The sequence below is a fragment of the Eschrichtius robustus genome, chromosome 19, assembly GCF_028021215.1.
Source record: "Eschrichtius robustus isolate mEscRob2 chromosome 19, mEscRob2.pri, whole genome shotgun sequence".
Lineage (NCBI taxonomy): Eukaryota > Metazoa > Chordata > Mammalia > Artiodactyla > Eschrichtiidae > Eschrichtius > Eschrichtius robustus.
The window spans coordinates 60,197,708-60,308,742 of NC_090842.1; the positions used below are offsets into that span (position 1 = coordinate 60,197,708).

General features: G+C 50.4%; 5 protein-coding genes, 1 long non-coding RNA gene and 1 pseudogene across 11 annotated transcripts; 4 read left to right on the top strand and 3 right to left on the bottom strand.

Annotated features, from left to right (window-relative positions):
* Positions 1-2,039: 2,039 nt before the first annotated feature.
* Positions 2,040-10,248, bottom strand: RTN2 (reticulon 2). Its single transcript, XM_068528880.1, has 10 exons — positions 10,063-10,248; positions 8,353-8,397; positions 7,759-8,229; positions 7,393-7,653; positions 4,957-5,164; positions 4,441-4,579; positions 4,225-4,294; positions 4,070-4,116; positions 2,816-2,874; positions 2,040-2,543 (listed from the first exon to the last, which is right to left on the bottom strand). The coding sequence occupies exons 1-10, from the start codon at positions 10,094-10,096 to the stop codon at positions 2,462-2,464; spliced, it is 1,416 nt and encodes a 471-aa protein (XP_068384981.1). The 5' UTR covers positions 10,097-10,248; the 3' UTR covers positions 2,040-2,461.
* Positions 10,249-11,472: 1,224 nt separating this feature from the next.
* On the top strand, positions 11,473-14,670 carry PPM1N (protein phosphatase, Mg2+/Mn2+ dependent 1N (putative)). 2 transcript variants are annotated; one of them, XM_068528882.1, is made up of 5 exons: positions 11,477-12,449; positions 13,053-13,170; positions 13,249-13,354; positions 13,439-13,499; positions 14,195-14,670. In XM_068528882.1, exons 1-5 carry the CDS (start codon positions 11,535-11,537, stop codon positions 14,261-14,263), a joined length of 1,269 nt encoding a protein of 422 aa, XP_068384983.1. In that variant the 5' UTR covers positions 11,477-11,534; the 3' UTR covers positions 14,264-14,670. The 2 variants fall into 2 exon arrangements, with proteins under 2 accessions (XP_068384982.1, XP_068384983.1); XM_068528881.1 differs by having other exon boundaries at positions 11,473-12,449; positions 13,053-13,354.
* A 2,683-nt stretch (positions 14,671-17,353) lies between these two features.
* On the top strand, positions 17,354-30,456 carry VASP (vasodilator stimulated phosphoprotein). 3 transcript variants are annotated; one of them, XM_068529382.1, is made up of 13 exons: positions 17,354-17,698; positions 24,518-24,689; positions 24,763-24,928; positions 25,957-26,056; positions 26,567-26,616; positions 26,736-26,974; positions 27,130-27,227; positions 27,756-27,807; positions 28,351-28,387; positions 28,605-28,650; positions 28,804-28,894; positions 29,428-29,485; positions 29,610-30,456. In XM_068529382.1, exons 1-13 carry the CDS (start codon positions 17,694-17,696, stop codon positions 29,645-29,647), a joined length of 1,152 nt encoding a protein of 383 aa, XP_068385483.1. In that variant the 5' UTR covers positions 17,354-17,693; the 3' UTR covers positions 29,648-30,456. The 3 variants fall into 3 exon arrangements, with proteins under 3 accessions (XP_068385483.1, XP_068385482.1, XP_068385484.1); XM_068529381.1 differs by having other exon boundaries at positions 17,355-17,698; positions 27,127-27,227; XM_068529383.1 differs by having other exon boundaries at positions 17,355-17,698; positions 27,127-27,227; positions 28,354-28,387.
* Positions 30,457-30,975: 519 nt separating this feature from the next.
* On the bottom strand, positions 30,976-94,032 carry OPA3 (outer mitochondrial membrane lipid metabolism regulator OPA3). 2 transcript variants are annotated; one of them, XM_068529385.1, is made up of 2 exons: positions 93,875-94,016; positions 30,976-32,310 (listed from the first exon to the last, which is right to left on the bottom strand). In XM_068529385.1, exons 1-2 carry the CDS (start codon positions 94,014-94,016, stop codon positions 31,910-31,912), a joined length of 543 nt encoding a protein of 180 aa, XP_068385486.1. In that variant the 3' UTR covers positions 30,976-31,909. The 2 variants fall into 2 exon arrangements, with proteins under 2 accessions (XP_068385486.1, XP_068385485.1); XM_068529384.1 differs by lacking the exon at positions 30,976-32,310 and adding an exon at positions 52,248-55,756 and having other exon boundaries at positions 93,875-94,032.
* LOC137752953 (uncharacterized) lies at positions 44,118-48,720 on the top strand. 2 transcript variants are annotated; one of them, XR_011071330.1, is made up of 5 exons: positions 44,118-44,395; positions 45,044-45,494; positions 45,957-46,172; positions 47,155-47,301; positions 47,560-48,720. It is a non-coding gene; the product is annotated as an uncharacterized lncRNA (long non-coding RNA). The 2 variants fall into 2 exon arrangements; XR_011071329.1 differs by having other exon boundaries at positions 45,044-46,172.
* Positions 78,977-79,247, top strand: LOC137753804 (barrier-to-autointegration factor pseudogene; annotated as a pseudogene).
* Positions 94,033-98,366: 4,334 nt separating the features above from the next.
* GPR4 (G protein-coupled receptor 4) lies at positions 98,367-107,949 on the bottom strand. The gene is made up of 2 exons (XM_068528147.1): positions 107,866-107,949; positions 98,367-100,352 (listed from the first exon to the last, which is right to left on the bottom strand). The coding sequence occupies exon 2, from the start codon at positions 99,577-99,579 to the stop codon at positions 98,434-98,436; it is 1,146 nt and encodes a 381-aa protein (XP_068384248.1). The 5' UTR covers positions 99,580-100,352; positions 107,866-107,949; the 3' UTR covers positions 98,367-98,433.
* Between the last annotated feature and the right edge of the window lie 3,086 nt (positions 107,950-111,035).

Here is a 111,035-nt window from a genome sequence, read left to right on the forward strand (position 1 = left end):
TGCACACATCAGGCACGCTCCCTTCTCAGGGCCCTTGAGTTTGTTGATCCCCCTGCCTGAATCTCCTTTCCTCCGCATGTTCCCATGACTCACTGCCTCTTTTCACTCTGGCCTCTGCTTAAATATCACCACTTAATGAAGCCTTCCCTGAGCACCCAGTCTAAAATAGCAAGCCCTGTCACTCTATCCCCTTCCCCTGCTGGACTTTTCTCCATCACCCTGATCACCACCTGCCATATTCTACTTCTATTTGCTTATTGTCTGGCTGCTCCCGCTAGAATATCAGCTCCATGAAACCGTGGACTTTGTTTTGGTGGATTTTGTTTGTTTGTTTGTTTATTTGGCCGCGCCGCGAAGCTGATGTGATCCTAGTTCCCTGGCCAGGAACTGAACCCAGGCCCTAGGCAGTGAGAGCACGGAGTCCTAACCACTTTGGTTCATTTCTATGTCCCTGGTACCCAAAGAGTGCTTGAGCACTTGCCAGATGCTCACTAAATGTTTGTAGGATGAATGCAAGAATATTATCACTATCCTTCTCTGAGCCTCAGTTTCCTCATCTGGAAAACAAGACTAGTGCAACTAGGGGGAATCATAACGAGCAGCTGGATATAGAAGCCTGACACGGCACCAGGCAACTGGGAGTCACTCAATAAAGGCTGTTTCCATCTCCAACCTGTTTCCTGCCTCCAGTGGGGGTACCAAGGATGGGCTTGGGGGCTTTAGCCATTCCTGAACCCATAATCGCAACCGGTCCATCTTCCTCCTTTCTTTGAGATGGACAAATGGACACTTTGTCTTATGGAGAGTATGAATAAAAGTATCTTTAGGAAATGTTGCTCTTTTATTTGGAAGTTTAAAACACTGCCCCTGCTTGGCAAATTCAGATTCAAGAGAAGCCCCCCTAAGTCCTCTTTCTTTCAGTTAGCTAGCTGCTGCTAGGCAACCCCTGTATACAAAACCTGAGGCTGTAACTACTACTCCTGTAACATCATTATCTATCTCCTAAAATGGGACATGCATCACAAGAGGCAAGATTTTAGGTGATGCACAAACAAACATTTTGAATGGTAAGAGTTTCATGTTTAACTGTTATCTTCTATTTCTGGCAAGCGATACTGAATTCCTTGGTGGTGGAGTAACATTTCCTTTTAAAAGACATTTGTTTTATATTTTTAATAAACCAATTTAAAGAAAAAATTAGGCAAATAGCAGAACAGGTGATATAAAGATCATCAAGGTCCTGAGGGCTGACTGAGGTTTGGGAAACGATGTCATAGCTAACAATGCAGCTTCTGTTTACTGGACATTTATTCTATGCCAGGCCCTGTAACAAGGGCTTTACATGTAGGTAGCTTATGGCGACAGTTTTCTATCTGAGGAAATGAACCTTCAAGAGGTGAGGTCACTTGCTCAGGTTTACGCAGCCAAAAAGTGAAGATGATTCAAATCCAGGTCTGTGGGTCTTTAGACTCCAGTCTCCTGCCTCCTCCTCCCCCAGTTTAGTTTTGGAAACTGAGGCCCAAAGAGGTCACGAGGCCCTGTGCTCATTCCCAAGGCAGTTGGAATGGAGACAAGCGGGTGGAGAGGTTGGAGAGAGAGAAAAGACATGGCTTGCTGACTGACTAGATGTGGGGGGTGAGGGAATAGGAGTCCAGGGCCATACCTGGGTCTCTGGCTGGGCGACAATGTGGGCAGGAGGGGATGTCCCTGAGTGGGAAATCAGGTAGGACAAGGAAGAGGTTTACATATGTTTGACGGGGGAGTCTTCCATTAGGCAGTTGGATACATGGGTCTGGGACTCAGGTGAAATGGTGGCACAGCAGGGAGAGTGTGGGGATCGACTCGTGATGTCTGCCTTGAGCACAGGCATGGAAAGTGGCTGTCAATGCTTGGCTAGCTCTGGGATCAGCCAACTCGCAGACGGCAGAGGGGAAGGTTCTTCCTCCGCAGAGATGGGGAAGGTTCCTCCTTGAGTATCACTTACCTGCTTTTCAGTACAGGAAGGTGAAAACTGGAGTGGGCTGGAAGCACAGGAGGCCTTGGGTTTTCCACATAAGTCTTTATTACAGTGTAAATCCAAGCTCAGGCCTCCCCTGGGCCCCATGCAAAGCCCCAGCGTTGGGGCCAGTGGCATCCAGGAGACACCACCCCCTCGCGGCGCCTCCAGCGGTGGGGTCCCGGAAGTGCAGGGCGTGTGCCCTATCTAGGCAACTACAAGTCCCAGCAGGCCCCGCGGCCAAGGTGCCTCGCCTTTCCAAGACCCCTAGAGCAGAGCCTCTTGGGAAATGTAGTCCTGGCCACTCAGGCAATTTGCGCAAACTCCCTGGTGTGAGCGATCCTGACACCCACTGGGAAATGGCTTGGGATGAGGCAGGGAGAGGGTGGGGATGGAAGGGAAATGGAAGAGGGCAGAGGGCTACAGGGGGTGGGGGCAGGCGTCCCGCAGGCAGAGACACCCCTTTCACTCGGCTTTGGCTTTGGATCCGGAGACTGCGGCTGCTGCCGAGGCAAGGGCTCCGGTCCCTGGGATCTTAGCTCGGATCCTGAGGGAGAAACAGGTGGAGTCAAGGGGTGGGGCAAGCGACAGGATAAGTAGTATCTGAGAACTAAAAACTGGATGGAGGAAGCGAGTGCCCAAGCCAGCCCCTACCCTCCACCTACTGGCCTGCGATGGAACTGTCTCTCACCTTTTAAGAAAAGCAGGCACCCAGCCCCAGGAGATTTATGGACAGGGAATATTGGGGGTGGGGGGGAGGAGAAGCATTCCCAACTTTTCTCATTCCCCATCCCATCCGTCTCTACCACATGCCCTTACTTAGCTTTGATGTGGCTCAACTGATTGGTCACCAATCCCACATACTGGTCAATCTGGGCCTGGGGAGACAAGAAGGGGTGAAAGGAGAGATTGGAGGGGGTTCTTCTCCCTAATTCATTAAAAAAGCTGCTTCCTCCCCCACCCCCAGATCAGGAGTTGGGAGGAGTGGCCCACCACTCCACCATCAACTCTAAACCTAATAAAATACCCTTGGAAGTCAGAAGTCCAAGGTGAAGTGTCAAGTCAATTGGACCACACTCTGTGTGGGAAGTGATGTCAGGTAGACACACAAGAATTTGCCAGTGGCTTTGCGTCCTGGGAACTACTGTTAATCTTTGAGTGAGTTTTGTGTGTGTGTGTGTGTTTAGGGGCAGCGTAAGAATAGAGGGCGTTAGTGTTGGTTGTCGAGTCCCTGAGTGGATTGATTTAAATACTAGTTTAATTCAGTGTGAATTGACTTTGTGAGCCTTGGTGATTCCGGCATGTGAGGGAGTTAGGACTATCTCCCTGGCAGGAACATGTATTGTTTGGCTCTCAGCTGTGCCGGAAAATGTCAAAAATGGAATGTTGGTCCATCTGCCTGTCTCTGGATAGGATATATGTCAGTTGGCCCTGGTTCTGTCAGTGTTCTGGGCTGGGATGGGTGTCAGTCAGACCCAGACTATGTGTAGGGATAGATGGCGTCAGTCTGTCTGTCTGTCTGTCTGTCTGCAAATGGAATATGTGTTTGTCAGTCTCTGGTGGTATCAGGGGAGACGGGTTATCGGGGTATCAGGAGAAGGCATTCATCTGTCTGCCTGTTTCTGGCTAGAAAGAGTGTTGTTCAGCCTCATGCTATGTCAGGGAGAGAAGACACCAGTCAGGCTGCCTCTCTGGAGGTAGGACGTGTCAAGGCAGACCTTGGATCACTGTTGGGGAGGAGCCTCAGTTAGTCTACCTGCCTTGGGTTGGAATGTGTCAGTCAGATCCTGGCTCTGTCACGGGCCACCTATCGAAATGCCTGTCTCTGGCTGTTGAAACATATTAGGTAGACTCTAGCTGCATGGAGGAGGGGCAGCAGGCAGACCACCTGTGCCTAACATGTGTCAGAGAGAGCCTGATTCTGTCAGGGGTGGGAACACCGGCTTGTCCTCCTGTCTCTGGCTGGGACATCTGTCATGGACCCTGGCTGTGTGTGTGTGTGTGTGTGTGTGTGTGTGTGTGTGTGTGGTTGTTTGGCCGGGGTACTGCCAACTGAGGGCCTGTCGCACTTACCTGGTGCTGCCGGTACAGCAGAGGGACTGTGAATAAACCGATCACTCCTGCGGGCACAGAGATGGGGGTCAGGGCTCTCCAGGGAGATTACCAGCTCCATTCAGAGCCCAGGAACCCACCTCCCCGCCCCGCCCCTCACAGCGTTCCCAGCTCACCCAGAATGAGAAGAGTCAAACCATTGAAGATGGCACCCACGAAGGTCAAGATGTAGAAGAGAAGGACCAGCTGAGGGTGAGGGTCGGGGTCAGCAGAGTCTACGGGGTGCACCCTGGGCTGGGAACTTCCCCAGCAATGGCCCTCCTCCCCTCCTCCCCCCAGGGGCAGGGAGTTGAATGTTGGGACCCAGGAGGGATTGGGGGGCTTCAGGGCACCTTGAGGGAATCCACGAAGTCTTCTACCAGAAAGAAATGCCGCAGCTGCGTGGCCGCAGAGACCACGCAGGAGGCAATCTGTTGGGACATATGTTCTGTCTGCTCCCGAGTCAGGGTCAGGTCCACATCCAGGTAGGCCCTGAGAGAACAGAGGTGTGTGAGGCCACTCAGTGGGTGGATGGGACCCAGGCTGAGGGGCGTGGCTGAGACAAGGGCAAGAAGTGAGGGTTGGGGAGTAAGGCCAGGTGTAGCGTGCTAGGGTGGAGGTCAGGGTCAGGAGACGGGATCAAGGATTAAGGGTAAGAGGTTAGGGTCTGAGGTTACGACTGGAAGTCAAGGGTCAGAGTCTGGTTTAATGTCAGGGTCAGGTTGGAGTCAGGAACAGGAACAGGAACAGGATGGGTCAGGGCCAGGGTGAGAAGTCAGTGCCTGATCTGAGGTCATGGGTCATGACTTAGGGTCAGCGCTGAGGTCTGGACAGAGGTCAGGGTTGGGGGCCAGGCTGCGGGCTCTCACTGGAAGGGGTTGGCGCCGTCCCCCCGGTGCACGGCCTGCAGCACTTTTCGGTAAACCCTGAGAGAGATGGTGCCGCAGAGCAGCAACAGGGCCACATGGGCGGCCACGGACACGATGCTGAAACGCAGGAGGCTGAGCAGGGAGACCATGAGGCCTGTGAAGACCACTCCTGACGTCCTCGTGTTCTTCCAGTACAGCAGGTCTGCCACTGTGGAGGGAGGGGGCGGCAATCAGGCTGGGGTTTGGAGCTGGCCTGGCTGACCTCTTGACCTCCTATTTCCTGTCTCGGGGCTGAAACATGACCTCTTGACACACCTGTCAGAGCCTTAACCCAATTTCCAGATTTTTACTTATCTTCTTTTATTCCATGCTTGCCTCCTGGAAAACCCAAGTTAACTGTCTAGCAAGTCCCCTCAAGCTTACTCCTGCCCATAGATAACGTGTGAACACAATTTTGGGTGAAAAATCAATCTTCTGCATCATGCATATCTCACTCTACTTTTCTTCCTAGAATTCCCTCCTAGTCAACGGGAATAGCTCTTATTAATTCATTCTTTTTAAGGGCTACATGATATTCCATGGTGTGGCTACACCATCTTCAACCATGCAGCTATTGCTGGGTCGTTTACTTTGTTTCCTCCCCGCCCCCCCCATCCTCTTCCCTGACAGTACTACAAGCACCAGCCTCCTGCAGATATTCTTACCTCCGGGAGGTTCTATTTCTGAGATAGAATCCCAGGGGTCGAATCGCTGGGTGGACTAATTATGTATTTTCGAATGTCATAAATATTATCAGATTGCTTACTAGCAAGACTGTAACAATCCTTATTTCTATGAGCAACATGCAAGTGATCTTTTCCCAGCATCCTGCCCAGCAATGGGTGTCATTGTTCTTTTTATTTTTTGCACCCTGACAGGTGTAAAGTCATATCTCCTTGATACCCCTACCAACACATACATCTAAGTCCTAAATGTATTCATAACATCATCCTCCTTCCTAGGCCCTAACTCAAACTTCTGACCCCTTTCAGAGATCCTAAACTCACCTCCCAAGCCCAGCCTATGTCCTGATCAGTGAACTTTGGACCCCAACGTTTCATCTCACTCATCTTAACTTTTAACAGCCGTCCCTATAATCGGCTCTGCCTTGAACCCTGAACTGAGAGCCCAGTACCCTGCCATCTATTTCCAGACAGTCTCCATCCTCCCACCCTTACTCCGATCAAACTGACCCATCCCAACCAGTCCCCCTCAGAGTCTGACTCTCCTCACTTCTGTATCTTCCCTACGCACATCCTCCCATCTACCTCTAACTAGGGTAGACCTCCCTTCAACCCCTCCCTTGCAGGCTCCCCAAAGCCTGAGCCAGTGGTGGGGGAGGGGCCGGGTCACCTGAGGCGGGGCTAAGTTTAGGCACGCTGGGGGGAGGGTGCCTCTCAGGCAGCTGTGCCGGCCTGTCCAGCTACTGAGTGACAGCACCGCCTGGACCTGAGGCTGGGGGAGGGGGCCTCGCTGCTCTTGGGCCCCAAAGCTCCGGCTCGAGAGAGAGGGGACCCCATACTCCCTCCACGCCCTCCCTAGACACCCCCGCAGCCCCTCAGCCCCAGCCTGCCTCTCTGGGGAATCTGGGACCAAGACGAAACATCCCCCAGACTTGAGGGCGATAAAAGTGAATCTGGGTCCCTTTCCACGGTCCCCCAGCGCCCGCGTCCCAGCCCGCCCCGAAAGCCCACCTTTACTCCCCATCTCGGCTCCGAGTGAGAGGCTACAGACACTGCTGCTTCTCAGGGATTTTGCCCACTTCAGTGGAACCCGGAGAGAGGGAGTAAGGGGGCGGGGCCCCTTTGTACCCAGCCAATGACTCTCCATTGCGGTGGGAACAATTCCAAAACGGGGTGGCTCTCTTTGTAAACAGCCAAAAGCAGTGATGTCTATAACCTACCTATAGGAACCGTTCGTGGAGGCTGAGCATACTTTGAAGTAAGGCGGGGTCTATTTACAATTGGCCAATTCATGCGGTCAGGGAAGAGGAGAGTTTTTAAAACGCACAGAGTTTACTTTTACTTGCCCAGTGGCCACATTCAGAAAAGAGCATTATTTTTTCAGGGATTTGGCCTGTCCAAAATCAGCCTCTAGGGGGAGCACTCCAAGAGAGGGATTATTTTTTAGCAATTAGCCAATCCTAATGCTTCCTCCAACTTCTCAGGTGGGAGGGCTAACTTCTCAAGTGGGAGGGGGAACCATTTAAAAAGAGCCAATAGCAATCTCAGGTAACGGGAAAATTTTTTTAAAGGGTGGAGTTTACAATGTCTTGCCAGTAGCAATACCTCCTCCCTTCTCCATTCTCCTCCGTTCCTTCCCGAGGACGGTCCCTTTAAAAATCAATCCTCCACCCTCGCTGTAGTCCAAAGGAGCACGTTCCCTCATGCACTTTACCTAGAAAGTGTGGTTCCAATGTGAATTCTGATTGGTCCGTGCTATCGAGGCACTGCCCCGTGATTGGCTCCCGCTCCAGCCGCCCCCACGGCTCTTCCTCCTCCCTCTCGTCCAGCGAGGGCTCATCTGGCCAAGAGTTCGAATCCCGAGATCGAAGTGGAGATGGGGTACGGGCCTGAGGGATCCCAGAGCCAGGGCTGGGCTGTGGAGTCAAGACTTCGGGCGGCGAGGACTGAGCGAGTCCGAGTTGTAGGTCCAGGTCTGGTGCATTAGAGAGAGAAGGCTGTGAGCTTTCACCATGGAGGTGCCCTAAGGAGAGACCACCCACCCCTGGTGGCTTTGGTCCCAGCACCTCGGACATCTCACCTTTCCCAGCCTCTCCAACCTCTGATCCGTCGGGCTCTTCGTCATCCAGCGGGGTGGAGCTACTGGTGGCAGAGTCCTCCCCGGACCCTGCTCCCCGGGCCGCCCAGCCCAGTTGGTCCAGTTGGAGCCCCAGGTCCTCCAGGGGGCGCTCAGCTGGAGGGGCAGAATCGGGGTGACCACGGCGCCCGGGCTCCGGGGATTGGCTCAGGCTGGGGATGCTCTCCAAGCTGTCGCCCAGGCCAGGTTGCGGGGGCGGCTCTCGCGGCTCCGAGACTGAGCGGCCCTGGGGCCGTGGGCGGCGAGCAGCTGAATCCCTGCGGGCCCCAGAGCCCAGCACGCCATCGAAGGCGATGTAGGAGAAGGTCAGCTCCCGGGGAGTGCCCCAGTCCTGCGATGTGGTCTCCTCCTCGTCTTCCTCTGAGAATTCCCGGGCTGTATGCAGCTCCCGAAAATCCGAGTCGTCGTTCCCTCCTGCCATGAGCAAAGGAGGGCATGAACTCCTCTGACCAAGACCCTAGCCCACTCCCCTTAACCCCTTTACCCAGCTGTGAGCCCCCTTCAAGTCCCACTCTCACATCCTCCCTCTCTGCTTACCTTCTGTGGAGTCAGGGGTAGAGGAAGCTGTAGACGGAGCTTCTTCTGCAACAGGGAAAGAATCAAAGACTCTTAGAAGCTTAGATTGCCCGAGTTACAGAAGTAGTGTGCTAGTCCTGGAAACCTGTCTGAATTAAGGAATCTTAGAGTTTTAATTACAGGACCTCTAGAACATTCTGTATACAGGCTGTAAAACCTTAGTATCCCTGCTGTCTGAAGCTCAGTCTTAGAAGTTCAAATCCAGGAATCTCGATCTTAGTGCCTTTAAATTAGGGATTTTAGGAGGCTCAATTCCTTAATTCTTTCAACAACCATTAATTGAGTGTTTAATACATGCCAGGCACTGTTTTAGATCCTGAGGATACAAATGTGAACAAAACAGACAAAATCCCTAGTCTCATAGAGCTTACACTCTATAGGGGAGATAGACAGTAACAGTTAAACTTATGATGTTGGGTGCTAAGTGTGTGGAGAAAAATGAAGGTAAGGGAAGAGAAAGTAAGGGGATGCTATTTCAGACAGGTTGGTGAGGAAGACTTCCCGGATGACATTTGAACAGAAACCTGAATGATGTGAGGAAACCATGCGGGTATCTAGGGAAGAGTCTTCCAGGCAGAGGGAAAAGCCAGTGCAAAGGCCCTGAGGCAAGCAGTAAGCTTTGCATATCTGAGGAACTGAGAAGTGTGCAGATGTGACTGGAACAGGGTGACTGATGGGGAGATGGAAGGGAGATGAGGGCAGAGAGGAAAGGCGGGGTGGGGTGGGGGTGGGGAGATCACGTAGGGCCTTCCTTTGTAAGCCCAGGTAAGGACAAGATCTTAGAATGTTGGGATGATACTCTAAAATGTTGAAATAACAAATTCTTAGAATTTTGGCATGTTGACTCCCAAGACATGCAAGTGGCTACGTCGGCGTTGCAATCCCCAGCTGTCAGAACCATAGGGGTGTGAGACAGAGAATGTTAGACAAGGACTGTTAGAGCCCTGGCCTCAGAAATCATAAGGCTCAGACAAGGCGTTTTCAATTATGGAATTCAGCCTCTCAGAGTTAGCTTGGGGCTTTGCCTACAGGAGATGCTCAATACCGTTTGGAGATTGAAATCAGATGCCCCCCCGCCCCCACCTCGTTTCTTCAGCTAGGGCATAGGAGGCCAGGAATCAGAGACCCGGAGTGGTAAAACCTAAGGACCCAGGAGTCCTAGCCCCAACCCAGGGATGGCTGTATCCCGGGGACAGGGGATTGTACAATTCGGGCGAGGTCGGGGCTGCCTCTGAGTCTGGGGAGAAAACGGAGGTGGGATGCGAAGATGGGTGATGCGGGGGAAGGGGGGAGTCAGACCCCTCTTCTCCATCGTGGCTCTACCCCTCCATTCAAATCCCCTCACCGCTGGCTATGGCCAGCACCAGGGCGAGGGGACAGCTCCCGGAAAGCTTCCTCATCCCCGGGCGGAGCCCCGCGGCACATTCAAGGGCCCAGAGCGCCCCCCGTCGGCTATCTCAGTGCCCCCAGCCTCTGCCCAGTCTCAGTCAGGTTGTCCGGGTCAAGTCGCCCCCATCGCCGCTGGAACACGGGAGGAAGGGAGAGCTTCCTTTGTCTCCTTCGCTTCCTCCCCGTCTTGGCTCTCCCGCGGCCCAGGTCGGAGGGGAAACCGGGCAGGAGCCCACCCGGGCCTCTGGGCCCCACACCAGGCCTGAGCCTCCCCCTACTCACTGCAGTGGGCGAAGACCGGCAGGACCTGCCCCATGGCCCCCCTCGGGCCTGCATCGGGACCCCCGCCCACTCCGGCCACGCCGCCCTGGGCCTGGGGCCGCGAGCGCTCATCTCCGCCGCGCCCAGGACGCCGCCGCCGCCATCCTCGCTGCCTCCTCCTCCCGGGCCGCTCCAGCAGCAGCCGCCGCCGCCGCCGCCGCCGCCGCCGCCGCCGCCGCCCTCGGTTCGGCTCAGCGGGGGCGGGCGGGGCCGCTGTGGGGCGACTGCAGCGCGGGGGCCGGGGGCGGGGCCAGAGAACGGGGGGCGGAACCTGAGGGAGGGCGAGGGGGAGGGGAAACACCCGGGAGGATGGAGGTGGGGCGTGGCCTTCCTAATAGAGGGGCAGAGCTAGGACCGTAGGCTACCTGCCGAGAAGGCCTGGAAGGCGGTCTGAAGGGCGGGGTCTAGACAGAAGAGGGCGGGGCCTTTAGGGGGAGAGAAGCGGGACCGAGGGTAGGGTGAGGGGCTCCGGGAAATGATGATGAAGGAACCTAGGCGGAGAGGATGGGGGCGTGGATCTCAGAGTGGGTTGGGGTGGAGCTAGAGGTGGCACTGAGGGGAGGGTATAAAGATTCTGCCGCTGAGAGGTAGAGGTATAAGCCTAGATTCTCAATGGGAGTGGGAAAGGGGGCGGGAAGAAACTACTCGGAAAGTTTTGAGACAAGGGGGAGGAGCTCAGACTTGGGGAGGTTTAAGCCAATTTAGAATTGTTCAGAGTTGGGTGGGGTCAGTCCGAGACTGAGGAGCTAGAGGCGTGGCCTAGAGGGAATAGGGCAGAACAATCAAGGGTGGTGGTGCTGCCCAGAAGGTGAGCTGAACCTGGAGTGAGGGGGCTGGGCGCGGAGCTAGAGGCCGGTCGGGACTGCGAATATTAGAAGCATCTGAGGCTGTGTGTGTGAATGGATGGGAGGGACCTGGAAGAGAAGCGACTGAAACCCGGGGGCGAGACGGAGAGGGGAGGGGTGAAGTAAAAAAATTAAGCATTTAAAGCTTTTGAAACCCGGATGGGACCACTGATGTGGGCAGAGATTGAACAGAGTCGGGCTGGGGAGCCGAAGCCGAGTGTTGTGTTGAGAATACGGATTCTAGAGATTGTGTAACACTGTTTACTTCTGTGACTCAGTTTCCTCTTCGGTAAATTGGAGATGGTGATGTAAAACAGTGTGTAGCTCATGGTAAATGCTAGTTTGGTACTATTATCTTTTTTCCCTGACCAAAACCACAAACCTCACTTGGAAGGTGCGGAAGAGAGGAGAACGAATAGTTCATTCCCTTCTAGTGACTCGACTCGAGTGCAAGTCAAGGGCATAGGAAGGAGATTTAGGTGGTTTAAAATTTCACAGTGCAGAGGATTAGTGGAGGTGACGGGGGCGGGGTGGCGGGGCTGTTAGCAGGTGCAGAGGGTGGAGCTTTCCTGATCCCCAGGCTGAAGGATGGCGGTCCTCGCCCGCCTGCTGGAATGTCTCCTCTGGCCAGCTCGCAAGCAAGAGTGGGTGGAGGAGGCAGAGAAGAGGCGCAGCTCTCCCGACGGGCCTCAGTCCCTCCTGGACGCGCCGCGATGCGCCCAGCGGCCGCACGGGGGTGCGGCGGCGTCTTGGGGCTTGCGCTTCGGGGCGAGCGCAGTGCAAGGGTGGCGCGCACACATGGAGGACGCGCATTGCGCTTGGCTTGAGCTACCCGGGCTGGGCCCGGGCTGGGCTTTCTTCGCGGTCCTCGACGGCCACGGTGGGACGAGAGCCGCCCTCTTCGGTGCGCGCCACCTGCCGGGCTACGTGCTCGAGGCGCTGGGCCCAGCGCCCGGCGAGCCCCAGGGCGTGTGCGAAGCACTGCGCCGAGCCTTTCTGAGCGCAGACGCACGCCTGCGCGCTCTCTGGCCCCGCGGCGAGCCGGGAGGCTCCACCGCCTTGGCGTTGCTGGTTTCCCCGCACTTTCTGTACCTGGCGCACTGCGGTGACTCCCGCGCGGTGCTGAGTCGCGCCGGCGCCGTGGCCTTCACCACCGAAGACCATCGGCCCCTCCGTCCCCGGGAACGCGAGCGCATCCATGACGCGGGCGGCACCATCAGCCGCCGGCGCCTCGAGGGCTCTCTGGCAGTGTCCCGAGCACTGGGAGACTTTGCCTACAAAGAGGCTCCGGGACGGCCCCCTGAACTGCAGCTCGTTTCCGCGGAGCCTGAAGTGACCGCCCTGGCACGCCGAGCAGAGGACGAATTCATGCTCCTGGCCTCTGATGGCGTGTGGGACGCGATGTCTGGCTCTGCCCTGGCGGGACTGGTGGCATCTCGCCTCTGCTTGGGCTTGGCCCCAGAGCTTCTCTGCGCGCAGCTGTTGGATACTTGTCTTTGCAAGGTCCTGGGGGCGGGGCTTGAGATCTTTGAGGGAAGAACCTAAGGGATTTAGGGGGGAGGAGCTTTGATGCAGAGGCGAGAGTAAAACTAGAAAAGGAGAGGTGGGACTCCAATAGGGGACGGGGCCTGCTGGAACGGGGCAGGGCCAAAATGTGCAGGGAGCGGAGACTGAGGGAAACCTTGAGACAAGACGGAAGAGTTGTAGTTCTAGATAGATAAGTGGGAGGGATTTACGAGAAAGGGCGTGGTCTTTTGGAATGGGACAGCCCTCAGACTTAAGAGATGGGTCCTGAGGTGTGACTAGTGGCAGAAAGAAGAACAGTTAAACAGCAGAGTGGGAGGAGCTTTGGAAAAGGGAAGTGGCTCTGTTTAATAGGGTGGTGCTAGGACAGTGAGAGAGCGTGGTCTAAGGAATTGGTCCTTGTGAGAGGCCTGGTTTAGACTGGCAGAAGGGTGGGACTTTAGAGATATGGGCATAACCAGATTGGGAAGGGGGCACTAGAGCAAGGGGAGTGTTGGGAAACTCTGTTTCCTAGGGCATGGAGCCCTGTGCTGGGGCATTCAGCCGTGTTCCACCAGGCTCTCTTTTCTCTGCCTTCTCCAGGGCAGCCTGGACAACATGACCTGCATCCTGGTCTGCTTCCCGGGGGCCCCCAGGCCTTGTGAGGAGGCCATCAGGAAGGAGCTAGTGCTGGACGCAGCCCTGGGACGCAGGGTTGCAGGTGAGCAGGCGCCAGGAGCCCGGCGGAAGGGGTGGTCAGCAAGCAGGGTAACTCCCACAATCCTTGCCTCCTTCTCAGAGCTGTGTGCCTTTGGCCAGGAGCCCCCCAGCTTGAACACAGTTTTCAGGACTCTGGCCTCTGAGGACATCCCGGATTTACCTCCTGGGGGAGGGCTCCACTGCAAGTGAGTTGGGGTGGGGTGGGGTGGAATGGGAGGATGGGTGGTAGGAGGAGGGTCCCCTCCTGAGGGCCTTCCTTTGCTCTCCAGGGCCACAGTCATCGCTGACGCTTACTCTCAGTTCTGCCAGGCCTCAGGAGAGCGCTGGATGGTAAGGACCCTGTGTTCTTGAATGCTTCTCTTAGAAGCATGTAATTCAGCACCTCCCCCATGCCACCTCTTTAAGTGATGGGGAAATTGAGGCCAGAGGGGACAGGGACTTACCTGATATAGTAATAAGCTCTCACACCTGGTCCTGAAGAATTGTGCTAGGCATGATTGTTGGTGGGGTGGGGTGGGCGGTGATGCAGAAGCAGGGGAGAAGAGATTGTGCTTCTCCTCCAAGAAATGTGCCCTCTACATTGCTCTGTGAAGCCCCACCATCCCAAGCACCACCCCCTCCATCCAGAAATAAGGCAGAAAAATTCAAGGAATGTTGATGACCAATACCAAGGGCTGACTGCACTGCAGAGACCACCAGGACATCTCTGCCTAACATCCCCAGTGGGGAGAGCATGCCAGTTGCCCAGTAGTTGCAGCCGTGCTTCCAGAGCTGGTTCTCCTTGGCCACACTGGGTCATGTGCCTGACCAGTCTCTGTGTCTCTGATTGGCCAGGCTGGGGTCACAGGCCCACCCCCTAGCGCTTGGCCTTGGGGTCCACTCCACCCAAAACTGAGGAAATGAGAGATAGGGAATGCTGGTTCCTCAAAGGAAAAATAGGAGCAGTGCTTCCAGAATACAGGGGAGTAAATGCTGAGGGGCAAGAAGGGGTTCCTATTCACCATCTTCCACGTTTTGTGTTACAGATGGGGCAGAATGGGGCTGAGAAGCCCACTGGCACCCGTTCAAGCTCTGCCTTGGACTTGGAGGCCTGACAGCTGTCATCCTTTAGGGAGCCTCTGCCCAGCCGGGGCCTCAATGGAATTAAGGAAGAAAACTCCCCTTCCCCAGCTATGCGGACTAGCGGAAGGAAGAGAAACCAATGGAGGAACCCCAGAATGTTTATTTCCCTTTCTCCTACTTCCCTCTCATAAGACAGAAAGTCTTATGAGAGAGGGGAAATTCCACCCACCAGCTAGACCCAAAAAAAAAGAAACCAAAAATAACCCAAACCTCAAAACCCCAAAACCAAATGTCTTTGAAATATTTAGAGCTGAATGGACCCTGAAAATCACCCAGTTCAATAACCTTCTCTTCCCTTCCTATTTTTCATATGTTTGGCGGGGAGGTAGGGGAAAGTTTTTATAATTAAATTTTAATTACATAATTCAAAATACATTTTTCTTGTGGAAAAAACCCCACACGCATTATTTGCCCAGTCATTTGGCAAATACGTATGGGGCACCTGCTATGTGCAAGGCCCTGCTCAGGCCATCAACCTGGAAGACCCATTGAGGTTCCTGCCCCCGGAACCTCCTAGTGTGTGGGGTGGAGTTGGGCGGGGACAGCAAACAAGGGAACCCATAAATAAGGTCATCTCAGACACTGACAAGTGTCTCAAGGGAAATGAAACTGGGGGATGTGATAAGAAAATGTCTTAGGGGAGCTATGCTGGTTTTTTTACATAGTTATTTATTTTTTGAATGGGCGATAAGTTCACTTGGTTTGAAATTCAAAGGGCACAAAACGGTATACAATGAAGTCTCTCTCCATCCCTCACCCACTGCCACTCCATTTGCCACCTGGGGATGGTTGCTTTAGATGGGGGTCAGTGAAGACCTCTGAGGAGGGGACAACTGAGCAGGAACCTAACAGAGAACTCGCCAGCCATGCAAAAACCCCAGGGAAGAGGGTCCCAAGGCAGAAGGAACAGCCAGTGTGAAAGGCTAGAGGCAGGACTGAACTCGGCATTTTCAAGATGAGGCTTGAGATTATGACCATCAGACTCTCCACGATCCCATTCTGTGTCCTACTGGTAACCCCTGCAGTGAGTTTGGAGTGGATTTTTCAAGACCTTTTATTGGGCATGTACACACATGTATATGGTACCTTAGGTGTCTCCTTGATTTTTTTCATACCCTATGTATCATCTGGCAATTTGTTTCCTTTTACTCAATAATGTGTTGGAAACTTCTTTCATGCCACTTACACACCTCACTCTCTTTAGCTGCTACTCAGCACTTCAGACAAGAGATGTGCAATGGTTTCACCATCCGTCATCCTCTTGATGGGTATTTAGGTTGTTTCCAATTTCTTGCCCTTACGTCACTGCTGCCGTAAAGATCCTTGATCAGGCTGCTGGGTACATATATGCAAGAGTTTCTCTAGTTCAGGGGTCTTGCTACCTGTTCTGTACAGCACTTGAGCTAAGAAGGGTTTTTACATTTTTAAAGGGTTGTAAAAAAATATGCAAAAGAGGCCCTATGTTAAATATGCCTAAAATATTTACTATTTGGACATTTATAGAATAAGTTTGCTGACTATAGTGCAGGTGGCACACAGAAGCACCACCCCTCCCATTTCACAGATGGGAAAGCTGAGACCCAGAGAGGAGAAAGGACTTGCCCATGGTCACACAGAACTGGGGTTTTCATACAGTTGGATAAATGTAAATGTGTGTTGAGCTGCTGTCCTGGGCCTGGCTGGGTTAGTAAGGCCCAGAAATTGATCAAGTCTACCTCTGTCCCCAAAGAACTCAGTCTGAGGAGACACACAGAGAAACAATTATAACCTACCATAGATAAGGGTTCAGGGTCTCCCAGGGTGGGGTGGAGAAGGGGAGAGGATTACTCCATTCTTCAGAGAAGAATTAATGTCAGAGCATGGCCTAGAAGAATGAGGTGAAGGAGATCAGGACGGCACCCGGCAGCGGATGCCTCTTGGAGAAAAAAAGGCTGGGAATCTTGATTCCCGCACCTAGTCAGCTGGGCCCCAAGAGTTGTTTTACTCTCATACCTTGCACCACTGGAGTCCTGGTGGCTCAGGCAAGAGGTCTATAGCCCAGATTTATTTCCTGCCTCCAGGCTTCAATTTATCCATTTCTCAACGTCGAACTGATTTCCCAGGTTCCTGCCCCAGCCTAAGGCACCTTACCCAGGCCAGGTGGCGCTCTACGAGAGGGGCGTGATCATATTGGTTACGTCACGTAGGGCGGAGTCTGCAGGACCAGTGGCGGAAGTCTGGGAGGGTGTAGGGACTCAGCCCGAATCTGGCGCGTGGTGGGAGGAGGCTGCCGGGAGCCGGCATAGGGAGGGTCCCCCACCTCCGTTCCCTCGGATATCTGCATGATCCCACCATCCTCCGCAGATGAAACTGAGTCACGGCGGGGCGTGCGTGGAGAGGGGACCAGGGGCCTTATTCACACAGGGACCGGGAGTCCCATTCCCACCGAGGTCCAGCGCCGCACACCCCCCCCATATCCCCCCCCCACCCCCGCCTCGCCCCACACACACCCTGCGGCTGTGAGTCAGCGGCCAGCCGCGCCCCCTCGGCCCACTTCCTCCTCACCTTCCCAGGGCGGGCGGGGGGGGGGGGCAGTGAAAGGGGTGGGCCCCCCCTCCCCACCCATTCCGCTCTTCGGCGGGGGAGGGGGTTCGCCCCTTAGGAATCCCTCATAAATTGGTGGAGAGAGACGTTGAGGGCTCCGAAGGCAGGATTTAAGGGACAAAATTTGAGAGAATCTATGCTTGACCAGAAGGTCCTCTTCGCCCCTCAAACTGAGTAGAATGTAAAGAAATGGAGAAGTCAGTGGGGAGGGTGAGAAGAAATTGTGCCCCCATTGCTATTCCCCTAAGAATTTCCATCGTGGGAGAGAACGAAGGATCAAGGAAGGATCCCTTCCCCTCCATCAAGCTTCCCTTCTAATTTGGGGGGGTGACCCCCAGAGTGCATCGCTATGCAGTAACGTTGGGGAAGAGGGAAATAGCGGAAGTCTAAGGTTCCGCGTTGCCCTTTTAAGCGCCCTCCATCCCCCCCAACCTCACCGCCTTGAGGTGTCCGCGGCCCCTTTAAGGCGCAGGGCATTATGGGTGCGGGGAGTGGAATTTTGGAACGAAATGTAGCGAAGAGAAGTACAGTAGTAAGAGTAACATTGTAGCCGCCGCCGGCCGAGGGGGCGCGCCGGGGAGGGGACGCCGCACCCCCTTTCTGCTGCCGGGACCCCCGATCAGAGCCCCCGAGAGACGAGGCGCCCGAGGACCCGCCCCGGCCCTGTCCACGTTCCCCCCAGGAAGCCGGACTCTATGGGGCGGGACCCTGGGGGAGACTGAGCAGAACCTGGAGCCAGCCCTGAACCCCTGAACCTCAAGCCAGGGGCGCCCCGGGAGCACCTACCCCGTGGGCGCTCCGCCCGCCCGCCGAGCAGCCATGAGGTGAGCCTCGAACTGCCTTCAGACCCTTCCCCGCCCGGCGCGAGCTCCCGCCCCGCCTTTGTCCCCCTCCCCCCAGCTTGCTCCGGGCTGGTATTTGGGGACCGGGCACTGGGAGCCTCGCATTTGAGGCCGAGCCCCCTTGGACGAGCTCCAAATATTGACCACTTCCCCTTGACTCTCAAGGCTCCGCGTAGTGCCGGTGAGGTTCTCCCGGGAGCCCTTAGATTTGGGGGCGCTCCAAGGACTCCCGAATTTTTAAAAGACTTTTTCAGAGGACCTTCAAGTTGGCAAATACTCCCCGCAGGGAGGCCAGGATTTAGGCAGGGCTCAGACTCCCCCCAAATCTCAACCCGGCCCCTAGAGGGATTGTGGGGGGCCGGTTTGGGGGTCCCTGGGACCTGGAAGAGAGATTGAGACGTAGACTTTGGTTTTCGGGGTCCCCTTTTACGTGGCGCTGGAAAAAGTCTTCCCAAGAGCGACCTTGCTCCTTAACTTCGGGGGTACTTAACCCCCTAAATTCGGGGGGGCTCATCCTCCTGTGGAGGAGGTTGGTGTGGACGGATCCACGGACCCAGACGCAGCCTCCAGGGTCTGGCTGGGACTCCCCTCCCCCGCCGCTCCCCACCCACAATTTGCTTAAAACAGGCTGTGCCTAGGACCGAGCGAGCCCTCTGGGCTGAGGGCGGCTCCCCGGCCCCGGGCCAGAAGGGCGGCCCCTCTCCCCAACCTGCGCGGCCCTGGGGAGGGAGGGGGCGCGGCAGCTGGGGGAAGGGGGGCCTTTGTCTTCCTGACTCACCTGTCGAGACAGCTGGTGTGGGGAGGGGCCGGCAAAGAGCGCCGTGGGCCGGCTGCTTTCCCCACCACGGCGCCTCCCCCTTCTCTCAACACCACCCCCCCCTTCCCCAGCAGTCCCGAGTTGTGCGGTTGGAGGAGGGGGCGTTGCAAAGCTTCAAGGTCATAGCCTTCTCCCCCAGGGACCCAGGCTTCCCAGAGAGTTCCAGCTATCTTCCCAGGAATTTAATCCTGGGGGGTGGGGGTCGAAGGGACCCAGGGATTTTGTCTTTCCCGGGCCTCCCTCAAAACTCCTGGGCTCACCTGAGGGCGGGGCCCGTGCGGCTGGGGGACCCGACTAGCCCCCCGCCCCCTTATTCTCCCTTTCCCCTGGCCCCCCATAATCTCTCCCTTGAGGCCTGAGCCTGACAATACTATCTCCCTTCCTCTACTCTCTCAGGGACTTCCTGCCCCAAAGCCCCCAGCTCGAGGGGGAGGCCCCTGGGGGCGGCTGGGGATTAACCCCCTGGCGCCCACATCTTCCCACATTCCCCATACCCCTGCCCTCTGACACAGGGTGGCATTCCTTTTTACGGTCAGTAGAGAATCCCCCTCGCACATTTGTTCCTTCTGCTGTAAAGGGATTGCTGGAAAATTTGGAGCAAGGGGGCACCCACAGACACCCACAAGACTTCCTACCTATCCTTTCCCCCATTATAGCAACATTCCTTCAGGGTCTGACCGGGAGAGGGGGCAGTTTTCGGGAGTCAGGCTCTCTTCCTTCACCTTCTTCCTGGGGGGGCTCTCCTCTCCCACTGCCCCCCAGCCCCGCCCCTTGCCTCCCCACCCCCCCCCCCCCCGCCGCGTTTCCGGTCCCAGGCACGGTGGAAGGCGGATGGCGGATGTCCGAGTTAGTGCTGCCTCACTCACTGAGACCGTAAAAGGGCAGGAGCAACGTCTGGGCCAGCCTCCCCGCCCCCAGTCCCCGAGGCCCTGGCCCTCCCACAAGGCCCCCCTACTGCTGGCCACGACCAAACCTCCCACCTCCTGGGAGGTGGGCAGAAGTTGAGCTGATGCCTGTCCCACCAGAGGGTTACTCCCACCTCCCGAGGGGTCTTCCCTTCTGATGGCCACACCCGACTTACTGGGCTGTGCCCCTTCTCCCAGGACAGCTAGGAAGGATTCAGAAAGACCCATGGCCTTGTCTGGGGGCAACTGGGGAAACTGAGGCTCAAAGAGAGAAAGGCCTGGCCCAAGATCCCTCAGAAATTCCTAAGCAGTATTGAGGGAGGGGAGGGGGCTGGGATCCTCTGATTTCTGGCTGATTTGGCTGGGGACAGTCTTGGGGGCAGTTGGAAGAGAGGATGTTAAGATGGAAAATTACAAGATACAGTTCCTTTTCTCCCAGTTTGACAAATATTTGTTGAGTGTCTGCTGTGTCCGGGACTCTGAGCTGGAATTCTGGGAAGTGGGGCAGAGGTCTGAGAATCTCAGGGCAGAAGGGACTCAAGAAGTACTTGGTTCATTTCTTTCCTCTTCCAATAATTGTAATTATTATTGTTGTTTTTATTTTTTTTTTAAATAATGAGAGACCATTTGATCAAGCATCTACTTTGTGCCAGGCACTGTACTAGGTGCCTGATTCAATTTAATCCTCACAGCAATTCTAAGAGATTGATACTATTAGGACCATCCCCCTTCCCCAGATGGGAAAACTGAGGCACAGAGAAATTAAGCAAATTGCCTATGAAAGTCAGATTGGAAGTGGGCAAGCCTGCATTTGAACCCAGGCCTCTTTCCAGACTATTATACTATTAGAGAAAAAGGAAAATCAAACCTTTAGTGGTCTTTAAAAAAAAAAATAATAATACAAGTAACGTGCTTTCACTGTACAAACACTTAAGATAATGCTGATAAACAAAAAGGAATCCAGTTACCTTCCTAATCACTTATGGGGAACTGAGGCCTGTCAGGGAGGAAGGACTAGAGTGAACCCATACAAGCCCTGCAGACCCCACATCTGAGTTTCTATCCAGGGTTTCTTCAAAGAAGATTTGTAGTTTGGAAAGGTTGTGTGTACCTGAGGCTTTGGGGGGTGGATCACAAGTTTTGCAGTTTAAGGGGCTATAGGATGAAGGGGTGAAAGGAAGGGCAAGCCTCTAATATGGAAGGTTCGAGTAAACCAGAGTGACTATGTTTGATTGCCTCCCGTGATGAGAAGCTCTCTCTCTCCTATATCGCCTCTCAGCTCCCTCATATGGATCCTCTGCCAAATTCCAAGTCCTGCGCTTAGGGCTTTTCTTATCTCTTTCAATCCTTACCAAACCCCAGTGAGTTATGGTTTCCAGGGCTGGAAACTGAGGTTCAGAGACGGGAAGCCACACAGCGAGGGGGTGACTTGAACCTTCTTTTATCTACCACATGCTAGAGTTTTCCAGAATGGGAGGACTTGTGGGAGAGTTCTGGGCTGGTTGGGGATTAAGGCTCTCATGTCAAATTGAGGGTATGAGACCCCAGAGACCACTGGAATTAGGCAGACCCCATTTCCATCTCACTCCCTGCTTCCTGGCTGTGGGATTTTTCCGTTCTAGCTTTTTGCCTGGTTTATAGTTTTATTCTGTGAACTTAAGTAATGAATTAGTTTTTTATAGGTAATACCAGCCCATGTTAAAACAAAACAGAAAGTCATAATCAAGCAATTCAAGAAGGTAAACGGTACAAAATGTCCACTTCCTGCCTGCCTCCTCAGGCCCCCAGGTCCCCAGTGCCTCAGAGGCAGCCATGGTTAGTCGCCTGAGAAGCAGCCTCTGCATATATCACCACTCTGTGTGCAGAGGTATTTATATCCTCCCCACCTTTTTTTAAAAAAAAAAAAACTTCTGATACACACCACTTTATACCTTGCCTTAAAAACAGAAAAATCAGCTTAGCTGTTTTCTCATCTTTAAATGAGGTTAAGAACATTGGGGGTGGGGTGGGGGGGAACTTGCGTTCAAATATGAGCCCCTCTGCTTGTTTGCTGTGTGACCTGGGATAACTGCCTTCACCTTTCTGTGGCCACAGTTCCTCATCTGTAAAAAGGGTGAGCACCAGAGTCCATCTCATGAGGTCATTGCAAGGTTCACTGTGGAAATTGCAGCTCAGTACCTAGAACAGTGTCCGGTACACAGGCTAACCAATAAATGTCAGCTGCCATTGTTAAAAACTTTTCCTTTTTTACAGATGGCTAATTTAACAACTCTTGGATACCTACTATGTCCTAGGCATGATTCTAGGTTCTGAGGACACAGCAGAAAGGACAAAACAGAAAGGACAAAAATCCCTGCCCTCATGGTCCTGACCTTTTGGTAGGGGAGACAGGGATCTGTCAGGCAGGGATCAGGTGCTATGAAACGTGGGACATGCAATGAGAGGGAGAGGAGCTTTTCCAGATAGTGTAGTCAGGGAGGGCTTCTTGGAAGAGGTGTCGACTAAGTGGCGACCTGAAGGAGGTGAAAATCCAGGATGAGGGAGAACAAGAGCACCAGCCTGCGGTGGGAATGTGTCTGGCACGTTGAAGGAGCAGCACGGAGGCCAGTGGGGCTGGAACAGCAAGCTGGGGGGAAGGAAGGGATGAGATCAGAGATCACACAGATCACGAAGGCCCTGGAGAGAACTTGGCCAGAATAAAAATTCTGTGGGAGCTGCCACGGGAGCTTCCAAGAAGAGGAGGGGCACGATCTGACTTGTGTTTTAACAGGATCCTTTTGCTGTAATGGGGACACCACAGCCTGGAGAGGGACAAGACCAGTCTGGGGTCATTCTGCAGACATCCAGCTCTCTGGCCAGTCCAGAGACTCAGCAGGGCAGGGTCGCTTGGGAGAGCAAAGTGCAGCCAGGGTTGGGTAGCAACGAAGGCCCCGGGCACCTGGGCAGAGTCTGCCCTGGGTGTGGGTGGCAGGTGTGGGCGAGGCCTTAACCCTGCCCTGCCAGGGGCAGTGGAAGCCAGAAAGAGCCCCTGAGGCTGCACTTGTCTGGAAACAGCACCTGGTGTTTGGGTAGGGCCCACACAGTCCCCGGTGGTTAAGATTGTGGACTTGGGAGCCAGGTGGCTTGGGTTCAAACCCTCGCTGTGCTTACTTACTAGCTGTGTGACCACGGGCGAGTCACGCAACCTTTCTGGGCCTCTGTTTGCAGTCCTTGCAGAATGAGGGTGAAATAGCCCATCTAGAAGGGCTGCAGTGAGAATAAAATGAGAGACTCTGAGGAAAGGGCTTAGGGCATCTGAGCAGCTGAAGTGCCTGATAAGAGGGAGGTACCCCAATTATGTAAACCTGGGGGGAGGGTCTGGGGGCTCAGCTTCCTGGCCTCGGAACCCGGATCTGGGTCTGCTGAGGGGCTTTCCCTGCCTTGTCTTTTACAGCGTCAGTGTCATGCGCCAGCCCCCAGCCCTGGTAGAGACAGAGCCATTGTGGGGTATAATTTCTCTCCCCGGAAACCTCTGACCACCAACTTCCTCTTTTCAGGATAAAGTCCGGTGGGGGTGGGGACCAGTGCTTCCCCCTGGTTTGTGTGTGACCTTGGGCAAGTCACTTCCTGTCTGGGAGCTTGAGTTTCCCCACTGGGGGAGGAGGGCATTGAACCTCCCCAGAAGGACTGGTAGGGGGTGGGAGGGATGTGGCTCGGGGACCCAGTGGTACCTGTTCAGGGTGCCCGTGGAAAGGATGCTGGCAGTTACTCAGCACTCAGTACATGCCAGGCACCATGCCAAGCACTTTACATGTCCAGACTCATCTACTTCTCCCACTGCCCTGGGGGAGGTGGGGTCTGTCATTTCCCCAGTCTGCAGGCAAGGAAGATGCCTTCTCTCATGTGGGAAGGCTGCTTGCCTGAGTCATATGGAGTAGGTGGCCCAACGGGGATTTGAACCTACATCTGTGGATATCAGATCCTGAACCCTGAACCAGTTTACTGACCCCCTCTCCCCAAGGCTAAGTCAGATGTCACCTCCTCCAGGAAGTCTCTGATCCCCAGGCTGGGGCAGGCACTCCTTCTGGGCACCCCAGGCCTGGTCTTGGATTATCACTATCTGCGGACAGGACAGACCACTGTGATGCTCTCCTGCCCTGGAGGGTGGGGCCGGGGCTGTCTGGGTCCCTGCCTGACATGGAGCAGGGAGTGTCCACTGATGGCCGTTGGCACCAGGGGGGCCGGATGGATGGGGTGGGCAGCAGGAAGTGGAAGAGCCTGGGATCTAGCATTGGGCCCCAACTTGCTGCAAGCCTCACCCTTCCCCTCCCTGAGCCTCAGCTTCCGCCTCCTGAGTGGGGAGACGTGGTTGGGGGAAGGGGGGGCTCCAAGCACTCCAGCAGAGATGGGGAAACTGAGGCTCCAAGGGCACCAGGCAGGGGCTGGTTCCCAGCACTGCCCAGAGCTCCTGCCCCGCCCCTTCCATCCGCTTCTCCCGGGCCCCCTCCTCCAGCTCTCACTCTGCGTCTCTCTGACTGTCTCAGTCTCTCTGTCCATCTCTTTGTCTTTCTCCATCTGCCTGTATCTCCATTTCTGTATCTTTCTCTGCTCCCTGCCTTTCCATCTGTTTCCCCCCACTACTCCTCTGTCTGTCTGTCTTTCACTGTCTCCGCTATGTCAGTCTGATTCCTTTCTCAGCTCTCTCTGCATCAGTCTGTATGTTTGTCTCTTCCAGTCTGTCTGACTCTTCCTCTTCCTGTCTTCTTTCTCCCCATCTGACTGTCTGTCTCTTTCCTTGTCTGTCTCACATCCCCTGTTTGTCTTTGTCTGACTCTCCCAGTCTGTCTGTCTCTCTGTCCCGTCTGTCTTTTCTCTCCCAGTCTCCCTGTCTGGGTCTCTTTGAGGGTCTGTCCCCAGCCCTCTCTCCCCGTCTGCCTGTCTTCCTCTGCCCCTCCATGGGTCCCTCTTCCTCTCACACTGTCTTTGTGTCTTCAAATCTCCCAGGGGCGCCCAGATGGAGAAGGTGACTGGCCCCTGGAGGAGGGGTGCCAGGCTCCCCTCAGCTAACTGGCCTCTCTCCCCTTTCCTCCCTCCGGGCAGTGAGACGGTTGTCTGCTCCAGCCGGGCCACTGTGATGCTCTATGATGACAGCAACAAGCGATGGCTGCCTGCCGGCACGGGCCCCCAGGCCTTCAGCCGCGTCCAGATCTATCACAACCCCACTGCCAACTCCTTCCGGGTGGTCGGCCGGAAGATGCAGCCAGACCAGCAGGTGAGGCTTCCCTCCCTGCCCCCTCTGCCCGCTGCGCCCCACCACTCCTCACCCACTTTTCCCCCCCTGCCAGGTGGTCATCAACTGTGCCATCGTCCGGGGTGTCAAGTATAACCAGGCCACCGCCAACTTCCACCAGTGGCGTGACGCCCGCCAGGTCTGGGGCCTCAACTTCGGCAGCAAGGAGGATGCAACACAGTTTGCCGCCGGCATGGCCAGCGCCCTAGAGGCATTGGAAGGTTAGAGAGAGTGGGCAGAGGGGACCACTGAGCCCTGCCGTGTGGCCTGGGGCTGCCACTTTACCACTTGGCCTCAGTTTACTCATCTGAAAATGGGGCCAATTCACTACTACTGTGGAGAATTATTATGAGGATTTTGTGGGTTCCTGTGTGCCCCGAGTGCACCCACATATAAAACGCACGGTTCCTAAGAGTACATTTTGCTCCAGGAATTTTTACACATGCACACTCCTGTGTGACCTCCCAGATCAAGATATAGATATTTCCAGCCTCCAGAAAGTTCCTTGTGCCCTTTCCCCAGGTAACCATTATACTGACTTATGTCATCATCGGTTAGTTTTCAGGCAACAATATTAAGAAAAAAACCTTCAGTTGGTATTTTTTAAACTGGAATGTACCCACGAATCATCTAGGAAAAACGCAGATTCCGATTCAGTTGGGTTGGCCGGGGCCCGAGTCTCTGTACTTCTAACAAGCTCCCTGGTGACGCCAAGGCTACCGGTCCATAAACAGTACACTTTGAGGAGCAAGGCTCTAGGTGACGGCTATGCATCTGGGGTCACAAATCACCAAATGGCGGAGGTGTTTGCTTCCTGGAACGGCTTCAGTGCCACTGGGGAGGGGCTCGCTTGTCCGAGGCACAGAAAAATACATGGGAGCCAGAGGCCTGAGGGGGGTGAGGAGGCGGCTCTCAGCCTTTCCTGGGTTTTCAGGTGCGGCAGTCTGAGCGGCTGTGACAGGTGCGTTAAGGGCCTGGATGCTGGAGTGGGCCTGAATTCAAGTCTTGTTCCTGCAAATTCGGGTCTGCAGGACTTGGGGCAAGCGGCTCCCCTCTCTGGGCCTTTGCTGTCCCGCCTGTGACCTGGGCATCCTCCCAGCACCCACCTCACATCAGCTCAGTCAGGGGAAGCTCGTGCCGACCCTCATCGCAGCAGAGTCCCTGGGAGGCCCGGGAGAGCCCAGGGAACGCGCTGAGGGGTGGCGCTGGCTTCCGGGGTGACTCAGCAGCCTTTACTCTCACCTTCCAGGAGGCGGGCCTCCGCCCCCGCCGCCGCCTCCGCCTACAGCACCTCCCACTTGGTCTGTCCAGAACGGCCCCTCCCCAGAGGAGATGGAGCAACAGAAAAGGTGGGGCCAGTCCCTGCGTGGGGAACCTTACTGCTGCCGGAGTTCTAGGTTGTTCCAGAACCCCTGACTCCTAGCGTTCAGACCTCTCCAACTTGCAGTTTTCAGCATGTTCCAACTCCCAGGGGACTAGAAATTGACATCTTTCAGGAAACCCCCCCCCCCCGCCCCCACCTCCTGGAGTTTGAAAAACTCCTGACACTCAGAGCTGCAGAACCTTCTGACCCTTCAATTCCTGGTCCCCCAGATTCCCAGAGTCCAGAATTTCGTTGTCTAAAGGCTCTTGGGTGTTTTGTAATTCTGGTGTTCTTGACAGTCTGATGACTAGATTGCTCGCCTCTTGCTCTCGCTCTGTCCCTGTCCTCCCCCTGCAACCCTTTCCTGGCCCCTGGGGAATGGAGGACATGAGTGGGGCTTAGGAGCCAGCCTTGCCGGAGACCTCTGAGGGGCGATCCGGGAAGTTGCTGGCCATCCTGGGGCTCTGAGTGATGGCAGCTCGCCTTCCCTCCCCAGGCAGCAGCAGTCGGAGCTCATGGAGTGGGAGCGCAGGGCCTCCAACGCAGGTGATTGCTCGAATGGCCTCGGGGGTCGGGTGAACACCCCAGAGGAGGGGGTGGGCCAGCCGGACAACAGAGAATAAGGCTTCTCTCTCAGCACTCCTCCTTTTTCGTGTTTCTTACAGGAGGCCCACCTGCTCCCCCGGCTGGGGGACCACCCCCGCCTCCAGGACCTCCCCCTCCTCCGGGTCCCCCCCCACCCCCTGGTCTCTCCTCGGGGATCTCGGCTGCAGGGCATGGAGCAGGGGGAGGCCCACCCCCTGCGCCCCCTCTCCCCACAGCACAAGGCCCCAGTGGTGGAGGGACCGGGGCCCCCGGCCTGGCCGCAGCCATTGCCGGAGCCAAACTCAGGAAAGTCAGCAAGGTGAGGGGGCAGGCGTGGCGGGTGTGGGGTGAGGGGTGACGGGGCCTGATATTATAATGGGATGAGGCCAGAGTTGCCCGGGAGCCTCACAGGAGGGCTGGAAGGCCAGGAGGCCCGCCCATAAAGCCCCCACCTCTTTGTAATTTCTCCAGCAGGAGGAGGCATCTGGGGGGCCCTTGGCCCCCAAAGTTGAGAGCAGTCGAAGCACGGGCGGGGGGCTCATGGAAGAGATGAATGCCATGCTGGCCCGGAGGTGAGCCTGAGCCTGGAGCCCTCAACAGCCGCAGAAAGCCCTTGGAGCACACCCCCTCAGACCAGCAGTTATCACCTGGAGATTCCTGTTCAGTAGGGCCGGGTGGGGGGAGGGCTCAGATTCCCAGTTAGTTGATTTCTTTGGGTGAAAGTTCGCCCTTTGATAGCCAGGTTTGGGATATAATGATGGGGATTGCATTCTCCTGAGATGGCTGAGGTTTGCAACCACCCAGGTAGCCTCTGGAATGTTCTAAACCCCAGAATTCTAGGACCTTAGGAGATCCTGCCTCAGAACCTGGGAACTCCGCCCTTGGAATTTTGTGACTCCCAAACGTGGGAATCGGAAAGCCCCACCCCCAGTTCGGGAGCGGCACTCTCTTTAACTTCTAAAACTAAAATTTTCTTAGCCTTGACAAATTCCAGAAGTCTGCACGCTAGAATCCACCTTTCGAGAGCTCTGGGGAAGGGAATTGTTGAGTGGCTGAGGGAGGGCTGAAGCCATCTGTTTTTTTGCGTTTCTCTCTTACAGAAGGAAAGCCACACAAGTTGGGGAGAAAACCGCCAAGGATGAATCTGCCAGTGTGAGTCAGGGGCTCTTCCTGCCATATACCCCTTAGGATGTACCGTTTGGGTAGGAATATTGGGGAGGGGGCTGTGATAGGGATGGGCTAGGTTTGAAGGTGGAGGAGGAAAATGAGCAGAGGTGCGGCGCCGGGTGGGGGGGGGGGCTGGCTCATGACAGTTTCTTTTTTTTTTAAATTTATTTATTTGTGGCTGCGTTGGGTCTTCGTTGATGCGCGCGGGCTTTCTCTAGTTGTGCTGAGCGGGGGCTACTCTTGGTTGCGGTGCGCGGGCTTCTCATTGCCGTGGCTTCTCTTGTTGCGGAGCATGGGCTCTAGGCGCGCGGGCTTCAGTAGTTGTGGCTCATGGGCTCAGTAGCTGTGGCTCGCGGGCTCTAGAGCGCAGGCTCAGTAGTTGTGGCACACGGGCTTAGTTGCTCCGTGGCACGTGGGATCTTCCCAGACCAGGGCTCAAACCCCGTGTCCCCTGCATTGGCAGGTGGATTCTTAACCACTGCGCCACCAGGGAAGCCCCTGGCTCATGACAGTTTTATTTCCCACCAGCAGGAGGAGCCAGAGGCCAGAGTCCCAGCCCACAGTGGTGAGTGAGAGCCCAGTCTAGTCACAGGAACTACAAGTCCCAGGATGCCCGCTTCTCACATATAACACACCTTGATGGGAGAGTCTGTACAAACAGTGCTGGGGATTGTAGTCTCCTGAGATGGTTCTTTGAACAGGGGCTGATGAGGCTCGGGGAGAAAGGTTGAGGCAGGGCGTTCCTTGTCCCTGATCTTTTTGATTTATTGCCTGTCCCCCAGAATCTGTGCGGAGACCCTGGGAGAAGAACAGCACAACCTTGCCAAGGTGGGCCATCAATACTGGGGCCCCACCCCCCAAAATAGTTGAATTTGCCAAATTTGTAGGGAGGAACACAGTGTGACCCCTGGAATGGGAGGCAGGGGAGGCAGACCCTCTCTCTAACCTCATTTCCGCCCCAAACCACACCAACTCTCCCAGGATGAAGTCATCTTCTTCAGTGACCACTTCCGAGGCCCAACCCTCTACGCCCAGCTCCAGTGATGAGTCAGACCTGGAGAGGGTGAAACAGGTAGCTTGGGGAAAGGACTGGGAGTGAGGTCCGGGGGATAGAAAGGAGATCTGGGTCCAGACTCTGCCACTGACCTGCCATGTGATTCTAGAAAAGGCCTTGGGAACCTCAGTTTTCCAGTCTGAGAAATGGAGAGAGTGGATCATGTCAGGGATGACACAGACACCATAACCACCTTATCCAATGCCCATGACAGACCTTACTAATCTTATCACTGGACTCACTCCTGTTGAGTACCCAGAATCCTTTTCAGTACACTGACCCCAGACATTTATCACCAATTGGAGGTGGCAGGAGACTGGAATGTATTTGCCAGCCTTGGTACTGGATGTTCTCCAGTACTTTCCTTCTGGCTCCAAGGATCCAGAATTCTCCCCTAGAATTCTCACTTTGTGGCCTTGCCAGTGATGTCATGATGTGTGTGTAATAGGGGTCTTGAACCTCCTTCCTCTGGCCCCTCAGTCATTAAGAAAGGGGGGATTCACTTTTGCAAGTCCAAGTACCCTTCCTGATTGGTACCCCATTATTTTCAGGAGCTTCTGGAAGAGGTGAGGAAGGAACTGCAGAAAGTGAAAGAGGAAATAATTGAAGGTGAGGTTGTTTTTTATTTTAAACATTTATTTATTTTGGAGGTATCATGTCCCTTGGAAAGCCCTGTTTTGGAAGGGAAGGGGGAAGAAGCTCTGCCCCTGACCTCTGCCCAGTTTCCTTCCAGCCTTTGTCCAGGAGCTGAGGAAGCGGGGTTCCCCCTGACCACAGGGCCCCAGAAGATCCAGTTTCTCCTTTCCGCACACGCCCTCCGCCTGTCACCCTGCTTTCCCTGCCTCGACTTGACTTGGAATTGGCTGAAGACTACACAGGAATGCGTCTTCCCCACTCCCTATCTCACTTGGAAAATTCCAAGGGGGTGTGGCTTCCCTGGCACCATGCCCACACCCATACTGGCTGCTGATTGGCTGGGGAGGCCCCCACCCTTTGCTCCCTTTGGTCCTTCCCCTATGCCATCCCCTTGGGGCTGGTTCCTCTGCTGGGGATGTACCAATTAACCCCACAGTAAGGGGGAAGGAAGGAGGGAATTTCACATTCCCTTGTTCTAGATTCACTTTAACGCTTAATGCCTTTGAAGTTTTGTTTTTTAAGAAAAAAAAAGTATATATATATATATTTAGGTTTTGGGGGGAGGAAATGTTTTTTCTCTTTGGTTTTGATAAAATGGGATGTGGGGAGTTTTTAAATGCTGTGCCCCTGGCTTGTCCCACTTGGGACAGCTATTTAAGGGGGGTTGTCCCATCAGGCTGGGGGCACCTCCCCCCACCCCAGGGACCTCCCTTCCCTCTGGCTCCTTCCCCTTTTCTATGAGGAATTAAGATGCTGTAACTTTTTGGAACCTCAGTTTTTTGGTTTTTTATTTCGGTAGGTTTTGGGGTCCAGGCCATTTTTACCCCCTGGGGAAAAAAAGATGAGGGGGAAAGGAAAAGGGGAGGAAACCTCCCCTCTCCCACCTTCACCTTTAGCTTCTTGAAAATGGGCCCCTGTGGAATAAATCTGCCAGTTTTTATAAATGCTAAGATTTCTGGAGTGATTTGAAGGGCTGCTCTCACGAGGATGGGGGCGTGTCCCTCCCTCCGCCAGTAATCTGCCTTCCCCTCACCTTCCTTCTTCCCACCCGAACCTGCCCTCAGACTCCTGCAGCTAGGGTGGCCTCTGGCCCCTCTCGGCCTTCCTGCCTCCCTTCCTCTCTGTGCCCCTCACCAGGCAGCTTCCTCACTCCTTTCCACCCTGCCCCAACCACTTCACCACCCTAGAGAAAGCCAGGGGCAGTCCCTCATTGACCGTGTGCCCTTGGACAAGACCCTTTGCTTCCCCTGGGCCTCCGTTTCCCCATCTGGGAAAGGGCTCAAAGGATGACACTGGCCCCTTCCCACCAGAACCCTCCCAGCTTCTAATTTTAGTGAGCCTGCCACCCATTTTGCAGATGTACATCCTGGTTCTCAGACACATTCTCAAAATGACGTTCCCCCAGAGCTCCTTAAATTATACATTTACAGTCTAAAAAAAATAGAATTCAGAAATAACAGAGCTCATAACACATCCCCTTTAATGGTTCAATGGGTTGGCAGCGGGTAGGCGAGGTAGGTAACACTTAACACTACCTGGTGAAATTATTCCATTTGGTTGGAGGTGGTGAACTTCAGGGCTGAGGGGGCAGGTGGTCCCACTGGAGGAAGCCTTTGCGTGAAGGACTGGGGTGGACACTGGGTGTCCAGTTCAAAGGCAAGAAGTAAGGGGGAATCCCTGAGTACTCTGAAGAGGAGATCTGGATGGAGGAAAGGGTGGAGAGAGGATCTGTTGGAATGATCCACTTAAAGAGGGGAGGACCCCAGTCAAGGCACCAGTGGTGGACGAGAGGAGCCACAGGGTGACTCACTGGAGCTAATGCACACCAAGATCCATCCTAATCCCTGCCCCCCCGAAAGAGTGAGGTAGATGGAAGGTCAAGGGGTGGGGAAGTCCATCAGACGTTTCTATATTTTCACTACAATGTCGGTACCAGTGAAGAAGTGGGAAGAGGTGTCCTGGTGTAATGGATGAGGGTCCCAGGGAAAGGACCACTCCTCAGGTAAGTTGGAGGTGTGAGTGACAAAATTAGATGGTCCATGTGCCCTGCTGGCCCTCCTATTGGTGGGTGGGCGGGGTCCAGTGGAAGACACTGCTTTTCCATTCCAAAGTGCTAAACCAGTGGATGCGGTGGGGTGGGGGGGGGGGAGAGCGGGGGTGGGGGTCGGGCTGGAACGTTCCACCGGTGGATGGGGGTGTCCCAGTGGAAGGTACCCCTCACTGGACAGGTGAGTAGGGAGGTGACCAGAAGCCTGGTTGGATCAGCCCCAGTCCAGGATCCCTTCTGCCCCTAAAGGGACCTGGTGGTATTAGCTGGGCCGGTTCAGGAAGGGACAGTGGGCACAGACATGGCAGCCCAAGCATCAGTCACGTCTGAGACCAGGGCCCTGCGGCCTCCTACTCCTCGGGCGTGGGCTCTGCCTGGGGCGCGGGCGGCGGGTCCGGGGCGCAGAGCTGGGCGCGCACCTCTTGCATCTGCGCCTGCAGCTCCTCCAGGGCGCCCCGCGGCGGCGCCGCCTGCACCTGCGCCTGCAGGGCCTCCAGCGCCAGCGCCAGGCGGTCCACCTCGTCCCGCATCGTGACCCAGGCGGCGCGCTGCTCCCCCTCCTTGCGACGCTGATACGCCTGGTGGCGCCAGTACTCCAGCACCAGACAGCTACAGGTCACGACGAAGACGGTGGCCTCGCCCAGCAGCTCGGCGCCCAGCTCGGCGGCCGCCTCCTCGTTCAGCGGCTTGACGGCTTCAGCATTGAAGCCCATGAGGCGCATCTTGGCTCGCATCTCGGCCCAGTGGTACACTGCGGGGGAAGACAGGGGTCAGGCATCTTTGCTGGGGAATGCAAGCCCCGCCCCTCGACGCCTCGGTGTCCGGGTCGGAGCAATGGCGACACGGCAGCCAGAATAGCGGGCGCCAGCGGGGAATAGGCCCCTTAACCAAGACCCACGTCGGGCCTCGCACGCGGAATGCCCAGTTAGTTATCTGGCCAGGGGTGGCCCTGAGGGCATCTTTTGAAAACGTCCAGAAGATTCTGGTGATCGGCTGGGGATGAGAATTGCTGCCCTGGAGGGGAGGTCCAGAGTGGGGGCCGCAATCTCTAGGAAGGGGTGGGAGCGGTCAAAAGTCCAGGGCGGGGTGTAAAGCTTGCTCCTTCTGCCCCTCCCACAACCCACCTGGCAGGCTCCTTCCCTGCCCCCGAAGGTGGAGCCGACGGTGCTGCGCTCTGTCCTGACGTGTGTTCACTGTGGGGTTTGGGGCTTTGGACGGAGCTCAGGGCTGGAGCGCCTGCTCTAACGCCAACTCCTTCCTTATCTAATCACTTACTCATGTGAACAAGGATTATCAGCATTGTGATCACTTGTAAATGCAACAGAAGCCTAGAGTTGATGTTGAAACCTGATTCACTGCAGTAATAATTAATATTCATCCACTGATACACGAATTGATGGGAAAAATAAGGTTCCTTGGGCTCATTAAGGGATGAATTTCTGAAAACATTTATACTTGACCCCTTCCAACCATCCTCCACAACAACCAGGCTGACCTAATTAGGTTTTCTTCCTTTAAGTTAGAAGAATAACATGCACATGGGGGGGATCATTTAGACTACATAGAAGAGGGTAAATTGCAAGACAGAAGTCCATCTTTCCACCTCCAGCTTTAGTTCTCCTATTCCTCAAAGGAATAGGAGGACTATTTTTTTGGGGGGCTGCACAGCGCAGCTTGTGGGATCTCAATTCCCACACCAGGGATTGAACCCCAGCCACAGCATCAAAAGCCTGGAATCCTAACCACTAAGAGGTTAACCACTTCTATTGGCAGACCAGCCAATAGAGAAGGACTTGAATCACCTAAGAGGATAAAATCTAAATGGCCACTAGGCATGTGAAAAGATGCTGACCTCCATTACATGTCAGGAAAATATTAATTAAAATCACAAAGAGAAAGCACTACACACACACCAGAATGGCTGAAATGAAAAACCCACACATCCTAAGTGCTGCCAAAGATGTATCACACTCAGACTCGGAGGAGGTAATTGAGGACACCCACTCTGGCAGCTGGTTGGCAGCGACTCCTAAATTTAGCATTCAGTGCTCTATGAGCCAGCAATTCCGCTCCTGGGTGGACACCCACAGAAACCTGTCACATGTTCTCTGAAAGACGTCTCTGCATGTTCACCTCAGTGCTATGAATAAAAGACTCTAGACCACCCAAATGCCCACCCATAGAAGGATTGGTAAAAAAGAATGCACACAGTGAAACACTCAACAGCAATGAGAACAAATGAACCACAACGACATACAAAAAGCTGAATAAATCTCACAGACAATGTTGAGTGAAAGAGGCCACATAAGCATACATGCTGTGTGATTCCATTTATATAAAGTCCCCAAAGAGGCAAACTCAATCCACGGGGTTACAAGTCAGGATGGTGGTTACCCTTGGGGGGCATAGTGACTGGAAGGGGGGCATGGTAGGGTTTCTGGGGGCCTGGTTATATTCTGTTTCCTGTTCTTTCTGTGAGTTTATCAAACTATACACTTAGGATGTGTACACTTTGCTTTAGGTACATTGTAATCCAGTTAAAAGTTTTCATAACCCAGGGCTTTCCTGGTGGCGCAGTGGTTAAGCATCCGCCTGCCAACGCAGGGCACATGGGTTCGAGCCCTGGTCCGGGAAGATCCCACATGCCGTGCAGGAACTAAGCCCGAGCGCCACAACTACTGAGCCTGCACCCTAGAGCCCATGCTCTGCAACAAAAGAAGCCACCACGAGAAGCCCACGCACTGCAACAAAGAATACGCACTGCAACAAAGAATACCCCCTGCTCGCCGCAACTAGAGAAAGCCCGCACGCAGCAACAAAGACCCAACGCCGCCAAAAAAAAAAAAAGTTTTCATGACCCAAATGAACGAGAGTTGTCCAGCCACCTTCCTGATCTCTTCCAAGTGAGTTTCACTTGCAGCATCTGGTGAGGCCCAGAGAAATGCCACTGTCCGGTGCCATGCCCTTGGTCAGTCTGTTTCCTCCCTGTTGCCCATGGGCAGCCAGACTTGGCCTTGGCCACCTGTCAGATGAGCCTGAGACATCTAACTTCAAGGTGTCTTGACTGCCTATTTAACCCTCTTCCTGTTGGGAAACTACACTGGCCCCTCCCAAAAGGAACCCCAGTCTTATGATGTCCCCCAGGCTCCTGCCTGGGTGCAGGAAGCAGGGTCGTGATGGAACCTTGAACTCTCTATTCTCCTTGAGGGTCTGTTAGCAGGTAAAATGGATTCAGAATCCAGGACTGAGAAAGTCCAAGTCCCCACTCAAAATGGGAGGGGGACGGGCACGACTATGGCCTGTGTTAAAGGGACTCAAAGACACGATGATAGAACATTCTTTTTTTTTTAATTTTTAAATTTTTTAAAATGTATATATATTTTTTGGCTGCACTGCAGGGCCTGCGGGATCTTAGTTCCCCAACCAGGGATCGAACCCATGCCCCCTGCAGTGGAAGCGCGGAGTCTAAACCAATGGACGGCCAGGGAATTCCCCACATTCCTTTTTGTTTAAAAAACAAAATTTGATGAGCAGTTAAGAGAGTCTTTTATAATATAATTTTATTATATGATTTTAACCACAATTTTAAAAAATATTCAAATTCCATATGTTAATTACCTCCATAAATCTAGACAGTTTCTTAAAGGTAAAGGCTCAAAAGGGAATCTCAGCCTGAAATTGAGGAGGATTTTATGTCACAATCTATAAATGAAGCTATGCTTGCCAAGCACAGTAGTTAAAACAAAACAAAGCAAAAATGGTGAAATTACTCATGTTTGCTTCCCCAGCAGTGTCTTATATCCCCAGGCATGCTTTTGCCAACTTACCAACACTTCTTTTTTTTTTTTTTTTTTAGAAATTCACGTTCTTTTATTTATTTATTTTATGACTGTGTTGAGTCTTCGTTTCTGTGCGAGGGCTCTCTCCAGCTGAGGCAAGTGGGGACCACTCTTCATCGCGGTGCGCGGGCCTCTCACCACCGCGGCCTCTCTTGCTGCGGAGCACGGGCTCCAGACGCGCAGGCTCAGTAATTGTGGCTCACGGGCCCTGTTGCTCCGTGGCATGTGGGATCCTCCCAGACCAGGGCTCGAACCCGCATCCCCTACACCGGCAGGCAGACTCCCAACCACTGCGCCACCAGGGAAGCCCCCCCAACACTTCTGAAATATTTCACTACTAATAAATCTCATGATTTGCAACGGAAAAAAATTAAAAGAACGAATAAGCTTTATGTATTTCAACACAGAAAAATCTCTCAAATATAACGAGAAGAAATACAAGGTCCAAAAGATACAAACAGCGTGATAAAAACAAGAACGTGCATTATGGACACACATATATATTCAGGAAAAGTATAAAGTCTCACATGGAATAATACTCAGCAACTTCAGGACAGATGAAGGAGGAACGAGTGAGAACGGGGTGAGGCTTTTTAGCTTTAGTCCCTAGAAAAGGGAAAAAAACTCAAAGCAAATAGGGCAAAATGTTAATATCTATTAGTTCTAAGTGGTAGGTACATGGGTGTTATAGGATTTTCTCTATGTCTGCAATATTTCACAATTAAAAGTAACAAATTAGTTCAAAAAGAATAACAATTATATTTTTTGGCCATTTGGAAAAAAAAGGATTTTGATGAATGCACAGTGATAGAAATCAGGTCAGTGCTTCCCTGAGGTCAGGTATAGATGGAGAGATGGACTGCAAAGGAACACAAGGAAATTTGGGGGGTGAAGGAAATATTTTTAACTATGGTGGTGGTTTCATGGCAAATACCTGTGATAAAACCCATCAAAGTGAACCCTTAAAATAAGTACAGTTTATTGCATGTAAGTCATACCTCAAAAAAAGTTGTTAAATAAAAAGGAATTTTATAAGATTAAGAAAGTGAGAAGGCAAGCCACAGACTAGGAGAAAATATTTGCAAATCGTATATCTGATAAAGGACTTGTTCCAGAACATATAAAGAGCTCTTAAAACTCAACAATAGCTGGGAATTCCCTGGCGGTCCAGTAGTTAGCACTCGGTGCTTCCACTGCAGGGGGCCCCGGTTCAATCCTTGGTCGGGGAACTAAGATCCCCACAAGCCACATGGCGCAGCCAAAAAAAAAAAAAAAGTCAGCAGAGAAATACCAATCAAAACCACAGTGAGATTCCATTTCACACCCACTAGAATAACTGTATTCAAAACAACGGCCAGTTGCACACATGTCCACATCAGCGTTATTCACAACAGCCAAAAAGTGGAAACAACCCCAAAGTCCATCAATTTGTGAATGGATAACAAAACCTGGTATATTTATACGGTGGAGTATTATTAATACATTAAAAGGAATAAAGTACTGATACATGTTACGACAGGGATGAATCTTGAAAACATTATGCGCAGTGAAGGAAGCCAGACACAGAAGGCCATGTAGTGTATGATTCTTTTATATGAAATGTCCAGAATAGGTAAATTCATAGAGACGGAAAGCAGATTAGTGTTTGCCAGGGGCTGGGGGAGGGGAGAGTGGGGAGTGACTGCTAATGGACTTGAGGGATCTTTTCAGTGATGGAAATGTTCTAAAATGACTGTGGTAACAGTTGCACGACTACGTAAATTTACTAAAAATAAACTGTCCACTCAAGACAGGTGAATTCTATGGCATGTAGATTATACCTCAATAAAGCCGTTTAAACAAACAAACAAGAAAAAAGTAGAGTCTCTCCCGCTGAAATTGGCAAATGCTGCTGTGCAAGTGCGCAAGCTTCTCATTGTGGTGGCTTCTCTTGTTGCGGAGCACAGGCTCTAGGCGCGTGGGCTTCAGTAGTTGTGGCACATGGGCTCTAGAGCACAGGCTCAGTAGTTGTGGCACAAGGGCTTAGTTGCTCCACGGCCTGCGGGATCTTCCTGGACCAGGGCTCGAACCCGTGTCCCCTGCATTGGCAGGTGGCTTCTTAACCACTGTGCCACCAGGGAAGTCCCTGGACCTGAAATCTTGAGCAAGGTATCAAGGATGCCAGGAGTGCCCAGGAGTCATGCAGGAGGCAGGATGGCAGGTGAAGAGCGGATGTGGGGTGGTACCCACGGTGCTAGCAGTCCTCTGACCTCAGGAGTCCACCAGTGTCTCGTGCTCATGGCAACCTGGGGTAGACGCCTTGCTGCCAAGTGTTGGCCCAGCCAGGGACTACATTTCCCAGTGCCCCTTGGGGTTAGGTGTGGCCAGGGCATTAAGTCCTGGCAAGGGGAATTGAGGTGGAGTGAATAGAGTGCCACTTCCAGTCCTGGTCCATAAAACCTGTGCTCTCCTCCTTCATGCTCTTTACTGACCTCTGGCTGGAGTGGACATGACCCCCAGGGTGACCTTGAAAGGCACAAGCTGAAGATGGTGGGACTGCATCAGCCTGGGTCCTTGAATGACTGAGCAGAGGAAGAGGGCTGTCCTGCCACATGACTCCCCTGCAAGAACTGCTATACAAGCAAGAAATAAACCCCTGTTCTAGGTGCCATTACACATTTTAGGTCTCTTAGTGACAACATTGGGGTCCTGAACTATAGACCTCCAAGATTCCTGCTGATTTTCCTAGCCTTGGTCTCCAATATATCCTTCCAATATATTCTTTTTCTGCTTCCGTTGGCCCAGGATGGTTTCTGTTGCTGGCATTGCAGAGTGTTCACTGATGATGACAAAATTCAATGCTTTGCTAGTATTTCCTCTGCGCTAGGCACCTCCCTAAGTGTTTTACATGTATTAACTGTTTCGATGTCGTACTAATCCCACAAAGGAAGTTCTGTTGTCAAGCACAAAGACATACGGTGAACTCCAGCTCATCCAAATAGTATGAGGTGGATCTAGGGCTTGAGTCCAGGAATTTCAGTGTCAGAGCCCACACCCTCCTCCAAGATGTTCCACTGCCCTCCAGACAGATTCTCTAAGCCTAGAAATGACTGCCAGTTACATCCATTTTCACACAGCACTATTCACAACAGCCAAAAGGAGAAACAACCCAAATATTCATTGACAGATGTACAGATAAACAAACTGTGGTCTATCCGTACAATGGATATTATCCAGCCATAAAAAGAAATGGAGTACTAATACCTGCTGCAACATGGATGAACCTCGAAAACATGAGGCTAAGTTGAAAGAAGCCAGACACAAAAGTTCACATATTGTATGATTCCATTGATAAGAAATGTCCAGAGCAGGCAAATCCATAGAGATAGAAATCAGATTGCTGGTGGCCAGGTGTTGGAGGGGGAGGGGATGGGGAGTAGCCACTTAATGAGTACCAACTCTTATTTTGGGGGTCATGAAAATGTTTTGGAATTAGATAGAGGTGATGGTTGTACAATGTGGTGAATGTACAAATGCCACTTAATTATTCACTATAAAATGGTTAATTCTATGTTATGTGAATTTTACACCAATTAAAAAACAAAAAACAAAAAACAAAACTGCGGAACTCCACACAAGGGGCACCCTCAGCCGCAGCCTCGTCTCCTGCCACCCCCTGAGCTACCCTCACTGCAAGAAGCCAAAGAAAAACAACTGTGGAGGAAGGATCCTGCTTCCTCCATGGGCCCTGTAACTTGAAATTTTTAATTTTTTTAATTGAAGTATAGTTGATTTACAATGTTGTGATAGTTTCAGGTGTACAGCAAAGTGATTCAGTTATACATACGTATCTTTTTCAGATTCTTTTCCATTATAGGTTATTACAAGACACTGAATACAGTTCCCTGTGCTATACAGTAGGACCTTGCTGTTTATCTATTTTATATATAGTAGTGGGTATCTGTTAATCCCAAACTCCAAATTTATCCCTCCCCCCCTTTCCCCTTTGGTAACCATAGTTTGTTTTCTATGAGTGCAACCTGACGTTTGTGATCTGCAGCCAGAGGAGGCTGCTCAGTGGTTGCTTGGGGGAGGGGAGAGGGGAGGGGGGCAGGGGGAGGGGAGAGGGGAGGGGGGCAGGGGGAGGGGAGAGGGGAGGGGGCAGAGGGAGGGGCTTGAGGAGACTGGGGAGTGACGAGATGTGTCTACTATCTTCAATGTGGTGGTGGTTTCACGGGTGCATACGTATGTCAAAACATCAAATAACACACACTACTGTACATAAAAGAGGTATTTTATATATAGAAAAAATATATTTAAATATTGTAAATCAACTGCACTTGAATAAAATTTAAAAAAAATTTAAACCATCAAATGATACATTTTATATACGTGCATTGTATTGTGTGTCACTTATACCTCTCACTTAAAGCTTATACCTCACTTAAAGCTGCTTTGACAAAAAAATCCGAGATAAGGCAGGATAAGCACCTACTTAGAAACAGAGAAAAAGGACTGAAAGAGTTTGTGGCAGGAGAAAGGGTACAGAGTGGGTAGCGTGGGGCTGGGAATTGCTGCTTTTGATGATAAGCCTTAGAGAATGTTTTGTTCTTTACACTGAGAATAAAAATAAACATTTAGTGTAATTACACACGTGCACACGCACAGACACAATACCCGTGGGACCTGAGCACTGTTATCTTGGATCCTTGCCCCCTCACCTGATTAGTCACCGGATCTGATGAATCCCAGTCTCTGCTCCTCGGCGCCCCCTGCAGCTCCCCAGCCTGCACTTGTTCAGCCTCGTCCTCTCAATCCACGCTCCCCACGGAGTGATGGTCCCAGAAAATAAAAATGCACCGAAGCCACAGCCCTCTCCTTACGAAAACCCTACTGCAGTGGTCTCTACTTGCTCACAGAAAAAGTCCTGACTCCTTAAAATGGCCACAAGGCCCAATGGGATCTACCCCATGGCTGATGCTCTGGCAGTTTCCACCTGTTCATTCAGTGCCCAGACCCCTCTGCTCTCTCCCACCCCTGGGCCTTTGCATATGCTATTCCCTCTGCCTGCAGCACTCACTCCTCTCCACACCCACCCTGAATTTTCAGATGCCTCCTCCTGTTGGGAGTCCTTCGTGACCCCCCAGGCTGGGTCCATCACGATTTATGCAGGTTCCCCCATCCCAGGTCCACGCACTCTGGGTCCTCACTACCTGTGGATGGACTGTCTCCCTCATGACCTGGGAGTCCCGAGAAGGCAGGATCCAGAGTGTCTTGGTCACCACTGTGTCCCCAGCACAGCCCTGCCTAGCACAGGACTGGGCACAGAGATGATATTCATGGAATATTTGCTAAAAACATAAATGAATGAATGAATCAATCAATCAATGAATAAATAAACTACTGACCAATTACAAAAGGGCAAAGGGCACTTTTCCAGTGGCAGACCTGGTGGTCATCACCTGAACCAAGTGATCAAACTCAGCATCATCAGAAACGGGACACACCGACATCGTGTCCTCATGGAGTTGCCAAGGGAAAGACACAGCACCACACACATCGTTTTCCTGCTGAAAATGTTCACTCTCAATCTAATTATGGTCCAGAGTGTGGGTCATTTGCTACAGGGCAACTGAGCTGGAAGTTCCAAAAACCCAAAGTCATAAAAATCCAAAAGAGCTAAGGAACTGTCTTAGATTTTTAAAGATTAAAGAGATGTGACTATAAAATATAATTTGTGGATCATGATTGGATCCTGGATTGGAGGGGAAAAAAAAAATCTACAAAAGACATTTTGACATTGTTGGAGAAATTTGAAAAGAAGCAGTTTCTTAAATGACATTATGAAATTATTAATCATTTTCTTAGTGTATAGTGGTTTGTGGATTACGTGGGAGAAGGTCCTTATTCTTAGAAGACACTTGCTTCAGTTTTTAAGGATGGGGAATTCCCTGGCAGTCCAGTGGTTAGGACTTGGCGTTTTCACTGCCGAGGGCTCAGGTTCGATCCCTGGTCCGGGAACTAAGATCCCGCAAGCCACACAGCATGGCCAAAAAAAAAAAAAAAAAAAAAAATTTAAGGACAAAGTGCCATGGCATCTGCAAATTACTTTCAAATGATTCAGCAAGAAAATCTGTGTATATATAGAGACAAAGATATAGATGTAAACTGTTATGGACTAAAATGTTTGTGTGCCCCCCAAATCCACATGTTAAAGCCCTTACCCCTAATGTGATGGTGTTTGAAAGTGGGGTCTTTGGGAGGTAATTAGGTTTAGATGAGGTCTTGGGGGCAGGGACCCCATGATGGGATTAGTGTTCTTATAAGAAGAGGAAGAGACACCAGGGCTCTCTCTCTCTTTTTGCCTTGTGAGGACACAGTGAGAAGGCGGTCGTCTGCAAGCCAGGAAAAGGGTCCTCGTCAGGAATTGAATCTGCCAGCACCTTGATCTTGGACTTCCCAGCCTCCAGAATGTGAGAAAATATATATCTGTCGTCTAAGCCACCCAGTCTATGGTATTTGGTTATAGCAGCATGATAGAAGACATAAACATGGGTATAGATGTAGACCTAGATATTTGAAGGACATAAACAGGACACAGTGTGAACAAGGGATGGATCCAGTAAGGGCACTTGGGTGTTGATTGTGTATTTCTTTCCATTGTTCTGTAGGTTTGAGAATTTTTCCAAATAAAATATTGGGGAAAACTGAAATATAAATAACAAACAAACAAACAAATACATAGTATGTGTGGAAAATACTCCAAAACGTAGGAGCCGATTATTTCTGCGAGACGGGTTTGGTGGTGGTCTATGATTTTTAAGTTTTCTCCTATGAACACTGATGACTTGTTTGTTAAATCAAAGAGGAAAATTCAAAACATATGCATGATCAGATCCAGCGGCGTCATTTCCAGGAATTATTCTTAAGAAGCTAAGGATGGAATGCACAAAGATTTAGCCCATGGTCCCTGAGGACACCCCTCTGCCTAGCATGGCTGTTTGGGAAGGTCCTTTCCATCCAATCACCAAGGCGTCCTGATGCTGCCTTCCAGGTCAAGTAGAAGTGGGGCCACTGTTTGGTGTGTGATGTGTCCATCTTCTAAGCTTAAAACTCAAAACTCATGGGAAACCTGGAGGGGTGAGGGGGCAAACTCTGGGGTACCTTATTCACTGTCTCTTGGAGGGTCCCTGCAAGACTGAGCCCCAGGTACTTACAGAAGTAACATGTTCACTAACATACCCTGTAAAGACTTCCTTCCTTTTCTGTCTCACTTCCCTCCGGAAGAACCCCTTGTTCCTCCCCTTCAAAGAGTTAAAGAATAGCAGTAATTTATTATCCCTGTAATTACTTTCTGAAGAGGGGACTAAGGCCCCTATTTGCAGATAATTTGGTTATTTAAGAGCCAAAGAGTTTCTGTCTGGAATGATGAAAGAGTTCTGGAAATAGATGGTGATGGTTGCACAACATTGTGAATACACTTAATGGACTTAATGCCACTGAACTGTACACTTAAAAATGGTTAAAATGATGAATTTTATGTTATGTATGTCTTGCCACAGTTTAAAAAGAAAAGGTAACTTGGTAATGAGCAATTGGTTTAGGTACTGCTCTATTTCACCCCCAACTGGTCAACACCTACTGGGTGTACTGCAATACGGTCCTGATGGTAATCACCCAGAGTTAGTGCACACCCCACAAGGTAAGGGCTCAGTCCCACGAGACTGCCCACACTCCAGACATCAGCCACAAGTGGGCTTCCCAGGCCATGTTCACTTCTGACTCACTGGCTGCAAATTCAGGGCTCTCACAATTCTCTCAGATTCAATAACTGGCTAGAATGACTCACAGAACCCCCTGAAAACATTATACTTAACAATTACAGTTTTATTATAAAAGATGTACAGAGGGTGAGGTCTAGGAGGGAACACAGAGCTTCCTTTGCTCTCTCTCTGTATCAGAACAGCAATCAGAACAGGACTCAGGCTGCCACCCAGGAAGCACTCAGTTTCATCAAGAGTGATGAAATCTTTGGCCAAGTGACTGAACTCAATCTCCAGAGCTCCCAACATAGCTAGTTTAAAATCACAACCTGGGACTTCCCTGGTGGTCCAGTGGCTAGGGCTCTGCACTCCCAATACAGGGTGGCCCGGGTTCGATCGCTGGTCGGGGAACTAGATCCCGCATGTATGCTGCAACTAAGAAGTCCACATGCTGCAACCAAAAACCCCACACACCGCAACTAATAAATTTATTTATTTAAATAAAATAAAATAAAATCACAACCCTCTGGGGGCAGGGGGCAGAGATTAATTAGGAGTTTGGGATTCACACATACACACTAATATATATAAAATAGGTAAACAACAAGGACCTACTGTGTAGCACAGGGAACTAAACTCAATATCTTGTAATAACCTATAATGGAAAAGAATCTGAAAAAAAAAAAAAATATATATATATAACTGAATCACTTTGCTGTACACCTGAAACACACACAACACTGTATATCAGCTATACTTCAATAAAATAAAAACAAAATCACAACCCTCTATATCTATACCTTACATCTAGGTCTTTCTGGTGACTGGCTCGGTCTGAGTCATCCCATCAGCATCACAAACATACACCCATCCTTTAGGAATTTATGAATGACTTTGAAGGGTTGTGTTAGGAATTGTAGTAACGTCTACATATATTCTTTATTACCAAGGGAGTTACTTGCATCTGGAGCTCATTGGTGATTGACTTTGCAGGGCAGAGGGCAGAAGACAGAAGCTGTCTTCCCCAGGTGCTGTTGGCCTCCGTAACATGTGCCAACCAGGGGCCTCCAGACGCAGGCCAGGGCCCAGGACCAGGGTCAGCGGGGGATCTGGGCTCCTTATCTTCTCAGGTACAGGCCTCTCCCCACCATCCTCCTCCTCCAGCCCAGCTCCCCAACCCTCACGTCTGTCTCCCCTGCGGCTCTCTTCCTCCTGCGGTTCCCATTCCTGCACGGATGGCCCCACCCCTCTAAAGGTGAGCACAGGTCTGACCCCTCTGGGGTGGCTGGGCAGCAGCGAGGGGCTCAACTTCCACCTCCGTGCTCCTGCTCAGCTGAAACGCCAACCTGAGTGTGGAATTCTGACCCACTTCCCACCCCCGGGTTCTGGGGTCATCTGTGTGGATCTCCCATGCCAGCCCCTTGCGCTGAATATGGGTACAGGGGGGTAGGGAGGGCTTCCCGGGAGGGAGGAGAAATGGGGCATCTGCTGGGCTGGGAGGGAGAAGGGGAGTGATCGGCTGAGACGAGAGCCAAAGTCAAGAGTCCGGTCCCAGCAATCCCCTGGAGGTCCCTGGAGGTTAGGACTCGGTGCTTTCACTGCTGAGGGTCCGGGTTCGATCCCTGGTTGGGGAATTAAGATCCCGCAAGCCACGCGGCGCGGCCATAAATAAATAAAGAGTCCCATCCTACCACAGGCCCACCTGGCGAAGCATTTCTATTATCCCTTATTTCAACCCCACTACCTGACAGCCACTTTCACTCTGGGTGACACCCCCATGAAGCAGACAATCCCATTTTAGAGGTGGGAAAAGTATGGCTCAGGGGGTGAAGTTAACTGCCTGAGGGGGAGAACGGGGCTGAAACCCTGACCGGGTGCCTCTTCTCTTCTCTACTTGCCTAAGCAACTTCAGCGACATTAGTTGCAGCCCTAGAACCAGGTAAGTGTACTTCTTTGGTTGTGACTGGGGCGCCCAAGGTGAGCGACTGGTAACCCTGCGCCCAAGGGCAGGAGACCACTGAGGGCTGGAGAGCTCAGCACCCAACCCACGGCCCTGGGCCAGGAAGAATGCGGATGAGAAGGAGGCAGCCAGAGGAGAGGGGTCACGACTGCTCTGGGGACAGAGGCGAATGGGACGTTGGACATCAGCGCTGGGTAAAGGATGAATGGATGCAGGGAAATGCAAATCAGAACCACAAGGAGATACGACTTCCCACTCACTAGGGAATGGGATAATCAGAGAGTCAGATAACACGAGTTGGCAAGGATGTGGGGAAATGAGAACTCTTATACACTGCTGGTGGAAATGGAAAATGGGGAGGTCAGTGTCCGGAATAGGCAAATCTACAGAGACAGTAAGTAGACTGGTGGTTGCCCAGGGCTGAGGGGTGTGGGGAGGTCGGAGGAAATGGGGAGCAAGTGCTAATGGACACGGGGTTTCCTTTTAGGGTGATGGACATGTTCTAAAATTGATTGTGGTGCTGATTGCACAACCCTGTAAATATACTAAAACCCACGGAATTATATGCTTTAAATGGGTGAATTATATGATATGTGAATTCTATCTTCATAAAGGTATTTAAGAAAAAAAAAACCCAAAAGACAAGGGAAAAGGGAATTCCTTGGCAGTCCGGTGGTTAGGACTCCAAGCTTTCACTGCCAAGGTCCCGGGTTCAATCCCCGGTCGGGGAACTAAGATCCTGCAAGCTGAAAAAAAAAACAAAATGAACGGATGCGAGGGGGATAAGGGACGGGAGCAGGGTTCAGGCAGAGGCCCTCTGCCCAGGCCCTCCCGCTGAGCCGTGTCTGGCCCCCAGGTGAGGTGCTGGTGGTGAGAAAGGAGCCGTGGCGGCTCTGTGGCACTGTGGCGCTGGACCCCAAGCACCGGAAGTGGAGCTGCTGCAGAGACTTCTACCCTTTCCACCGCCTCACGCAGAGGTGCTGCCAAACCCGGGGGAAGTTCATGGTCATCCCCATGAACCCGGAAAAGTCAGAGGCTGAAGACTGCAGAACATACACCTAGAAAACTCTAGGTAGGTCCTGGCCCCGCCGGCGGCTTCCCTTTCTGCTCTGGGGGTCACAGAGACCCTTTTCTCTCTCCTTCTTTCCCGGGAGCTCTGCCCTCCGTGGAGGGGCTTGTCTGCTACCGGACAGGGCGTCTGTGCCATTAACTTAGCTGCGTTCCAGCTTCCCACTGTGTGACCTCAAACAAGGGTCCTGCCCTCTCTGGGCCCAGTCTCCCTGTCACCAGGTGAAGGGTATGCACAAGAACTTCTCATCCACACAGAGAGGGGCTGGGGCCTTCAAAGTCCCTTCCCACCGTTCCAGAAGTGACGTCAGGGGCAGCCCCTCCTGTGTTCTGCCCTCCTCTGAGCCCCTCCCCCGCTCCAGGTCCCAGATGCCCACATGCGTGTGATGGGAGGTCTCCGGCGTGTCTCACGAGAGTGGCCGACTCCAAACGCAGGCAGGCATGGGGGTGGAAAAGAGGCTCAGCTCCTGGTTGCTGGAAGTCACAACCAGGTGGAAATCACCGGAGGGCCACTGCACCGCACTGAGGCCTGCTGCCCCCCTCAAGGGTCCCACAGACACTTCCAAGATCAGGGGAAGCCCTGTCTCTGAACCTGGGCTGGTGGTGACCTGGGTGTCAAGTTTTCTCTTCTCTGTATTTTACAGAATAAAATGAAGACTGGTGATTAGATTTGGGTGTGTTCTCATGCAAAGACGCGCTTGATGGAACAAGCCTGATATTGATGGGCACACACTCTGATCCGGTTTTGATGAAAAGCAACCCGTACTATTAACTGGTTAGAAATGTGGGACTTTCTTCTTTTCCTACTGGTTGATTACATTTTATGAACAGATGTTACAGAACAGGAAAGAACAAGAGCAATCTCCTTCCTAGGAATTGGAACCTCTATGGATCCAAAAGTGAACTTCTCCCAGGAGCATGCGTCCCACCCGCCCTGTGGGAATCGTGCACTAACTTGCAGTCACATGCAGTATTCCACGTTGCAGGGCAGCCCATCCACCTGCCGTCCCGGGGGTTGTTGCCATCTGAGTCACACTTGGGAAGGGAGACAGAAGCCTTGGAACCAACCCGATGCTTTGAGTGTGACTCACCAAGCCCAGGACCTTAGCTCCCAAACTGCAAGATCACATGAGGTAACTGCACGTGATTGGTTGGTGTTGGGTGTCCTGGTCTCATGCTCCCCTGGAAAGCTGGGGAACGCTGGGGCTGTGATACTTCCCTCTGCTCCCAGACCCCCTCTCTACTCTTGCCTGCCCTTCTCTGCTCTCAGGAAGCTGAGTGCCTATCCTCTGTTTCTGGTGGGCACGACTTTGGGCAGTGCCCTCAAGAGAGGAGGGGACAGGTGGACTTCCCTGGTGGCACAGTGGTTAAGAATCCGCCTGCCAATGCAGGGGACACGGGTTCGAGCCCTGGTCCGGGAAGATCCCACATGCCACGGGGCAACTAAGCCCGTGCGCCACAACTACCGAGCCTGCGCTCTAGAGCCCGCGAGCCACAACTACTGAGCCCGCGTGCCACAACCCCTGAAGCCCGCGCACCTAGAGCCCGTGCTCCGCAACAAGAGAAGCCACCGCAATGAGAAGCCCGTGCACTGTAACGAAGAGTAGACCCCACTCGCCGCAACTAGAGAAAGCCTGCGCACAGCAACAAAGACCCAACACAGCCAAAAATAAATAAATAAATTAAAAAATAATAATAATAATGGTGGATACATGTTATTATACATTTGTCCAAACCCGAGGAATATACAACACCAAGAGTGAACCTTAATGTAAACTACTGACTTTAGTAACATATCAATATTTGCTCCTCAATTGTAACAAATGTACACACTAACGCAAGATGTTAGTAATAGGGGCAACTATGTGCGCCCATAGGGGGAGGGGATATGTGGGGATTCTCTGTATTTTCTGCTCCATTTTTCTATAAGCCTAAAACTGCTCAAAAAGTAAAGTCTATTAATCTTCAAAAATGCATATCAAGGAGCAAAGGCACAGGAATAACTCAGATAAGTTTGAAAATAAGAACGAGACTGGCAGGTTGCCTTGAAGAGACCAAAAAATATTTTCAAGCTCTTGGCATTCAAAAGACCTGGTGTTGGTGCAGGACGGACAAACGGTTGACAGAACAGGATTGAGAAAAAGGTACTTGTGTCCGGGGAACATAGTGAACGCTGCTGTACAGTCTCAGGTGAGGAGGGAAAGGATGGGCCCACTCCATGCACTTCAAGATGTCAGCCAGCCATACGTTTGCAAACTGAAGAACGCAGATCCCAACCTTATACTCATTAGGAACCAAAACACAATGCAACACAAGCTCAGTGAACGACAAGCACAAAGAAAACGTCAGTACAAATATTAGAAGAAGGGAGAGTTGGAGATATAAATTCTTGGGGTTGAGGAGCCCTTCTCAAATAAAGACAGAATAAACAAGTGCCTGAAAGAAAAAAAGACTCATAGATTCAGTTACTTAAAAATGAAAGAAACTTCAGTAGGACAAAACACACCAGAAACGAACATTAATTTCAGACAATGAAAACAGGCATTTTTCAAAAGCAGAACAAACGTCCAATAAATGGCCAAAAAGACGCTCAGCCTAAAGGTAAAACAAGAAAATGCAAATTAAAAGAATAATGAAATTCCACTGTGCACTTGTTTGGGTTGAAAAATTTTTAAGTTTGATAATTGCAAGTGTTGACAGTTCCTCTGACACTTCGCAGAGCTTTTAGGGGGCATTATTATATTAACTATAAATGTTTGTAACGTATGGGGTTCTTTCAGCACTTGGCATCTCCCTGAGGAAACGCTCATGCTGGCCAGAGAGGTGTGTGCAGATCGCTCACTGTCGCAAGAGGGAAGAGGGGGACAGTGTCCGTGCCCACAAAGGTGGCATGGCCAGATCACTCCCAAAAGGGTTCTGCCAACATTGCCCCCAAACCAGAGACAGGATTCCTTTCAGGGAGGGACTCTGGTTTCTCTGGAATGGCTGAACTCTAGGAAGAGACTATCAAAAAATAATACGTATCAAGGCACAAGGATGTGGCCTCCGAGTGAGGCAGGCATCTTGGACGTGACAGAGCCCGCGGTACCCCAGCCCCCAGGTCCATATCAGCCCTTACTTGGTGGAGGCGCCCCTGGGAAGCCTGGCCTGGGCGCTGACATTCCAGGGGGTGAGGGGAGCCCTAAGACCAGAGTCCCAAGTCCGAGCCCACCACCTCCAGTTGCCTCTTTCCTCCAGGACGTCCCAGATGGACTCCAGTAGCGTGCCCTGATGGAGGCGCCGGCGAGATAAAGAATGTCAGTTTCACAGCGCGAGGAGAGAGGCCAGGACGGTCTTTCCAGCCCCCGCCGGCTGCAATTCAGAACAAATAACCAAAGCCTGCCAGAGGGCTCCCAAATCTGAGGCGACCAGGGGCTAGGGAAGGGCAAGGCTGTCCATATCTCCTCACACTGGTTCTCCTGCAGCCTCACCATCTCAGCACCAGTATGTCGCTTGTCCATACACAGAGCAAAAACCTTGAAGCCATCAATGACTCCCCACCTCCCATCACTCAGTAAATCCTGTCTGCTCCATCTTTGATATATTAATATGCCCAGAATCCCACTTCTGTCTACCTCCACTGTCTCCGCCTGGTCCAGCCACCATCGCCTCCCACTTGGACAACCACAGCTGCCTCTTCACTGGGCTGGCGGCTTCCACCTTTGCCCCCCCCCATAGTGCGTCTGGGGATCCTGTTAAAACTAAGCCAGCTCACATCTCTCTTCTGCTCAGAGCACCTCCCGTGGCTCCCGCTCACCCCACAGTAAAAGCCAAAGTCTTCGCCGTGGCCCAAGGCAGCTCGCTTTATGTAGGTTTGTATAATCCATACATATGTGTATGCTTTTCTTTACGCAATAGAATAAAAGTGAATAGAGAGTAACAGAGTGCGTTGCACACGGTAAGGGCAGTTATTGTTTAGCGAAACTTTTGTTCTAACAAGATATGTAATATACGATGTTAATATATAAAATATATGATGCTAATATATATTATGTGCTATATAATACACACAATAGATTTTATACGGTTATGATACATATTAGGTATATATGATACATATACATACAGCTGTAGTTTTTCTTCATGAAATGCAATACAACAGGAAACATCAAACTGCACTGCACATATTAAAGGTAGTTATTTAGCGAAATTTTCATTCCAGTGGTAAATGTATACACACACAATACACACAACATGGAATATATAATGTCATGTGACATATTACACAAAAAATATTTTTATATTCCATTATATGCGGCATTATATTCCATTATGTCACATAATGCATGAATTACACAGCGTTTATCCTACGTATATAGGGTGAATTGTGAATTATTATATAAATATGAATATGGTAGACTATATAAACTAGGCGTCTCATGGTGCCTTGCTGCCGTAGACTGAGGGGGAGACTCTGAGATCTTCGAACAGCAGGGTTATAGCAGCGTCTCCAGGGAGTAGCTCCTGTGTGTGGGGAGTGACCGAAGCGGGAGCGGGCAGGGAGGCCCAAGAGGCCACCCGATGGGGCATCGGAGCTGGTAAGACCCTCCAGAGCTGTGCCAACTGAGGCAAAAGGGGGGGCCAGCCTTTGTGCTCCTGAGCCCCTCGCCCATCCTTCTCCCCTTGCTTACTCTGTTCTAGGGTCCGTAAACTCTTTACGGAAGGGCCTTGACAGTAAATATTTGCATCTTTGAAGGCCATGTGGTACTTACCGCAAATGACTCAAATCTGTCATTGCCGTGCAAAAGCAGCCATAAAAAATATACATAAGCACATGGGTGTGGCTATGTCCCAATAAATCTTTGTTCCCAAAGACAGGCAGCGCCAGGCCCTTGGTCCGCTAACCCCGGCTCAATTCTGATAGCAGATCCTCCCGCCGTTCCAGGGAAAGGCTGATCCCCACACCTGCCTCGGGGCCTCTGTAGATACTAACAACACTCTCTGGCAGCTCCTCTCCAGTGTCACCTGCTCCCTGAGCACCTGATCGAAATCAGCCATCCCTATCACTCCCGAACTCTTTCTTCTCAGCCCTCATCACCCCGACACTGGATCACTTTTCTTTTTTTCTTTATTGTCTGCTTCCCCGCACTAGATGTTGGCTTCGTGGTGGCGGTGACCTTGTCTTGTTCCTCCCAGCTACTAGAATGGGGCCAGGCACACAGCAGGTGCTCGGTCAACATTTGTCTAGCGAGCGGGTGGAAGATGCCCTCTGGATTCTCCTCTGGACGTGCTTCTCTCCCTCCGTCTACTGGGGCTGGGGGACCCCGGCCTGGAGTCACAGCACCAGTGGCCAGCTCAGAGATGACCATATGGGCCAATGGCTCATACGGAGGCTTTACGAAGTCCATCTTCTCCTGGGGTGGCTCTCCCCAGGCAAGGGCCTTCCCAACAGGGAAAGCAGCACAGGGGACAACGGGGCCTGCCAGGGGATAGGAGAAGCAGAGCCCTTGGGACATCCTATGAGGCTTTTGAGAGCCAGTGTTGAAGAGTTTCTGTTTGTTAATGCCCTAAAGCCCTGAGTCCCTCAGGAGGGGAAGAGTTGGGATTCAGCCTGGTCCCTTCTTCCCAAATAACCACAGGGCAGGTAACACTGGAAAAGAAATGTCTGTATGTGCATCCGTCCCCCCACTGAACTGTGAGCCCCCACGAGGGTAGGGTTGGGGCGGTCTCGGTCACGGCTGGGACCCCAGCACTGCACAGAACATGGTGGGCACCTCGGACAGTTTTTTGGTTTTTTAAAAAAAAATATTTATTTATTTATTTGGTCGCGCCAGGTCTTAGTTGCAGCAGGTGGGCTCCTTAGTTGAGGCTCGCCGGCTCCATAATTGTGGCATGCATGTGGGATCTAGTTCCCCAACCAGGGATCAAACCCGGGCCCCCTGCATTGGGAGCGTGGAGTCCTAACCACTGCGCCACCAGGGAAGTCCCACCGGTGACAGTTTCTTGAATGAAAGAATAAACGAAGGATATTTTTTCTCAGGTTAACGGGGCTTTTTTTTTAAATATGGGGAAAAAAATGCATCAACTTGAACACAACCAATTTGGATTACAGATTTATTCTAACCCCTCTCCCCAAGTCACAAACGCATACAAAATTTTAGCTAGCAGGAAACCAGAGCGATTAAGCATCCTCTGGCCTTGTGCATCTTGAGAGGGGACTCTTTCCACTTCCACACAGGCTGATCCCACCCCCACCCAGTGGGTGAAGCGGACGCATCCCACGAGGTCTCGCCACACGTAAGCACACGTCAGGGCTGAGTTTTGAGTCTCGGAGATGTGAGAGCAGCACGACGTCAGGGTCAGGATGGCGCAGGGGTTACGGGTTCTGACCCAGACTGCCCGTCTTCACACCCCACCTCTGCTTCTTCCCCGCCTGCGTGACCTTGGGTGGGTGATTTTCCCTCTCTGTGCCTCGGTTTCCTCATCAAGGCAACAAAGAAAATGTTATGGGGACTATGTAAAGCACTTAGAACAGTGCCCCGCACCTAACCAGAGCTCAATGAACTCCACCTATTTTGATAATGACCACACCTTACTGACGAGATGGGCCATCGACACTGACATGATGTGGGGAGGGCAGTAAAACAGTGCCTGGCCTCCTGCAACCCGTGCTCCAGAGATGTGTCAGTGCCAGGGTGGACTTCCCTGGGGTAACCATGGCAACAGGCACTAAGCCTGCCCACCTGGCTCCATCAATCACCCCATCATCCAGTGGTAGCTCTGTCTCTTGCCTTCTTCCCCTCGTCATTTAACCCACTCAAGTCACTTCCAATTGTAAAGACACCCCTGCCTCGGGCCCACCTCCCTCAGCTCCCTCTACATCAGAGGGGGCTCTTCTAGAAGGAATTAAGATGTTGTTTCAGAACCCCGGTTTCTTGGTTGTCCATCTGGGTAGGTCTTGGGTCCAGAGTATTTTCACTCCGCTGGGGAAGTGAGGTGAGGGAGGCAGGGAGAGAAAGCTGGCCCCTCCCACTTCACCTACAGCTGCTGGGAAACGGGCCCAGGTGGAATGGATCTAACCTCATTCATTAAATGCTAAGATCTTGGGTGTAATCTGGGGCTGTTCTGACAGAGGACTGTGTCCCGCCACTCTCAGTGCTGCCCCTGGGGTGCCTTTGGCCTCTGTGTAGAGGTCTCTGCCCCTCTCCCAGTAATCCACCTCCCTCTCATCTTCCTCCTCGCCCTGTACCAGTGCCCTCAAGCACCCTGCATCCCTTCTCCATCTCCCTCCCTGCCTCTGCTCTTACCGCTTCATCACCTCACTGGCTTGTTGGCCCTGGGCAAGTCCCTTCGCTTCCGCTGGGCCTCAGTTTCCCCATCTTGGATAATGCTCTACCACTCACCCCCATCAGAACTCTCTCAGCTTCTCTCCTAATTTTAATAGGCTTGTACTCATTTTGGAGATCGGATCATGATTCTCTGACACATCCTTCAGATGACTTCCTCTCTCCAAGGCTCTTTTAATTGGGAAACATCTACAGTCTGAAAGAAAGAATGCAGACTGGTGGGGCCCAGACCCCTCCTGCTTCGGAGGTGGGTCCTGGAAGAGACTCCAGGTAATGAATGGTGGTTCCTGGACTGTTCCTCTCACCCTTGTGGTTCCCTGAATGTCCCACGGGGTTGGCAGGAGTCCCAGCGTACTCCTGGGGTGGGGAGGTGTAGTGGGTTGAATGGTGGCCCACCAAAAGATGTGTCCACATCCTAACCCAGGGAAAGTTATGGGAGCTTATGTGGAAAAAGGGTCTTTGTAGATGTAATTCAGTTAAGGATTTCGAAGTGAAATCATCCTAGATTTAGGGTAAGCCCTAAATCCAATGACAGGAGTCTTTACAAGAGACAGAGAGCAAAAGAAGGCCAGGTGAAGATGGAGGCAGAGACTGGAGATAGGGGGCCACAAGCCAAGGAATGCCTGAGGCCAACAGAAGCTGAAGAGGCAAGGAAGGATCCTCCCCTAGAGCCTGTGGAGGAAGCGTGACCCTGCGAACACCTTGATTTCAGATCTCTGGCCTGCAGAACTGTGAAAGAATAAACTGTTGTTTTAAGCCACCGAGTTTGTGGTCATTTGTTATGGCAGCCCTGGAAACTAAATAACAAAGGTAAGACCAACTGGTGGCCTAGCCCAGTGGGATAGAGGGGGTTATGGAGGCAGGAGGGGGACAGTTGGACCAGTCCAGAGCCGCAGGGAAGGAAGGCAATAGCACAGAGATCTATAGATTTGATGGAACATGGGGGCTGTGACCACGGCCGGCAGTCCCCTGAGAGAGGCCACTGAAGAAGACAGTGGGGACGGTAGGAAAGGACACGTCAGGAAAGGCCCAGGGACACTGAGGACAGGTTAACAGGGGGCTGAGGCTGAAAGACAGGTCGGACTAGCCACAGACAGGATCAAATTTTCCACCAGAAGCAGGGTTGGTAGGGCATTACCAGAAGACCCCGCATAGCCATTCCAGTGGGTTGTGCCGTAGACTGAAGGATGAGGGGGGTTCTGTTGGAATATTCCATTTGAGTGTCTCAGGGGAAGGTACCACGGATCAGGTTAAGGTGAAAGGTGTAATATTTGATGGATCAACTGCAAGCCAAGATCCCTTTTTTTTTTCCCTCATAAGAGGAGTGATGCCCAGAGAAAGCCCACCTTAGAAGGTGGGAGAGGCAGCAGCTCACTGAAAGACACTGCGTTTCCTTACGACAGCCTGTACCAACTGACAAAGGGAAGGAGGTATTCCGATGTGAAGGCTGAGAGTCCCAGGGAAAAGTAACACTGATGAGTAAATGGAGGGCTGATAGGTTGATTTGGCTCAAGTCCGGTTCCATGTTTTCTTCTGCCAGAGGAGTGAGCATGGTGTCCTGCTGGCTGGGACCCCACAGGTCTGTGTGGTTTGGAGTGGGCTGGAGAGACAGCACTGCGGACTGTACCAAATGAGCTAGAGGCTGGAGGGGGCTATGTTGGAACGCTTCACCTGCTGGGGGCTGGTCGCAGTGGAAGGTACCACGGGTCAGTATGGGGTGACCTAATCCAAGTTCCATCCACATCCCGGTGGTTCCCACTGGGCCAGCACAGGTAGGGTAACGCAGGGAGAAGGCCACATCAGGGCACACAGGGCCACGTCTAAGTTCAGGCTTCGGCAGGCTCCTTTTCCTTGGATGAGGACACTTCCCGGGACGTGGGCTCTGCCTGGGGCGCGGGCGGCGGGTCCGGGGCGCAGAGCTGGGCGCGCACCTCTTGCATCTGCGCCTGCAGCTCCTCCAGGGCGCCCCGCGGCGGCGCCGCCTGCACCTGCGCCTGCAGGGCCTCCAGCGCCAGCGCCAGGCGGCCCACCTCATCCTGCATCGCGTCCCAGGCGGCGCGCTGCTCCTCTTCCTTGTGACGCTGGTGCGTCTGGTGGCGCCAGTACTCCAGCACCAGGCAGCCGCCGCCCACGATGAAGATGGTGGCCTCGCCCAGCAGCTCGGCGCCCAGCTCGGCGGCCGCCTCCTCGTTCAGCGGCTTGATGAGCGTGCCCCGGAAGCCCATGATGCGCATCTTGGTCCGCATCTCCACCCAGTGGTACACTGCGGGGGAAGAGAGGGGTCAGGTCATGCACTGGGAGCCCCCTGCCAACCCCGCCCCTCCACGCCTTGGTGTCCAGGTGGGAGAAATGGGGACACAGCAGCCAAAATCACCAGGGCGCACTTTAAATAAGACCCCTGCACCTGGCTTGGTCCCAGGAATGCCAGTCACCCCACCTGGGGTGAACTTCACAGCATCTTTTTAAATCTCCCAGAAAATTCTGGCAAGGAGCCAGGAATGAGAAACTCTGCCCCAGAGGGGAGGTCCTGAGACTGGGGACCAAGCCCCCGGAAGGTCACTAGGCGCTCGCAGGCTGCAAACTCCCAGGAAGGTGTAAAGAAAGGGTCAACTGCTGGAAGCTTAGCTGGTTCTGCTTGTCCCTCGAGCCACCTCCCCCGGCACCGTCGCCCCATCCACTGCCAAGAAGGCAGACCCGCTTTCTTTCCAGATCTTCCCCAAATGCAGAATCAGGGCTGCAACGGAGAGGGACCTCCTGGATCCAAAGAAAGGGCAACAGAAATGTAGGAATCGATGCTAAGCGACTGTGAGCACAGGGTGACCAACCCTCTTTGCAAGTCCGGTGCCTCCCATCCTAGATCTTCACCGGCCCTGAAGATGGAGCTAGTAAGAATTGTGAGCTTTTCACGGTGAGGTTTTGGGCACATGCCTTGGAAGAAGCTCAGAGGTGACGGATGCTGCTGGAACAAAAACTTGCTTGCCCAGCTGTTCCTTTGTGAAGGGAGATTCTCAGCATTTGAGTCTTAGAAACCAAGGCCGAATTGATGCTGAACCCTGACTCACTCCTGTAATAGTTAACATTCATCCAAGGATACATGGGATTACTGGGGATGCCCTGTTTTCTAGCTCATCTGGAGATTCATTTCCTACCTATCATTTTACTTTTCACGTTTCATAATTATCCATGAAAGTGCATAAAATATACAATGTTTTACATTAATTGTGGACTAATCATTTTAAAGGTAATTCAATCCAGGAGAAAATATTTTAACATTTAGAATCTTACGGTCTCAGGAAATTAAACAAATTAAAAATTGAATTTCTGTACGTATTTTGATTGCTGACACATCATTTATTAGATAGAATTCTGTGGGAAGTGGAACTGTAATTAATTAATTTTTGGCTGCGTTGGGTCTTTGTTGCTGTGTGCAGGCTTTCTCTAGTTGCGGCGAGCGGGGGCTACTCTTAGTTGTGGTGCGCGGGCTTCTCATTGCGGTGGCTTCTCTTGCTGCGGAGCGCGGGCTCTAGGCGTGCGGGCTTCAGTAGTTGTGGCCCGCGGGCTCAGTAGTTGTGGCTCGCGGGCTCAGTAGTTGTGGCGCACGGGCTTAGTTGCTCCGCGGCACGTGGGATCTTCCCGGACCAGGGCTCGAACCCGTGTCCTCTGTACTGACAGGCGGATTCTTAACCACTGAGCCACCAGGGAAGCCCTCCCATAAGATGTTACAGAACTTTTTGGCCAACCCAATATATCCTTTGCAGGTACCTGAACTTATGAACAGAAGTTTTAGCTGTCAACTTGAAAATGCACTAGAGGGTATATAACTTTTCAAATTTTTAAAGGAGTAAAATTAAAAAATTTTGTGTGTGTGTTTTCATGAAAAAAAAAAAGTTTTTTTAAGTAGAAAAATGGTTGAGAAGCTCTGCCTGGAGCCGGTGGTAAGATCCGAGGAGTGTATCCAGGGCCCTCTCAGTATGCCAGCTGCCGCGGTCACCATTACTACTAATTGTTACGTAGGCCCTGGTGCTGTGGGGTTCCTGGGGTCCAGGCTGCGAAGAACCCTCCCACACTGAGGTCCCAGCGTCAGGTCATCCTGAGGTCCGCGTGGGGCTCTGCCACCTACTGTGTGGGTGATGGCGGTCCACTTTGAGGCTCCTCCGTAAAGGGAGATGATGACCAAACACCAGCCCTGCTGCCTCTTAACGCCACACCCCCTTCCACTGCTCTGGTCCAGGCTCTGTCCCGGCTCTGACCAATGTCCCCTTCCTGACCTCCCTATTCAGGGGCCCTCCAGCCCTCCCATCAGTCTGTGCATTCCTTTCAAAGCGCCTATCACAACTGGGAATGATCCTGTCATCCAGCCAGTTGTTTGCACTCCGTCTCCGCGCTGGATTGTGAGCCCCACGAGGTGGGCCCAGGGCTGTCACAGTCATGGCTGTGTCCCTAGCACTGTCCAGAGCCAGGCCAGGCACACAGATGGTGCTCAGTACATCTCGCTGACTGCGTCAATGGGTCCCTGCCCCAGCTTCCTCCCCATCTGCCGGCCCCGGCCTCACCTCCTGCAACTGTTCTCCATGCAGTAATCAGGAGCTGGTTAAAAGACAACAAAACCCCAAAAGACTACCATTCTTTTCACTAATAAAAGTAACGCACTGCATGAAAATCAAGTACTCAAACTATAAAATTAAAAGCCAGGAATTCCCTGGCGGTCCGGTGGTTAGGACTCCGCAATTTCACTGCTGAGGGCGTGGGTTCTATCCCTGGTTGGGGAGCTAAGATCCCACATGCCGAGCAACACGGCCAAAAAAAAAAAAAAAAAAGAAGTTGGAACAAAAAAGAAAATAGCCAAAGCAGTCCCCCCACCTAGTCCTGATCCCTCAAACTTACCTCTAAATCTCGCCCTAATAGGCCTTTTCGTCTCCCAGCATCCTCTCCTTGACTTCTGATAATAAGCATACGTTGCTCATCTCTATTTCTGAGTTTTCCAACTGGACATTTGCTTGTATTTATACAATTATCTCCTGTTGGTCCCTCGGCCCCACCAGTTCCTCCCCATGCAGCCTGTCTTTCCCTGGACCCTCCGCTCCCCATTCCTACAAGTGATTTGTACATTTGTATATTTCTTATTCTTGTATTTACACTCTTTTCACCATCTCCCTCAGCTCCCAACATGGCCAGGGAGGAAACAAGCAGCCCCGCTTCCCCTCTCCACCCTCCACGTCTCCCTAGGCCAGACCATCCTTTCACATGATCAGGATTTAACATACAGGCTGTTCGGTGGCTATAATACGGCCCCTTGTACTCTGTGCATCAGCCAAGTCAGAAACATGAAAACAAATGGCACATACAAGGTGACAATCGTGGAAACACTGTTCAGTGTGATGTGACTAAGCTAGAAAGGAGTCCCTGTGATGGGCTGTGTTAGGCAGGGGCCGCCTGGAGGAAGCACCTGGACGCCTTGCTGCGTCCTCAGGATCAAGGTCAGACAGCTTCTCTACCCTTACTCCACAGAGCACATGTCAGTTTGCTCGCAGCTGAACAATGATTTTCTAGGATGACTTGATCTTCCCTCGCATGACAGTTCTCAAACGGCAGATCTTGTCCCATGAGTGGGTCATGAGATCAATGTGGTTGCACAAACCAGCATTAAAAATATAATCAAGAATATAATTGTTAGGGAATCGTTGACTGAAACCGCCAGCCCCGGCCGGGCACGACGATAACCACTTGCATGAGCTGTCTCGCAACAGGAGGTTCTGATAAAGAATGAGGTGCTGCCACCGAAAACTAACTGGGAGAATTCAGGAGGGGCTGAAAGGAGGGAGGACACGCCAGCCCACAGTATGTCTTCTACAACTAACCCAGGAGGGGTCAAAAGGAAGAGGGAGGACAAAATATGTCCTGCCAACCTCCCAGAATCCTCCTCACTGAAATCCATCTTGGCTGAGAGATGCGCGCCACCAGGAAGGACCCTGAGTCAGAGTCATTGGCCAGAGACAACCCGGAAACTAACCCCATCACCATATAACCTGAGACTGCGAGCCACGTGGCGGAGCAGTTCTCCTGGGTTCCCTTACCCTGCTGCTCTCTGCCCAGGCGCCCCCTCCCAATAAAGTCTTTTGCTTTGTCAGCACGTGTGTCTCCTCGGACAATTCATTTCCAAATGTTAGACAAGAGCCCACTCTCAGGCCCTGGAAGGGGTCCCCCTTCCTGCAACGTAACAGAAAATATTCGATGGACTTTGAGGGCATTACGCTAAGTGAAGTTAAGTCAGAGAAAGACAAATACCATATGATCTCACTTACCTGTGGAATTTAAAAAACAACAACAGGGACTTCCCTGGTGGCTCAGTGGTTAAGAATCCGCCTGCCAATGCAGGGGACACGGGTTCAAGCCCTGGTCCAGGAAGATTCCACATGCCGCAGAGCAACTAAGCCCGTGCGCCACAACTACTGAGGCTGTGAGCCACAACTACTGAAGCCCCCGTGTCTAGAGCCCGTGCTCCGCAACAAGAGAAGCCACCGCAACGAGAAGCCTGCGCACTGCAACAAAGAGTAGCCCCTGCTCGCCGCAACTAGAGAAAGCCCACGCGCAGCAACGAAGACCCAACGCAGCCAAAAATAAATAAGTAAATAAATAAATTTATAAAAACAACAATAACAAGCCAAGCTCACAGATACAACAACAACAACAAAAAGAAAATAAAACATCAAAGCCAATCTTAAGTACTCAAGGAAAGTACTGTTTCACAAAACTTTTGGTCTTGTTTTGTGTGCGACTGTACGAATATATGTGTGACTGGAACATGGTCAAAAGGTTGAAAGCCACTGTCCTAAGTTTTGGTTGGAATTCCGCTGAGTCTACAGATCATTTTCAGGACAGTGACATCTTCCCAACACTGAGTCTTTCAATCCACGAATGTGGTCTCTCTCCCCACTTAGCCTCTCATTTTCTCTGCAAGTCTTGCACCTCTTTGGTTTTACTTATTACTAGGTAATGATATTTTTTGCCGTTATTCTTCATGGTATTTTTTTTTTTTTTTTTTTTTTTGGCTGCGCCGCTGGCTTGCAGGATTTTAGTTCCCCCACCAGGGATCGAACCCGTGCCCCCTGCAAAGTGCAGAGTCCTAACCACTGGACCACCAGGGAATTCCCTGTCATGGTATTTTAAATTTCATTTTCAATTTGGTTGGGGCTGGTATATAGAAATACAATTGAGTTATGTAAATGACTTTCTTTCCAGTGACCTCCCTAAATCCATTCTTTTTTTTCCTTTTTAGTGAAATATAACTTATACAAAGTACACAAATGTTAAGTGTAGAGCTGGATAATTTTTTAATATGTAGGCATCACCTAGATCAAGATCTAGAACATCCCCACACTCCAAACGGTTCCCACTTTCAAGCCCTCTTCCAGTCAGTACCCCTAATGTCACTATTCTGACCTCTTATGATAGATGATATGTTCTCTTTAAATCCTACTCTGTCTTCTTCGTGATAGATCATTTGTACTCTTTCTGGTCTGACTTCTTTTGCTCAGCAGTATGTCTGTGAGATCCACTGTGTTGCCATGTGGTTCATTCATCCATACCCCACTGAGGGACATTTAGGGAGCCTAGAGTAGAAAGGTTTCCCAGGAGTGAAACTGCTGAATCACAGGTCATTGCATCACCCAGACTATCGCAATAAACATATTAACGAGTTTTTCTGTTGTTGGGAACAAGTTGATCCTAAAATTTACAGGAAATGCAGAGGTCCTAAGAATAGAAAAATTTAAAGAAGAGCAAAGTTTGAAGATTTACACTATCAGATTTCAAGACTAACTACAAAGCTAAAGTAATTAAGACAAGATAGTATTGGTACCAGGATGGACAAATAGAAGACTGGGAAAGAACAGACTGTCCAAAACTAGACCCACACATATCTGATTGCTTTTCAAATGCTAGACCAACCTTGTACTCTTGGAATAAATCCCACTAGGTCATAATTTATTATCTTTCTTATTTAATGCTGGATTCTATTTGCTAATATTTTTGTTTAGGATATCTGAATCCATGTTCAGAAGAGATCTGGGCCTAAAATTTTCCTTTCTTGTAATGACTTTGTTAGGTTGTTGTATCAGTATTCTACTGGACTCATAAAATGAATAAGGAAGTGTTCCACTTCCTCTATTATTTAGAGGAATTTGGGTAATGACATTTTTCTTGCTTAAATGTTTGGAAGAATTTACCAGTGAAGCCGTCTGAGCCTGTGGTTTTCTTTATGGGAAGGTTTTAAACTATAGATTCAATGTCTCTAACAGATATAGGGCTATTCAGATTCTCTATTTTTTCTTGTGTCAATATTGTTAATTGTGTTTTTCAAGGAAATTGTCCATTTCCTCTACATAGCCAAATTTTTTGGCTAAAGTTGATCATAATATCCTCTTGTCATCCTAGAATTAGGATCTGAATTAATGTGTCATTTTTCATCCCTTTTAATGGAAATTTGTGTTTTTCCCCTTGAGTAGTATTAATCTTTTCAAAGAACCATCTTTTGATTTTGTTGATTTCCTCTACTAAATGCCTGCTAACTCCTAGTTGTTCTTCAAGGTGCGTCTCAGGTATTTCCTTCTTCAGGACTAGGTCAGATGCCCACTCTGGGCATCCTTAGCTCCCTGGGCTCCAACATCCCAACCCTGATCAATCTTGGGTGTCACTGGTGACAGATCTGTCTCCCCCACTGGATCATGCGCTCTGCAAGGGCTGGGCCCAGGCCCGTTCTGCTCTCCCTTCCATCTCACACCTAAATTCACCTCTGCCTGGGATACCATTCCCCCACTCCTCTTTTCCCACTGTGCCCCAATTCATCTTTTAGGTCTCACCTGGAGTGTCCCTTCCTCTAGGAAGCCCTCTCTGATACCTAGGCTGCGTCAGACACGTCCTCTAGGTTCCCAAAGCTCCCTGGGCTTCCCTCATCATGATGCTGTTTATTCTAGGTTGAATTTAAAAAAAAGAATATGGATGCAGAACTCCTTGCTTCTAAAATGGGTATAGAAATATGTTTCACCCAGCCTTGTTTGACCTTTCACCAAAAAGGCTGGTTTCACTGTTTTTTTTTTTTTTTGGTTTCACTGTTTTTAAGATCCTTGAGGCCTCTGGCCTCTCCCTGCTTCAAGGCAACTCTTCTATCACTGCCTGGAGGCTAGACTGTAGCTCCTTAAGGGCAGGTTCCCAGAAATGCCCAGCCCAGCACTGGGCATCGAGAAGGCACTCGGGGAAAGTTTAATGAGTGGATGCACGGCTCAGCTTTCTTTCAGGTTTCCTCAGATTAACCGTATTTAGTCACGATAAGCATCCAAATTTTGTCAAAACGTTGTCTGTTTCGAAGTTTATATCTTAACTAAAGTTTGATGTTTACTCTATCTCTGAGGAGTTGAGAATGCTGCTCTTCCCAAGGGGGAGAGAATTTAACAGGTTGCTTTAGCCAAGGAAAAGGCAGGACTCACCTAACCTGTTTATCTGCCCTTAGCCACCCTGCTGAAACTTACAACATCATACCACATGGCATACTGCTACCTTCACTTCTACTTTTTTTTGAATTGAAGTATGTTGATTTACAATTTTGTGTTAGTTTCAGGTGAACAGCATAGTGATAGATTATACTCCATTATAGTTTATTACACGATAATGTGTATAATTCCCTGTGCTATACAGTACATCCTTGTTGCTTACCTATTTTACATATAGTTTGTATCTGTTAATTCCATACCCCTAATTTGTCCCTTCCCACTTCCCTCTCCCCTTTGGTAACCACAGTTTGTTTTCTATATCTGTGTGTCTGTTTCTGTTTTGCATATACATTCATTTGTATTATTTTTTAGATTCTACATATAGGTGATATCATATTGTATTTATCTTTCCGACTTATTTCAGTAAGCATAATATTCTCTAGGTTCATCCATGGAGCTGCAAATGGCACTACTTCATTATTTTTTATGGCCAGGTAATATTCCATTATACATACACACACGCACACACATACATATATATCTCACAACTTTTTAATCCAGCTGAGGTAGAAGATAGATGAGGCCCCAGGCTGAACAGCTCCAAGAGGTCTCCTGCTGATACTTTGAGATCAGATACCATCAGGAGTATTGGGCCTTGCCTGGGTAAAAGCCAAAGCGACTACATTCTTCTCATGCTTGTGGTAAAGGGGATTTCCCGGCCTGACACATGCACAGGGAAGGTCCTCAGTCTAGGGGAGGGAAAAAGGGAGGGAGGAGGCACCAGCTCAGGATTTGTCCTGCCAACCTCCCAGAAACCTTCACCCTGGAATCCACCTTCACTGAGAGATGCGCGTGCACACCAGGAAGGACCCTGAGTCAGACCAAATATGGACACAGGCGAGATGATTGGCCAGAGGCAACCCGGAAGACTGCCCCGATACAAGCAACTTAAATCCTTCCTATTGGCACGCAACTCACTCCAAGTTCTCCCGTGTGTTCTTCCACACGTACTTTGCTTGTATTAAATGCTTTATCTGTTTCACAATCTTGGTCTCTTTGCTGAATTCCTTCTTCAAAGAAGACAAGGACTGAGGTCCCTCTTCTTCCCAGAAGAATCACAACCGTCTGTTGATGGGCACTTGGGTTGCTTCCATGTCTTGGCTATTGTAAAATAGTGCTGCTATGAACACTGGAGTGCATGTATCTTTCCAAATTAGTGTTTTCATTTTTTCCAGATATGTGCCTAGGAGTAGAACTGCTGGATCATCTATAGCTCTATTTTTAATTTTTTAAGGAACTTTCATACTATTTTATTCCCACAACAGTGTAAAAGGGTTCCCTTTTCTCCACATCATCTCCAATACTTGCTATTTATAGATTTTTTAATGATAGCCATTCTGGGGACTTCCCTGGTGGCGCAGTGGTTAAGAATCCACCTGCCAATGCAGGGGACACGGGTTCGATCCCTGGTCTGTGAAGATCCCACCTGCTGTGGAGCAACTAAGCCCGTGCGCCACAACTACTGAAGCCTGCACTCTAGATCCCGCGAGCCACAACTACTGAGCCCGTGTGCTACAACTACTGAAGCCCACTTGCCTAGAGCTCGTGCTTTGCAACAAGAGAAGCCACCGCAATGAGAAGACCACGCACCACAACAGAGAGCAGCCCTTGCTCGCTGCAACTAGAGAAAGCCCGTGCACAGCAATGATAGACCAGTGCAGCCAAAAATAAATAAATAAAATAAATTTATATATAAAAAAATGGTAGCCATTCTGACAGGTGTGAGGTGATACTTCATTGTGGTTTTGATTTGCATTTCTCTAATAATTAGTGATGTTGGGCATCTTTTCATATGCTTGTTAACCATTTGTATGTCTTCTTTGGAAAAATGTCTATTCAAGTCTTCTGCCCATTTTTTGATTTTTGATTTTTAAAAAAAATATAGAGTTGTATGAGCCATTTATATATTTTGGATATTAACCCCTTGTCGGTTGCATTGTTTGCAAATACCTTCTCCCATTCCATAGGTTGTCTTTTGGTTTTGTCAGTGGTTTCCTTTGCTGAGCAAAAACTTTTAAGTTTAATTAGACCCCATTTATTCACTTTTGCTTTTATTTTATTTTTTAAAAATTTCTTTGTTTTATTTATTTATTTATTTATGGCTGTGTTGGGTCTTCATTGCTGTGCGTGGGCTTTCTCTAGTTGTGGCGAGCAGGGGCTACTCTTCGTTGCGGTGCGTGGGCTTCTCATTGCGGTGGCCTCTCTTGTTGCAGAGCATGGGCTCTAGGAGTGCAGGCTTCAGTAGCTGTGGCATGCGGGCTCAGTAGTTGTGGCTCATGGGCTCTAGAGCACAGGCTCAGTAGTTGTGGCACATGGGCTTAGTTGCTCCGCAGCTTGTGGGATCTTCCCGGGCCAGGGATTGAACCCGTGTCCCCTGCATTGGCAGGCGGATTCTTCACCACTGCGCCACCAGGGAAGTCCTACTTTTGCTTTTATTTCTTTTGCCTTAGGAGACTGGTCCAAGAAAATGTTGTTAAGATTTATGTCAAAGAGTGTTTCTTCTAGGAGTTTTATGGTTTCAGGTGTTACATTTAGGTCTTTAAACCACTTTGAATTTTTGTATATGGTGTGAGGAAATGTTCTAATCTGACTGTTCTACATGTGGCTGTCCAGTTTTCCCAGCACCACTTGTTGAAGAGACTGTTTTGTTCTCCACTGTATATTCTTGCCTCCTTTGTCTTAGATGAATTGACGGTAGGTGCGTGGGTCTGCTACCTTCACTTCTGCCTGTGCCCTTGAGGAGGAGACACTGAGTCCAAGTTGGGCCATTTGGCTGCGGGCAAGGGAGTATTCTTCTCTAAGCCTTCATTCATCTTCACAATAAGGACCCTCCCTCCTACAGGATAGTACTGCTGAAAAGACTAAATGAGTTCACGCAAAAACTTTTCACTCAGGGCCAGGCTTAATAAACGGCAGCAAGGCCTGTGGAGTCATACAGACCTGGACTCAAATCTTGGCTCTGTCACTTCCTGGATATGCAAGCTGTACCTCAGTTTCCCCATCAGTAAACTGGGGATACCCAACCGGCAGGATTGGGAAAATGGCAATGAAAGACTAAAAGAGAAACTGCTCAATTTAATAAATGTTAATTTAGCATCCTCTTCCTGACTCCTGTGTGGAATTTTATTCCTGGAAATATGTCCTACCCAGTGGTCTGAGCTCTATGCCCTAGGGCTACAAAGAATAGTTTTCAGCCTCCTCTCTGTATCTCCAGTCTCATTCCCTTTGATCCATCCTCCATACCACAGAGTATCCCAACTCAGATATCCTCTCCTCCCTGATCCCCGCCCTAGCTTTGACCACTCTGGGCCATCACTGTGTGGTGACAAGTCTATCTCCCCAACTGGACTATGTGCCCCATGAAGGTAGGATTTGGAGCTGAATTGGTTGCTGCAGTGTCCCCAGCCCTGGATGGGGCAGAGAACAGGTACTCAGTGAGAGGGCTGATCTGTGGAAGCCCCTGGGAGGTAGCCATGGACCCCTGGCATGGCTGCCTCTCACCTGGCTCTACTCATCACCACACTCCAAAATTCGTCATCTGCCTTATTGTGATGTTCACTTTACTGTGGGGTTTGCTTTATGTGGTGGCCTTGGAATAGGACTGGCAATATTTCTGAGGTCTGTGTATACTGTGAAAGTGTTTTCCTGCACATGAGAGACTGCATTTGGCTGGAATGTATCTGTTTCCTGTGTGCTAAACTGTGCTGCTAAGACAAGGACAGGGCCGGCGGGGGTTGCGGGGGGAGAGAGGCCAGGCGCCTCGGGCGTTTAAGGACATGAGACAGGACCAAGGGCCTCTCCCCCAACATTGGAAACACACCTTCATGCACACAATGGCTGCTTCCTTGTAAAGGAACGGGAACGTGTTCCTAATATGGGCCATCATTCAAATGTGAGCAGTGAGTCATCATAACTACACTACCTATTATCTACCTATTACTTATGTAGCCTGGGATGATGAAAGGGCTGTGACAGAGATGTTAAATACTGAACTGCTAAATACGTTAGCTATGGAGAGGCGAGTGCTTTCTAAAACGTGGGAGGGGGAGAATAAAAGCACTAAATCCTTACCTTCCATAATAAGAAGTCAACAGGTAATAAAAAATGGGACAGGGAAACAGGGACTTCCCTGGCGGTCCAGTGGTTAAGACTCCACGCTTCCACTGCAGGGGTCGAGGGTTTGAGCCCTGGTCAGGGAACTAAGATCCTGCATGCCGTGCAGCGTGGCCAAAAAAATAAAATAAAGTTTAAAAATGGGGAAATAATTTTTAGAAATATGGTGGTAAATACCAAAAAACAGCTAAAACATTTAAACTGTTTACTGTGGGGAACAGGAATTGAGGTGGAAAAGGTTCAGTTTTCTTCTTTTCATCATAAATCATAGATATATTTGACTCTTTAAACTAAGTGCTCATACTCCTTTGACAACGTTAGTAATTAATGTAATTTTTAAAACACAAATATATTTAGAAGACTTGTCCCAGCCAAATATTCCACCCAAAAGCCACAGAATACACATTCTTCTCAAGTGTACATGGAATGTTCTCCAGTATAGATTATAAGTTAGGCCACAAAACAAGCCTTAACAAATTTAAGAAGACTGAAATCATATCAAGCATCTTTTCTGACCACACTGATATGAAGCTAGAAATCAGTTATAAGAAAACTGGAAAATTCACAAATATGTGGAGATTAAACACCATGTATTGTACAACCAATGGGTCAATGAAGAAATCAGAAGAGAAATTTTAAAAAATAGTATGAGATGAATGAAAATGAAATAACAACATACCAAACCTCATGGGATGCAGCAAAAGCAGTTCTAAGAGGGAAGTTCATCATGATAAACACCTACCTCAAGAAACAAAAAAAATCTCAAATAAACCACCTGACTTCCAGAAAAAGGACAAATGAAGCCCGAAGTTAGTAGAAGGAAGGAAATAACAAAGATCAGAGTAGAAATAAATGAAATAGAAACTAAAAAGACAATATAAAAGGTCAATGAAACCAAGAGCTGGTTCTTTGAAAATATAAACAAAATTGATGAACCTTTAGCTAGACTCACCAACCAAAAAAAAAGAGAGAGGAATCAAAATCAGAAATGAAGGAGGAGGGGCTTCCCTGGTGGCACAGTAGTTAAGAATCCACCTGACAATGCAGGGGACACAGGTTCGAGCCCTGGTCCAGGAAGATCCCACATGCCGCAGAGCAACTAGGCCCGTGTGCCACAACTACTGAGCCTGTGCTCTAGAGCTCACGAGCCACAACTACTGAAGACCGTGTGCCTAGAGCCCATGCTCTGCAATAAGAGGAGCCACCGCAATGAGAAGCCCATGCACCGCAACAAAGAGTAGCCCCTGCTCACCACAACTAGACAAAGCCCATGTGCAGCAATGAAGACCCAATGCAACCAAAAATAAATAAATTAAAAAAAAAAAAAAAAAAAGAATCCACCTGCCAGTGCAGGGGACACAGGTTCAATCCCTGGTCCAGGAAGATACAACATGCTGTGGAGCAACTAAACTCTTGCGCCACAACTACTGAGCCTGCACTCTAGAGCCCGCAAGTCACAACTACTGAGCCCACATGCCACAACTACTGAAGCCCACGCGCCTAGAGCCCATGTTCCACAACAAGAGAAGCCACCGCAATGAGAAGCACGTGTACCGCAATAAAGAGTAGCCCACCGCTCACTGCAACTAGAGAAAGCCTATGCGCAGCAATGAAGACCCAGTGCAGCCAAGAATAAATAAATAAATTTAAAAAAAAAAGAAATGAAGAAGTTACAACTGATTCTACGGAAATACAAAGGATCATAAGAGACTATATGAACAATTACATGCCAATAAATTGGACCACCTAGAAGAAATGAATAAATCCCTAGAAATACAACCTTCCAAGATTGGATCATGAAGAAATAGAAAATCTGAACAGACCAATGACCACTAAGAAAACTGAATCAGTAATCAAACACCTCCCAAAAAACAAAAGTCTGGGACCAGACAGCTTCACTGGTGAATTCTACCAAACATTCAAAGAAGAATTAATACCAATCCTTCCCAAACTCTTCCAAAAAACAGAAGAGGATGGAACACTTCCAAACTCATTTTATGAGGCCAGCATTACCCTAATACCAAAACCAAACAAGGACACCACAAGAAGAGAAAATTACAGGCCAATATCCCTGATGAACATAGACAGAAAAATCCTCAACAAAATATTAGCAAACCAAATTCAATAATACATTAAAAGGATCATACACCATGATCAAATGGGGTTTATTCCAGGGATGCAAGGATGACAAATCAATCAACGTGATACAACATATTAACAAAATGAAGGATAAAAATCATGTATATGATCACCTCAATAGAAGTAGAGAAAGTATCTGACAAAATTCAGCATCCACTTATGATAAAAACTCTCAACAAAGTGGGTATAGAGGGAAAGTAACTCAACACAATAAATGACATATATGACAAGCCTACAGCTAACATCATACTCAATGATAAAAAGCTGAAAACTTTTCCTCTGAGATCAGGAACGAGACAAGGATGCCCACTCTCACCACTTTAATTCAACATAGTATTGGGAGTCCTAGCCAGAGCAATTAGGCAAGAAAAAGAAATAAAAGCCATCCAAACCGGAATAAAAGAAGTAAAACTGTCACTATTTGCAGATGACATGATGTATCTAGAAAACCCTAAAGATTCCACCAAAAAACTGTTAGAACTAATAAATGAATTCAGTAAAGTTGCAAGATACAAAATCAATATACAGAAATCTGTTGTGTTTCTGTACACTAGTAACAAACTAGCAGAAAGAGAAGTTAAGAAAAAAAATACCATTTACAACTGGTCTTGGCAATGATTTTTTGGATTTGACACCAAAAGCAAAGGCAACAAAAGCAAAAATAAACAAGTCAAACTAAAAAGCTTCTGCACAGTAAAGAAAACCATAAACAAAATGAAAAGGCAACATATTGAATGGGAGAAAATATTTGCAAATCATACATCTGATAAAGGGTTAATATCTGAAATATATAAAGAACTCATATAACTCAACAGCAGAAAAACCAAACAATTCAATTTAATGGGCAGAGGATCTGAACAGACATTTTTTCAAAGAAGACATACAGATGGCTAACAGGTACATGAAAAGATGTTCAACATCACTAATCATCAGGGAAATGCAAATCAAACCCACAATGAGCTATCATCTCACACCTATGAGAATGGCTATTATCAAAAAGACAAGAAATAACAAGTGATGGTGAGGATATGGAGAAAAGGGAACCCACGTACATTGTTGGTGGGACTGTAAACTGGTGCAGCCACTATGAAGAACAGTATGAAGGTTCCTCAAAAACTTAAAAATAGAACTACCATATGATCCAGCAATTCCACTTCTGGGTATTTATCTGAAGAAAACGAAAACAGTAACTCTCACCTTCTTCTCCAAGAAACGAAGTATGGATTTATAGAAAGATTTGGATACCAAAGCAATGCATCCTGGCCCCACATGCCTGGTCCATTTAGGGGAAAGCTTCCTTCAACTGCCAGGCCAGGGACCTGCTCTGCATTCAGCCATCCAGGGGTGCACCCTGAGCACCAGCCACCCCTGAGGGGCTGACCCTCAAGACCACCAGGACTCACGAGGGGAGTTTACGGGTGACTTCTAGGGTGAGAGGCACGTGAGTGGTACATGACACCATTTGGTGACCCAAAGGTTTATGGCCATGTGACAAGGTCACCTGAATAATCCTCCTGGGGAAGACAGGCTCTTGGGAAATTAATCAGGAAGTATCTCAGATGGCATCTGAGGAGCCTTTGGATCTTTCTTGGGAAGCTTCACTGCTGCAGGGTGGCTGTGTGCCAGCCAGGAGAACCCTGCAGGGCAGTGGGCCCTGCCAGCAGCCAGTGTAATAGGGCCAAGGGCCCGCTTCAGCTGCAGGACCCTGCTCCTCACTTTCTCTGGTAACGACCTCACCCGGGGCCCCCTGCACCCAGTCCCCACTCTTCTCTCCTCTGTCTCCTGCTGTGGTCATTCTCTTAATGGGTTGTCCTCCCTGAGCCAAGAACCCCAGGGTGAATGTAGGGGTGAGGAGGTGTGAAGGCTGGGATCTTCTGAGGGGAGGCAAACAAGTGAGGTGGGTTGTGGGTATGACAGCCTTCCAAGCGGGAGTTTTCATCTGCAGAGCTATGATCATAAGCTGCAAAATCAACGTGGCGTATGATGACCAGCATCTCTTTAAAGAAAACAAATTTAAATTCCCATTGTATAATCCCAATTATATAAAATTCTAGAAAATGAAAGCTACTCTCTAGCAGATCAGTGGTTGCCTGGGGATCGGGGAGTCAAGGGCAGGGGCTGGGATTACAAGGGGCATGGGGATACTTTGGAGGTGATGGAGATGTTCACTCTCTAGATTGTGGTGATGGTTTCACGGGTGTACATGTCTATCAAAACTTATCAAATTGTATACTTTAAATATGTGCAGTTTATTGTGTATCAAGTCTACCTCAATAAAGCCATTAAAAACTGAAGCAAACAGAAGAGAATAAAACAGAACAGGATAGACAAAGCCAGGCAGGAAGGAAGAGGAGCAGGCGTTAGCCGGTTGAAGGGACAAACACCACGGGAGGTGAGCGGCAGTCCCCAGAAGGGGGATAAGAGCTGAACTAGAGTGAGGAGGGGAGGGGGCCAAGGCACCCCCAGGCAGGAAGCCCCGCCACCCAGCTCTGCCCAGGCTGAGCTGTTTCTGGTCCCCAGGCGATGTGCAGGTGACCCAAGTGGAGACAGCATGGCCCCGGACCTCAAGGACAGCACGTGGAGCTGCTGTGGGCGCTACTACTCCTTCCATCGGAACTGCTCAGTTGAGACGAAGGAGTTCCTGGTCATCCCCGAGGACAAATCCAAGGCAGAATAGGACAACTGCAGCAAACGCAACAGGAGGAATGTCTAGACTCTGGGAAGGCATCGTCCCCTACCCCTGACTCCCTCCTCTTCCTTCCTGAACCTTCACTTTGAGGACACGGCCTGGAGTCACCCAGTGGCCTCTTCTTTCCAAGAATCTAAGTTATGGGCCACAGGTTCCTGCGGTGTGATCTTGAGTAAGACATTTCCTATTTCTGGGCCTTGGGCTCCTTGTCTGCAAAACAGACCTAATCCGAGAAGCCTCCAGCTCTAGCTGGGGAGAAAGGGTGATGGCCCAATGGCCAGGGAAGATGAAGCATGCAGTTCTGGAAGCCCTTACCCAGAACTCTCCTTGTGGCAGGGGAGATTTCTTTCTGTTAGCAAGTGAACACACTGAGCTGAAGGCCCCAGTTTGCTGAGTTCACCCCAAAGGTGGTGCAGAAGCGCCTCTCTGTACCTTCTCCTTCCTCGCAATTCTGAGCTGCAGGCCTGTCCCCTGGTCATCCTCCTAACACCAGAGAGGCAACAGATCCAAGAGGGGAAAGCTGGGCATTCAAGGATGTTCTTGGCAGTGAGGTTGAGAGTGGTAATAAGTGGGAAACAACTCAACTGCCAGAAGCAGATGATTCCCAGTTTGTGCATGTAACAGTCCCCTGTGACTGGGCTTTCCTATACCGAGACGCTGCAGAGCTCTAAAGGGTACTTCCCCGACTGCCCAGCCCAGTGGGCCCAGGATGTGAGTTAGAGTTGGCCAATGAGACACATCACCCAGGATCTGCAAGGAGACATGAGTGAGACAGGCCCCCCAGCTGCAGCTTTGCACGGGTTCTGCTGGCAAAGGTAGGTTAGGGACATCAGGATTTCCCAAGGTGAACTTCCAGTGTCCTATCACCAACTTCATGGGTGTCATGGCTTCTTGGCGCCTGATGGCATTAAATTGATGCGTTTTTCAACAGAAAAATCAAGTAGGCAGCCTCAGAGGCAGCAGCTCCTCTGGTGGGTCAGTTGTGTAGTGTTGTTCCTGGAAGCCTAGCCAAGAGGCATTTCCTATAGCCCTTCTGATGACTGTGCAAGCCTCATTCTTTGTACTAAATTGCTTTCTGCCTAATTTATTTTGAAATGCGTCAAAAATAAGATAGACTGATGGATGGATAGAGGGATGGACTAATGGATCAAAATGTGGTAAAGAAAGTACAGTAAAGTGTTACTGGGAGAATCTTTGTGGTGGATATGTGGGTGTTCAAATGTAAACCTCTTTTAATGTTGCTGTATGTTTGGAAATGTTTATCATAAAATGTTGAGAAACATCCTTTCTTCTAAAAGAGCTGGAGGGTTTTATCTTTCCTGTAGGTGAACCCTGATGATGCAGTGGCTCTCAGAAATGATGAAAGCTCTCTATGGCTGATGTGGAAATGGGCCCTGAATATAACAGGTGAACTGAGTAGCTGTCTGGTTCTTAGCTGGATGCCCAGCACAGGGGAGAAATCTTCTCTCCAGGAACAGGGCGCTCTCAAGGGCCACGGGGTCTCCAACTCCCTCTGCTGGCCTGAGATGAAGGTGGGACATACTCCCTCTGGCTCCCTCATGCAAGATAACCTGATGTTTTAAGAGTTAGTGCTGGTGGGGCTTCCCTGGTGGCGCAGCCGTGAAGAATCCGCCTGCCAATGCAGGGGACAGGGGTTCGAGCCCTGGTACCGGAAGATCCCACATGCCACAGAGCAACTAAGCCCGTGCACCACAACTACTGAGCCTGCACTCTAGAGCCCGCAAGCCACAACTACTGAGCCTGCGTGCCACAACTACTGAAGCCCGCGGGCCTAGAGCCCGTGCTCCGCAACAAGAGAAGCCACCGCAATGAGAAGCCCGTGCACTGCAACGAAGAGTAGCCCCTGCTCACCGCAACTAGAGAAGGCCCACGCGCAGCAACAAAGACCCAACGCAGCCAAAAATAAATAAATAAATAAATAAATAAATAAATAAATAAATAAATTTATTTATAAATAAATTTATTTATTTATTTTTTTAAAAAGAGTTAGTGCTGGGATTCAGGGGTTCCAAGGCTGGAGGCCCAGCGACGCTCCCTGTACAAGCCTCAGTTTCCTCCTTTATAAAAAGGGTTTAATAATAACCCTTACCCATAGGGTGTGTGACATCCATCAAGAAGGTTTCCATACAGGGCGTCCATTGTCGTTGTTATAATTAGCCCTGGGCTGGGGCTGCTGAATCTCAAAATTGAAAAGCTTTCACCCGGTGTGGTACAGGGGAGCTGACAGAAGATACAGTGGGGTGTGCTCCTCCAGGCCTGGGAGATGAGGTCACCGTCAGCAATACCCAGCGGGTCCTCTTTCCTCCTGCGAATGCCAAGACCACAGGATTGGAGACAGGCCAGGCCTGGATCCAATCTCCACATCCTCCGTGAACTCCCTTTTCCCTCACTGCAGAATGACTGGTAAAAACAGCCCCCAAGAAGAAGGGAGAGCTCTTCCTACAGTAGATTTCCAATTAATAAATGGAGAAGGGGGGACTTCCTCGGTGGCTCAGTGGTTAAGAATCCGCCTGCCACTGCAGGGGACACGGGTTTGAGCCCTGGTCCGGGAAGATCCCACATGCCGCGGAGCAACTAAGCCAGTGCGCCACAACTACTGAGCCTGCGCTCTAGAGCCCGCAAGCCACAACTACTGAGCCCGCGTGCCTAGAGCCTGTGCTCCCTAACAAGAGAAGCCACCGCAATGAGAAGCCAGCGCACCGCAACAAAGACCCAACGCAGCCAAAAATTAAAAAAAATAAATTTAAAAAATAAATAAATAAAATAAAATAAAATAAATGGAGAAGGAAAGAGGGAAAGAGAAAATCAACACTGGACAAATACCACAATAATAACTGTTGCAGATAAGATCCACAGATGATGCTAAAATTAGTGGGCAGAAGTTTGAGGAGAAACAGCCTATCTGTATAGTCTCAATATGTCTTCCCCAAGAGATTTATTTCATTTTATGTTTTATTGAGGTATAATTGACATACAGTATTACATTAGCTTCAGGTGTACAACCTAATGATTTGGTATTCGTATACATTTCAAAATTAGATTAACTGCAAAGGGAAAGATACTAACTTTATACTGGAAAAACCTAGCAGACACCACCTCGACCACGTGACCAAGGTCAATATGACCAGAAATCAGACAGGCTGATATCATGAACCCCCTGATGTGGTGCACGGAGAAGCACACAACATTGGTTCTGCGGTATGTTTGCCAAAAATGTGGAACTTCTTTCCAATCATGAGAAAGCATCAGACAAACTCAGATCAAAGGACAGCCTACAAAATTAACTAACCAGTATTCTTCCAAAGGGTCAAGGTCATGAAAGACAAAGACAGACCGAGAAACTATCACAGATTAAAGGAGACTACAGAGACATGACAAGTAATTCAGGATACTGGATGAGATCCTGGGACAGAATAAGGACTTGGGTGGAAGAACTGGTGAAATGTGAATGACGTGCGTGGTTACGTTACCAGCACTGCACTCATGTTCATTCCCTGGGTTTGCTCCCTGTATTGTGTTTATATAAGATGCTATCGTGGAAGGAAGCTGATGGAAAGGTCTGCAGGAACTCTGTACCATTTTTACAACTTTTCTGTAAATCTACACTGAGCTAAAAGTAAAAAGATAAAAAAAGAAATAGCCTACAGGTGGCAAGACTGGGAAGAAATGGACCCTCGCGAACATTCGTGGCTGCCAGTGGAAATCTTTTGCACACCCTTGAGTCAGCAATTCTGCTTTTGGGGATGGATGACAGATTTCAGTCACGCAGGTGTGAAAGGCTTGCCTGGCACGTTAGTCCTGCAGCATCGTTTATGACAACAATAAAAAGCCAGTAAAGACCCTACAGGACTATCTACGGTCTCATAAATTACAATAATTCTGTCGGCAGCTGAAATAGAGAGTAGGGAAGTTTTTTATGTGCTGATAGATAATTCTCTCCAGGATAACATATAACATGGTCAGTGAAAAGCAGTGAGGACCAGCACAGTGTATACTGTTTGCTATATTCGTGGAAAAAAAAAGGGCAGGGGGGCGTTGCATATCAGCATCTGCTTGGAAATGCATAGTTGTTTTTTGTTTTTTCTGGAAAATGCTCAAGATAACAGTGGTTGCCTCTGTGGAGGAGAACAGCGTGCCTGGGCAACAGAAGTAGAGGGAGAATTTCTCCTACATACTCTTGTGAACCTTAAACCATGTGAACTTAAAAACAAAAACCAAAAATGAAACAGATAATTAAAATTTTTTCCAAAAATTCAACAAATAATCCTGGACCCAGGATTTGTGGTCAAACCTGTTTAGACGAAATACTCTGCTCTTCCCTCAAGCCCCACTAAGATGGCAATCAGGCGGAAAGAAGCCAGAAGCCACAAGAACAGAGGGAAGAGGGAGGAGCGGCCTGGAGGGGAGCAAGTCAGGGCAGGCCCAGAGGCCGGAAGCAGATGGTTGAGAGGCAACTGACAGAGCCAGCAGGAAGGAGACCTAGGCACCCATGGGTGGGCATGTCTGGGGGGGGGCCAGGGTGCAGGCAGCTGAACTAGGAGAGACTAGGATGGCATGCACCAGTCCCTCTGAGAGTGGGGATAAGCTGAGGACATCCAGAACTCCTCCCCAACCTGACAGGAAGCCGCAGAGGGTGAAGCAGGGGGACTCCAGGAACAGCCAAGGGGGCGGGCGCCATGCTGAAAACACGTCTGACCCTCTCGCCTGGGGCTGGTGGCCAATGCACAGAGGTCAAGAGTAAACCGCAGTGGCCCCAGCTGGAGTTGATGAGAGTGAGGTCACACCTTCCACTGAGGTACAGAAAGGGGCTCTGCTCAGCTGTGACCTTGGTAATCCAGGGAGATGGGAAAGATCTAGGCCAAGGACATCCCGGTGGCTCCCAGGCCCCCTCTCCTCTCTTCAGGAACACAGAGACCCCTCCTCTCTCTCCCTCTAAAGCCCTGGTGAAGTGGGTATCTGCCCAGCAGCCACTTCTCTTTTTCTGGAAACTTCCCCTGACTCTCCTTTGAGGAAGGCCCTCCCCTCAATGTTCCCCCATGTTGTTCAGGTAAAACCGATCCTACCCTCATGTTTAGATGCTGGCATTCAGCCCTGGGATTTCTCCTGGAATTTCAGGAACGAGGCCCTCTCCTTCTTCTGGTGTTGCTTAGTGAGTGGGCTGTGAACCCGGAGCTACTGAGGCCATCTGATCCCCAAAGGGAGAGACTGCCTGAGAAAGAAGACCGCACAGAGAAACACAGGGCCCAGGGCTCGGACTGTGCCTTCCAGGAATTGTCTGAGTTCCTGAATCTAGCTGAGTCTGAAGCTATATACTTCCGGAGCTTTTATGCATCTGACCATTAGCTTAGAATTCTGTCACTTGTAAAGAGTTGAGGGAGGAGTTCAGAGTGAGGTCATCACCCCTTCTTGACAAATACTGAGAGACAGGAGTTTCAAAGAGCACTGAGGGGGAAATTCCTAGAAGAAGTGTGTACCCATGAATGTGTATATACAACAGGACGCCAACATCACAGAAAAGAGGCTAGATAGGTCTTCTGCACTGAACAGGTGTTACTTTTTTTTTTTTTAATTTTTAAAATTTATTTATTAATTTATTATTTATTTTTGGTTGCATTGGGTCTTTGTTGCTGTGCACGGCCTTTAGTTGTGGCGAGCGGGAGCTGTTCTTTGTTGCGGTGCGCGGGCTTCTCGTTGCGGTGGCTTCTCTTGTTGCGGAGCATGGGCTCTAGGTGCGTGGGCTTCAGTAGTTGTGGCACGCGGCCTCAGTAGTTGTGGCTCGCGGGCTCAGTAGTTGTGGCTCGTGGGTTCTAGAGCACAGGCTCAGTAGTTGTGGCGCACGGGCTTAGTTGCTCCGCAGCATGTGGGATCTTCCCGGACCAGGGCTCGAACCCGTGTTCCCTGCACTGGCAGGCGGATTCTTAACCACTGCGCCACCAGGGAAGCCCCCAGGTGTTACTTTTGTAAGCAGAAATCAACTTTCTTTGAAAAATAATACAGCAAATTAATTCCTTGCTGTCCTTGATTTCTTTTGTCACCAGGACATATTGTCCCTGCTGCCTTCAGGATCAAGTCCAAATGTATTAACGTGGCCCTGTGTGATCTGTCCTCGGATGGCCATCCAGTCTCTGCTCTTGCCACTTTCAGCCCCACCGTCTACATTTCAGCCCCAGCAGCCTCGTCTGATTCCCCTCGTTCACACCTTGACCCTTGCACATGCTGTTACCTGTGCCTCTATCTTTCCACTTTGGCTCACTGCTCCTTGAGCTCTGCTATACCCCCTTCTCCCAAAAGCCCTCCCCAAACCCACAGACTGGCTAAGGTCCCCTCCAGGCTTCCCCAGCCCAGCACTGACCCACTGACCACTCTGGATGGTCTGGAGAAGGGCCTGTCTCCCCTCTGAACTGTGAGACCCATGAGGGCAGGGCTGTGTCCCCACCACTGCTCAGCAAAGGACCCAGCACAGAGAAGATTCTGGGGAGTGCTGGATGCATGGGTGAGATAGGGATGAATGAAACAAGGCAGGGACAGGGTTTGTTTCACCCCTGTGTCCCCAGCACTCAGCACAGGTATAGAGAAGATGCTCATGGGAGATATGTTGAAAGAATGAGACCAAAAGTGAAAAGTCTGAGGTATAAAAACATATCAGCTTGGTGATAAAAAGATGCTTTATTCAATCAATGCTGTTGGGACAACTGGACAGACAACTAGGAAAGAAAATAAGATGGATCCCGAGTGGGCTGAGGTATCGGCGGGAGAGTCGGGTGGCGGAAGAAGCCCTTACGGGGACTGGAGCTGCGGATTAAGCCTGAACAAGATGACAACTTCCCGGGACTTCCCTGGTGGTCCAGTGGTTAAGACTCCACGCTCCCAAGGCAGGGCACACGGGTTCGATCCTTGGTCAGGGAACTAAGATTCCTGCATGCTTTGTGGTATGGCCAAATAAAATAAAATTTAAAAAAAAAAGAATATTTGAAAGATGACAACCTCCCAAAAGCACTGAGATTTCATGGCAGAGCCCATGGGGAAAAAGCCAGTGGGAAGCCTAGCCGGCACTGGCAAAGTCCTGGGCAAGAAGCTGGAGGAAAAGGGGCTTTGACAAGGCCTATGTGGTTCTTGGCTAGTTTCTGGTGCTAAAGAAAGATGAAGACCTCTTCCGGGAATGGCTGAAGGACACGTGCGGCGCCAAAGCCAAGCAGTCCCGGGACTGCTTCGGGGGCCTGTGAGAGTGGTGCGACGCCTTCCTGTGATGCTCTCTGGGGAGCCCTGATCCCGAGCCCCAGCACTGAGTCTCCAGAGTTTGCAGCCAAGTGAGGACTCCTCCCCCATCCTCTCCAAGGGAAAAGACTGCTGTGGTCGTGCAGACCTCCCGTATACTCCAGGGTCTTTTGGGAGCTCTCTCCCCTCATCATCTCAACTTTTTTGGAATTCTCAGCCTTGCATGCATCTCCCTTCTCCTTTCCCTGCCAAGTTTTGAGTCAGCTCTTTTTGGCAGAACGGTTACTGTCCTTGTAAAGTTTTTTAAGTCAATAAGGTCAGTGGCCTTTGGGCAGCTGGGGGAAGATGGATTCCTACCTCACACCGAACACCCAAAATAAATTCCTGATCCATCAAAGACTGAAACACACACACAAATAAGACTATAAAATTGCTAGAAGATTATCTCATTCTTTCTTTGAGTTTCTGGTGGCAGAAGATCTGACGCTCAGTGGCCTGTAAGAACCTGGGCTGCCAAGGAGCCCCAAGATTTCTGCTGAGACCTTCAATGGACAAATGATGTTATAGTAACATCTCTGTGTTTCCTTGACAATAATGGAAGCCCTTTTGTCCTCAGAGTCCTTAGATAATTTTCCTTTCACTATTCAATAAAGGTGATGAAAAACAAAAAATAAAAAAATAAAATTACTAGAAGAAAACGTGAGAGAAATCATTTGTAATCTAGAAAGGGATAGTCTTTCTAAGGATGCCACAAAACCTAAAGGTCATAAAAGAAAAGATGAATAGATTTGACTAAACGAAAAAAAAAAAAGGAAAAGTTTTTACATGGCAAAAAAAACCCCAAACAAATCTCACAATAAACAAAGTCAAATGACGATACTGGAAAAAAATTTGCTAATTTTCTTATCAAAAGAGCTTCTATAAATTAATTAGACAAAGACCCCCAACAACTTGCTAGAAAAATGGGCCAAGGCTCCAGACTGATCACTGAAAAATTCAAATGACTCCTAAACAGATGAAGAGACATACAACTTTGTTCACAAAGAAATGCAATTTAAAACTAAAATGAGAAATTGATTTCCACTTCTCAGATTAGCAAAGATCAACAACAATAATAGCCCTGTGCATGGGCAGAGGGAGGGGACCTTGCTGCTGGAGGGAGAAGGTGGAGGCAGCTGGACGGTGTCCCCAAACCACAGCTCACACTCCCACAGACCCATACCCAGGACCCACAGACACATACTCAGGAATAATTACAGGGAGACACCCTTGTGTGGGAGCCAAATTAGCATCTTATTGCTTCTGTGTACTCTCAACAAATCTTGGAAAAACTATGCACCCTCTTTATACACTTTGAAGTCTTCATATCCATTTTTTCATCCTAAGTTTAAATTATTGCAAAGAACTTGACTTTTGGCATATGACAGATAATGAATTTTAAAAGAAATCCATTGCATCACTTTTTTAAGCATATGCAAAGGACTAAAGAGCCAGACAAATGTTATACCTACCACGGTTCGTTTTAAAGATACACCAAGCAGCTCTTCTTTAACAGTGTTTGCATTGTTCCTTACTCTCTTGATGTTCAATCTACATTCTACTTTCTCTACAAAAAATTTTTTTTTTTTTTAAGAAATTCACGTTCTTTTATTTATTTATTTATTTATTTATGACTGTGTTGAGTCTTCGTTTCTGTGCGAGGGCTTTCTCTAGTTGCGGCAAGTGGGGACCACTCTTCATCGCGGTGCGCAGGCCTCTCACTGTCGTGGCCTCTCTTGTTGCGGAGCACAGGCTCCAGACGCGCAGGCTCAGTAATTGTGGCTCACGGGCCCAGTTGCTCCGTGGCATGTGGGATCTTCCCAGACCAGGGCTCGAACCCGTGTCCCCTGCATTGGCAGGCAGATTCTCAACCACTGCGCCACCAGGGAAGCCCTCTACAAAATTTTATCCTAACATTTTTATGCTCAAACGTCCTATTATATTTCTCTGAAACAAAAAATGTGCCTATAAATTAAAATCAAAATTTTCACTCCTTGTGCTCTTAAATTTTTCTCTAAGATTGAGTCACTCTTACAATTACTATTAGTATATCACTGATCAAAACAGCATATATTACACAATTTAATATATAACTATTAAGCATAAAAAGTAAATTTTGACCACAGATACGTGCCTTAATAAGGTGGACTGGGGAAAGCATTCCTGCCATCAATATTTCAAATTGTTCCTTTGTTATGCTGGTTGTTTTTATACCTGGGGCAATGCATCAGCAAGAAGGTAGAGGCGATTTGCCTTTCTTTTCATACTTCTCCCATAATTTCTTTTCTTGGGAGCAGAGCCATCGGAAAGGGAGGGAAGGAAGGAAGGAAGGAAAGAAGGGAGGGACGGAGGGAGGGAGGGAGGAAACCCAGCAGATTCCTCAGGCAAGTCAGGTGAAGCTAGAGCTCTAGAAAGGATTCCCTTAAAACTCTCCTTGCAGGAGTGCGGGGAGTTGGGGTGAATTCACATACAACAGCATGAAGGCTGCCTGCCAAGTGCCACATAGACTGGAATACTGAAGGCAGCATTCTTTGGGAGAGCATAACCCAGAAATAACCTAAATGTCCACCAACAGGGGCCTGGTACGACCACACTAAGTACCAAGTGCTATAAAAAAGAATGTGGGATGAATTTTCAAGGTTATGTAGTTAAAGAGGAAAAAAATAGGGCACAAAACGAGGTGAACAGTACACAACCTTTTATGTGAGTTACACATATGCATACAGTACACCTAATTATGCACAGAACACCTCTGGAGGGTATCTGGGGAGTGACCTTTGGTGGCCTCCTTTCTAACCTCTGACCTCCTACTCTTCCCATCACCCTCTGCCCCAGCCACACAGGCCTCCTCACTGTTCCTGGAACCCAGCAGGCATGCTCTAGCCTCAGGGCCTTTGCACTTACTGTACCTTATGCCTGAAACACTACTCTCCAAACATCCATACTTCCTCATTTTACTCAAGTCTCTGTAATCACCTCCTCAGGGAGGGCTTCCTAAACCCACTCTAATAGAGCAAATACCTTCTCCCATTACACCTAATCCTTCTTCTTCCCTGTTTCATTTTTCCCTTAGTACCACCTAACGTATTTACTTTCTTTTTTCTTTTTTTAAATAATTTATTTATTTCTTTTTGGCTGTGTTGGGTCTTCATTGCTGTGTGTGGGCTTTCTCTAGTTGTGGTGAACAGGGGCTACTCTTCGTTGCAGTGCGCGGGCTTCTCGTTGCAGTGGCTTCTCTTGTTGAGGAGCATGGGCTCTAGGCGTGCGAGCTTCAGTAGTTGTGGCTCGTGGGCTCAGTAGTTGTGGCTCGTGGGCTCTAGAGCACAGGCTCAGCAGCTGTGGTGCATGGGCTTAGTTGCTCCGAGGCAAAGTGGAAATAGAGACACAGATGTAGAGAACAAACATATGGATACCAAAGGGGAAAGGGGGGTGGGATGAATTGGGAGATGGGAATTGACATATATACACTATTGATATTATGTATAAAATAGATAACTCATGAGAACCTACTGTATAGCACAGGGAACTCTACTCAATGCTCTGCGGTGACCTAAATGGGAAGGAAATCCAAAAAAGAGGGGATATATGTATACGTATAGCTGATTCACTTTGCTGTAGAGTAGAAACAAACACAACATTGTAAAGCGACTATACTCCAATAAATAAATAAATAAACATCCAGTATAAATTAAAAAAAAAAAAAAAAAAAAAGAGGCACAAGGGAAGCAGCTAACGAGGCTAAGAGCTTAGTGCGCTCTAGAGTCGGGTGTTCCTGGATTCAAGTTCTGGCCCTGCTACTTACATGCTGTGTGAGCTCGGGGAAGCTTCTCAACCTCTCTGCACCTCCACTTCCTCTTGTTCAAAATGGGGATCATAATCCCTGGCTGGCAGGGATGTTGGTGCATTCAAGGCTTGTACGTGAATTAACTGTCTAGTGGGAGATTCAGCATGGCTGCCTGCAGAGACTGGGAATGGGGTCATGCACGGTGAGTGCAAACTGAAACTAGACAATCTGGTCCTAGCTCTACCACTCAGCACCTGTGTGCCCTCAGGCAGGTTACTTAACAGCTCTGCTGCATTTCTTCATCTGTTTAAGTATGTTAGTGATGGCAATCTACCTCACGGGGTGTGGGGAGAATAAATTAATATACAGAAAGACTACAACAACCTTAGTGCTCATTACTATTAATACTACTTTATAGCATTCTGTACTGTCTTATTAACTCCATCCTCTCCTGCCATTAGTCTAGAAGCTATATTCATTCACCACCCTGCCCTCCCATATAGCAAGGGATGGTATGCAACTAAATTCTGGCCAATTAGCAGTGAGGGGAGTCCCCTGGGGGCTTCTGGGAGAATATATTTCTCCTTGAAGAGCTTTCTCTCATTTCCCTAGAACCCCCGTCCCACATATAAACGCGTGCGCGCGCGCGCACACACACACACACACACACACACACACACACACACACACACTTTCTCCCTTTGGACAGTGCAGTATAAAGGTACGATGCCTGGAGCTCCAGTAGCCTCTTTGAGGCCTTGAGGGGAGTTACTGCCTGAACACCAAGATGGTAGAGAAGGAAAGAGTCCTCAGGTCCCTAATAACATCACCAAGCCACCAAACAACCACAAAGCCACCTTCCTCCACCAACAATAAACACCCCTTAGACTTAAGATTTGGTTAAGATTTATTGGCTGGGTTTTCGATTAATCACAGATGAGCACAAACTGATTTGTGTCTTGTTCTTTCTTTCACGATAAGCATATATTACTTTTGTAAATTTAGTTAAGTCCCCCCAAAAAACTTCAGAGGAAAAAACCCCTAAAACCCCCAAATAAAATAAAAATTTGATTCAATTTTAAAAAGAAAAGAGATAAAAATGGCAACACACGCAGCACAGAATTCAGCACACACTAGGCCTTCAGTAGAAGGTAGCTGCTGTGGCTGTGTGCTCATCAAAGGCAGGACCGAGGTGGGTCTGGAAGCCGGAAGATCACTGAGGAAAGAGGGGGAGTGGGGGGCTCTGAAGAAATCACCAGCTATGTGGAGGCTTAGGGGTCTGAGGTGGGGTCAGCTGGAGCCAGGGCAGCAGGAACAAAGGAGGAACCAAGAAGTTAGAAACAAGGGGTAAGACCCTAGAGACAGAAGCACTTCCTGGGAGGCCGAGAACACTGGGGTAGACCAAGGAGTCTCAAGGACAGGTGAACAAAGAGGGGTGAACTAGGTGTTTCTCTGGAGCATAGGAAGAAAATATCAACTTCCGGTTATGTATGGTTTGAAGAAAGAGAAGAGAAGGGAAAGAAGAGGAAGAGGAGAAAAGAAGGAGAGGAGGAAAAGAAGGAGAAGAAATTAAGCTTTACTAGGCATACAGAGACACACCCAGATGGACTACAGAGAAGCCCTCTAGCGCCCCTCAGCCGCAGGTGCCAGCATCCTCAGGCGCTGGACCTAAAGGCTAAAGGACTGACACGGGCGCCCTCTCCTGTCCATGCAGCGCATTGCAGCCTGGGCAAATTGATTCCCGGGGACATTCTCAGGTTGCAAATCAAGTCCTCTCACAGGGCGTCTTAAAGAGTCCTGCTCAGAAACCAAGGACTGAAGATTTAACAAGGCCAGCACGAGAAAATTCCAACAAACGCCTCTGCGTATGAAGGGTGGGAATGAAAGCTGAGCAGGGGGATTAAATTCAGCTGACGGCACACTTCTCTCATTTGGTCTGTAGCTCAGTTAGGACTTTGCCAGCTGTGACAGCCGTGCACAAAGAATGTCAAAACGACTCTCAAAGATGGTTACACTGAGAGTTTCCAAATGCATTAACAATGCCTGTATAAGAAAATATTTTTAGTGAGAGCAAAAATATTTGGAGGGCTATGAATACATAAAATAAAAATTTTATTATTAAAACATTAATTTCGAAAAATAAAAAATAAAATATTAATTTCACCCCTTCCAATTTTTGAATGTTTTTAAATGCACATAATATATTCACAGTAATATATGTCAGTACTATTCATGACTCCTAAATAACTATGTATACACATTCATATTACACACACACATACATTCATACTAGGGGAGAACTGTCAGAATGTTTCCTTAATAGGAGAGCATAATAAAACTGTTTGGAGGTCACCAACAGCAGCCCGCTGTCATGTAACATAACTGATGTGGTGCTCTGGAGATTATAAATAGACTCCAGGGAAGTGGTTTTCAAGCGCTCATGCACACGCGGATCCTGTCTGGAGAATACTGAAAATAAAAATGGGGACTTCCCGGGTGGTCCAGTGGTTCAGAATCCGCCTTCCAATGCAGGGGACACGGGTTCTATTCCTGGTCAGGGAACTAAGATCCCACATGCCGCGGGACAACTAAGCCCGTGCACTCTGGAGCCCGCAAAGCACAACTAGAGAGAAGCCCATGCGCCCCAATGAAGAGCCCGCGGGCCACAACTAAGACCCAACGCAGCCGAATAAATTAAAAAAAAAAAAAAAAAGTCCCTGACTTCCCTGGCGGTCCAGTTGTTAAGACTCCATGCTCCCAACGCAGGGGGCAGGGGTTTGATCCCTGGTTTGGGAAGATCCTTCATGTTGCGCGGCATAGCCAAAAAAATAAAAAATAGATAAAAAAATAAAGTGTCCAGCCCTTCCTTCCCCAGGTGGATCCAATCAGGATCCTGGGCAGCTGAGGGGAGCAGGCCACAAAGCTCACATTTTTCCCTTCAGGGCATCTACCTTTCAGCTCACCAATCCTCTTAGCAGCTATATTTAGTCTGGTGTTTCTTTAGTTCTGTTGAGCTCTGAACTTCAGTTGTTGTATCTGTCACTTCTCGAAGTTCTATTTAGCTCTTTTTCCAACTTCCTGGTGATTTTTGATTGTACTCATTCGTGTTTTTATATCTGTCCTATTTTATCCTTTTCATATATAAACAGAGCTATTTTATATCCATATCTGATCATTCCCACATCCACAATGTTTGCGGGTCTTGACCTGCCGTATTTTGTGTCTGCTGACTCTCGATCATGGTGCCTGCTTCTCTGTACGGCACATAATTTTTTTATCATGAGCTCATGCGTGCCAGAACTCTACTTGAAGGAATTCTCCAAGGCCCAGGCAGAGGGTGGGGCTCCTCCCGGGAGGGTTTATGTTTGTCCTGGCCAGGTACTTAGGGGCACAGAGATCCGGGTTCATTCTCAGCCTACTGTTTCCAGGACCTTTCAAAGAGTATAATTTAAGCCTCAAACCCACATGAGGGACAGTCAGTTCTCAGAGGAAAACTTTTTCAAGCTCTACCTAGATGTAAGGCTGTGTGCCTTTGCAGGATGGGATTTGTTTTAGTTCACACTTCCCCTGAGGGGTACCTTCCCCAGGACCTGGCTGTTCACAAGGCGGTCCTCTGTCCAACTTTCCCAAAGCACAGCCTCTGTCCCCGAGGCCATGTGAATCTGTCAGTGTCCCCAGACAATCAGGAGGCTTCCGTGCTCCCTCCCCTCCGCGGCTCTTTGCTCTTGCTTTCTCCTTGCTCTGGGAGAAGTCCCTTTTCTTCATTGCAGGTACAACCATTCATTTCAAAGGATGCTTTAAATATTTTAGGAAGCATTAGGTCACAGGAGGCTCTCTACTCAGCCACACTGCCCTCTCTCTGTTTGACTTTCTCACTTTTCTTTACTCCAATCCCAGCTTCTGACCAGACAAACATAATAATTGCCCCGTGCTAGTTAGAAGTGTTCATGGGAGAGCCCAGACCCTTCTGCTAGGGGCAAGCCTGTGAGGTCTGACTGAGGAAGAGGGACCAACGCCACCTAGAGGCCTGAAGTACTGACTGCTTGGTTGCAACAGGCCACCAGAGGAGGAATGCACTAGAAAGTTTAGTGTTAAGATGACGATGATGATCAAAATAATAATGGTGCCTGACATCTCTATACATTCAACAAACAATTATGCAGCACTTAAGAGCCAGGCACTGTTTAATGCTTTATGGATATATTAACTCATGGAATATGAGTTATAGTGATATAATTTACAGATACAATTTAACCAGAGAAGTTAAATAACTTGCCCCAGAAGGGACTTCCCTGGTGGCGCAGTGGTTAAGAATCCTCCTGCCAATGCAGGGGACACGGGTTCGAGCCCTGGTCCAGGAAGATCCCACATGCCGCGGAGCAACTAAGCCTGTGCACCACAACCACTGCAACTACTGAGCCTGTGCTCTACGGCCCACGAGCCACAACTACTGGAGCCCACGTGCCACAGCTACTGAGGCCCGTGCGCCTAGAGTCCGTGCTCCGCAACAACAGAAGCCACCGCAGCGAGAAGCCTGCGCACCACAACGAAGAGTAGCCCTCGCTCGCCGCAACTAGAGAAAGCCTGCACACAGCAACAAAGACCCAATGCAGCCAAAAATTAATTAATTAATTTTAAAAAAAAAACACTGCCCCGGGGCCACATAGAAAATGGCAGAACTGGGATTCACATGTAGGCAGCTCAGCTCCAGAGGCCGGGTTCTTGACCACTCCGCCCCACTAAGTTACTGAGTTCACTTTAAGTCACTGAACTTGGAACGTGCCAGGCCTGCGCTGAGGGTATTCACGCACGCAACAGATCCTCCCATCAGACCTATGAGGTGAGTGCTATACTGTGCAGAAGAGGAAACCGAGGTACAGAAAGGCGGGGTGACTTGCGTGGGACGCACAGCAAATGGCAAAGCAGAAAGCTGAGTGCAGGAAGCCTTTATCTGGAAGCAGGGTTTTCAGCCTCTGGACAGTAATGCCCACATATGCTAAGAACAGATTATCACAGCCAACACTAACGACCAGATACACATGCTCTGGGCCAGACCTTGATATCCACTGGCTCTTGGATCCCCACAGGAATCCTGGGAGGTGAGTTCTATCATCACCCTCATTTGATAAACATGGACTTGGAGTCTCAGAGAGGTCAAGCTGCTTGCCCAAAGTCACACAGCTCATTAGTGGCTCCAAGATGCCAAGCCAAGAGTGTCTACTCTGTGGCAAACTGCCTTTGGTGACTGTCCGCATCACGCCCTGTGCGGTCCCCTCTCACACTCAATCTGGTCTGTGCCAGAGCTGCTTGGACCGATAGCGTGTGCTGGAAGTGACGCTGTGTGGATCCAGGCCCTGCCCTGAAATGGCCTGCAGCTTCTGCTTCTTCCCTCATGGAAATCTAGCTCCTGGGGGCCCTGAGTGACCATGAGAGGCGAGACCACGTGGAGAACAGAGGTCCTGAGACAACACTGAGACGGAGAGAAGGAACTGGCCATTCCAAGATCCCAGTAGAGCCTCCTGATGACTCCAGGCCCAGCCGCCCTCTGACTGAAACCCCCTGAGAGACTACCAAGCAAGATTGGCAGAGGAACTGCCCAGCTAGCCCAGTCAAGCCACGAAACTGTGAGAGAAAAATAAAACGGTCACTGTGTAAAGTCCTTAAACTGTAGGTCAGATTGCTTTGTAGCAAAAGAAAACTGAAACCAACTCCAAAGCCAAAACTTGTAAGAATGACCACAGAGCTAAACTCTTCTGAAAAAATTATCCCAGCAGCCTGAATGAATTGTGTGGCATGTTAGTTTCCTATTGCCTCTGTAATAAATGACCACAAATGCACTGGCTTAAAACAACACACAGTTATTCTCTACAGTTCCAGAGGTCAGGAGTCCAAAACGGTTCTCACTAGGCTAAACTCTAGGTGTCAGCAGGTGAGAGTTCCTTTCTGCAGGCTCTAGGCTCTAGGGGAGAATTTGTTTCCTTGCCTTTTCCAGCTTCTAGAGGCCGCCTGCATTCCTGAGATCACGGTCCCTTCTCTATCTTCAAGGCCAGCAGGGTAGCATCTTCAAATCGGTCCCTTTCCTGTCGCCCTCTTTCACCTGTAAGGACCCTTGTGATTACACTGGGCCCAGCTGCATAATCCAGGCTACTCTCCCAATCACCAAATACCTGAGTCAATCACATCTGTAACGTCCCCTTTGTTGTGTAAGGCAATGCATTCAACAGGTTCCTGGGATTAAGATGTGGGCATCTTTGGGGGGCCATTATTCTGCCTACCAGAGTAGCAAACTGGAAAAATGACCAGTGTTCTCCAAAGGAATAAGTGGAAACCAACTGGAATTTTCCCACTGCCCAGAGACCTCCCACAGTTCCCCTGGCAGCATCCGCGGTGCACTTTGCATGAGTGGCCCCAACCTTCCTGGCATCACCAACCTCTTTTATTTTCTCTCCCCCAGAAATCTTTGTTGAAAAAGATCTTTGTCTCCCCAACACAGCGCATCATCGATGATTTATGCTTCTTGCATTTACTGTTCTTTCTCAGGCAGAAACACCTACCCCTCCGGCCCCTATTGTGAGGAGACCGACAGCTAGGCCTACCCTACTGTGTCAAAAGAACCTTAGCCAGGGACTTCCCTGGTGGCACAGTGGTTAAGAATCTGCCTGCCAATGCAAGGGACATGGGTTCGAGCCTTGGTCCAGGAAGATCCCACATGCTGCGGAGGAACACAACTACTGAGCCTGCGCTCTAGAGCCCATGAGCCACAACTACTGATCCCACGTGCCACAACTACTGAAGCCCGTGCGCCTAGAGCCCATGCTCCGCAACAAGAGAAGCCACCGCAATGAGAAGCCCGTGCACCACAACGAAGAGTAGCCCGCCCCCACCCCTCGCTCACCGCAACTAGAAAAAGCCCGCGCACAGCAACAAAGACCCAACGCCGCCAAAAATAAAATAAAAATTTTAAAATAAATAAATTAATTAAAAATAAAAAGTGTGAATATGAGAAGTCAGGGCATACCAACGTCGAAAAGCATCTCCAGCCAGACCTGTCCCCCACTGAGCTCCTGGTACTTTCTGTCCAGCCTGCCCCTCCTCCAGTCTGCCTGTCACACCCAATCCACAGGAAATCCTGCCGCCACTACCTTTCAAACAAATCTACTGCTTATTCACTACTAAGGGGAAAAGGAAAGGTTCTTTTAGCAGTCACCACCTTAACCAAGGGATCCAAGTTACCGCCACAAATGACGGAACAAACATACATCAGGAGCCCCCTGAGGTGATGTCCTTAGGTGTTCTGTGGTGTTCCTGACAAACATGCTCAACGTGAATCAAATCAGAGGAAGCAATCAGAAAACCCCAGATTGCGGGACACTATGGGACAACTGGCTTGGACCCTTTCCAATGTCAATGTCACAAGAAAGGACAAGGATACTGTTATAGAGGAGGGCCAGCAAACTTTTTCTGTTACGGGCTACAGAGCAAATATTTTAGATTTGTGGGCCATAGAAACCCAACTCTGCATCCACAGACAATGTACAACAAATGGGCAGGGCTGTGTTCCAATAAAACTTTATTTACAAAGACAGGCAGTGAGCCAGATTTCCCAGCCTGCTGCAGATTACAGGACACTAAAGAGGCACGATTATCAAATGCAGTGCATGATCCTTGAGCTGACCCTAGGTTAAAAATAATAATAATAAACAGCTAAAAGGACATTTTGGGGACCAGAATATGAGCTATATATTAAATATAAGCAGTATATTAAACAATATTGTCATCAATATTATTGTTATCAATGTTAAATTTCTCAGGTGTGACATTGGTTCTGTGTCATATAGAATGCCTTCGTTCTTAGAAGATACAGGCTGAAGTATTTAGGAGTTTAGAAGCATGTCCAAAACTTATTTTCAAATTGTTCAGAAAAAAAAAAAGATCGTGTGTATACATTCATACACACATACATATATGGTGGTGAAGACAAAGCAAATCTGCTGAAGACTAATAAGAGACGAACTAGGTGTTGAAGGGCATATACCTGATGACCATACCATTCTTTCTTTCAACTTTTCTCAGGGTTTGAAATTTTAAAAAGAAGTAGTTGGGGAAAAATTTTTCTCCGGGATCTGACCCCTCCTCCCCACTCACCTTCCACCTGGACTACTGTAGTCATGTCTTCCCTGCATCCACGCTCACCCTATGATTGCTAAAAGGATCCTATTAAAATCGAACTCAGATCCCATCCCTCCTCTGCTCAGACCCTCCAGTGAGTCCCATCCACTCAGAGTAAAGCCAAAGCATTTGTGGTGGCCCACAGGCCCTGCACGATCTGCCCCCTTCCCACCACCTTCTCGGCCCTCAGTCTCCACTCAGTCTCACTGTTCAGCCACACTGGCTTCCTCGATGTTCATCAAACATGCCAGGCGCACACTCACCTCAGGGTCTTCGTACCTGTGGAAACTTTGGGCTAGAAAGCTCCTCCCCCAGATGCCCGCACTGCTTGCTCCCTCCTCTCCTCATATTTCCAGTGAGGTCTCCCTGGTAATCCTATCTAAACTTCACAACCGTCCCCCAAATACTCCTCCTTCTGCATCCCTGATGTTTGCTCCAAAGCAATTAGTGCTATCTAATATACTTTACATTTTAACTGTTTTCTTTATTGTCTGGCTTCCCCCCACGCCGAGAACGCAAGGTCCCCTGAAGACAAAATTTTTTGCTTTTTCTTCTCAGTTGTATCCATCACATCTACACAATAGCCACAACCCAGTGCCGTGCACTGACCTAACACTTTACATCCATTACTCCTCACAACAACATGATGAGGTAAGTATTATTTATAGCATAAATGCATATATAGCATATACACAAAACAGGAGTAATAACAGTGTCTACGTCATAATAATTGGTGAGGATTTAATGCTGTGAAGTTCTCAGCAGACTGCAAGGCACAAAGTGAGTGCCCATTAAATGCCACTATTATATAATACTCACTGTACAGAGGAGGAAACTGAAGCTCAGAGGGGTTAGTGACCTGCCCAAAATCACCTGGCTGAGAAGGGGGCAGGGTGTGTGTGTGTGTGTGTGTGCCAGATTGGAACCCATGTCAGTCTGACTCAAGCAGCCACTTTCTAAACCACAACGCTAAGACACATCACAGTGCTTGGGAGAAAGACAGTGGCAGGAAACAGGAACCAGCTCTGGGAATCCAGAATGCAGGATTCAAGTCCTGCCTCTGGCACTAACTCCACATGTGACCTCAGCAATTCCCCTCTGCTCTCAAGGCTTCAGTTTTCCCTTCTATCAACTGGGGGACGTCATTTCCCCTCCCTGACATGGGGACAAAAAAGAGCGTGAGGGTCAAATGAGAGAGCTTATATGAAAGCACTTCAGTAACTGCAATCCAACACTTCTCCGTTCTAAGATCTGCAACTCTGGCAGAGGACCAACCAAACACCAAAAGACCAAGAATTCCAAGCCCTGGAAAGCAAATGTTAAGCATCCAAACTTATAAGGAAAAAAAGTGTGGTCCCTGTGACCATCTGGCCTTTGCGCATGCTCCTTCCTCTCCCTCAACGTCATCCCCGTCCCCGTGTTGTCTGGTGAGACTCTCCTCACCCTTCAGTTCCCAGCCCTGAGGTCTCCTCTGCCAGGAAGCCCTCCCTGAACCCCATGTCAGGTCAGGCATCCAGTGGGCTCCCCCATGCAAGCTCTGCCCACTCTGGGTCGTCACCTTGAAGGATGGGTCTGTCCCCACCCGACTGAGAGTTCCTTGCGGGCAGAGACTGGGGCTAGCTTGATTCCTGCTGTTTCACCATCACTGCCCAGCACAAGGCCAGGTACAAAGCAGACGCTCAGTAAACACGAACTAAATGAAGTAACAGATGGATTACTGGTGGCTCCCTGACCCAGCAAATTACGTTAAATTTCCATACTTTGTGCTCCCACAGGCCCAGAGCACATAGATCGTCTTTTGACAGTAGCTCATATTTTGAACGTTTACTATGCCCTTCAGATCTCAGCTCAGGCAGCCCTCGTCTAGACAGCCTTCCTGACCCCACGCCCCCGGGTCAGGAGGTCTTTCTGAGCTCCGGAGTTCACACCGTCCTGACCACTCTGGGGTGACAATGATGGATCATAAATGTGTCTCCCAGCCCAGAAAAAGACAGCACGGTCTGTCTACTGAATGAATGGACGAACAAATACAGAGTATGAGTGGATTAATGAATAGATGGACAAATGTTCACTCTAGTTAAAATTACTCCTTTAGCCAGATTCCCAGGTCACGCACCCAGACCCCAGACTTTGCCCCGAGCCACGCCTCTATCCAGGCCTATTTCCCGGAGTACAACTGGGGCAAACCAATGTCCTAAACGGATGATATATAAGCACCTCTCAACTCCCAGGACGGGAGGGAAACTGAGGCACGAGGTGGAGTCTTCAGAGCGAACCCTCCCAAGGACGGCCTAGCAAATGACCCCATTTGGTCAAATGACCAGAGCTCCGGTCTACCCCGGCTCCTCTCAGCCCTGGAATGCCCCGCCCAAATCACTCCCATTCCCCACATTATTGGTCCGTCTAGACGTCAGTCTCCACGCGCTCTTTTCCTCTATTGGCTAGTATTCCCAACTCAAGCGCGGTCGCCCTGCCCCGCCCTTAACCCCATGCCCTTTCTTACTATTGGGCTACCCGCATGCCCCTCTCCCAGGGACCCTCCCTACTGGCTGCAAGACTTTGCCGGTTCGGGCTGTGATTGGTCGTGAACAGAAGTCCATCCCCTGAGCAACCACCTGAAAGGGGTTAGAGAATGGGAAGGTTGGAGGGACGTGGGGTCAGACTCACGCTGAGCTGGCGGGAGGCAGATATAGGTCTTGAAGAACTCGCTTCGGCGGGCGGCCTCCTTAATGCGGTTGGCAAGCGGCTTGCTGACCTGCCGGATGCCCAGGTATAGCAGCTTCGCCATAGGGAACGCGCCCACCACCATCTTGGCGGTTGCAAGGGGCAGGCGCAACCTTGCTTACTGGGAGGGGCGCCTCCGATCTCTCTCTCCTCCCCCGCCCGCTCGTCGCTGTGCGTGCCTACGTACGTGCGTACGCCCCGTTGGGAACTGCAGGGGCGCTCTGTGACGACACCACGTCAACGCTGACGCTCCGGCGTCCGTTCCGATGAATATGCAAATATACGGCGAAAGTAAGTCTGTCAGAGGGTGGTGCCGTTAAACGGCAGCTCGCGGAGCGTGCGTGGGTCCCCACGCCCGCTTCGGCTGACGTCACCGCCCTCCTCCGTGACGTCACATACCTGGGTGGCGTCTCCAAAGGCGGAGTCTTAATTAGTCCTAATTAGGGCTAACGAGTCCCAAATGCACCTTCCCCCCGCAGTTTAGAGCGCTCACTGGGCGTAAGAAACTGTCCAGGTAGTCATACAGACCTGGATTGGGATCCCAGCTCCACTGTTTACTTGCTGTGTGTGGCGAGTGACTTAACCTCTCTGGGCATCATATTCCCATCTACAAAATGGGAATCATAAGAACACTTACACCTTGGGACTTTCCTGGTGGTGCAGTGGTTAAGAATCTGCTTGCCAATGCAGGGGATACGGGTTCAAGCCCTGGTCTGGGAAGATCCCACATGCCGCGGAGCAGCTAAGCCGGTGCGCCACAACTACTGAGCCTGCGCTCTGGACCCTGCGAGCCACAACTACTGAGCCCGAGTGCCACAATTACTAAAGCCCGCGCACTCTAGGGCCCATGCTCCACAAGAGAAGGCACCACAGTAAGAAACCCGCGCGCCGCACGGAAGAGTAGCCCTGCTCACCGCAAGTAGAGAAAGCCCCTGCGCAGCAACGAAGACCCAACACAAACCAAAAATAAGTAAATAAATAAATAAATTTACTAAAGAAAAAGAACACTTACCTCCTTGGGTTGTTGTAAGCCTTGCATGCAAATTTTGAATATAAAAACATAGTGAACTATGTTAAGAGCTTAGAATGGTGCCAATCACCCAATAAACAGCCCTTATTACCGTACAGGTATTAGCATTATTATTGCTAACTCCAGCATGAGGGTGCATTTCATCTCCAGAAGCAGCTAATCCAACCATTTCCCAAGTAACTGACAAACTGAGGCCCATAGAGGGGCCAGGAGAGTGGCACAAGTTCCCTCAGCCAGCAGAGGTTTATAGCCCAGCATCTTGGCTAATAAACTATACCGTTCTCAAGCAGCCCCACTTCCTCCATTGGGGGGCGAGGGTCCCTAGGGAGCTGGCTCAGGAAGGAGTTTAAGGACGTGTCCCAGACTGTCATCCCTTACCCAGCAGGGAGCAAAATCATATAAACAAGGTCAAGAAGAGGTTGAGAGAAATTCCTGGATGGTGGGGTGCTGATGGGTAATTGAGAGATCCTCGAAGAGGCAGAGGGAGAGGGGAAGTGCAAGGAACAGAGAAGCTGTGTACAGGAGGAAACAAACATTCAGGACACAGAGTTGGGGGACCCAGGGCTTTACTTGGCATCCTCTGGGACTCCCTGAGTGTCCTTTGTCACTTCCCTGGCCCTGATGGACTTCCATTTCTCCATCTGTAATAATGATGATACTGACATGTGTGAACCTCGATATTCTAAATTACTAAGAATGCCAAGACTCCATAAAAACAACTTCTCCCCAGGATCCTTTCTGGGCTAAAGATGTGAAGGAGCTTGGGACCATCAAGGTCCATCATCCACTAGGGACCCCCCCCCCCATTTTACTGACTGACCAACTGGAGCCAGAGGATGACAAGGATTTATCCAGAGTTCCAGAGGTAATCAGGATGGAACTGAGGCTGGGGTTTCCTGAGTCCCAGCCCAGAGTCTTCTCTGGATCCCTGGGGGTGTTAGCCTGGGGCCCAAGGACCTACTTGGGGTGGGGGTGGGGTGCTGAGGTTCCCCATGATGGGTTTAGGAAGCTTCCAAACTTGTACATGACTTTTTTGTGTATAATTCACTATTGTTTCCTCAGCTCCTAGAACAATGTTTGGCACATAGTAGGTGCTCAATAAATATTTATTGAATGAATGGGAATGAGCATTTGGTGGAGGGGTAGTGTGCAGGCTTTCATCTGATTCCCTGAGGGGACTGTGTTCAGAAAGCTTCTGTTCCCCTACATCTCCATCCCAGTAGCTTTATAGCAGTGAGACAGGGTGGGAAAGCTACCAGCCCCCGCCTCCCCGCCCAGATCCCAGGCCTCCCTCTTTTCTCTTCCCCACAACACCAAAGACCCAACTTCCTGCATCTCAGTGACCCACCCCTCCTCCTGCAAAACCATTTTCCTCATTAAGTTCATTTTTTTTCTCACTCCCCTCCTCCCTCCTCTTTCTTTCTCTGAGAAGGGTTTCCAGGAACCTCTTCTGGGAACTTCTGGGGCAATGGTGTGTTTGTGCCCGTGTGTGTGTGTGTGTGTGTGTGTGTGTGTGTGTGTGTGCGTGTGTGTGTGTGTGTGTGTGTAGGGAGACCTTCACATCTCATCAGGAGCCTGGAGCCTGTTACACACCCGTGGGGAGGAAGGGAGGGAGATGGCCTATCAGAAGGGGCGAGGCCTGTCCAGAGCTGTGTGTTTCCTCCTGCTCTCCAGCCTAGTTCTAGAAGGACAGCCATTCCTGGTTGACCCCTGAGGGCCAGGGGAGGGAGGGGAACACCATCAGCCAGGACAGCAGCCTTGGCCACTCTGGGGCATGGGAACAGAAGCAGAGACAGGGAGGGGAGAGGAAGCCCAGGATGGCCCCAGCATTGACTCACCGGCCGCGTGACCCTGGGCTAATCACTTGGCCTCTTCGGTGACGGCCTTTGAGTAGGGCCTGGGATCATTCCCAGAAGTCTTTCCAGTTCAGGTCCCCTGGTCACCCTTTTCCCAGGATGGGCAAGGGGCTTGAGTTACACAATCCCACAGGCCCTTGTGCTTCTTCCATCATCGAATTCCTTCAAGATAAATCCCAAAGCTGACACCGATCCTTCCCCACTCCACCACCACCCACCTCCCGACCCCGGTCCAGCCATCAGCCTGGGCTCCTGGCTTCTGCCCTTACTTCCCATATTCTGTTCCCTACTCAGCAGCCAGGGAATCCTGTTAACATTTAAGCCAAATCCCAATCCTCTGCTAAGAGCCCCTCTGTAGCTCCCATTTCTCTTGGAATAAAAGGCAAAGAGCTTCACAAAGCTCTATAATATCAGCCCCTGTCCCTGGCCTGTCTCAATTCCATTCCTTACATCCTCCCGCCCTGGTTCCCACGACACCACTGTGTGTACTTGCTGGCCCTCAAATGCAGGCAGTCTCTTACTCCACGTTTTGCACTTGCTGTTCCCTCGACCTGCAATGCTCTTCCATCTGACCCCTTTCCTCCTTCAGGTCTTTTCTCAAATGCCCCCTTCTCCGTGAGCCCTCCCCGACCTCCTTATCTAGATCAGACTCCGCATCACTCTCTGTCCCCTCAGTCAGCTTTATTTTTCCCCATTACCCTTATCGATTCCAAATGTTATGTTTATCTTTATTCATTTACTGTGAGCTCCGTGAGGGCAGGGCCTGGGCTGTCTTGGTCACCGTTTTGTCCCCAGCTGCCGGCCAGCACAGGGCTGGGCAAAGAGTAGGTATAAACAAATCTCCCTTGAATGAATGAATAAATACCCTTCTCTTGTCCCCAGCCCCCTTCCCAAGCCTGCCCTGCTCCCTGCTCCACCAGCCAGTTTGCTGATTGCCCTTCATTTGATTCTGCTCCCTCCTCCTCCTCCTCAATCCTGACCTGAAGAATGCTGTTTATCTTGAAACTCTGAAATGCTCTGTCCTGCTCTCTCTCTCTCCCCTATATGACCGGGGGTTTCCCAAAGGCAAAAGTGACCACTCAGCACTCGGTGAATTTCTTCTTCCACCATCCCCGTGAGTCACAGACTTTTACCCCCTTGTTGAAAGTAATCCTAACTTTTTTGTCTTTACCTTCTGGAAAGTTAATCTACTGGTCCCCTCCTCTAGGAAGCCCTTTCTGACCCCCAGACTGGGTCTGATGCCTTCTTGGGTCCCCCCAGCCCCAGGGCTCCCCGTCTGAGCCCTGCCCACTCTGGGTCATCACTATCCAGGGACAGATCTGTCTCCCCCAGTGGAGTGGGAGCCATGAGGGCAGGGCCAGCGCTGTCATTTGTCACCGCTGGGTCACTAGCACCACCCAGCACAGCGCTAGGCACAGTTCTACTGAACTGTTAGGGGGTCATGGTGGAGGACGATGGTTGACCAGTGACACATCAACCTCACTATTTTCCTATTTTCTTACATGCTTATGGATATTAATGTAGTCTTATTTACATACAATTTGCATACACCGGACCAGGAGGGAAGGGAGGGTGGGACTCGTATGGAGGAGTGGGGGCTCTGCACGACACGAGGTTCACTGTGCCGGCAACAGCATCTTCAGCTGCACCTGGTCCCTCTGGGAGGGCTGAGCGGCCACCCAGCTGGCTGCCATGGCCTTGGCCATGCTGTTGCTCTTGGAAGCGAGCGGGGTCTCCAGGGTGAGCGAGACGTTGGCCATCTCCTGGGGTTTGTCGCTGGCCAGAAAGCGGAGCAGGTTGTGCAGGGCCTTGGCCACGTGACTGCGGGCGCCCTCGTTGATGAGGCAGTAGAGGATGGGGTCAGCCACACAGTTGAGGCTGGTGAAGGCCAGTGAGCTGTGGTAGGCCGAGAAGACACGTTCCTCGAAGCCACAGTCCCAGGGGTGGCGCAGGTAGACAGCGCTGCGGGACAGCAGGAGCACATGGTAGGGCGCAAAGCAGACCAGCACGATGGCAATGAGGCTGAGGGCCAGCCTCTTGATCTTGGCCTTCTCCTGGCGCTCGGTGGACACGCTGCCCCGCACAGCCCGCAGGATGCCGCGGTAGGAGAGCAGCATGAGGGCCCACGGGAAGAGGAAGCCCACGAAGACCCGGTAGAGGTTCATCCAGGCCACCCAGCCCTCCATGGGGAACTTCTCGAAGCAGAAAGTGTGGTTGTAACGGTCGCGGAAGAGCTCATCATGGAACAGGGGTGCCGAGTTGGCTCCCAGCTCCGTGGCCCAGACCACGGAGCTCACGGCCACGGCCGTCTTGACGCGGCGCAGGCGGGTGAACCGCAGTGGGTGGGCCACGGCCAGGTAGCGGTCCACGGAGATGCAGCAGAGGAAGGCGATGCTGATGTAGATGTTGGTATAAAAGATGAACCCGAAGAGCTTGCAGGAGCTGGGGCCGTGGATCCAGTTGTCGTGGTGCAGGAAGTAGTCCACCCACAGCGGCAGCGTGCAGATGTACAGCAGGTCGGCGATGCTGAGGTTCATCAGGTACACGCCCAACTCGTTGTGTTGCCGCACCTGGCGGTAGGCGGCCCACAGGGCCAGGCAGTTGGTGGGCAGTCCCACGCCAATGACAAAGATGTAGAGGGAGGGCGGGAAGAGGTGGTCCACGAGGGAGTCCACGTGGCAGCCCTCCCACGTGCGGTTGCCCATCCTCGGCACTGAGGCTTTTGAGATGCTTCCCCTGGCCCACGGGGGCTGTGGGGCCATGGGTGGCGGGAGGCCATCAGGCCCCCTGAGCCCCCTCCTTGGAGGCTCAGGGGAACATGGTGGGAGGCAGTCCACAGCGAAGAGATGAGGCTGACCACGAATCGTGGGCCAGGCTGGGCAGGGAAGGATAGAGCTTGAGAGGGAAAAGTTGGAGGAGGGATAGAATTACGACAAGAGGGAGGTTTGGGGGATGGCAGGATTAACAAAGGTCTTTGTCAAGGAGGTTTTATGAACCCAATCAGAGCATAAATGGAGGAGTACTGGGGTCACACAAAATTGACTAAGGGGGGTGTTTATAGAGGAGATGAAGGCATCAGTGGGCAGTGGTGAGAGAGAGAGATTTGCGAAGGATGTAGAAAGTAAGCGTGGCCATGCTGAAGTAATGGTGGGGTGGAAATGTATGGGATAGTGTTGAGATAGGATAGTCTACAGTTAGGGAGTGTTGAAAAGACCAGGCAAGATGGATGGGGGTGCTAGCATTTCCTAGGACCCCAGTAAGAAATAAGGAAATAAGTAAGGTAAACAGTGAGGAGAAGATTACGGAAAAGGAGGTGTCCTGTGGGGGATGAAAGAGAGGAAGGGCTCGGTCTGAGGAATGTGGGAAGGGTTTTTAAGAAACAGGAAGGAGGTGAGTAAGGGCTAGATCAGAGCAGGGTTACTAATACAGGGAATTTAAAGGGGACAAGGACGGGGCTCCAGCTTGGTCCTGGTGGGAGCTGAGCAGTTGAGATGAGGTGGCCCCGCCTCACAGCTCAGAGTTGATTTTGCAGCACCTGTGGGGAGAGAAGACTGCAGTGAGAGGAGTCATGGACCACCCCCTTCTCCCCACACCCCTTTTGCCCTGACTCCAGTGGGCTGCAGAGGGTGGGGACCCTAACGATGCCAAATTGAGCCCCACTCTAAGCAACGGATCTCTGAAAACACAGATTTGAGATGCCAGATATATTTTTTCCCTAACAGACGTTAAAATAAAGATCCAACTCAGATTTTAAAACTTTCTTCCAGAAACCATGTAAAACTTGCACAAGTATCATATCATGCTGTGGGAAATGGAGAACTAGTCTCAACTCTCATGTTATAGACAGGGAGACTGGGCCCAGAGAGGCTGCGTCACTCCCCTCAAGGATGCACAGCAAGGCAGTGACGGAACCGGGCTAGAACCAGCCCTCCTGCTCCTAACCCAGGGCACCTCATTTTTGACTATAATGATGACGGTGGTGATAATAACAGCTAAAGTTTATTAAGTCCTACTACATAGCAGACCCTGTCTTAAGCACTTTTACGGGTATGAATTTTAGAATTTCAAGACTCCTATGAGGAATAGCGTTATTACCCCTGTTCGACAAACTGAGGCACAGAGAAGTCCAGAGACCTGTCCAAGGTCCTGATAGCGGGAGAGGGGAAATCTCGGCTTTCTCCAGCCTGCAACGCCTTTCTCCAGCCTGCAGTTCAGTTTTCACCCAGGAATAACTGGACAGAAAAGGGCCCTGGGCTGACAGCCCAGGGAAGCATAGCTGCAGGGGGCTGGGGTGGGGGCGAGGCGGGGAAGGGCTGAGAGGAGCAGCTGCTGGACTCGGTTGAGGTCGGGAACAAGGTGGAGCCCTGGGGGCAGTGCCAGCAGTCCCCTCCCTCAGAGACTGCCCCCTTCATTGTCTCTTCCCAATCCCCTCCGACTTTCCCGAGTGAGAGTCTTGGGTCTCACCCTCCTGGTCCTGCGGAGACCTTTAAGGACAGGGCAAAGGACAATCTTGGACCAAGCCCCGGACCACTGTCAGCCCCCAGAGAGGTGGGGAGCGAAGTCCTGAATTAGAGGCACCTTCAGAAGCCACTCCATCCAAGGGTTTGCATCAGCTTAGTTTTTAGGCTGTGAAACCACTTAAAAAAAAAAAAAAAAAGAGACGTCTCAGCTGGAAACCCCATCTAAGACAGTGACAGAGGAAGCTGCTCTGTGCTGGAGAGAAAATGAGGTGGCGGGAGGAAGGCCACCTCTGAAGAATCCCCAGGACACACTTTGAAAAGCACTGGTTGAGTCGATTGGACAGATGAGGAAACCAAGGCCCAGAGAGGGGAAGGGATGAGCCCAAAGGTACACAGCAGGTACATGGGAACCTCCCAGATGCCTGAGCATATTCTCATGGGAAAGGCCACTTGGCTCTCCCTACCTCCACACTAAATCCTGAATCCATGCATGTCTCTAAAACCCCTGCTGCCGCCCGCTCTGCTCAGCCATCACCACTGGCTTGGACTTTGGAGTAGACTCCTCACGGCTTTCCTGGCTGCCACTCTGACTTCCCTCCACTCACTTCCCACGTGGCAGCCAGAAAGGTCTCTCTAACATGTAAATCAGCTCTTGTTACTTCTCTGCTTGAAACTCTCCAATAGCTTCCCAGTGGACTTGGGGTAAAATCCCAAATCCTCACCCCAGGTGACAAGGCACTGCCTGACCAGCCTGGGCAGCCTAGCTGACTTTCTTGCCCACCTCCCCTCCCCCACCTCAGCAGCCTCAAGGCTGGACCTTCTTTCCAGCGTCAAAACCTTTGTTCTGGACTTCCCTGGTGCCACAGTGGTTAGGAATCCGCCTGCCAATGCAGGGGACACAGGTTCAATCCCTGGTTCGGGAGGATCCCACATGCCACGGAGCAACGAAGCCCGTGCACCACAACTACTGAGCCTGCACCCTAGAGCCTGCGAGCCACAACTACTGAGCCCGCGTGCCACAACTACTAAAGCCCGTGCACCGAGAGCCCGCGCTCCACAACAAGAGAAGGCACCGCAATGAGAAGCCCGCGCACCGCAACGAGAGAAAGCCCACGCGCAGCAACGAAGACCCAACGCAGCCAAAACAAAACAAAACCTTTGTTCTTCCTTCAGGCTTACTTACGACTAGCTCCCTCACCTCCTTCACTTCCTCAGGGAGGCCCTCTGTACCCAGAGTCCTGCCCACCCATTCCCAGGGCTCTCTCCTCACATCACTTTGCATCTTGTTTGTGTCTGTCTGTCTGTCTAGAACGGACATTCCAGGAGGGCAGGGACCTTGTGTTGACTGCTGTTTCGCCAGCACCCAGGACAGGCCCGGCATACAGTAGGCACTCAAGAAATGACTTTGGACTGAGGGAACAGGCATTGGTCAGCCCCTCCTCCAACACAGGCTCCCGCTCACCTTGAGGCGGCACCACCCCCCACTTCAAGCTCAAGCGAGTCCCTGCAGGGACCCAGAGGAAGAGGCGGGGAGGGAAAAAGTGAAAAGGGCAGGATCTATCTGCTGCACAATTGACTTTGAAAGATCAGGGCTGAGTCCCACTTAGTAAGTCCTCCCCGCTGTCGGGTCCTCCATGACTGAAGAGCTGCCCTCACCTCAGACTCACAGAGACTCCTGGATCCTGTGGAGATGGCACAGAGGGGGTTTGCTCCTGGCTGGAACAGTGCAATCCGGTCCCTACCTTTGAACTGAAACCACCTGCCCAGAGCAAATCACTCAAAACAGCTCTCTCAGGCTTCCCTGGTGGTGCAGTGGTTAAGAATCCGCCTGCCAACGCGGGGGACACTGTTTCGAGCCCTAGTCCGGGAAGATCCCACATGCCGCAGAGCAACTAAGCCCGTGCGCCACAACTACTGAGCCTGCACTCTAGAGCCCGCGAGCCACAACTACTGAGCCCGCGAGCCACAACTACTGAGCCCACGAGCCACAACTACTGAAGCCCGCGCGCCTAGAGCCCATGCTCCGCAACAAGAGAAGCCACCACAATGAGAAGCCCGTGCACCGCAACAGAGAGTAGGCCCCGCTCAACGCAACTAGAGAAAGCCCGCGCCCAGCAACGAAGACCCAACACAGCCAAAAATAAATAAATAAATAAATGTATATTAAAAAACAAAACAAAACAAAAACCCAAACACCTCTCTCCCCTCTGTCTGCCCTGGGTCTCTCCTTCCGCCTGTAACACTGAGGGAATTACTTCTTCAGGAGCCTCAGTTTCCCCTTCTATAGGAAGGGGGGGGTGGGGCACAACTTTTATACTAGTCACATTCCACATGTGAAAATCCTTGGGACTTCCCTGGCAGTCCAGTGCTTAAGACTCCGTGCTTCCACTGCAGGGGGCACAGGTTTGACCCTGTGCCTAGGACCCTGCATGCTGCGTGGCTCGGCCAAAAGAAAAAAGAAGAAAAAAGGAAAATATCAATTCTATACAAACTCTTCCAGAAAACTGAAGAGGATGAAACATCTCCGAATTTATTCACAGGGAACTATTGATATATTCAATATCCTGTGATAAACCATAATGGAAAACAATATTTTAAAAAAAAGATTATCTATATGTGTATAACTGAGTCACTTTGCTGTACAGCAGAGATTGGCACAATATTGTAAATCAACTATACTTCAATAAAAAACAAAATTAATTAAAAAAAAGAAAATCCTTGGTAGAGGTGATATCGTCTATAAATTGTGCAGTATTTGAACAATTATTACTATTCCACAGGCACTGGGGAACTGACACAAGAATGAACCAGTTCATAATGGGAGGAGACACTGAGAGCTGGGAGTTCCCTTTGCCCCACCCTCTCAAGAACCCCTGGGTTCAGCTGAGGCTGGGGTGGGTACACAGGCATGAGACTGATTTCCTGCAGCCAAAGGAAATACACTTCCTATTGCTAATTTCCTCGAGGGGGAACCAGTTGGCCGCCTACCCCTCCCTCCTCCCATCCCTCCTCAACCCATCTGCTTCTTGAGGGGATGGTGGGCATGGGGGAGGGGCATTCAACCCTCTCTTCTCCCCCACCTGAGATCTGCCCACCACCAAACCCCCAAAAGACAGCGCGGAATGGCAGACTCTTAGAACTCCACAATGCAACAGGCCCATATGCCACAACTGGGGGGCGCGAGGCTATTTCTGACCCCTGCCTGATACAGATGGGGAAACTGAGGCCTAGAGCCACAAAGCAGTTGTCTAAGTCACATGATGTGTCAAGACTGCATAGATCTGTCATTCTTAACTAAAAAGCTTCCCCTTACCTGAATGTTTTCTCTCTTCACCCCCTGCATTCCCGTAATCTTTCTCAAGTCTTTCCGGGGTTCTCGGCCCCCGTTAAGAATCTGCTGAAAGATCCACGGACTCTCACCACAAGAAAGCAAGTGACCTCGGCGTCTTGGGTGCCCCTCCATCACCTGACTCCCTTGCCCAGCCCCCTGGAGCCAAGACCCTGTTCGTCTGGGATCTAAGTTGCCTCCCTTACTCAGGCTTTGTGTGTGGGAGGTCAACCCCCAAATCTCACAGTGCCCACAAGAAGCTCCCCAGTCCCACAGGCCTCCCTCGTGGTCCCTGCTGGCCCCTCCCAGAGGCGCAGGGAAGAGAGATAAGCTGAGAATGTGGAGCGATAGTGGGGAGACAGGAAGGACTGTCAGACCACTGCCCCCACTTTGCACCTCAGCTCCTCAAGCCAGATAAGTCCCTGGGCCCCGGCAGCCACCTCTAAGTCCAGCAAGGCCGAAGGACTGCGGGCGGGGGGCGGTGAAAGGACAAGAGGGAGAGGTAATAGAGCCCCACACCCCCTCACTCACCAGTCTTGTACTAGAAGGCTCCAGGTCGCCTCTCTCACCCCCCACTACTTCCCTCCTCTGAGGGCTCCTGCTCCCCTGACAGCCCCGGGGGACCAGCCAGCTCCGGTCTGCTCATTAGGGGACGAAATGTGATCACCAAGCCTCGCTCCCCACCTGGTGTCCTGGCGGCTGGCCGGCGGAAACCGGGGGACAGTCCGGCCACCGTGACCGCTCCGCTGGGCCTCAGTTTCCCCATTTCTACCGAAGGGGTCCCCATCCCCCCCCACCCCACCCCCCAACACCGCCTAAAAGGGACACCAGAGTCCTTGACTCTACTCCTCTGATCTAGATTGCAAGCTTCTCAAATCCTCAGGTTCTATCGTTAGTCCAGTTCCTGGTTTACTGTTCTATTATTATAACATTCTAGAGCTTTACCTTTCTTCCATTCTATTATTATTATCATGGTGGTTTTCCATGCCCTTCTCCTTCTAAGTTTCCAATATCCCAGCGTCTCACATTCCAAGATTCTCAAGTTCTATTGTTAGAACGCTCTATGATTTTTTTTAACATTCTATAACTTTCACAATCTATTATTAAACTCTCAGTGATTACTATCTTTGCCCAGCAAACACGAATATGTATTTCCCTTTTCTTTTTTACAGAAATGGGAACATACTCTACATACCGTAAATCTCACTTCCTTTTTCCTCCCTATCTAATCTGTTTGTTTTTTTTTTTTTAACATTCTAGCAGCCTAAAGTTCTACGGTTATGCAGAATTCTAAGATACTAAGGATTCAATGGGGGAGGGGTAGTCACCACATTCACCTGGTCCCTAAGTTCTCACCCCCCTGGGGGGGACATTAGGAGCCCAGGCTGCCTCCCAGGGAGCCTTGCCACATCCCTCCCTGCTCGCTCACACCGGCTGAGTTATTTGTCTAGACACAAACCAAATTATAGGCCCTGTCCTGCGGGAGCAGTGGGCTTCATGCGGAGGGTCAGGAGACAGTCAGGCGGGAGTTAATCTCTGCACTACCCCCCCTTCCCCTCTCTTCCCTCCTTCTCTGAAACTCCACCCCTTCCACCCAAACCAACTCTTGTCCCCTCTCCTTCTCCAACACCATGGTTTTAGAAATATTTTCTCTCCTCTGCCTCTAAAAGGCTCCCTCCTGGGTTCCAGCCATTCACACTCACCTTGGCATTCTTCCCTCCTCCCTATGAAGACCTCCTGCCCCACAGGAATCCGACTCAGTGGCAGCAAAAGAAGCCAGATCTTTGGATTGGGGCTTCAGTGGAACTGGAGTCCCAACCTTAGCCTGAAACTGACTCACTGTGGGGACTTCTGCTCTTGGGCCTCAGTTTCCCCATCTGTAAAATGGGGGGCTTGGTCTAGCTGGCTCTGCAAGCACTTTCAAGCTCTCGGCTGTGTGCGAACACTGAAAACTGCCAAGATTCCAACACCAAGCTTTTTGGATTGAAGGATTCAAATATACTAAGGACCTTTAATTTGAAGGTTTGAGCATTCCTGGTCCTCCTCTCTGATCATTCTCACTTACTTGGGTCCTTTCATTCAAAGACTTCACATGCAAGACTTCTTGATTCTATGATTCCCAGAGTTCTGGAGCCCCTCCCCCCATCAGTCTCTCTCATTTTCTACTACTGGATGCCCCACCACCAGAAAGGAAAACCTCCCCATCCTCACCCCAAACCTGAAGTCAAGCTCAACCACAGAGACAGAGTTGTGAGGGGTCCTTGGTGAGTTCAGAAAGAGTGGGGCTGGTGATGGGCCCTGGTGTGGGGCGGTGGAGATGTGGCCCCCATCATCTCCATCTGTGCCCGCAAGAAAATCCCCCAGCGCACGTCCCGCCTGAGTACACAACACACGTCCCACAACCGAAATTCCAGAGCTGTCCTTCAGCGTGCTTGGAGGTGGGGGGTGTCCAGCTCAAGGAGGGGGGAATGAAGCCAAGGCAGGAAGGAGTTAACGGGTGACCCAGCCAAATCCTGGAAGGGAGGAAGTGGGGGAGGAAGTTTACCCCCCAGCCAGGAATTCCTGAAATCGGAGGGTGGGGTGGGTGCGACCTCCAGAGCAGTGGGGTGACTGTTAAGGGGGAGGCGGGGTCACAGGGGCACTCAGAGTCCACCTGCCCCAGGTGGCTACACTACTGCCCCCTACCCCGCTCCCAAGCAGCTCCTCAGCCCAGGGGAAAGTTGGAATTTGCGAGGATTTGGAATGAGATGATGACGGGGTCAAGTTGCCAGAACCGGATCTAAGATACAGAGAGACAGAGACAGAGGAATACCGAGAGACAGAGACAGGAAGGGAAACGGCAAAGAGATGCCCAGAGACGGGGAGACGGGGAGCTGGAAGCAGAGACATCCACAGAAACTGAGAGTTCATCAAGACACAGGGACGGAGGCAAACAGAGTGAGAGAGGGACGGAGAGGCAGAGATAAAGGAATCGACAGAGACATCCGGAGATGGAGAAGGAGAGACACACCCAGAGGGAGAGGGACCGTAGGTCCAGAGAGACATCAGAGACAGACGGAGAGATGGAGACAGACCCAGAGACAAAGTCAGCCGCAGAGACGCCGGGAAGAGCCAGCCCCAGAGAGGGGCGGGGACGGAGACGGCGCGGGAGACTGAGGCAGCGGACGGACGCGGGGACGCAGAGCCCCCGAGGGGCGCGGGGAGGAGCAGTCCCCGGCGGCCGCAGGACCGGCGCGGGCAGGGGAGGGACCGGTGGCTACCTGCGCGTGACGGCTGGACGGGGCAGGTGGCGCCTCTCTCCGCGGCTAGGGGAGCCGGGCTCCACGGCGGCGCAGGAACCCGGCGGCGACTTCTACTGGCCCCCGGGCCAGAGCCGCCAGCCGAAGCCCCGCCCCGGCCCGGCCGGGCCCGCCCCCATTAACCCCTCCTTTGTCGCTCCCCCTTAACCCCTTTAAGCCTTCACCCCGCTAAAGGCTTCCAGCCCTGGGGAAATTCACCTGCCGCTGGAATACCCCCGCCCCCCCAGTCCTTCAACATCCCCATCCTGGAGACCCCCACCTCATTAACCCCTTTGGTTACCGTGCCTCCAGTCCGGCGCTCCAACTAGATCAAGCCCTCGGCTGGGGGTGGGGAGGGGGAAGGGGGGGGGGTCCCTCATTGAGCTGAACTATTTCCTCCTTTCAGAGACCCCAGTCCCAAGTCATTAACTTTCTGATCATTGCATGCCCCCTTCCCCAAGGGAGAGAACGAGAGGTCTGCCCATGGTTCCCCATGCCCATGGTCACGGCCAGCCCTGGAAGGAATCCTGGGGTTTCCAGCTCCAGCCCTGCCTCTTGGCGAGACTGAGGCTGGTGACCTCTCTGTGCCTCAGTTTCCTCTTCTGATAACGTGGTCTCTCACAGTCCCTTTGTCATGGGGATGTCATACCATCAAGTCTATAAAACATGACCCACCCACACACACCCCCACGCCATGATCCCCTACCTGCTGCCTTATTTGCTTTTCCCCATAGAACTTGTCACCATCCAACATTCTATGTATTTCACTTATTTATTTTTTTTCTAATTATCTGCCTCCCCACTAGGAGGAGTGTCATTTTTGTGTTTGGTTAGTTTACTACAAGACAGACGTTCCATACACGTTATTTTCAGAGAGTAAATACACGAATGGTAAGTGCTTCAGAAATATTTGCTGATTATTATCATCATGTCCTTCATAAATTGGTCGTGAGAATTCATTCTTGGGCAAAGCACTTTGGACCGACCTGGGATGTAGCACTCAAAAATGGGCTTGCAAATTCTTTTTTATTTATTTTGAAAATAAAAATTAAAATGCTTGGACCTTAAGAGAGCAGTACAACGAGTTGTGACAAACAGATACGCCCATGTGACTAAGCACCCAAATTAAGACATAAACATTTCCATCACCTGAGAACATTGTTTTTTTGCCTCTTTCCAGGGCATACTCACACCCTACTTCACCCCCAGAGGCAACTCCATGCCTTTCTGTTTTTCTTTTTCTTTTTTTTTTTTTTTTTTACTGGAAATTAGTGTTGCCTGTTCCAGAACTTCACAGAAATGTAATGAAACAGTTCTGTTTTGTTTAAGGTAGCTATTATAATCATTCACCATGTGGCCTTGGACAAATGACTTCACCTCTCTGAACCATATTACCGCCTTCCTCTCAGGGCTCTTGAGGGAAACAGAAAGTGAGAGAGTTAACCAAGGACCCAAGTGACCTGCAATACACACAAGAATAAAAGTTTTTTCCTTCCACCCTCCTTCAAGGGTACAGACAGAGACACTCCAATGGAAGTGTCACGAAGGCTTTAGCCCCCTCCCCACAAATAACCCCATATAAATCTTATCAGCTTCAAGACAAGCCCTCCTGTGAGCCCCTTGGCCATCCCAAGCTCATCCTAAAGAGAAATTCTGGGGCACACTGGTGGGCGAGGGTCCCCTTCTCTCCTGGGCTCACCCTAAGTTTATAATGTGATTCAGTTAGGGTCCTGGCAGGAAACAGGTAGACATTCAAAGAGTTTAAGTGGGGGGAAATTCCCTGGCGGTCCAGTGGTTAGGACTCAGCGCTTTCACTGCCGAGGGCCCAGGTTCAGTCCCTGGTCAGGGAACTAAGATCCCCACAAGCCACGTGGTGCGGTCAAAAAATAAAAAAAAGAGTTTAAGTGAGAACATTTATGAAGGGAAAGTTTAGAGCGGTTGGCAGGGTGAAAGAACCCACAAAATATGGGGCGACGCCAGAGAACCAGCTGGAGCCAGAACCAAGCCATTACCACCCTTCAGGCAGAAAGCTAAAGTTTGGAGCGGAGCCCACAGGAGCTGTAGCTCTAGGTAGAGGAACACAGCCACCGCCAGAACTGCAGGGATGCAGGGAGGGGCCCAGAAAATAAATACTCCAACCTCTCCCCCACTACTTACCTTCAGATTTCCTGTCAGTGCCTGTAACGGGGAGAACCCAACCAGAAGGCAAGGGCAAGGGACTCCCGTGGATGGAGTCCACACAGGGCAGTCTCCCAGGGCCCAGAGCAGGAGGAGAAAGGCTGAGAGTGACCCTGGGGTACACGGTGGAGAATCACCAGCACTTCTCCCAGAACTTTCTAGGCACATTTTTCCATGCAGGTCTGAGCCTGGGCACAAGGGGGTGACAGAGCACCAAGAGACCCAGTGAAAGGGATGCTTAGCGCTGGACCACTTACTTCGCCAGAACTTGGACTTTAGGGAAGGGTCAAAAGCTGGAGGACAGGAAAGGAGACTTTGATCCCATAGGTCTGAAACCTGGAGGTCTGGAGGGGTGATATGATTGCTGGACTGTGCCGGCTGAATAGGAGTTCCCTGGATGGACAAGTTCAGAAAGGGTGTGCCAGCGGGGAGGGAACAGCATGTGCAGAGGCTCAGAGGCATGAAATGTCACAAGGAAGGGCAAGTATTGGTGATTCAAGTGGCTGGATATAAGAGATGGGGACAGGAGAGGATGTTGGCTTGAAAAGGAAGGATCAGGGACTTCCCTGGTAGCACAGTGGTTAAGAATCCGCCTGCCAATGCAGGGGACACGGGTTCGAGCCCTGGTCCGGGAAGATCCCACATGCCGCGGAGCAACTAAGCCCGTGTGCCACAGCTACTGACCCAGCGTTCTAGAGCCCATGAGCCACAACTACTGAGCCACGTGCCACAACTACTGAAGCCCACATGCCTAGAGCCTGTGCTGTGCAACAAGAGAAGCCACTGCAATGAGAAGCCCGTGCACTGCAACGAAGAGTAGCCCCTGCTCACTGCAACTAGAGAAAGCCTGTGCGCAGCAACAAAGACCCAACACAGCCAAAAATAAATTAAAAAAAAAAAAGGAAGGATCAGAAATGATTGAAAAATAAGGACAGCTAGCATTTAATGACCACTTACTACATTCCAAGTACCAT

Excerpts from the sequence above, each read along its gene's own strand:
- RTN2 (XM_068528880.1), bottom strand. The coding sequence starts at position 10,096 with ATGGGGCAGGTCCTGCCGGTCTTCGCCCACTGCA. Across the intron at positions 8,230-8,352 it reads TACCCCTGACTCCACAGAAG|GAGGGAACGACGACTCGGAT; the intron begins GTAAGCAGAGAG and ends TGCTCATGGCAG. Across the intron at positions 4,295-4,440 it reads ACTTCGTGGATTCCCTCAAG|CTGGTCCTTCTCTTCTACAT; the intron begins GTGCCCTGAAGC and ends CCTCACCCTCAG.
- PPM1N (XM_068528881.1), top strand. The coding sequence starts at position 11,535 with ATGGCGGTCCTCGCCCGCCTGCTGGAATGTCTCCTCTGGCCAGCTCGC. Across the intron at positions 12,450-13,052 it reads TGGATACTTGTCTTTGCAAG|GGCAGCCTGGACAACATGAC; the intron begins GTCCTGGGGGCG and ends TGCCTTCTCCAG. Across the intron at positions 13,500-14,194 it reads CCTCAGGAGAGCGCTGGATG|ATGGGGCAGAATGGGGCTGA; the intron begins GTAAGGACCCTG and ends TTTGTGTTACAG.
- VASP (XM_068529381.1), top strand. Across the intron at positions 24,929-25,956 it reads CGCCCTAGAGGCATTGGAAG|GAGGCGGGCCTCCGCCCCCG; the intron begins GTTAGAGAGAGT and ends CTCACCTTCCAG. Across the intron at positions 28,651-28,803 it reads AACAGCACAACCTTGCCAAG|GATGAAGTCATCTTCTTCAG; the intron begins GTGGGCCATCAA and ends CAACTCTCCCAG.
- OPA3 (XM_068529384.1), bottom strand. The coding sequence starts at position 94,016 with ATGGTGGTGGGCGCGTTCCCTATGGCGAAGCTGCTATACCTGGGCATC. Across the intron at positions 55,757-93,874 it reads CTGCCTCCCGCCAGCTCAGC|TGTACCACTGGGTGGAGATG; the intron begins GTGAGTCTGACC and ends CTTCCCCCGCAG.
- GPR4 (XM_068528147.1), bottom strand. The coding sequence starts at position 99,579 with ATGGCCCCACAGCCCCCGTGGGCCAGGGGAAGCATCTCAAAAGCCTCA.